At 29.3% G+C, this 123,445-nt stretch overlaps 9 protein-coding genes across 16 annotated transcripts; 6 read left to right on the top strand and 3 right to left on the bottom strand.

Annotated features, from left to right (window-relative positions):
• Positions 1-2,276: 2,276 nt before the first annotated feature.
• AGBE (1,4-alpha-glucan-branching enzyme) lies at positions 2,277-7,344 on the top strand. The gene is made up of 5 exons (XM_065513291.1): positions 2,277-2,503; positions 5,034-5,203; positions 5,276-6,044; positions 6,127-6,298; positions 6,384-7,344. Exons 1-5 carry the CDS (start codon positions 2,412-2,414, stop codon positions 7,248-7,250), a joined length of 2,070 nt encoding a protein of 689 aa, XP_065369363.1. The 5' UTR covers positions 2,277-2,411; the 3' UTR covers positions 7,251-7,344.
• A 52-nt stretch (positions 7,345-7,396) lies between these two features.
• On the bottom strand, positions 7,397-13,442 carry ytr (yantar). 2 transcript variants are annotated; one of them, XM_065513294.1, is made up of 3 exons: positions 13,308-13,442; positions 12,885-13,254; positions 7,397-9,510 (listed from the first exon to the last, which is right to left on the bottom strand). In XM_065513294.1, exons 2-3 carry the CDS (start codon positions 13,127-13,129, stop codon positions 9,219-9,221), a joined length of 537 nt encoding a protein of 178 aa, XP_065369366.1. In that variant the 5' UTR covers positions 13,130-13,254; positions 13,308-13,442; the 3' UTR covers positions 7,397-9,218. The 2 variants fall into 2 exon arrangements, with proteins under 2 accessions (XP_065369366.1, XP_065369367.1); XM_065513295.1 differs by having other exon boundaries at positions 12,885-13,231; positions 13,308-13,426.
• eIF6 (eukaryotic translation initiation factor 6) lies at positions 11,613-12,588 on the bottom strand. The gene has a single exon (XM_065513292.1). It carries the CDS (start codon positions 12,504-12,506, stop codon positions 11,769-11,771), a length of 738 nt encoding a protein of 245 aa, XP_065369364.1. The 5' UTR covers positions 12,507-12,588; the 3' UTR covers positions 11,613-11,768.
• Positions 13,443-18,231: 4,789 nt separating the features above from the next.
• LOC135961765 (protein hu-li tai shao-like) lies at positions 18,232-72,426 on the top strand. Of its 5 annotated transcripts, none has more exons than XM_065513344.1 (12): positions 18,232-18,439; positions 46,809-46,979; positions 47,114-47,594; positions 47,678-48,398; positions 48,465-48,588; positions 50,275-50,385; positions 50,442-50,736; positions 50,813-50,953; positions 51,028-51,099; positions 57,582-57,650; positions 67,309-67,376; positions 69,731-72,426. In XM_065513344.1, exons 2-12 carry the CDS (start codon positions 46,884-46,886, stop codon positions 69,842-69,844), a joined length of 2,292 nt encoding a protein of 763 aa, XP_065369416.1. In that variant the 5' UTR covers positions 18,232-18,439; positions 46,809-46,883; the 3' UTR covers positions 69,845-72,426. The 5 variants fall into 5 exon arrangements, with proteins under 5 accessions (XP_065369416.1, XP_065369420.1, XP_065369419.1 ...); XM_065513347.1 differs by having other exon boundaries at positions 18,233-18,439; positions 69,737-72,426; XM_065513345.1 differs by lacking the exon at positions 18,232-18,439 and adding an exon at positions 19,616-19,855.
• LOC135961764 (uncharacterized) lies at positions 51,337-63,489 on the top strand. Its single transcript, XM_065513343.1, has 2 exons — positions 51,337-53,225; positions 59,716-63,489. Exon 2 carries the CDS (start codon positions 59,730-59,732, stop codon positions 62,745-62,747), a length of 3,018 nt encoding a protein of 1,005 aa, XP_065369415.1. The 5' UTR covers positions 51,337-53,225; positions 59,716-59,729; the 3' UTR covers positions 62,748-63,489.
• Positions 72,427-78,109: 5,683 nt separating the features above from the next.
• cer (crammer) lies at positions 78,110-78,947 on the top strand. Its single transcript, XM_065513148.1, has 2 exons — positions 78,110-78,263; positions 78,610-78,947. The coding sequence occupies exons 1-2, from the start codon at positions 78,225-78,227 to the stop codon at positions 78,820-78,822; spliced, it is 252 nt and encodes an 83-aa protein (XP_065369220.1). The 5' UTR covers positions 78,110-78,224; the 3' UTR covers positions 78,823-78,947.
• Positions 78,948-80,715: 1,768 nt separating this feature from the next.
• Positions 80,716-83,055, bottom strand: LOC135960939 (thioredoxin-related transmembrane protein 1). Its single transcript, XM_065512363.1, has 4 exons — positions 82,774-83,055; positions 82,223-82,384; positions 81,987-82,161; positions 80,716-81,793 (listed from the first exon to the last, which is right to left on the bottom strand). The coding sequence occupies exons 1-4, from the start codon at positions 82,977-82,979 to the stop codon at positions 81,347-81,349; spliced, it is 990 nt and encodes a 329-aa protein (XP_065368435.1). The 5' UTR covers positions 82,980-83,055; the 3' UTR covers positions 80,716-81,346.
• Positions 83,056-84,692: 1,637 nt separating this feature from the next.
• Positions 84,693-96,011, top strand: LOC135959853 (serine/arginine repetitive matrix protein 1). Of its 3 annotated transcripts, XM_065510949.1 has the most exons (7): positions 84,693-84,812; positions 85,829-86,028; positions 86,091-86,836; positions 86,893-86,984; positions 87,047-87,425; positions 94,951-95,361; positions 95,434-96,011. In XM_065510949.1, exons 2-7 carry the CDS (start codon positions 85,938-85,940, stop codon positions 95,569-95,571), a joined length of 1,857 nt encoding a protein of 618 aa, XP_065367021.1. In that variant the 5' UTR covers positions 84,693-84,812; positions 85,829-85,937; the 3' UTR covers positions 95,572-96,011. The 3 variants fall into 3 exon arrangements, with proteins under 3 accessions (XP_065367021.1, XP_065367022.1, XP_065367020.1); XM_065510950.1 differs by lacking the exon at positions 84,693-84,812 and having other exon boundaries at positions 85,751-86,022; XM_065510948.1 differs by lacking the exon at positions 84,693-84,812 and having other exon boundaries at positions 85,751-86,028.
• A 6,628-nt stretch (positions 96,012-102,639) lies between these two features.
• On the top strand, positions 102,640-105,086 carry Ass (argininosuccinate synthase). Its single transcript, XM_065511262.1, has 3 exons — positions 102,640-103,179; positions 103,247-103,729; positions 104,701-105,086. The coding sequence occupies exons 1-3, from the start codon at positions 102,766-102,768 to the stop codon at positions 105,034-105,036; spliced, it is 1,233 nt and encodes a 410-aa protein (XP_065367334.1). The 5' UTR covers positions 102,640-102,765; the 3' UTR covers positions 105,037-105,086.
• Positions 105,087-123,445: the final 18,359 nt, after the last annotated feature.

The following is a 123,445-nucleotide window of genomic DNA, read 5'->3' as shown; positions in this document are numbered from 1 at the left end:
TTTTGATCATCCATACAAATCGACCCAGCCTAATGTATATATATAATATAGTATCATTGATTAAAACTAATTACACTCTGATACAAAATAACACTTTTTGTCAGAACTTGAAAAGCGACCTAATGGGGGTAGTAGGCCTAGGTGAGAACATACTAAAACCGTTTTCAAAGATTTTGAAACACCCTCAAAATTTTGAGTTATTTTTAAAAAACTGGTCCTAGTGCTTTAGTACCTCTAACTCACACTTTCTGAGACCGATTTCAAAATTTTAAACAATGTCACCAAATTTTGTTACGATCTGTCCTTAATTAGTCATAGCTCCCATATAGACCCGCTTCCAAAAATCACTTTAACGTACATAAATCTCTTAAAAAGTTGGTATACACACAAAATTCACCATAAATAACTTTTATATAGAAATAAATCACATGACCTAAGTTTATGGTGATCGGTCCATAATTGGTCATAGCTCCCATATAAGGGCCACTTCCGAAAATCACTTTTAACTTACGTTAAAATAACTCGTACATACATTAGTGAGTAAACAGCTAGACTTTCAAACATTCGAGTCCCCTGCCAGCATTTGGAAGAATTTTTGGGACAAATGTGACTACTGCGTCAAATATAGTACCAAAAAAGTATTTTTTGAAGTTATGTTATAAATAGTGATATTGGTTTTAAAAGTAAAAATATTGATATTTGTCATATACATACAGTGAATGTCACTTAAAATCGTACACCATCGTAGTCAAATTTTATTCATTAGTTTTAGAAAGTTGATGTTTTGGAAATATTTTAAAATGCTATTTTTATATTGTGTGTGCTATTACCTATCAGAAAATTGGGTATAATTTTAATTGCCCTTATCCACAAATAAAATAATTGGGTAAGACTGTCAGTGCCCAGAATATCAACGCTTTATTTAAAATCGTAAAGGCACTAAAAAATAGCAAATGATACCCTACAAAGTATTAGGATTATTTAATATTAACATTTTTTTTAATTTTTAAAGTTTTAATTATAATTTAATATAATTGTACGAATTTAAGTGAAATATGAATTTTGTGATGTTCTTTAATTTTCATCAATATTTTTTTAACGAATTGAGGTTTTGTTAACTTTTTTGTTGAAATACATATTTTTTGTTCCAATTAATGAAATTACTTTTAATTTTTTATATAATCACCTATTATTGCCTGTATAATTTCATAATATTTAAAAAAAAATATGTTGTACGATTTTGAGTGACACTCACTGTACATACATATAACAGATTTATATGTACATATGTATTTGCTCTGAAATCAAAATTTTTTTTATTTATTAGCGAACAAAATTTAATTTAATTTTTTATTTATTAGTGAACAAAATTTGTTTGTGAAAAATATTTTCACGATTTTGACCCATTATAGGTCCGACTTACTTTGGCCTTTTATACACCGTTGCAAAGGTCTTTGAATTATCTATTATTGGATATCCATATTGTATATATGAATGACATAGTACTGCAGATATATATCAAAAATAGGCCTAGGTTGTTGTGGTTTTTTCCTTATATCTCAGACATTGTCTCGATTTGAGATCAGCATACAGATGGAAATATATCGACTCCGCTATCTACAACGATCCAGAATATATATACTTACAAATGGAATGGTGAAGGGTAAAATAATCAGGGGGCAAATTCTCGTAATCGAAATAAATAAAAAATAAAGTAAAAAACTAGGTTTCTATAAATAAAATTTTACGCAATAGTCGAAATCGACTATTTGTTTTGAAAAGGTCGAACAATCGATTACTTTATCCCCAAAAAGTCGATAAAATTAATTTTTAAAAAATGCTTTTTTCATCAATTAGTATGAAACTGTTGAAAACGTTGATAGAACGACTTTTGTGTCAGCTGTGGAACCGTACTGGCAACGCTATATCAATCAATTTGAAACAAAATTAATCAGCTGTTTAGCTTAACACACCAAGGCGAATTTATACAAGGTACTATCAGTTCTACAACAATTACAATGTGAACAAAAACAATAGGCAATTGGTTTTGTTAAATATGTTTTTCGCTGTCAAAATCTGCTATTTTGGTTTGTTGTGTTGTTCTGTGAAACAAACACAAGTGGATTTGACAGTTCAATCGACTTCAACTTGTACAAATTTACTTGTTTTTATACAATTTGTTCATTGTTTTTATAAATGCTGTAGAACTGCTGCCACCTTGTTTAAATTAGCCTTGCGATAAACGAAATAATCAGCTGGTCTAGAGATGTTACATTGCTTGAATGTTGAATGTTCCTTGCTTGCAGTGTTTTATTAATTCGTTTTTCAGTTTTTTGCATGGAAAGTACAAATCAAGTTAAAGATTTTTAAAAGTTAAACTAAAAACGTTCGTATTAACATTCACTGAAGCCATGGATCCAATGAAAGTTGATGTTAAAGAAATTGAAAATATATTGAAATTAGATCCATATTTGAAACCATTTGAACGCGAAATTAGGAGAAGGTTTGTAAACAAGTGAAAATTAAACAGTAAACTGATTGTCCACATTATTATAATTACCAACGTATCCTATGTTTGTATTGTCCGAAATTGTATTAATATATTATCATACATAAAAGCAATTAAATAAGTAATCATGTAAACTAAATTTGATACATTTTTCTTAAAGCATACATATTTTTTTGGACAATGTCAAGTGAAGGTTAAATTAAGTTATTTAAAAAACTTTCGTTACATTCTATATTTATTCATTTGTTATTAATTTATTAAAACCAATTGAAAAAATATGTATGTATGATTATATAGCATATTTCAAACAGAATATACCTACCGTATAAATTTATAGGAATACGAATGTATTAATCTCGGAATTTATAGGTACATATGTATGTACCGGCAAACTATGTGTATGAGTTTGCTTATCAAGGTCATGAACTTCATTAGGTGCATTTTTTCATACACACATATTTCTTCTATACATATAGTCATATAAAATGCAAAATAACATTACAACAAAATAAGCAAAATCTAATGTTTGATTGTTAACGATGAATAACTTAAAATCTTATATATAAAAAGAAGTGTACATTTTGATGTTAGTGGTGACATCAAAATTGCGAAAACGGGTCGACCGATTTCAACCAAACTTTTCAGGATACATTGGGGATGGTCTGTAGATGGTTTATGTGAAGTTTGCACTAAATCGACATAGTGGCTCCGGAGATATGGCTGAACGATTTTAATCATATTTTCAGTGAATCTTCAGATTTTTGATTTTCGGTCTGTGGGCGGAGGGGCGTGGTAAAATCAAATTTTTACACTATACCGCTAATGACACTATACGTAATGATTTCAAGGTCAGTAATTGTGGCCAAACTTTTGCAAATAAAAAAAATCCAAAAAAAAAATTGTAAAAAAATTATTTTTATTTTTTCATTCGGGTGCGATGTCAGGTCGGGGGAGTCCGTGCCTTTTTTTGTCCGACACTGTATATTCAAATCGAGATGCAATATAAAACAGAATTATTGTAAGGGCCAGCAACGCGGACCGGGTTCAGCTAGTTTATAATAAAAAAAGAAAAAAAATAATTCGGAAATGTTTGACATACTGTCTAAAGATGAAATCGGCAAAGTTAAGTTTATAATGCTTTTGGTCCTTCACTTAAAAAATTGTTGAAACGATGTTATTGTACGTTGTTTTACAGTTTAGGTGACGTATGTATGCATTCATCTTACATCTTACCAATTATCTATTTGTATTTTATTAATTGCGATTACTAAATTAATTAAAAGTTCCTTTGCTACGCTTTTACCAAACAAAGTGTAATTTGGGAATTTTTTTTTTAAATTTTTAGCTTTTATTTTGAAACATTTGTACAATATAAACTTATTAAAAGTATGGACCATTGTTAGCTATGACCTTTTCTCATCATTCTGTCAACATACGGATTGTATGCATTGTAATTTTTCTTATCTATATAATAAAAACTGGTTAAGTGGCTTAATCTACTATGAAAAAAGCCAATTAATTAAAATACCCATAATCGACATTTTCGCCAAATATTTATAACAAAGTTTAATAAAATGGTCGATTCATTAAAAAAAAAAACTTAAGGTTGTTTAAGATAATTATGATTCGGCATTGAACAGTGTAAAAACGCTTTTAAATGGCATTCAGTTGTTTGAAATTTATTAAATTACCTTTTTGTTTTCATCATTATTAACAATCATGATAATAATAGCCAAAATTAGTTTCCAAAAGCATTATTTATTTATTTCAAGTAATATAAATAGCGTATAGGCTTTAGTCACCTACATGTTCATTTTGTTCACTGACTGCAACTATTTTTAAGTGCATATTTTCTACATTTTAAGAGCATATCGCAATGGTTCCTCTAAAGAGAGTCAACTCAAAGTGTTAAATACTTGTAAATCAATGTATTTTTAATTCTTGAATTGTTTTTTTTGCCCTCTTCACTTTAAACATTTTTGAAATGATGCTACGTTATACTCCCAAAAAATATATTTTGTTAAGCCCTCAAAATAAAGTTTTAGAAGACGCGAACTAGTACGATTATTGAAATTACAATATTAAATCACATACAAATTAATTGGAAACTAACTTGTTTTTAATAAACTTTGAACATTTTAAAATGGTTTATTTAGTAATTTAGAAATATTTTTTTAAATTCACAAACCAAACTTGAAATTATAATTAAATCCTATTTACATTGGGGATCAATCGCACTTTTTTCACTTTTTTTAAAAAAACAGATTCGAACTCCCCTTCATGTTTACACACATGAAGTTGTGCCTTGCCAATGTAAAAGACCATTAATCACTAACATTACTTTTTTGCATCAACTTGCCTACTAATGAAAATAAATCGCTTTGTTCCACTGCTAGACAGCTTTGAAGGTTTTCAGGATAGAATTTCTGTATAGAAAATGTATATGATTTTCCTGAAAATAAAAACTGCAAATCTGCCTAGTGTAAATATATAAAACAAAATATGTATATATGTATTTTTTTAGGAGTGGAGTTTTACAAGAATGGATTGGAAAAATAGATAAACTAGAAGGTGGAATGGACACATTTTCTCAGGGTTATAAATACTATGGTCTTCATTTTTTACCCGATAACTCTGTTGTCGCCAGGGAATGGGCTCCAGGTGCCAAAGATGTTTATTTAACAGGAGATTTCAGTATGTACCTAAACTGTACAACAAAATGGATGATTTGTGGCAGCTTTAAAATAATAAATTTTATATTTACAGATAATTGGCAGTGGGAAGCTACACCATATAAGAAATTAGATTTTGGTAAATGGGAACTGCATATTCCTGCTAATGCGGACGGAACTGCACCCATTAAACATTTAAGTGAGATTAAAGTAATTATACGCAATCAAGCTGGCCAGCTTTTGGATCGATTATCGCCGTGGGCAAAATACGTGAAGCAACCACCCAAAGAGGCTAATCAGGGTGTTAACTTTAAACAGTATGTTTGGAATCCGCCGGAAAACGAATGCTATAAATTTAAGTATCCAAAAGCTAAAAGACCAAAATCTTTACGTATTTATGAATGTCATGTGGGAATAGCTTCGCAAGAACCCTGCGTTGGTTCGTATGACAACTTTGCAAATAATATTATACCGCGCATTAAAAAGCAGGGATATAATGCCATACAAGTTATGGCTATAATGGAACATGCTTATTATGCTAGTTTTGGTTATCAAGTGACTAGCTTTTTTGCTGCCTCCAGCCGCTGCGGCACCCCAGATCAACTTAAGCGAATGATAGATGTGGCACATGCTAATGGTTTATACGTTTTATTGGATGTTGTTCACTCACACGCCAGTAAAAACGTTCAGGACGGTTTAAATCAATTTGATGGCACTAATAGTTGTTACTTTCATGATGGTAAGCGGGGAGAACATGCGCTATGGGACAGTCGCCTATTCAATTATATGGAATATGAAGTGTTACGATTTCTGTTGTCAAATTTAAGATGGTGGCACGATGAATATAAATTCGATGGATACAGGCATGGATAGTTTATTAACAAAAACGAAAAATTACTTGAAGAATACTTATCTCAAATTTTGTCATTTTCAATTATATTTTAGATTTGATGGCGTCACTTCAATGCTATATCATTCTCGTGGTATTGGTGAGGGCTTCAGCGGTGATTACAATGAATACTTTGGGCTTAATGTAGATACGGACGCTTTGAACTACTTAGCATTAGCTAATCATATGTTACACACCCAAAATCCCGATTGTATAACAATTGCTGAGGTAAGTAACATAGTGTGATATACATACATACATATGTATCTGATGTTTAAATACATTTATTTTATTATTTTTTTATATGTCGCAGGATGTATCCGGTATGCCTACGCTGTGCCGTCCCAATATCGAAGGTGGTATTGGTTTTGATTATCGTTTAGCCATGGCCATTCCAGACAAATGGATTGAACTGCTTAAAGAATGCCCTGATGATCAGTGGAATATTGGCGATATAGTTCACACTCTTACTAATCGTCGATGGAAGGAAAATACAGTAGCTTATGCGGAATCACACGACCAGGCATTGGTTGGTGATAAAACCATAGCATTTTGGCTGATGGACAAAGAAATGTATACCCATATGTCCGTTATTTCTGAACCAAACTTAATTATTGATCGAGGTATCGCTTTACACAAAATGATACGTATGATAACACATGCACTAGGTGGTGAAGCATACCTCAATTTTATGGGAAATGAATTTGGTCATCCAGAATGGCTAGATTTTCCTCGAGCTGGTAATAACGATTCATATCATTATGCACGTAGACAATGGAATTTAGTAGATGATCCTATGTTGAAGTATAAATATTTAAATGAATTTGATCGTGCAATGAATGAATTGGAAGAACGATTTGGCTGGTTACATTCCGATCCAGCTTATGTCAGTTGGAAGCATGAAGGTGATAAATTTATAGTTTTCGAACGCGCTGGTTTAGTGTTTGTTTTCAATTTTCATCCTACTCAAAGTTTTACCGGCTATCGAGTTGGTACCAACTGGGCCGGCACCTATAAAATTGCTTTATCATCTGATGATGAGCAGTTTGGTGGTTTCAATCGCCTCGATAAAAATTGCAAACATATTACAAGAGCAGAAAATTACGCTGGCCGCCAAAACTTTTTTGAGGTGTATGCACCAGCACGCACTGTTGTTGTATATGAACATATTAATGACTAGTAACTTTTCATGTTAATTAATTAAAACAATAATACATATGTAAATTTATCAAATTTAAATTAAATAAATAAACTAAAATGGATATACTTACTCATCATTATTGTATCAATTCATGTACATACATAAATATTGATTGAAAATCAATGTATAATTACCAAAGAAAATCTTTGTATCGTTTATTGATCAGAATAGTAAAAATAAATTATTACATTTTATATAGTTTATAAAAAATAAAAAAATCCTGCAATTTCTTTAAAAAATAAAAGTACAAATATGTTTATTATTAGTGATATACATACATACATTATATACATAAATATTAGACCGTTCCATTAAAATAAACATTTTGGAATCCATTTTTCCAGAAGAAGAATAATGGTTAAATAATTGTTACACGCATTTTTGATTTACATAATTAAATGGATGTCTGGGAAAATGCGTATGACCTGATTAATTTTTATTCGTACTGGTTTTTATGTCTTCAATAAAGACTTCAATAAAATATTTTTTTAAATATTTCCATCCAACGAAGGGCAGAGGTTTATACATACATATGTACAAATGTATGTATGTATATGTTTTATGTAGTAGATTATGAGCCAAATATAAAATTTGTTAATCCTGTTAAGCCAAACTTCAACTATTGTAAAATAATGGCTGATAATAAAAACTGTCTAAAGAAAGAATAAGTAAATAATAAAATTGTTCAGAAAGCAAATATGTATGTATCTTTTTGTTTAACTGATAATAAATTGTATCGGCACTTGTGATTGAATTAAGTGTTAACTGTTTGTTATTTATACAATAAACGATTTGATATCACTTAAAATTATATATTAGTTTTATTGTAGATTATTTCAGTTATTTTTATTTATTTATTTATGTATACATATTTAAATGTATATAAAAAACAAAACAAAAATCTGTTCTATTTAACAATGTGTAAATATAAAAAATCCCTGGCTATTGCATATTTGGTCTATTGTATGGGACTGTGGAGGATGTGTGATTATATGTAGGGTAGGATTTGGGTTTTTAGGGCTGGAGTTATTTGTGTAAATAAGTTTTTTTTTATAGTAATTATTTTATAAAAAAAATCACAATTTAATTAAAATCTAATTAACAAAAAGTTGTACTATTGCAGTGTATGGAGGATTGTGTTGTGTGTATGTATGACGGGGATTTTTAATGGGAAATTTTTTGAAAATTGTATCATGAATTTATAAATACCAGTTAATTCATAACAAGTATTTTTTCATATAATACTTTAATGTAACGTTTCGTTTGTTTGTTTCAATGTCCAATTACAAATTAAATATTATTCAAACGAACGCACAAAAAAAGAATTACGAATATATAAATTTATCATAAAATACTCTGGAAAATTGTATTTACAACATATTAAGTTAATTTAAATTTGGGGCCGAATTACCGCATTCGTGATCGAATGAGCTATCGTATCGATAAATAATTTCTTTATAGATATTATAATAAAAAGTACTAAATTTCTTGTTCGATATCGAATGCCATATATAATCTCAAAAGAAAATTACGATTAATTTTACTCGATACTGAATGCGATTCGGCCCCTGTTGATAATTCCATATAACAGTAAAGTATCAAGAAATAACTTTTCAATCTTAACATTTATAACGTTTTTGTAACACGATGGAAATAATAAAGAAATATGTATGTATAATTAAGTAATGATTTAAAAAGATATAGTCCTATAAATATTACTATTATTTAACAACTAGAGAGAGGTAGGTTTGTATGTGATGGAAATTTTGATTTGATAAAATGTGAAAATTTTGTAAACCGGTCTATTGCATAAAATTGCAGGCTTTTGTTTCGAAAGTGATGATGTTTGTTCATTATCATCACCATCGCTAACAAAAAATAACAATAAAACTAGAAAGCAGCATAGCTTGTAGCATAACATATGTGACTGACATTTATATGACAAAACTATGCTACAAAATCCAAAGGACGGTTGAAGCCACCTTTACGATTCATATATTGACGGTACTTGCGTTTTAGGATTACATGTACTTCTCCGACATCATTGCCCTCAACTTTACGATTTTTTGTTGTGTCGAACGTACAGAAACCCATTGTTTTAAGCATTTCAACTTCTTCAGGCGATTTTCCCTCCAAATCGGCTTCACTAATTTTGGGACGTTCTTCACGTGAACTGGTACCAGCACGGCGGCGTGTAGATGTTGACGCTGAGGTAGAAGCATGACCATGTGAACGAGACCTATTCATTTATATAGCAGATATGTATAATAATAATTAATAATTGTTTTAGAGTTCTATTAAAATTTAAATAAATTTATTGTACACTTGAGTGGTCAAAATCTAAAATGAAAATTTACTTAGAGTTCATCAGTTCCGATGTTCATACCTTCACTGATTATGAGAAACACATCGGTAATTTTATTTTTTTATTTTATTTATTTCAATTAAAGTAATATAACAAGCATTTAAGGCCAATAAACTTTTATTACTCAGTGGCAGAAATAAAATAAATGATATAAAGTTATCAGCTATCATTTAAGTCTTATTGGAAAAATCTTTTATAGGAAAAAATGTTTCGGGAACATAAACTGTATAAGCTAAATTTATGCTAAAACCAACAAAATCTTAAGGCATCTGATGATAGATTGGGCCTGGGAAAACAATGGATTTTCCAGCAATATAACGATCCTAATCATACTGCGCACGTTGTTCGAGACTGGCTTCTTGATTATGCCCCAGACTCAAACCCAATAGTGCACTTATGGGACGTTTTGTAAAAATTTGTGCGATATGAAAATGTGAAATATAAAAAACCGCTCTTATTCGAGCATGGGCCGAAATAACACCTTCTACTACAGAGCATAGATAGGTGTAGTGCATTAATTTTGCAGTTTGCACTAATACTTAGTGATAGTGCAAAATTAGTGCATTTATTTTGTTCATATTTAGTGCTAAGTTGAAAATTAGCAGCCTCACTAAACATTTCTGATAGTGAGTGATAGCTGATTTCAATCAACATTTAGTGCACTACCCCCAACTATGCTACAGAGAAATTGTTGAAATTAATGCACCGTCATCTTCAAGCTGTTATTTATGCCCAAGGTGGACCAATCAAATATTAATGGGTCGATTATGGATGGCAACCGAACTTCAGTTGCGTTGTCAGTTGCCTAAATGGTATTACAGATGGCAGCATCATTTTGTAATAATTTTTGTTTCTTTATCAGCCCAATTATGAATAAAAATTCCGAGGGAGTTTTTTCCCTTTTCTCATTTTTCCTATTCAATTTCAATGAGAAAAAACTCCCGGGGAACAAACTCCCGCGGAATTTTTATTCATAATTGGGCTGTATATGTTTTGTTATTATTTTTATTCAATTTTCTTCACGAACTCCTTACGGAACCCGAATTGCTGATGAATATAATATTATTACGAGTTGAAAATTCTAAAATTCTTTTAACCCCCATTAACACGAAGTTATTGGGGGTAAGAATAATAAAAGTTTTTGGTGAAAAATAGGTCAATAAATCGATGCAGCCTAAGCGGGACTACAGCGTATATATTGATGTAATAATCATGCATGTATATTATTTGGAACCTTTTAAAATTGATTTCAACATACAGACAGGCATGGATAACGATCCGAATATGTACATATACGTTACGAGGTCGCAAATGAAAAATATAGAAAGTACAAACTTATTATGGATTGATTATGGATGGCAACCAAACTTCAGTTGCGTTGGCAGAGGGCTAATTGTGAGTTGATTTTGTGTGACAAGCAAACTCAGTGACGTTGACAGAGTGCAACCACAAATTTATGGTTCCCAATTTGTCAACAGAAAATAGCTGCTAGTTGCCATCTGTAATACCATTTTGGCAAAGGCCAACCACATATATGGATGTGCAAGAAGCTAAAAGGCCTAACTCCACTTTTCAAAACTTTCTCAATTTTGTTATACATGTTTCTAATTAGTTCTGAACTCTTTGAAAATTATTTTGTTCTTCTATTATTTATTAATTATTTAATTTATCATTTTCATAAATTTGGGAAACCAATTTTTCATCAAACATTACTAATTTACTCTAATTTTTATTTTGTTAGGCTTTTTAGCTTCTGACACATCCATACAGAAAGTGTTCATAGCGATTCCAGTTAAGACAAAATGCAAGTTTTAGTCATCAATAGATTCTAGCATGGCTTATAATTAAAATTTGTACAAAACAGCTAATTCTGAAAGAACATTTATTTAATCGCCAACATAGGTTATGGCTCAAACCACTATGTGGAGTATGAAACATTTGTGAACATAAAATCGTTCTAATATTTTTAAAACAAATTTATGTTAAAAAGATAAAATGGTGTTTATTTAATATTATAATAATAATTTCATGACAATAGAAATTTTAAAATTGTTTTATTTTTAAGATAAACTTAATATTATATTCATATAAAATGGTCATCCTTCGACTATCAGCAATTAATTTAGACTCACTTATGACATATCCTCTATGAGGGCAGCACGTAATTTTGTTGTAACTGTTGAAGGCTGAGCTTGATTCAATTTAAACACACTTTCAATAACAGAAATTTCAGTAGCAGTAGTGTTCATTCCAACAAATGAAATCCAGTCATTAACAACCATGCCGGCAGCTAAAACTTCGCTGCCACGATTTACTGTACCAGCTACCAACGGAACTTGTAGCAATGACGACAACTCATCCTGATCTTCTATGGTAGTCTTTGGATGAACCATGCCTCCTTGATTGCTAAGAACTGTATATGAACCAACTAATGTGTTGTCGGCTATAGTCTGACGGAAAACTTCAACATTTAAAACATCTCCTATGATTTCCTCGGTTTCTTTGTCAAGATCTGGATGCACCAGGGCAACATAATCATTGCAGGCAATAACATTACCAAGGGCAGATAACCGTTCTTCAACACGTTGAATTTTAACAGTGTCTGGTAAACTGTTGCGCAAATGCTGTAATTCAACGTCTGTAGTTGAACTCGGAACTAATAAACCATTACGATTTCCAACTGCTAGGCGACCAATTATGCGGCATCCACCAATGCTCGCATGAACAACTGGAATCGTCTCTGCTAATTCTGCTTCATACACACTGTAAAATGCCTCGGACCCCCCAATAGCCACAATGCAGTAGGAATTTGTTAATTTACTGAAGACGCCAATATCGTCATTATTTTCAAATTGAACACGAAGAGCCATTCTTTATTTAACTTTATATGTTGATGGTAATTTAACAATTTTTTTTTTAATTTATATATAAAAATATTTTAATAAAAATATCTTTATTTAACTTCACGTGGTAATGTCAAAAAATGCGGTGATAATTACGAGGGAATAAACGAATGGTGAAATTAATCATATACAATTTCACAAAAGTATGCAAAATACGATATTTATCAACGGTGTTTTACTATTGAAATACAACTCTACCTGCAGAGTTGCACTTAAACGTTGGAATTCGTACGAAAACAAAAATCCTCACTTTAGTCATTGTTATTCTAATATATAATTAAAAATGTATACTTATCATATTCATGGATTCAGTTTTGGTTTCAATACACTACACTTTTTATTCACCTCGACCGTCGTCTGCTATTCCTTTCACTACGTTCTCTTTCCCGACTCCGGCTCCGGCTGCGATCTCTATCACGGTCGTGGCGATGCGGTGACCTGCGCCTTAATGTACGGCCAGTACTGCTTGATGGTACCACCTCCGGGTCGCGGTCCCTTTCACGTTCTCGTGATCGGCGTTCTCTTCTTTTTTTACGTTCGGAACGTTCTTTTTCACGCCTTCTATGCGACGGAGATGGACTGCGACCCATCTTTATTATTCATACACTAATATAGTGAAGTTTTATATTGTAGTTGTAATACCTTAGCGCTGCCGTCGTTAGGTATACGTTTAATGCTTCTTCCTTTTGTTCCTTAGGTTTACGATGCAACAAAACTAGTAATTGGTTGTTAATACCAGTATTTTTACCAATTAAACAATTTACTTACCAAATGTAAATGCTGTGTCTTGCTTAAACTTATATCGACACCGGCATTAGTTCTTACAAATTCATTAACTTAAAAACTAAAAAAAACTAAACCATTCACGCGCGTTTTCCCACAAAACTAAATTAAACAAATTCGTCGCAAAGAAAACATACCAAAACAAAATTTGTCCAGTGTTGTACAAAACAGTATGTTACAAAATTCAGTGTTGCCCAAGGTGCATTTAATAAGGTGCCATCGGCAGCACAGCTGATTATAGAAATAGCACGCATAAATGTCAAACTACATATATAAAAAATATTCGCCCGTACGTCCGTATGCCAAACTCTATATATAAAAAATAAGTGAATTCGCCTGTATTTATATCAATTCGCCACTGCTGTCACCTTGTTAAATACGCCTTGGTGTTGCCGTTACGACTTTTAGAGTGGAATTCCTATAACTATTATTATGACTGACACACTTTTTGGTAGAATAATAATGAGATTTGTATGATTATTTTAAATCTTAAGGTAGGGTGGTCTCAGCATTCCCAAGGCGTATTTAAATTTAAGGCGAATTCATTTATTTTTTATATATGGAGTTTGACATAATGGCGTTCCGGCGAATATTTTTTATATATGCAGTTTGACATTATAGCGTGCTAGTTCTGTAATCAGCTGTTCTCGTGAGGTCACCTTATTAGATTCGCCTTGAGCATTCCTTTGAGTCAGGGTTGTAAACATTCCAAGCAAGGCGTATTTAACAAGGTGACAACAGGCGAATTCACTTATTTTTTATATATAGAGTTTGACATACGGGCGTACGGGCGAATATTTTTTATATATGTAGTTTGACATTTGTGCGTGCTATTTCTATAATCAGCTGTGCTGCCGATGGCACCTTATTAAATGCACCTTGATTCCAAGATTGTCGGTCGCGTAGCGTATAAAGGTAGGATCACACGATTGCCGCAATGCACCAATTATTGGTCTATTTTATACGTCAATCGTGTGATTTCACAACTCATTGGCTCATATGTCAAACCACAACAATATTGTGCTTATTTGGCCCAATCAAATGCAACACTGGTGCGGCAATCATGTGAATGCTTGATAGGCAACATGCACCAATAAAAAAGTTAAAAATACAACAATATTTATTGTGTTCTAGTGCGGCAATCAAAGAAGACAATTAGCGCCAATATTAATTTTTGTAAAAGAAATATTCTTTTTGTGAGCCACTCTTTGACCCACATACATCTTTTAACATTTCTTTATTAATTTTTTATACGATAATTAAGGCCGACGCAATTTTCTTTTTTTTATTTAACAAATAATTTTTTCACAATTAGATTTTTTTACATTTATGTAAACAAAACAAAATTTAACATCTAGACAACAGCTGTTTCTCTGAGTTGCCGCAAACTAGAACAATCGTGTGACTGGAATGCGACAATTATTGCCACTATATCGCTTTGCGCCAATTAACGACAATCAAATTTATATAAAATGAGGCAATCATGTGACTGCAGAGAATTTGATTGGGACAATTTCTTTATTGGGCCCCAATTCAGCACAATAAAAATTGTATTAAATTGGTGCATTGCGGCAATCGTGTGATCCTACCTTAAGATTCTAGGGTCACACATGGCAAATATTTGCTCAAAAAAGCGTAACCACTTTATTTAGCACAAATTAGTTTGACGTGTTTACTCTTACAAGTGTTTTGTAAGATCAAACAGCTTCAAATAACCTTCAAATAATTTCAATTAAATTTGAATACAAAAAATGAGAAAAGGTATTCATAATTGGGCTGAATATATTCACACTTTTGCACTAACACAATCACACATGCAGCCACTTTCTTATATTTGTGGCATTTTGAAGACATCATTCTCCTTCGCTAAGGGCACTGCTCAGCGTTGCCGCTTTGGTCCAATTGGACCAAAATTGGTAGTTTGAAGTTAACAAATTGACTTTTGGTAGTTTGGTTGGTTTGTTCCGATATTTGTCGTATTTTGGTAGGCTACGATATTTCTGAATACATAAGTATTTTTAAGAACAAAATAATTAAAATAATAACGAAAAAACTACTTATGTTAAGCCAAAATAATAAAACTACATATTTGCAAAATATGAAGATAGCATTTTCTTAAATATTTAGTTTAGTCAGGTAAATGTGTATTTATTTAGTAGTGTTAAGTTCAAAAAATGCCAAAGGGCTCTCAAAACTTTTATTTTCTAATAATATGTGTTAAACACTGCTTCAATATTTCTGTTTCATCTGACACTTTAAATGTCCAATTATGGAAATTAGGACACGTAATTTATTTCTATATGAAACTTATTTGTGTTGAATTTTTTCTGGATACCAACACTTTTAGGAGTTTTATGCTCGTTTAAGTAATTTTCGGAAGAGGGCCTTATATGAAAGCTATGATCAATTATGAATATAATTTTTTGGTGTACGGAAGGACATCGTTAAATCGACTCAAAAATAAAATCTCGAAAACTGAACGATTTTAACATATGTATTTATGATTGTAGTGTTATTTACTTTCTTCCTCTGGGTAATTTTATAGCAGCAATAATATAATTATATAGTTAACTATTAATTTTGAAACGAATCCATATAGCATTTCTCAAATATTTTAAATTTGGTAGGTTTTGGTAGGCTTTGGTAGTTTTTAATTAGAAATTTGGTAGGAAAAATATTTTATGAGTGCCAACGCTGGCACTGCTACACGTTCAATTTATATTGACCGCGATATTTATTGAACGTGTAGCATGCAGTATTGATGGATCACGATCCAAATTGCAGAATAACCTAATTTTACGTGATCAAATAAGATGGATTGAACGTGTAGCAGTGCCCTAACATTTACAAAATGAACTTTTAATAGCAATTGTAAACGCTCAAGCAACTTGTAGGGCACTACTACACGTTCAATATATATTGTGATATTTGGATCGCGATCCATTGTAATGGATCTTACTTCTTTTCTTTGCTAAACTTGTAAATTGTATTAATTTTCAACTTTTTAGTTTTGTTTGCATTTGCAAACATATGTTTTAAACGTTTTTTTATGTTGATATTTTTTACTGGACAAAAAATGTCCAGTAAAAAATATCATGTTCTCTATCTACGAACTGTCACTTTTAACACTCTCTTGCTATCTCGTTACAAGTTTTAAAAGTAAACGAACGGAATCCCGTAACATTCAGTGATAATTTGTACAAATTATTACAAATTATCAAGTACGCGAACACAACTATTGTCTAGCATGTATTTTGTTGTTGCAAGATATAGGTTTTTGACAACACACTTAGGTTTTTGACAATTCCGTCTCGTCACTATGTTACCCTATGGATTACAGCTAAACGCGAACACAACTATTATCTATCAAACATTCGATTTTGGCATTTTTGTTGTCACATTTCAGAGACCTGCGCCGACTAATTTTCACGGCGGCGGCGGCTTGTCGGCTATCAGCCGACTAAGGAATAACTACTCAAATTCCAAATAATCCAAAATTTAAAAAGTGAAATTCTCAAAATTTTATGAAATACTAAGGAACTTTGATCAAAAACGGCGGCTTTTTTAAGCCGACTTAAGCCGAAAAAAATTCGGCGTCGGCGGCTTTGAAAATTTATCGGCGGCTCGGCTTAGCCGGCTTACAGCCATACGGTGCAGGTCTCTGCTACAGGGTAACTTGGGGGTTACACGATCAAGTTTTAATACATTCGCACTTTTTTAATAATACACTCAACTCACACTTTTAAAAATTGAAGAATTGATATATTAAATTAATTAATTAAAGTTTTAATCAAAAAACGAGTCTGAAGTATTTGTTTTTCAATATTTATCATATTTAATAAAAAATTTTGTTTTTTAATACATATAAAATAATTCTATGAAATTTTTTCAACAGAACTCATAACTTACCTTTTTAATAATTAAAAGTTTTAGTTTAATTTCAATTTAAACAAAAGAAATATATTTTTAAATTGTTTAACTAGTTTCTATAAACATTAGTATATAAAATGTATTGTTTATAATTGTGTTTTTTTTTTTAAAAAACTATTAAAATGGGCACGAGTCCTTTAACATAGGTGCTTTTACACACAGCAATTTTTCTTGCCGCAAGTCTGAGTGTATAGGAGAGAGAGGAAAGAAGAGAGGTACATACTTGCTTCTACCAGGTATGGATATAGGATAATACCAATAAATATTATAAAATATTAGTTGAAAGGCATTTTTCAATGATATTTATATTCTTTAAATAATTTATTAATTATATAGATATCAACACCAACTAATATTAAAATACAACCTGTTTCAACGATCTAGATTTATACCGAAACTTAAATTCAGACATTACACTATTATTTTCTTATGTCGAACAAATTAAACTTGATATATTCACCCCTATCGGCAATAACATGTGAAATTTTGTTCCCATGAAATATCCATTTCCCTCGAAGGGAAAATTGCTATCGGGAATCATGATGAATCATGATGAACTTTACATTCACAATAGTTGATTTTGTTCGTAACAGCTGTTTATTGTTTACAAAATTCCATCTAAAAATTTCACAACGAGGGGAATTTTTTTCACGTGAACAAAGTTGATGAACGAAAAAAGGAAAAGGGAAAATATTTCATGTGAAATGTTGATTCGCGATAGGGGTGATTGAGACAAATCCAGGCTTTAAAGTCGGAAGAATATAAATTGCACTGGCAACCCATTTATATAACACACCTGTTTCAACATATCATCCCTGTTTTAAAAAAGGTAATTTTTCTCTTTAGACTAATTTGGAGAGAATGCGACAAAGTTTAAAAATGACATCATCATAAACCAATATTTCCAATATGATTTTGTTAACAATATATTCCTCTCTTTCAGTCTTTATAAACAAATAACTAGAGCAATAGGTATTAAAAAGCAACTAAAGCAAAAAAAATTGGGAAATTAGGCTTTGAAAAAACCGAATGATAAGGGGAAATTTTTGTTTTAGTCAACTAGAAATAAAAACAGAAACAAAAGCGAAGTATAAACGAACGAACAATTTATTGCGGGTGAATTAAAAACGTACAAGATCAAGTGAAAAACCAGGATTAAAAAATAAAGGAAGTTATATATTAAAAAAGTAAGCGCTATTAAAAATAATGGAAACACCGGCAAACGCCTACTTTTTTTAATAAAAATCTTGATAATTATTTTATTGGTTTTCTTGTGTGTGTGTATTTTGTAGTTATGACATAATCGGGCGTCGTCGTTTCTCATGTTCCTAATTAAGATACATAATATGTACAATGTGTATAAAATATATTAATAATTTAATAAAAATAAACAAGACAACAAAATTTAAGGATGTGTTTTGAGGAATCACGAATAATTATAGTGTCCGTTAATTACAGTTAGTCATAAAATTACAACAAATTAAAAGAAAAAAATTGGGCGTTGCTGCCGAAAAAAATTAAAAGTTCTCTTTTGTATAAAAACTTGTCGCATTCCTCTAAAATATCTTGTAAATTACAGCCATTGAAATTGTTTAAAACAAATTTACTGAAATATAAAAACAAATATTTAAAGAAATTGTAATTGACATTAAATTATACGAATTTTTATGTTTGCTCTTATTTTTCATCCTCTCTGGGCAATGTTTACAACTTTTTATTTTCCAAATGCACGAATATTTTTATTGAGAAAGCACCCAAATTTTACAAAAATCTACCTACTTTTAAATGTGTGTAAAGAATTTAGCTATTAAAATATTACTTCAAAAGCAACTGCTATGATGAGTACCTATACATATGTATATTTTTCAAGAATTTAATTTTAGACAAAATTACAATTTTAAAATTAAATTATAAAATTTAAGTTATTGAATTAAAATTTAAATTCGGTTTTGTTGTAATTTTTTCATTAATCATAAAGTTTAATATTTGAAGTTATGGTTTATTTTCTGGTCTACTTTCACAACAATATGTTAACAGACATTTTAAAATTAAAAAAATATACATATTAACAAAATAGACATAAATATGTATTAAATAATTTGAGTTGAAAGAAATTTAGAAAAAAAGAAAACAATTCAATTGATTGATTAATGCTAGACGCTAGCTTCGTTTTTCTTTTTTATTAATTGTCAACATTTATTCTCGCACAGGCGCTCTCTGTATTTGCTTCTTCCAATTCATCTAGTTTCTTTTAAAATTATTTTCTTTTCTCAATTGAAATTGAACTGTCTTTGGTAGCACTACGTTGGGGTTATATTTGTGTGTTGGGATATTTGTTGATATAATGAAAAAGGTCTGAAGTGCATTTAATAACCGAATTTTCAAAAATATCCAATAAAAAATTACATGAAAAATAATATACATATAAAAGTTTTTCTGTTGCAGTATTGTAAAACATTCAATACATAAAAAAATAATTAAAATACAAAATTCAAGGATTTTCGCTTAATTTTGTTCTATAATTGCCACAAAATAAAAGATTAAAGCCCTATATAATTGAAAATATACGAGTGTAACAGAGACAGCATTGTTACCATCAAACGGTAAGTAGGCACGCTGTCAAAATATCTTCCTTTATACGCACTTAGTTACAGTTTGTTTAATAGTGGGAAATTTTTAAAGTGCTCGTCACAACTGATGATTATACTTAAAATTGCCAAACATTATTGTGCCTTTAAAAAATACCTATGATATCTTTTTATACATTTATTTTATTTTAATAACAGACTGTTTTATAAAATTAATTAATGCCGTGCAAATGAACCAGTATAAACGATACGTAAAAGTTATGTTTTTGATATAGCCAATTTTCATATAAGTATGTATATATATTCATATATATACATATATGTATATGTATGCACAATGAACATATACCCAACATACCATATAGTAATCGAAACTACAATACAACTTGAGAATAATTATATAAATATTGGGTTTTAAGCTTTTCTTAATTCCATTTATAATAATATTTAGGTATAAAATGTGAATTCACAAGCTGTTTTTAACAATGATTTAGAAACTCTTATTATACACAACTGTTTCTAAAGTATTGAAAAAGGCTTATCTTTTTCAATACATTCTCTAGTCTTGTTGTATAGTTTCATTTTTTTGGAGTAAAATTGTTGAAAGCGTTCTGCATGTAAGCGAGTGGACATGCAAAATAATTGGTAATATAATAAATATATAAATAATAAATAAAACGACAATAAAAATGCCTAATACATATAAAAAAAGTGTTAGAAGACAAAGTAAAGAAGTAATCGAACCGTTTTGATTTGTCTACAATTGTTACGATAGCCTTTTTCAATATAGGTATTCTAAAGTCTTTCTCAAGCTTAAGGCTTGTGTTGGTAAGCTTATTATAATATTTTTCTCAAGTCATTTGGTTAGTTGGCATATCTATGTATATTATGTACATAAATTAATATGTAGTATGTACGTATATAAACTAAATGATATTTCAAGCATATAAAAATCGTTTACAAATATGCTTTTAACCCCAAGGCATATTACATCTTGCTTTTAACTGTTTCATGGATTTTTTGACAACTGTAAACAACTAAAATAATATAATAAAACAAGTTCCATGTTTCACAAAATATTTTGTTTTTAATTTTGTATTAGTTTTAACCATAGAGAAAACACATAGAGCGGAAACTCTCCTGTCAAAGACCTAACTCAGTTGTCAAAAACCTAAGTGATGAGAATGTATTAGTAAAAAAAACTATGTGAAAACAAAAACAACACTCATATGTGTAACTTTTTTGAGTAATTTTTTTTTTTTTAATTTTTTTTCGAGTTTCCGCTCTATGTTCTCTATAGTTTTAACTTCATTGTTTTATTTTGATTTTTAAAAATGTCTGTTTACATTCGAAGATCAAAGTATGTAGTGTAATTTTGACATGCCACATACAGTGTATCACAAAACAATTTTGCTTAGGCATTACAAATATGTATGTATTTTTAAACTGCGCAGAATAAGTACCAAAATATTACCAATAAAAATGTTTTTTTTTTGTTAAATAAATAAAATAAATCAAGAGAAATTAAAAAAAGACAAAAAATAAACTGGGATTTTGAAAATGCAAAATGCTTGTGTGACTTTCACTTTTTGATGTAAAATAAAATGCAACAACAACATACAAAAATTAATAGGTATTTTTAATTTCTTTTTGGGGTTTTACCATTTTAAATAATAAAATTATCAATTGCAAATAAAATATTTTTACAAGCTTCTTATAATTTTATGAACAAATGAAAATCTAATTTCTCTTAAAAATGCGCAGACAAAATAGTTTTGTGATACACTGTACATATGTAGTTTCATTTTTATTTTTTTTTTTATTTATTTTCAACTGCCATAATAATACAGTAGAGGCTATCAAATGTTCCTGTATATTCTAAAACGTCGATTTTTTGAGTTAAACCATGATACAACCATTAGAAGGTAGAATCACTAGGGAGAGAGTTTAAAATGCTATGCCTTGTTACGTCAAATAATAGAAAAACAAAAAAACAGAAATACGAATAATAACAAATGAAAATTGAGAAATATTTTGTTTATATTTGAAATACGAAAAAAAATCACTTACGCCTTTTACTGGCTCAAGAGCAGATGTCGCATTTGGTATTAGACGTGCACGTTTTGTGGCTTGATGCAGTTCAATATAATCGGAGTCATTGAAATGATGCATGCAAATCCGGGAGTGTTTCTTCAGCTCAACACCGCTGGCTGCACTCCATTCTTTAATTTAATTTTCAGGACATTTACACAAAGATTTACACAAACAATGTTTCTTCTTATATTTTTCAATTTATGTACATAGGTATGTAGTTAATTTTTGATTTTTGATGTTTTATTTCAATTGTACTTTTATTTTTTATTTTATATTAGTCTGACAATTCAAGGCATGTATAATTGAGAACATATTTTATAGTGATTCTACCTTTTATTGTTATATTATGAGTTAAACAATTATATGTTTAAGGTCAACACTATTTTAGATATAATAAAATAGGTAAATATTGGCATACATCAAGATCGTCGAAACAGCTTGTATTTTAATAATTTGTTTGGTGTTGATATAGGCTTGCAAGATCGAAATCATCAACAAGCTTGACATTCAGAAGAAAAAGCTTGATTTTTCTTGAAGTTAATGAAAAAAATTGTTAATTAAAATTCCATTAAATTAACAATCGAAAAATTATATAATTTTTTCATTTTGATTTAATTTAAACAAATTTGGTACGTTTTTGTATATTTTACAGTGTTTGAGGATATATAAAGGGTATTTAAAATAAAACAGTTAAAAATACAACTACGTTAATATGTAAACAATTTAATTTTACTAAACTAATATTAACAAAAACTTAAAGAAAAAACAAACATTAAATACAGTCTCTTCATTGCATAACCTTTGGTATTCTCAAGGTACGGTCACACATGGCAAATATTTGACGAAAAATACGTAACAACTAAATAAAATATATTTTAATTTTTTTTATAATATTTTAAAAAAAAAATATTCCATGACAACAGCAGATATTTTTAAAATTCCGATTTGGCTTGACAAATGACATTTTTTCTTGATAAGCTAGGTACTCTGTTCAAAATTTCGTGCGAAATGCTGTCAAACTACATATGAAATATTTGGAATGATATATATGCGAAATACATGAAAAATATGTGAAATACATCTGGCAACCTTATTTTTCCACACGAAATAACATACGCAGCACTTCTTTCGCACGAAATTAAAAGCAACAGCTAGCTGTCAAACAGCATATACAATTTTTCGCATGAAAAAACCATGATTTTTCGCAAATATGAACAGAGTACTAGGCTATACGCATTGAAAAAGCTTGACAATCAAGCCAAATCAAGCCCGTCTGGCAACTCTATGTTGATAGCTCTCATAATTATAAGCACAAAAACTTTAGTTTAGGAGTTACATATTAATTTAATGTAAATATGTATATATATAATAGTAAATATGTCATATATTTAGAAAATGATCTGATCATTTGTGGGTATCATTGAATAGTGCTTCAAAATATGTTTTATATGATATATAATATAAATTATGAAAATACGAACTGTTACTGGGATATTGATTTGTTCCCAATCTTCTAAAAATACCTAGGAAGAAACTTGGGTTTACATTTTGAAAATGTTTTAAAAAACCTCAAAAAATAAAATTCAGTATCTCGCTAACAGTCATCGATAGGGCAAATAAATACAATAGTGGTATAGGTTATTTTTCAAGAGACTTGGGTTTATAAGTTTACATATTATATAAAATCGCCCGAAGAGAAAAAGAATTGCAAATCAACCGCAACAATACTGTATTAACTCAAAATTTTTAAAAATTCACTTTTTGCAAGAAATCAACTAACAACATCAATATCTATCTACTGTAAAAAAAAAATTTCAACGTATTCCGATTACTCTTTCATCTCGAAAACCACATTTGAGACCATTTCGTGATAATTAGTGACTACCTTGTATCAACAAAAAAGTATTATTTTGAGTTAATACAAAAATTTAAATAGAAATACATCGTATATTTTCATAAAAAAAATTTATTATTTTGAATTGAGCCTTTATTCAAGTTAAAAATAATCAAATTGTTTTATTTAAATTTGGTTGTAATTTGAGTTGATACTGTTGTAATAAAAAAATTTTTTGATTGTTTTTTTTTTCTATAATATTGTTGCTTTTTTTAATTTTTACATTATGGTTGTGGAACCGTTATAAATAAGAAAATTCATATTAATAGTTATTTGTGTTATTTATTGTAACACTTTGTTAATTTTTTTCTATGCTTAGGTATTATTGCTAAGTAATATGTAAGTTTGGCCTTGATTTATTACTTGAATAAATAAAATAAATAAATAAAAAAAAAATAATACAAAAAAAATCGAGAAGTTCCAGAAAAATGGTAGTAACTCAAAAAATAGATTTATTTTGCAATAATTGCAAATATTTTAAAGAAAAACAATGTAAATACATTTTCAAATGGAATTTGCTTACTATGATGTATTCGGATTTTCAAATTCTCTTAAAATGTAATCACAAACAGTTTAACACAGTTAATACAGTATTGTTGAACGAGTGCGATATTTTGAGTTAATACAAAAGTTGAAATAGAAATGCATCGTATATTTTCATAAAAAATGTATTATATTGATTTGAGCCTTTATTTATGTTAAAAAAAATAGTCAATGTAGAGTTCTTGGCCTAGTAAAAAAGCAGAAAAGCTATTAATTGAAAAACATTTCAATTTTGTTTTTTGATATTGTGCTCTTTTACTACATTACCAGGCTTTGTATTTTTGTTTGTTTGTATTTTGAGTTGATACTGTTTTGTTGATAAAATTTATTTACTTTATGATTTTAATTCGGAATGTGAATCTTTTAGAAAATAATAGATTTTTTTTTTGGCAATAATTGGAACAATTTAAGAGAAAACCAATGTAGATATATTTTCAAATGGAATTTGCTTAAAAATGAAACCACAAACACTCAAAATAAAAAGGACTTAAACATTTTAAAAAGTTTCGAAAATATATGAAAGTATGCTGAATATGTTTAAGTCTATAAAATAAAACATATAAAATCAGTTTTGGGTTCGTGTGGCTTATCGAGTTACTGCAACAACCCCTACAATTATATGTTGTTGCCAGTAGATTTCGATCATTTGATGATTTACAATTTTACAGATACTTCTGATCAATACGTTCATATATTTTGCAAGGGAACTGACGCTGTCATTTATTGAAAAATTCAGAACGTCTACACATGAAATAATAAGAAATTTGCAAAATAACCACTGAAATTCTTTAGTATTTAAAGAGTGTTAATTAGTGGCTGTTTTTAAATTTTCTTATAACATTTATTTTTTACAAGGTTTTTTAGTAGTTAGATATTAGTAGTTTTTATGTTCAATTATTTAGTTGTTATTTGTTGTAATCAGAGTACGGAAATAAACAAATTGAAACGTTTGCTTTCGTTTTGTTTTGTTCTTTTCAGTGAGTAAAACAAAAACCAAACACATACAATGAGAATTATTGTCCCATTATGTTTTGTATTGTTTATCAGCGTTGCCACTCATAAAATATTTTTCCTACCAAATTTCAGATTAAAAACTACCAAAACATACCAAAACCTACCAAATTTTAAATATTTGTGAAATGCTATTTGGATTCCTTTCAAAATTAATAGTTAAATTAAAATTATATTATTGCTGCTATAGCGTTACCCTGAGGATGAATATTATTTAATTACACTACAATCATAATTATGTCACATCTAAAAATTTTGTGTGAATGTATATAAGGCCCATTTCTAAAACTTATTTTAAGGAGCATAAAACTCCTAAAAGTGTTGGTATGCCCACAAAATTCAATACAAATAAGTTTAATGGCGATCGGTACATAATTGGTAATAGCTGCCCACTTCTGAAAATCACTCAAGAAAATAAATTATTGAAATTTTAAAAGAAAAATGTTTTTGCTCACTACTTATTACTTCTTTTAACATGACTACACACAATTTAAATATGTGTTATAATTTTGAAATATTTAAAATGTATAAATTAAATGTATAATACGTTAAAAGTTTTAGTATTGCAAAGCCTTTGGCATTTTTTGAACTGAACACTACTAAATACGTACACATTTACTTGAGTAAACTAAAAATTAAAGATAATTCTGTCTTCATATTTTATAAATAATTTTATTATTTTGGATTAACATAGTTTTTTTTGTTAATTTGTTCTTAAATATACATATTCAAAAAACCTACCAAAATGCGACAAAAATCGGAACAAACCAACCAAACTACCAAAAGTCAATTTGTTAACTTAAAACTACCAATTTTGGTCCAACTGGACCAAAGCGGCAACGCTGTTGTTTATGCTCATGAGCGCAAACTGTACATTAATATAAACGTACGCAGCTAGAAAAGAAAAGAGTAAGAACAATATTGAAACATTATGATAAAAAAACGTTTAACAAACTTTTGGTAATTGATTTACTCATTATAATAGAGAACACAGTACAAAAATAAAACAAAACGAATAAATAATACGTTTCTCTATATGTTTTGTACTCAAATGTACGATTGTAACGGTAAATTAAATAATGCAGATGAGTGAAAAGCTAATCGTTTCGTTTTCTCTCCTTGTCACTTGAAAAGTTTTTGTTTTGTTTTTGCTCATGTACAATACAATATAAAAATTTTGATTTGTTTTGTACATTTTGCAAACGTTTGCAATGTTTTGTTTGTTTTCATACTCTGGTTGTAATACTTTTAAGTAAATTCTCAAAACATTGTAACTAATTATTTTAAAAAGGTTTCAATAAAGATATACATATGTAGGTATATATTATTATTATTATTATTTTTATTATTATTATTATTATTATTATTATTATTATTAAAAAAGCGTCTTTAGTATGATTTTTCAATAAAATATAAAACATTTAATTAAGCTTACATAAGAAGTGTTTTATAAGTTTTATTAACTCTATGGGAGAAAACCAAATACAACACTTAAAAAGAACAGTTAAGAAAACTAGAATAGGACGGGATATGTTCCCAACGTCGAATATTGTATAAAAAAAAACAACATTTGATTAAAAATATTAAAACAATAATAAAATTAATTTAAATATTCAAAGTCATTTTACTTGAAATGTCATTTTTTTCATGCGGTATATAGAATACATATATGGGTGTTTGGTGTAAAGCGTTTTTTATTGTTGTGGAAATTGTAAATTTATCCCCGAGTCAGTGGTTTATAAATTTCGTTTACTTTAAATTGGAATTATTTAAACGACATCGCCGACATCAATATTTTGTGGTTTGTTTTTCTTTAATTACTTTTCAGTTTTGTCCCTATTGCTGTTGCACGCTATATAAAGACAAGTATACTTATCAGTACCTCGTAAAAATAAATACATATGTAGGTACATAAATATAACAAGTGAAAATACAATAACATTCACATAAACAAACTCACAAGTATAAAATTCATCTTCCGGTTTTTCTAAACTATGAATATTTAATGTAAAAATCCGCAGAAAATATAACGGAAATTCATATATGTATGTAATTATGTATTTGACAGTAACCTACACTCTCCTACCTAGCTCGTTAGTTGTTTTTAATTTTGTTTATATTGTAGTAAAATATTTTTCTAGACACAAGTTTAATAGAATACTGACTGTTATATGGTGACACATAAAATTAAACAAATTCTATAAATACATTTTTCTGTTTAAATCAATTTATTTATATATACATACATATAGAAAGTGAATTTATTGACATACATACTATATTTATTTGTACACAAAGCATACATAATTCCTCAATTAAAAATCATATCACATGCAGCCGGTTCGTTTGTCTACTAGTATTGTTCGACCAACTAATAATATATATATATTTTTGTATTTTGAATATTTACTTATTTGTAATTATTACCAAAATATAAAATTTACTATATTATTGATTTTAGTTATAAAGTATTTTATTTTGTTAAAATGTTATCCAAGTCAAGAATTATTGAGTTTTGCACACACAGTGTCAGTGGAAATATATAAACATGATATTTACATATAAATATATGTATACATATATTCTAATATATAAAAATCTCGTGTCACAATGTTAGTGTTTGAACTCCTCCGAAACGGCTCAACCGATTTTTATGAAATTTTGTATGTATGTTTGGTAGGTATGAGAATAGATCGTAAAGAATATTTCATACCGCTAGGTCATTAGGGTGACCCTATCCCATTTTTTTTTTACCATTTTTAGGCCAAAATCTTTTTTTTTCGCATTTTATTTATTTGGCATTAAAAAATACCTATAACCCCAAATTTTCATCAACCGACCCTCACACACCCATTTTTTAGCCGAGATTTTAGTATTTTGTATGAGCAATATCCACTATTTTTATAGGACATTAGGATGTCCCTATCCACCCATTTTTATACCCTTCACCACCATAGTGGGGAAAATATTAGTCTAACACCCACCTTAAAGTATACCGATCGACTTAGAATCACTTTCTGAGTCGATTAAACGATGTAAGTCCGTCCGTCTGGTCGGCTGGCTGGCTGGCTGTCCATGTAAACCTTGTGCGCAGAGTACAGGTCGCAATTTTGAAGATATTTCGCTCAAATTTGGTACATATTATTTTTTCGGCCCAAGGGCCAAGCCTATTGAAACTGGCTGAAATCGGTCCATTATTTCACCTAGCCCCCATACAAATGTCCTTCCGAAATTGGACTTTATCGGTCATAAAAGTTTACTTTATAAATCTCCACAAATTGCGCTCCAAATATGTTTTATATATACACAATTCATGTCACCAAATTTTGTTACGATCGGTCCATAATTAGTCATAGCCCCCATATAAGGCCCACTTCCGAAAATCACTCAAAAATACAAATTATTGAAATTTTAAAAGAAAAATGTTTTTACTCTTCTACTTAGTGTAGGGTATTATATGGTCGGTCTTGACCGACCATACTTTCTTACTTTTTTTTATATTATTTTTAACCAAAAAATTTTGTTTGTATTTCTCTTCATTTGGCATCAAAAATACCTATAATTCCAACTGCACTTAGAATACATTCGCTATTTTTTATTTAACAACTAAAATATTCACTAGAAATAATTTGTATGGCAGAACAACGTTTGCCGGATCAGCTATTAATATTATAATATATAATGCGTTTGTGCTGATGTTTGTTTAACACCCATCATAAAGTATACCGATCGAATCACTTTCTGCGAAAAGATTTCCTTTCGAATCGAATTAGGGATTGGTCGCAATTTTGAAGGTATATTTCTAGCAAATTTGGTACATACGTACATTCAGCCCAATGACGAAACTTATTGAAATTGGCTGAAATCGGTCCATTATTTAACCTAGCCCCCATACAAATATCCTACCGAAATTGGACTCCAACGGTCATAACAGTTTAATTTACAAATGTAAATTTATGATGATCGGTACATAAATAGTCACAGCTCCCATATAAGGCCCGCTTCCGAAAATCACTTTACCGAGCATTAATCTATTAAAAATGTTGGAATCCACATAAAATTTAAATGAAATGAGTCCATAATTAGTCATAGCTCCCATATAAGACTAAAAATCATTCACGAAAATAAATTATTGAAATTAAAAAAAATATATGTTTTTGTTCATTTACTAGGGTATTCATTCGACTAATGATTGTTCGATTAATCGAATAATTTCTTACGAATAATTACTCGAACAATTTAAAAATGGCCATTTTCGAATAACGAATAATTCGAACAATTCTATGTAGAATAATCAATAAAACGAATAAATGTTCATATCATAATATTAATATATAATTAAATTTATTAAATTGCTTAACATTTTTCATAATTTCAAATTTAAATAACTCACAAAAATTGTATTGTTTCTGAAATTCGACTAATAACTAAAAACAAAGGGACTTTCGATCACTGTAGCTGAGTGTTCCGATAGCTCCTTCTATAAATATATAAATATTTCTGCAAGAAGTTACAATTCAAAAAACAAATCTTTTACAATTTTTAACTTAGGACTTGATCCAATGAAAATAAAATGTACGGAATAAAATATTTGTTATTTAGCTGCCGAAGTATTAGAAGATTTGCAATTAATAATCAAAATATTAACTTAGATTAAAGTGGAGTTGAATGTGATGGAGATTGTGATTTTGAAACGGTCGTCGAAAGTGATGATATTTATAATGATTACATTGAAATAAATGAAGGCCATGATCTTAAAATATATACGTAAGTATTGCAAAATATTTAATAAATCGAATGATATACACAAATATTGCAAACTAATGTTTTGTTGCAAGAAAAGCATGGAGTTCGTCTTATACATGACTTTGAACATCGTTGAACATCTTTGTCTAACATGGTAATAAACTTTTTGCGTATTTGTAAATGCGTCAATCATTCACTGCCTGACTTCAAATTAGCCACGTTCACTGACAATGAACGTGGACAGATTCCCTTTATTGTGTAATTCCCCAAGACCACTTTATTAAGCAAAGATTCGGCAACGTTGATAGAGCTTGATGTATAATACAATTTGTTGTAAATAATTTAGAAATAGTGAATAATTAATTTACTAAATGAACTACATAAAAAAGTTCTTAATACGTTTATATTGTATTTGAATTCAGGATCATGACCAACTAGCTCAAATTTTTTAAAGCATATCTCCAAAACGGAAACTAATGGTTTTGCTACTCAATTGTATTGTAGATTGTTCGGGAGTTATTCTGATCGGAATATTATTGTTGAAAATTTAATAATGGACTTCGTTTTCGAATGTTTTTTAACATTATCAATACTTGATTTATTAACTTTAACGTTATTTTTTGTTTTTCTTTAACAATAAAATATTAAAAAACCGAATTCATTCTTTACTTTTTAAAAAAAATTTAAATTATTCGAATAATTCGATTAATTTTTTATTTTTTTTTATTTATTTATTATTTTTTCAACAACCTAACTTATTGGCCATAATCGGTTATAAATTTCTACTTAATAAAATTTTTTTTTTCAAAAAATTTAATTAACAAAAATATAAATTATAAATATAAATAATGCTTAACACAAATTGTACGAATTAAAAAACTCCACTCAACTCCAAACAATAATCAACTATTTAAAACGTGTGATCGAATTATTCGAACAAGTTAAAATCTCTTATTCGAATTATTCGTTTTATTCGAACAAGAGAAAAATCGAATAATTCGAATAACCTATCATTTACTCATATGGTCGGGCTGACTGACCATACTTTCTTACTAGTTTTTAAAATATGTTTCAGCTAATTTTTAACGCACAACCTTCACATGGCGAACTTTTGTTTTATTCCAACATGAACAGAAGATTGTTTTTTGTAGGAATAATATTTCTGGGTGTTTTTATTAATATAATAATATTTTTAATTAGGTGTCCAGCAGTACTACATTTACAATGTGAATTCGTTCAAATTGTAACTTCTCTATATCTATTTTAAAAGAGTTATTTCTCTAATAAAATTTAGCAAACTAAATTTTTTCTTTATAAACGTTTCATTATTGTTCATAATACTGAAATTGGGCGATAACTAGACGCAACCCCGCAACCCCATATTAGAACGAAATCTGAAACTCTATTATTAATTTAAAGTGGTAGGAATTGGGACTATTATTTTTGGACGTTTCAAACCACAGCACACAATCTACCCACCTATGGTGGTATAGGATATAAACATACAAATGTATCATTCTCGTATGTACACGATTTATTTTAGTGTGCACTTTTTATTTATTTATTATAGTATGAACATATGTATGAATAAAGAAACACATTTCCACTTTTATTCGGCCTGTAGGTAATAGTGGTGTTACAGATTCAACTGTACATTTAATGTTGTTTTACTTGATTTACTTGTTTTTCTTTTTATCTTTCTTATTTTTCTCTTTCCTAAAGTATACTCACACTATTATATTATTAGTAATGCAACTTCAACGTTAATATACACATGTATAGGTATTTAAGAAAATCCTCTAAATGTGCCAGTGATTATGAAAGTGTTCTAAGTCTAGAAATCGATGAAACTGAGTACTGCACATCTATGGCTTTGTTGCTATTATTTAATTTGTACACCCAATATTTATTTTCGATAAAAAATATATATGTTTCGACATATAAATTTTTTAATAAAAAAAAATAATATTTTATAAATTAAGAATTGTACACGAAAGTTTAAAAATACTTTAATCTTAAAATCAGATTTAAAAGTACATACTTATGATATGAGCTTTGAAGTTGTAACTATAAGAATACAGAAAAACACTATACATATGTATTACTGAACTCTATGGACTCTAATAAAACAGAATTGCTGTATATTTTTGGTGTAGCATAGTGTAATTATACCCTACACTACCATAGTGGGGAGGGTATATTGGGCTAATGCTAATGTTTGTAACGTGCAAAAATATTGTCCTTACACCCACCTTAAAGTATACTAATCTGCTGAGGATTACATTCTGAGTCGATTAAGCGATGTCCGTCCGTCCATGTAACCCTTGTAATCAATCAAACTACAGGTCGCAATTTTAAAGAAAATTCGACAAAATTTGGACTAAGCCTATTAAATTTGGTTAGAATCGTTCAATTATTTCTCCTAGCCCCATACAATTGCCCTATCTGAAAATCGTTATACTCTCACAAATATCTTAATTCTAAACATATCCAAACCAAATTCAGCAGAAATAAGTTTTATATAAGTTGAACTCGTACTACCAAATTTAGTACCGATCGGTCCACAATGTTCCATAGCTTCCATATAAGCACCATTCTCGAAAATTCCATTAATGTGTATAAATCTCTGAATTATGTTAGTATCCAAATAAAATTCAACACAAATATGTTTCATATTGTGTTGTCTATAACTTGTCGTAACTCCCTTATAAGGCCCACTTCCGAAAATCACTTTATGGAAAATAAATAACTTAAAAATTTTGGTATACAAATAATTTTCATATCAAAATAAAACTGTTTATAATTATATTATTATTATTATTACATGGTGGGGATTGCCCGACTATACCTTTTTACTTGTTTTAAATTATGAAAATAATCATTTTCTTGTTTTCAATTATTAAGTCTGGGAAAAGATTTGTAACTTGGATTTTTTTCAAATAAATTTAATCAAACGTTTGTCGTTTCGTCCTATAAAATGTTGACCTTAAATTTGCTATAATTATGAACTATTTTTGCCAAGTCTTTTTGAAAATATTTGTAAATTTATTACCTTACGAAATAAAATTTCGGCCTAATCCGAAACAAACTAAAACATTTCATGTGTACGTACTATTAATTTCCAAAAAAGCAGTAATTTTAATATCAGCTCATTTAAAGGTGTCCGTCCTAAAGCACCCACTTCACATTGTGTACTCCATTAATCTTGTTTTTCATTTTGAACTGAATAGTTTTTTTGGGGAACAGTATTTACAAGATGCTTAGACATTTTACAATAAAAAATACGTTCTTCTTAATATTCAAAACATGTTTCTACTTTGGTCTAATCCGAAAACGAATATTCGGTCGTACTCTAAAAAATACCATTACCGCTAAAATATCGTTATCGAAATAACTTAAATTATTCAAATTGTTTAAATTACCTATGTTCTGCAATCATTTTTCAGTTTTATACCTATTTCACGAAACAAAATATATTTGCGAATAAAATTTTTATTTTAAATCTTTAAATATGGGCAAGTCCCAGAAACAGTCTACCAACAAAAAAATTTTTAAATGAATCAAACTTGGAATTCTCAATTGTAATATTAGACTTGATATGTATATTATATTTTATATATAAACAAAATGTATTTTGATGGTCATTCATACAAAAGAGATTATCAAATCTAAAACTAGGTCAGATATCTTAATTTTGAATAATATTGAATTTTTTAATGTGTTTTTATAATTACTGAAATGTTAACAAGATGGTTCGATTGGCAGCTATATTTTTGACCATTCAATTTAAATACAAATTAATTTTGAGTAATTTCACTTTGAATGGAATTTTTCGCAACTTCTCTCGGAAAAGGAGATAATTTTCTAGCATCTGGATAATTTGTAACGAGCGTAACAAAATGTTATCGGCTTTTTATGAAAACGGCAAATGATTGTTCATGCAAATAAGTTATATTAGAATTCTCTTTCATTCATCTTTCTTTAAGGAATAATATTTTGTGTGCTTTATTATGCCAAATTCGCTAAAATTACGAATAAACACTTCAACTTTTAAAGATACTTCCACTTTTTGTAACGTGCGTCACAAAATTTTGCGATCAATTATTGCGCAAGAAATGGCAATTAAAAAGAAATGTCTTATGGAATTGCATTTAAATCTCACTATAGCGTATAGTATACGTTGGAGGTATCTTATTTGAAAAACCAAAAAGTTTTCATATTTAAATATGAAAACGTGTACGAATGAAACGTTTGTCACGCAGGAATAGCCCATAGCCCATATAAATTAGCAAATCATTAAAAATATTGTTTATTTGTATAATATAATTTTTATGTAGAAATTTATAATCGGTTATGGCCAATAGGCTAGGTTGTTGAAAATAAATAAATAGAAAAAAGTTAAAAAGGGTACTCATTTTAACGCTTAAGTTTACCATTTGTGCAAATGTGCAAATTTGCGCGACGTGTTTCATGAACCCACCTTTTTCAATTTTGTCCAAGTTTATACAGAAAATTTACATTTGATAAAAATGTCAAATAAAAATAAATTCAACAAAAAAAACATTTTTCAAATTGTATAAATTTTAATTTTAAAAATGTTGAATGAAAGTTAAATTTTTGGTACAAACGGTGGTATACATAGTTTGGAAGATTTTGTTCTAGATGTTGGTTAATGTTTTTAATCCTATCATTCTGTTCAAAAGTTATACAATTTTCACATGAACAACATTTTTATATTTTATTGATTTTTATTTTTTATAAATAAAAGTAAGCAAAAGCAGCTGATTCATGAAATGCACAATAAATTCAAGTTTGCGAGTCTAAATTGTCGCGAAAACTTATCGGAGTAGTGCAAACGAATTTCCATACATTTTTTGACAGTTCATTTGCGAGAGTGTAAAAATGCACAAATTGCACAGTTTGCGAGACATTTAAACGTTTACATGAGGACCCTTAATATCTCGCAAATTAAACAGTTTTTGTTTGTGTTAGGCTCTCTCTACTCAATGGTACAATATAATTGTTTCTTTTTGATAAATAATAATTTCAATTCAAAATAAATTCTGCACTTGCTTTTTTCAAAATAAATAAATACGTACTATGTACAGTGCCGAACTTAAGTACTGGCACAGGATGCTCATTGTACTTTAAGGTCTATTTAAAGGCCGTATTGTAGAGATTTTTAATAAAAAAATATATTTACCAGATATACTGACGAATTTCCTACAAAATATAACCAATTTAATACCAAACAACATAAAAAATACTTCATTTCAATGAACGAAATTATTGGCACACTTCATTAAAAGCTAAAAAACATTTGATTTAGGAAGCAATATTGCAAAATTTAATATATAGTTGCAATTGATTTTGTCTATATAACTGCCTCGATTAGCTTATAGGGTTTTTACACTAGCGCACATCTAACATCTACCATTCATTTTGCAATGATGTTAACATCTTCCCATAAGAATTGCACAGCGCTGAGTGCCAACATCTTTCTACATCTTTAAAAAAGTGTGAACAAATCTTTCAAGTTTTCAACATCTTCCATACGTTTCGTCAAAATGTACGTAAGTGTAAAAACCCTATTAGGCATGAATCCACCAACTTGTTTGTGATATCTGACCCAATACTTTGCCATTCTTCAACTAATGCCTTTTTCACTCGCTTATCTAGCTCTTCCCACAGATGCTCTATTGGGTTGAGATCCGGAGATTGTGGAGGGTGTGGTAGGACATGCGAAATATTTTATGAAAACTACATACGTCCAGTATAGGCCGCATGTTTGGGGTCATTCATTGTCATGTTGAAAAGTGAATGAAAATGGTAAAAAGTGAAAGAAAATAAAAAAATATTAAATTTGTTTTCATCAGAGAATAACACTTGATGCTAAAAATCATGTGGCTTGCGTAAATTACTAAACGGCATATTCTAAACGCTTCTTTTGGTTTACAGATGAAATAAATGGTTTACGTCTAGCAATACGGCAACTATAGTTTGTCTTTTGGAGCAATCTTCTGACTATTGCTGCGTGAAGTTCTTTCCCAAACTCTTCTTTAATCTCTTGCAGCAACCTGTGTTGAAGATATTTTTGGACATAACTTGCCCTTTTTGATTATAAGGAGTGAGATCGAAAAATTCTTAACACACGTTTTTCATTACATTTTTTAACCCAAGTATTATTTGAATTTTTTTTTGATCAAGTTACCTTTGAAAAACATGTCAGTTATTATGTGTAATGTCAATTATATTAATTTTTTTGTTAATCTGATTAAAATGAGTGACCAGAAAAAAGTGCGTACTGAAATTATTAAATATTTTCAACAAAACCCAACTTGGTCTTACAAAAAGTTGGCCAAGCATACAAAGGTCTGCCGTCAAACTGTTTCCAATGTTATTAAACAGTACCGGGAGAACTTGTCAGTTGATAGAAAACCTGGTTCAGGTAGAAGGAATGGTCCACATGATGTTTCTAAAGCCAAAAAAATAGAACGCATTTTCAAAAGAGCTCCCAACACATCCGGTAGGAAAGCAGCCCGGTTAGCTCAGTGCTCGGACTATTTGGTACGAAAAGTTAAAGCTAATGCAGGTTTAAAAACATACAAGGCTCAAAAAGTTCCTGACAGGAACGCTACTAAAAATTTAGAGGCCAAAAACAGAGCACGGAAATTGAAGTCAAGTTTTATAAAAAAATATTCTTGCTGCATAATGGATGACGAAACGTATGTTCTGGCAGATTTTTCGCAACTTCCAGGTCAAAAATTTTATGTTGCTGATGCTCGAGGGAATGTTGAAGAAAAGTTTAGGACCCAAAAGCAGACAAAATTTCCCAGAAAGTTCTTGGTATGGCAAGCAATATGCAGTTGCGGCAAAAGAAGCCACTCATTTGTTACAACGGGCTCTATAAATACCGAAATTTACATCAAGGAATGTTTACAAAAAAGGCTGCTTCCATTCATAAGACTTCATAATGTGTCCACTTATTTTTGGCCTGACTTGGCATCCTGTCACTATGGCAAACAAGCCCTTGAGTGGTACAAGAACAATAATGTGGTATTTGTACCAAGAGAGGCAAATCCTCCAAACTGCCCGGAGCTAAGGCCAGTGGAGAGATATTGGGCTCTTGTTAAAAGAGAATTGAAGAGTACAAAAAAGGTGTCCAAAAGTGTGGTAGATTTTAAACGGAGATGGACTACATGTTCGAGCAAAGTGACAGAAAGCACTATAAAAACGTTAATGGAAGGGTTTCCGAAAAAGGTTCAAAATTTCATCACTAGTGATTAAAACTATAAAAATAATTTTTTTTGTAAATTGTAATAATAATTTCAATCAAATAAAAAAAAAATTAAAGCTGTAAGTTTAGTGGTTTCTTTTTTATAAACATATATGTATGTTAAGAATTTTTCGATCTCACTCCTTATGGCTGCATTTACGCTCACTTCAGGATCTAGGACGACCTGTATGTTTAGCACTTTCAATTGTTAATGCTCCTTTAAAACGTTGCACGATACTCCGTATTGTAAAACGGCTCCTTTCCATAATCTCTACAATCTCAGCATATGATTTTCCTTGATTGTGTAAGTGAAGTATGTGTAAGTGAAGTAAGCTCATATTCTGTTTTGTTACCCATTTTCAGCAAAATTGATAATTATTGTGAAAATTTTTTACAAATTGACATTAACAGGTTTAGAAACGAAAACTGTTAAATAAAAGAAGATAAAATGGCATTGTCTAAGAAAAAAAAGTGGATAGATCGATAAAATTTTAAGAATCTGGTTAAGTGTTCCAATAGTTTTGTTCGATTATATAAATAGATGTTTACAACATAGCTTAATAAGTCGATCGTATGTATACTTTTGTAACGGTGTGTATATTAAAGCATCAGAAGATAGCACACGAAATGCTATGAAATTATTTTTATTTCTTACAAAAATTAAAATCAATTTTTTGTTTCAATGATGTCATACATTTTTATACAAACATTTGTAAATATGTATCTACTACATGCTTATTAGTGGGATAACTTTTGAAATTTGTTTGCAAATTTTGCATTTGTAGTACGATTACCCAGCAAAAAAATGAAATAGTTAAAAATGAATATTTTTTTTCACGACATCTTTCTAAATTACAATTCATTCTTAATGTCATTCACAATTCATGAATAAATGATCTGTTAATTCAAATACAAAATTCGCTTTTTTTTATAAATTATTTGAAATTAAAGCCGGTTAACTTATTAAATGTTAAACATAGTTTAGGCGTAATCATTGATAAAATGTATTTAATTTGTATGAAAAAAATTTTTAAAATGTTGATAAGTTATCCGGCCTAAGTGTTTGTTTTAAGATTTAATATAGAAGTAAATATAATATAAAATATAAATAATTCTACTTATAAAATTGTGAATTAGGTGCATGAGAAAGTTGCTTGAAATTCAAAGTAAATCTATCTTCTATATATATAAAATACAAAAAATGTTTCTATCTATGTCCGTTATAGACTCTGAGACCATCCAACCGATTAGCTTCAAACTGGTATAATTTTAAAGGAAATTTTCTGAATATGGTTTTAGACACCTAAAATACAATATTAGGTCCATTCGGTGCTTTCGTAAAGAAGATTTTCGAATTTTCTCATACAAACATTTTTCATCTATATATATAAAAAGGATGTATGTTCCGAATAAACTCAAAAACGGCTGGACCGATTTTAATGAAATTTTCAGGGAATCCTCAGAATAGATTTTTGATCTTCTGTCTGTGGGCGGAGGGTCGTTTAAAAATCCAATTTTTACATTACACCGCTAATGCCCTATCTATATATATATAAAATACAAAACATGTTTCTACCTATGCCCGTTATATACTCTGAGACCATCCAACCGATTAGCTTCAAACTGGTATAATTTTAAAGGAAATTTTCTGAATATGGTTTTAGACACCTAAAATATTATATTAGGACCATTCGGTTCTTTCGTAAAGAAGATTTTCGAATTTTCACATACAAACATTTTTCATCTATATATATAAAAAATGGATGTATGTTCCGATTTTAATGAAATTTTCAGGGACTCCTCAGAGTAGCCCAGCGGGTAACAATGTATAGTCAGATTTTTGATATTCTGTTTGTGGGCGGAGGGTAGTTTAATAATCCAATTTTTACATTACATCGCTAATGCCCTATATTTCATAAAAATGGATGTGTGTATGTATGTTCCGCATGGACTCAAAAATGGCTGGACCGATTTTGATGAAATTTTCACGGAATCTTCAGAAAAGCCTTTTGGGTAACAGTGCAAAGTCGGATTTTCGGTCTGTGATAAACAATTTTGTTTACTCTTGCATATTAGGTGCATGAATAAGAAATTTCCGTATGAAAGCTCGATGACCAAATACAATTGAAAGTGCCTGGCGAAACAATAATATACAAATCAATTGACACAGTAATGAACGAAGAACAAGTCGTAAATTTTCCTACTGGATTTTTGAATTCATTGGAACCAGCCGAAATGCCACCACATGTATTAACATTGAATGTTGGATTACCGACTTTTCCCGACACTGTATATTAAAATCGAGATCGAGATGCAATATAAAACATATGTTTTCTAAAGGCCAGCAACGCGGACCGGGTTCAGCTAGTCTACAATAAATATGCAACACCGGAAAAACAATTTGTTCTCGCATGCTATACTATATTAATAATTTGGTTATACCTCTAATATACTATACAGATGATTTTATTTTGCGCATGTCTGTCATTCTGTAGTCAAAATTAACTGGTTTTATATTTTCTTCCATCAACATGTACTAAGTTTTTAAAGGGTAACTGCTTACAAAACTGATTTGTCTTTAGCGAAATATTTAAGGGCTACATATTATTTTATTTATTAGTTAATAAAATGTTAAAAGATTATTACTTATGTCATTTTGATAACTAAGAAAAAGTAATCGTATGTACTATGTATTCGATGTATGTAACACTTTCTTTAAAATAATGGAGGCGTGGTTAAGTGGCATTTTAACGAATATTATTGTGTTTATATGTACTTAGTTATCGTGTATGTTGTCTCAAGTACATTTTAATTTAAATGTTCTGTATATATGTATGTATATCTATCTCATCGTAGAAAAAATGTGCCACTTTCAAGCATTAAATTATTTTAATTAATACCTACTAGTTTTGTTTTCTTTTTTTATTTAATTCAATTAAATTTCCCGGTCTCTCTTCAAGTGCTGCTTACGCGTTCTTTGATCTTCAACCTTAAAAAACATTTTAGTGTCTAGGATGACAACTGTTGTATGTATGTAAATATGTAATTTCAAATACATTTGCAAATACAATTATGTCAGATTAAAAAGTTCAATAATTGTCATATCAATAAACTGTTTTAACAAATTTGGTCAATGCTTTATAATAAATGAAGTAAGCTTAGTCCAAACTGTTATCAATGTTCTGGCCAAAGGTTTACATATTAAAGCATACAAATACTATACCAGTATATTCGTTCTATATATTATTATAGAGAAACTATACATAGAGCGGAAACTAGATAAAAAAATTCAAACAACAAAATTACTCATTAAAGTTACAGATACGAGTGTTGTTTTTGTTTTCACATAGTTGTTTTGTTGGATTTGTTTAGTTTTACCACAAAACGGCAGAGAGATTACCAATCGAGTATAACTTCGAGTAAATACGTTTCGATAACGACTGCCGTGATCCACGTTTACTACATTTTGATGACAAAGTACTCGATTTCGAATGCTGTGATTTGGGAAATTGATACAGCGATGTCCGTCAGTATACTTATTGAAATGAAAAATATAATTGACAAAATTATTTGGCACATCGAATGCTAAGTTGTAGAGCCCGACCAAATAATCGGTTTCTAAATATACCCGAAACAAGTTTTGAATACACGCAGAGAAAAAACATGGTTGTGGTAACCATAAACTAAGAGCAACATATTATGATCAGATTTTTGATTGTAGTCCAAAACATATTATGATCATTATTAGTATCATAAAATATCATAATATGGTCTGAAATAATCAAATTATGATAAAAATCAATCGTAATATGTTTTGAAATAATCATATTATGATATAAATCAATCATAATATGACCCAAAGTCATTATATTTATGACCCAATTAAATCATATTATGATACAATTAAATCATATTATGATCCAAAATAATCATATTATTATTAAAATTTATTTTTGGAAATACAAAATTTTAATAGGTTTTAGTTTTAAAGTACTAAATTCACAATTAAAATATTATTGATTAAATCAAATTTATTGTTATTCGCTCTAGGAAAGTTAAAGATAATATACAAATAAAACTATAGAGCGAATGGGAATTACAGACACTCAAAATTTACTTGTAAAAATAACATAGCTTAGACAAACACCAACACTCACAAATGGTGGGAAAACAGACAATTAAAAGTAAACATATTTTGTTTGCATGTTAAACATATTATGACTACATTTATTATTGTAGTCATAATATGTTAACATCTTAAACATATTATGACTACGCGTATATAAACTTAACATTTAATGGTTGTACATAAAAATAATATGTTTACCTAATTATCATTATTTAGTTGTTCGAAAACCATATTCATATTTATAATTGCGATGAAAATATAAACATTTACAGTAACTATAATATTGTTGAAATTAAATTAAAACAATAATTATATGTTTACGACAACAATATATTGTTACAGAGAACATAGTATAGTTGTCGTAACCATGTCCAACCATGTTTTTTCTCTGCGTGTATATTAAATAAAATCTAAGGAAGTTAGGTTTGATTTCTGTTGGACTCTACTAAATTGTCAGGCTAGAAGTGCTACTTACTACATTTGCAAACTACAACTAGCAAATAGTAGTAAAATGTTAAAAGATCAATATAAGGAGAAAATGTTATGGGTCGTTAATATTCTAGGTTTTTTTTTTTAATTTTCATTGAAGAAAAGCTATAAGGGGGTGTTTTTGTCATGACATCATACTATTTTTTGTGAATGTATTGTTTACTTTTGAAAGCGTATAATAGTGTATGTTATGCAAAATATTGTGTTGGTTGAAGGGTGTGTGCAAGAACTGAAAATAAAAAAAATGTCGCCTAACTCCAATTAAATCTAAAAAATCGAACTTTTGTGCACCACATTTAGATTGACCAAAAAACCGGCAAATTCAAATAACCGGTTTCCGGTTTAACTGAAAAAGTGTGTTTTTGAAATAAACCGCCGGTTACAGGTCTATATTAAATCTATTTTAATAGACATTTTTGTTAAAGAAAAGGCATGTTTCATAAGAAAGTAAATTTAACATACATTTTACATTTTTTAAATAATTTTTTCAGATCAATGACTCGTTGGCTTTAATTCCATGTGTTTACATTTACCAAATAAAAATACTAATATCAAAATTTAATCCTTATTCTATTTTGTGGAAATATGTTAAGAATTGTGTACTAAATCCTCGAAAAATTTTACATTTTTGAATTCTTAAGGCTTTATCTTTATGCAATTATTTATATTTAATATCTTTTAAGAAATAAAAATTTTTGAAAATGGTTTTGAAGTTTTTCAAAAATATGTTTAAATTAGCTTTAGAAAGTAAATTTCATTAAAATCGGTTAACAGTTTTACAAAAATGGTTTGTAAAAATATCGAAAAGTTAAAGAAAACCGAAACCGGTCCAGTTTACAAAGATGGAAAAACCGGTTGGCCGCTTTTCGGTTTCGGTGTTAGATACACTAACCATAGTTCATTGACATTTGCGTTATCAATATTTTACTACTGAATACGAATATACTCGTGTGCAGCACGCCAAAAAATAACTTTTAGTAAAACCAATTACCACATCTGTATGTACTTTAGAGTGGCCCTTAAGTTTGACTTTCTATTTTTGATGCTCCCAAGGTCTATTCTCTGGATAACGTTTTGTGGTTGCACATATAATTTGTAGTTCTGCAATAAATTATACAAATTTACCGGACCAGGTTTCATAAAATCTCTGATATCAATTTTTTTTTGGTGGTGGTGGCATTATATTACATTTTAATTTTTGAAGATTTCAATAAATTCAATTATTGAAAAATAATTTTATTTTCATTATGTTAAATTATCCAGTAAAATTTCAACTTTTGAAATGACACAGCAAAACGACCAGTACCTAGTTTATGAGTATCGGTGTTTTGCTGTGTCAATTTTACATGCTGTGTCAAATTTACATACTTTGATGCGCATCTGTGATTAGTTTGCGATGCTGATGCGCAGACAATGCATCAGCCATTTTGGTGATGCTTGTTTGATGGGTTTTTGCGCATCATCTGTTTCACTGTTGCTTTTTAGAACTCAAGACATTTGCAGTGTTGGCAACTTTTGCATTTTAGAACGTACTGCGCATCAGATGCAGCGCAGTGATGCATTTCCGAAAAGGCCTGTAACGATATTTTAGATTTAACGGCAGTCGAGCGTATTATAGGGTATCGGTAGTCAATCTTGCAAAATATATGAATGTATAAAATTTATTACTCCGTATGGATTTTTTTGTGAAAATAAGAGTTTATTAAACTACTAAGAACTGGTTTCTGGGATAAAGATAATCTACATTCTTCGTTTAAACCTAGATTAGACTAAAAATTGTGTTTCTCACTTATTGTTTATTTACTATATAATCTAGGTTTAACTGAGCATCATTGGTGGGTTAATCTAGTACGAAACAGTAGTAGGCGTAAGACGTTTACGGCAACCACGATAAGGGTGAATATAAACTAAATCTATAAATTGTTTACACTTTGTTAATTTAATAAGGACCCACAAGTATGGATTTTTAATACAAATTGAGCGCAAATTAATACAGCACAAATTTATTAGGGTTATAATAGTAACTACGTACACAAATTTTATACTAGTATGTATTGAAAACTAAATATGTGTGTTTGTGTACTGTTTCAAAGAAAAATTTGAGAGGCCATTCTATTTTTAATTGGATATTTTTATCAGTTGTTGTAATTATTATCTAACAATCAACCAATGTACGTATGTACTTACGTAAGTATATGCCAGGGTGATCTATTTTTAGACTTTTATCAAAAATCGGAAAATCTTCACTTAAAGCTAGATTTAATGCTAAAGAAGTACGTTAATGGAATTAAGAAATGCAAATCTTCGCTTCCCGGGATCTCTCATATATTTTAAAATTAGGTTGTAATGAACTACATATTTAAATAATTTTTCCGTTTTTACATAGACATAGTTTATTATGATATTGGGGAACTAATTTTCATTCGATGAAATTCTAATTTTCATTCGATGAAATTTTAGCAATTAATCACAGGAAACGCGAATGTAGCCATACTCTCGTTATTACGATTTTTGTAATTTTTAATACGAGTGCGTACTAATATTTAAGAGTATGATATAATATCATGTTGCAAATAAAGAATAAGTGTTTTAAAATTACAAGTACTTTAAAAATTTTAAACACAATCAACCGCATACAGTTTTTTCAAACTGACTACCTTATCATGATATCGATATTTTTCTTTTCAAGGGTAGCATTGAAACTATTATTAAGTAAACGATAGAAACGCTGTTTTATTAAATTGTATTTTAAGGTATTTAAATCGATATGGAGAATGTAATTTATCCACATTCTTAAGAATCATTTATAATATTTTTGATCACGAAAACGTTCTATCGAAACAAGCATTTTGAAATTTTCCCGGCTCAATTTCTAGTATAAGTTTTATTGATAATGCTCTATTTGGAATTTAATTTCCTTACAGACTATGAAAAAAAACTTATGCGTTTACAAAAAATATTAAATACTACCAACAAAAAAATAATTAAATATTTTAGGCCGTATTCATAAACATTTTAAAATCAAATTTTTTATGGAAATTTTGCTTTAAAACGTTGTTTAAATTTAACATTTTTTTATGAATATCGGGGTTTATGTACTATTATAATTTCTTATATTATACAAAAGAAAACATTTAAAATTCTCTTTTGAAGAATTAAATTCCACTAATAAATTAGAAGGTAAATTATTAAAATACGTTAAAGGCCGAATAAACGGGCTATTTAAAATAAATTCCGAACGATGCAGTCTTATATAGAATATACTGTGATGGAGAAGATTTCTAGACGGCACATTAAGATCAATTTTGCCTAGAAGACCCTGATCTTCTTCGACAAAATTGATCTTAATCAATATTGTTGTTAATTAAATCAAAAATAAATAACATGGAATGAATTTTATGTACTTCATATGATGGCAAAGGCAAAGTAAATTTAAGATGTTTTCAAGCTAAATTTAAAAAATTTCTCTGAACTTTTTCAATACGATCTATGTGAGTTTTACATAAGGACTCGAAGCAATTGCACCATATCCGATTTTGATCTGACGAAAGATGTGTATGCAATTTTCATTGTATACGGATTATAAAAATCTAAGCTGCTACTTTGGTGAAAGCCAGTGTGGAGTATGCTTTGGGAATTATTGATTCCAAATGCGGAATAAAACTCAACTTTGAGTCAAATATTATAACTAAATCATTAACTTCATGAACAGAAGTTAGAGAATAAGAGCAAATTTTGAATGATACTTGAAGATGATTTCTAGAATGTGAAAATGACATATGAACACATTTGTTTAAATTGAATTTTAAATTATTATCCAAGCTCCATGAAGACAATCGATTTAAAGCAGATTGTAAATTTAATATAATAATCTTCAAATCGTCGGCATATAGGTAGTAAATATATTGAGTGAATGAAAAATGGTCACTAGGACACTACCTGACTCATATCCTTCAATATTTACAATACGAATTCTATTCCGAATATTTGAATGAATACCAATTCTAGAAAATTTAGTTTCGTAAATCAATGGTTAGTCTCGAGAAGACCAATGTTTTGCTCTAAGGGCCATTGACATCAAGCATCCCGTTCTAGTTTTATCAAAACAATAAATTATAATGACAAAAATGAATCGCAATAATACTTTAAATTTCAATTAATTGTTTGGTCTTCCTGTAAAATTATTAAAATATTAGTTAGGACCATTCGCGTTTTAGGTGTCGATATGTAAATATTTCGTTTGACCCTAATTTTTGTCCGTAAATGCATTAACACATACACATAAGTACATATACATGTATATTATATGAGTATAACAAATATACCCCTATTTATTTTACAAATTCAAAACTTCCTCTGTTTATTATGAATCCGTATCTCTCCCTCTGCTCTCTGCTCACTTCACAGTATTTTTAATTTTCATGCTAGTGATTCTCTTTTATATTCGCGTTTCATTATTATTATTATTATTTTTCTTGTTGTTTTTGAATGTTGAGGTCATACTTTTCGTTATTTCTACAGTAAAAACATAAATTCCACCCTGTAACCCCTAATACAATTGTTGTTGTGTTTTTATTAGTTCTCTCTTTCTCTTGTGATACACTCTCTTCAAGTGAGCTTGTTCTATACATTTTCGTGTTGTAGTCCGTTTCGATGACGACACTTTTCATATAGACGCCAACGAAGTTGGAAATAGGGTGTGCGTTTGTTTGTAAATTATAATAAATAAATATTTGTAAATTTTGAAAACATTAACATTATTAAAATTATATTATTGTTTTTACAGGATAAATTTGTTGTTGCCGTGTCGGTCTATAAAGAAAAGTAATTTATATAAAATATTCTGTTTCATCGAATAAATATGACTGAAGTAGAGCAACCACCACAGAATGGCATTGATTTGTCAGCGGCCGAAGAAGATGACAATAGCAAAGCCCGACCAGCCGATATAGAACAGGTATTTTTAATTTGAGATCAAAATTAGCAATACATATGTATTTAGTTTTTGTGGTTGAGAAAAACAAAATAAGTCTTTTCTAAATATCTGTTTAATTTGTTAATATTACTGAATGAAATGTTTATATTCTTCAGGATATGCGTGAAATGGAACGTCGTAAGCGCGTTGAAGCTATAATGGGTTCAAAACTCTTCCGTGAAGAATTAGAACGTATTGTTGACTGTGCTCGTGATAGTGGAAATGCAGCTGGAATACTACAACAACTGTCTGATATAGTTGGAGTACCATCATCTCGTGTTGGAAACGTTTTTAAGAGTTCTTCCTGCATGTTGCCCATTAATGACATACGTGGTGTAGAGTCAATGGGCTATGCAAAAGGTGAAAAAATTTTGCGTTGCAAGTTGGCTGCAACATTTCGTTTGTTAGATTTATATGGATGGACACAAGGTTTGGGTGCTCAGATAACGGCACGTCTTAAAGTTGATCAAGAATATTTTTTGGTTAATCCCTTTGGCTTGCTATATCATGAGATCACTGCTTCGTCACTCAACAAAGTTGATATGCAAGGAAATATTGTTGAACAGGGCACAACAAATTTTGGTGTCAATAAGAGTCGTAAGTTATTAAACATATATACTTATGTATATATAGATTGATATTGTTGAGGTGTATTAACATTATTTGATATTTCCTTTAAGATTTTGTACTGCATTCTGTTGTACACGCTGCACGACCAGATATTCGATGCGCTATCTATATTGGTTGCAGCCCAGTGGTAGCTATTTCGTCTTTAAAAACCGGTTTACTGCCTTTGACTAAGGATGCATGTGTTTTGGGCGAATTGACTTCTTATTCATACACTGGTTACCTTCATGACGAGGAAGAACGAATTAAATTGGTCCGAAATTTGGGTCCCAACTCTAAGGTAATCCTTTTAAACAATCATGGCGCCTTATGTTGTGGTGAAACTATTGAAGAAGCATTTTTTGCTGCGTGCCACATTGTTCAGGCTTGTGAGACTCAGCTGAAATTACTGCCAGTTGGTTTGGACAACTTGGTTTTGATTCCTGAGGAATCTCGTAAAATCATTTACGATCAATCACGACGTCCCCCAGAGGACTTAGAAAAGAAATTTGCAGCTGCCACAATAACGGATTCAAACAAGTCCGAAGAAGAGAAAAAGGAAGTAGTTGAAACTACAACAAAAGTAATAGGACAAGCACCTAAATGGCGTGTCGGCGGCGCTGAATTCGAGGCATTAATGCGCATGCTTGATAATGCAGGCTATCGTACAGGTTACATATATCGTCATCCTTTGATAAAATCCGATCCACCAAAGCCCAAAAATGATGTTGAATTGCCACCAGCGGTATCATCATTAGGTTATTTATTAGAAGAAGAAGAACTTTTCCGCCAAGGGTAGGTTATTAACAAAACACATGAAAAATATTCTACTTAATTTCTTTGTATTTTCTATTGTTTTAGCATCTGGAAGAAGGGCGAGTTCCGCAAAGGTGGAGATCGTAGCCGTTGGCTAAATTCACCAAATGTATATCAAAAAGTGGAAGTTTTAGAAACTGGTACTCCAGATCCCAAAAAGATAACCAAGGTAGAAATTATAACATTTGAAGATAATCCACAAACAGAAAATCAAAATTAAGATTAAATATTGAATCAAACCCAACAACATATTTGGTGGTTAATAATAACTTATTAAAACCATTTATATCTACATATATTTAAACATCACCATTAAACATTCCTTATAAAGCACAAACATTTAGTTAAATTTCTTTATTTTAATAAAATTCAGCGTTCGTTAGTCGAAAGTAATGTTATTTTTGGCTTGTAATTTAATTCGTTTAAGTTAAGAAACAACTGCATTTTACTAACTGCCAGTTCAATTATCTTGAAAGAAAACCGAGTTGAAAAAAATCGTATGGAAATCTTGTATGTAAATACATTCCAATCTTCTAACTCACCATTATTTCAACATATTGGAACAGAAACAGTATTTGAATACAGAACATGATATAAAATAAAAGCGAAAGTTGTTTCCAATTCGTATATACATTAAATAGTATATCATTCCAATTAATACATTTTTATATAAGTAATCACTTTAATAATATACATAAATATGTAATATTAATGCTTTGTATGTCTCGTTTACCATAAAATATTAATAATAGTAATATTCCTTGATATTCAATAAAGTATCGAAATTACTTTGCTAATTAAATAGTGAAGAATCAAACATAACTATTTTAATTTTAAATAATTTTGTGCCTAAAATATAGATACATACGGTAGGTTTACAAACGTACGTTTCATTTTATTTCTGGTTTATTAAAAAAAAAAAATGGGAAAGAGAAAGAAAATTGTTTCGAAAGCAAAGGAAATAAAATAAAATCAACAAATTATATCCGAACATTTTCACAATTTTGCATTAACTGAAGAATAATATGCATCATCCTAAAACCGAATTATTTGACTGAGGCGACAATTTTTAATTATTAGTGTAAATGTATTATTAGTATAAAAATTGTATGTTCCTTATTGGCATTTAACGCTACAACAATAATATGATTGAATGTTCTTCGTTCCTTTCCTCATAACTTAAAAAAATCCCAATACATGGGTTGTTTCTGTATTGACGTTTTCAAATGAAATTGAAAATACTGAAACAAACTTATTTATTTTATTATTGAATGAAGATCTGCCCTACTCATGTGTGATTTGTTGCATTATTTTCATTGGCATGACAAATTTTATTTCTCGATCTTAATAATTTTTTACAATTACAAAATTCATTATTTTAGGCACAAAATTATACATTTTTTGTTTGTTTGTTTGATTTTAATTCACTAGATTTAAAGTATATACTAACGTCGCTAATTTTATTATTATTAATGTCTGTATGATATTACTATTCCGAAATGTAATGTTGCAAATGTTCAATTTTAAATCGATAATTTTGTCAATAATTATCAATTATCAATGAATATTATTTGTTGCTATAATTAAATCTGAACTATTCCATAAATAATCAAAAATGATTCAATATATATATATATATATATTAAGAAAAATTGCCTTTTCGGCATTTTCTCTTAATTTGTTAACAAATTTTTATATGAAACCGAATCCTTAGGTGTAATAAAACTAAGCAAAACATTTCTTTCTCTTTCCATTTTAATTTTTCACATGCAACGTTGTTGATTCTTATAAATTTATGAATGGGTTGTTGTTCATTGATAAAATTTAAACGGAAAATTGAAATGTAAAAAAATAGTGGGTTGCTGAAGGCTCGCCGACTCACTCAACAGCTGTGCGCATTGACGATCCATTACAATTTGTGCCAGTCAATACAAATCCCAAGGAATTCAAAAGAGTTCAACAGCAGGTATATTCCGTAACCTTTTTCTCTGTGCATTTTAAAAATTTGTTGTTCTATTTAAGATTAAGGATAATCGTCGTGCCGATAAAATATCAGCTGGTCCGCAGTCACATATTTTAGAAGGCGTTACGTGGGATGAGGCAAATCGTATTAAAGATGCTACGGTAAGTTCAGCTGGTGATCATGTTGTTTTAATGGGCGCTGCCTCTAAAGGAATCATACAACGTGGCTTTCAACATAATGCAACAGTGTATAAAGCTCCATATGCTAAAAATCCGTTTGATAATGTAACTGATGACGAATTAAATGAATACAAACGTACAGTGGAACGTAAAAAGAAAAGTATTCATGGTGAATGTAAGTTATTTTTTGTTATTCTTGTACCGTTAAATGTATCTAGTATGTGTATTTATTCCAATATCTATTTCTTCAGACACTGATACCGATTTCTCTGAATCAGAAGCATTAAGTTCATTACAAACATCAGGCGCACAACAACAAACTAAACAAACTACTACTACTACAACCACTACAACTGCCGCCGTTAGTCAATCAGAACCAGAAGATATTTCAGGTAGGAACAGTTGTTCTATGAATAATAATGGTAGTGTCTAACAATTATGAATTTATGTTGTAACCATTTTGTAGAACATCAAGTTATGAGAATACAAACCGAACAGGCCCCTGTTCCCAGTCAACCTGAAGTAGTTTTAAGCGATGGTAAGTTTACCTTTTCAATATTACTTAAACAAAAATCAAAATTTGTTGCACTTGTTTTGTTTAATTTGAATTTAATTAAAAAAGTGTCTTGTCTCAAAATATTATTTGTTTTTAAAATTTTAATAATTGGCGAATTAAATTAATTTAAAGTTTTTATCTCAATATATATATATGTATTTATTTTTTATTTTTCTATATCCTTTTTATTTTTTATCCAAAAAATTTACACTAGTTGATAATAGCAATGTAAAATCTGATAATTTCTTAATAGTAGTTTTTAGAAATGAGCATTTTTTATGCGTCTTTGATATGCTTTCTATAATATTTTTATAGAGTTTAAGGTGTTTTTAAGAAAGCTAAAAAACTTTACAACGCTATTTTTTCACAGAACCAATTTGTTGTACTGCGTGTATTAAAAGATAGTCCACACTACAACTAGTCTTCAATTAAATCTACTCTTCAGACTTCAAAAATTTTACTATTTATGACCTAACTTTATATATATGAATATTGTAGACAAAAGCACTTATTTGTTTCTTAATTTTCATAAACAGCTGCAGTTTTTATTTAATTTTGCTTTTTACAAGAAATAATTTATTATTTTAATCCAATGACCAATTGTTATCTTCCTACTTATTTCCTATATCATTTAAAATTCAAAATGGTAAGCATTTATAGCCACATTCATAACGAAAAAGAATATACTAAACAAAGTTCTATAATACTGAATCAACAATATTATTATGATAAAAATTCTAAAATTGGCGACTGAACGTTGATTTATTATGGAAATTTACTATCCACATTATTAGGTTTTTCTTTAGTTCGAATGATCAGAATTTTTAATTTGTACAAAAACAAATCATGTCAGTGTATATAAAAATTATGATAAACTTCAGAAAAGAGTTTACCATTTCCAACCAATTTTAGCCAAATATGACAAGTTTTATTCAAAATAAAATAATATTTAAATTGCGTTAAATATATCCAAAGCAACTTAAGATAAACAATTCAATACAAATTTATTTGGAGCAGAAAGAATATAAGACCGAGTACTGATTATACTCTATATTTCGTTTTAAATGCTGAAGGTATTCGCGTCACCATTTTTTGACCCAACCATACGTATCAGGTTGTAGGTTGTTGTTGTGATTGTCAGAAAGTTCGCATTTTCCCAACATTAAATCAATTGAATTAATGTTTATGATGATTCATTCAATTACAAAAATATTTAATTTATAAAAAGGCCTTTTAATTTTTAAATTGTTCGAACCGTACGATACGCTTAATCGAACGATTATTAAATCAGATGCATACCCCTAGACTAAAGTTAGCTGTTTGTTAGTAAGCATTTATTATTTCGTTATGAATACAGGCATAATATTACAAAATCTATCATAATAAATCCCTTTAATACACTATTTGTAAAAAAATACATATGCATTAAAAAATTTGCTTTATTGCTTTGTTTATTTAAAAAAATTATTCCAAATTTAAAAATATAAAATCATTTTGTGTACCTCCCTTTTTATTTCCAAAACACATTTTAGCCCGCTCAAAAAAGAAAAAGTAAATTGGTAAAATAGTTTTAGATTTTTATTTTTATAATTAAAATTCATGAAATGCTCATTAAAAAGGAATAAGTTTATTTTCCTTGCAAAAGATTTGACCGAAAAACAGTCTAAGGAATTTTTAGGCTTAGGAAAGAAAGTAAACCAATCAAACTATCAAATCAACTATTACATTTCTTCTGCAATTCAAACATATTGAAATTGTTATTAAAAATACAAATTTAAAAGTGAGGTGAGTTAATATTTCATATTTGATCTTTAAAATATCATGTAGATCAAACGAAAATATGTACACTCTTTTACATTTCTTAGTTCTCATTTTTATTTATGATCGACAAATCATTTAGTTTACTGTAATATTTATTTTCTAATTTAAAATTGCCTCACTTGTTATTCATGAAACATTTATTTGTAAGATAATTTTAAAAGTCATCGTTTTAAAAGTCTTATAATTTTAATAAGAGTCCGACCGAAGAATATGTATTCGGCCGAAACGAAACAACCAATACGTTGTTAAATTGTAAATCATTTGGGATCATATATACGATTTAACAGGTATGTCGTTATAAAAATAGATAACCAGTTATTGAGAAAATGGAGCTTATAAAACCCACAGAATGAATGATTTTTATTTAAAACTATTTTTTTAGATAAACTTGTTAAGCTACGTTTCTGCATACACCGTAATCGGCACCGAAAACGAAATTCCATACAATTGCACCGAAAAAAGTTCGTTTCAGAAATCGGCAACGAAAATTGGGAACGAAACGGCACCGATCAGTAACGAAAAACCAGTCATTTGGGTCAGGAACGAAAACAACCATATTTTAATTATTTGTTTTTATTTCAAATTTAAAGAAAATCAAAATGAATAAAAAAATTAATTTTCTTTATTGGAAGAGGAAAAGATAATAGATTTTGTCAAAAATAATTAAATTCTATTTAATGTGCGACATCCAAAATTAAAAAATAATTTCGTTTCTGTTTTATGCCGCAACGCACCCAACTGACACGACAACAATTCAGAAACGAGACAGTGACGAACACCAACGTTTTTCAGTTTCAGTTTTCGTTATTGGCGCCGATAACGGTGTATACGGAAACCCAGCTTTAGCAAGAAAAATAGCTTGTTAGTTAAACCTGGTTTAACATGCAGTTGAATAAGCCAATTTTCATTAAAATTTACAAAATTCGGCCAAACCCAATGTTGATTAATCTCATAAAAACAATAATAACAATTATTGTCGCTGGCTGCGACGATCCTTCCTTAAGGGTCGAATTTAACAACACAAACAATTTTAAATAATTTGCAGTAGTGTGCGACACGGTGTGTGTTTATTTCTATCAACAAATATTAAAGTTAATAAACACTAAAATCTTTTTAGTTTAAGATACACTTTTAAGTATGTTATTGTCCACCAATATTGATGAAACATATATGGTTTAAAAGGTTATTTTCTCTAAATATGCACAATATAAATAACTGTTTAAAAATTCTTTGTATAAATAAATAAAAAGCGTTTTAAAAGTGGTCGAATTTCGGCCACCGGACGATCCTAGTATAAATAATTAGATGTACTCACCACAGTGCTTTTCTCTTATGAACTGAATTTACTTTAAAAAATATTTCGTTTGGAACACTAGTTAATGTGTATAACACATTTAAAATATCGGTACCAACTTAATGGAACAAAAGCACTGCAGTGAGATCAAATAGGTAAATAAGACAAATAAACAAAACATTAAGGCGGCCCAACGAACGCCATATAAATTCAAATAAATATTTAAAATGAACAAATACAAAATTATACAATGACAAATAATAAAATAAAATATCCCAGCAGTTAAGCAAGTAGTCAATGTATCCCTTAAACACAGTAATTGCCACAAATGTCTTATCACTTCGCTGACTCCAATTTATATATTTTGGTCATTTGACACGTATGTGCTCTTTGTAGTGCAGAGAGAAGACAATTGCCACTTTAGTGTCTCTAAGTTATCTGGAGTGTAGTCACTTTAAACATTTTGTGAGTAATTCGTACAAATTGTGTTGATATAATTCTCATTCAGTTTATTTTTATTTTTGCTTAAGTATTCAGATATTCCATGTAACATAGCATGAAGTCATTAGAAACTTTAGTGTCTACCAGTAACCTATGGTGAAGTCACTTCAAACTTTTTATTTGTACTGTACTTTATTTTACCCACCAGAAGAGAGTTGGCGGAGGAAGGTTTGTTTACAAGCAATCGTTTATTGGACTGTCTATGGTACGTCTTTTGAGCTTACTATTTGGGGTCAATTAGCTACCGTACATGTTGAAATAACTGGTTAGGTAGCTAGTAAGGTAACTGAAGATATGTAACCAGTATGTGAATCAAATGCGTTGACTACTTTGGATCAGCTATAAGACAGTCTCAATGTAATCAAAAAGAGGCAATTGACTCCCTGCTTAGGACATGCCCGTGTTAAAATGAATAGTCACGAGGCTATTGAAGTAACTAGCTCCCACCCTAAATGATGGGTAAAATCACTAGTTCGGGACTATCTCCTAGAACTGCAGGGATATGTTTTTTTTTATATGTGTGTATTAGTTTACAAGCAAAAAATTTAATACAAATCATTTCTGAAAATCAACTTTTGTGCCTTTGAACATAAAATGTGACAAATTGTTTTCGATGCAAATTGAAAAATTATCGAAAGCCAGTGTCAAAATTGTTGTTGTAATTTTGTTCCGCATATGTAGACTATTTAGAGAAATTACCTTCCATCTCGATTGAGTAATACGTATTCATATTTTTTTTTATACAATATTGGTACCAATAATAATATACCGTTAAAAATATTTTTTAAAATAACGAAGCCGAATTTTCGGTCGTACTCTAATAATTTTGTACGAACTATTCAATACTTATTTTTTCTAAATTCATTGTTACTGATTGTGTGTTTTTTAATATACATATAGTAAATATTTTTATTTATTTTGATTGCTTATTGTTTCTCTTGAGATAACAGATTATACTTATCAAATTTACTACACAAAAAGAAATGATCAAAATTCATTTAAATTCATCTCGACCATCAAATGGCATGATCGAAGGTTATTTGCACTCTTATAAATTGCTCCTCTCATGACAGAATTTTATTACATACGACGAAATGCATGCGCTTGCTTTTGTAAATTTTGTCAGTAATAATGTTGTTCAGCAACAAAAAACTATTACGAATTATTGAACATTTTACAAAATTTCATTGAAAAAGTGTTCATGTACTTTAAAAACTTGATATGTTACATGTGCAGTAAATAACTATAAGAACTTTAGTAAAACAAATTAAAAATTAAATATAGTTATAATAAGAAATAACTAGATTTACTTCCTTTTTTTGTAATTTAACAGTGATTGCATTTTCCGGGAAAAACTAACTTTTGGCAATAACTTGGTCAGTATGTTGTCTATAATTATTTATCGATGCTCAGTTTTAATAAATCCATTTCTTAATATGACAATTCACGTCATAATTTTTTACCCTTATATGTTAACGGTGTAAAAATAAAATTTATATTGTACGACCATCCAATATATTAAGTTGATCCAAGCCTATGCACTTATTAAACAACTCCAGATACCGTGGTACCTTGTCGTCATATAGAATTTGTCGTCACTTTATATAAATCCTTTAAAAAATTGTACATTGTATTAAAAGTACTTATGTTGGTTTAAAATATCAATGTTCGGAATTTTTAGAGCTTTTATTTGAGTTTGATGGCCTTGTTCTTTTCGGTGTTAAAAAAAACAGCAACATTGTCTGGGCGTGAAAGTTGAATATTCGAAGTGTTAGAATACACTATATTTGTTAAAAAATAATTGTTGATGTTTCTTTTCATGAAATTATCCAGTTTGTGTACACACATTTCTGAATATATTAATTATAATTGACGGTCAGTCAAATCAAATTCCAAATTTGCAATTTACATCAGATTGATTGAGTGAGGTAAAATGTAACAAATTGTTTCCGATGCAAATACAAAAGTATTATGACATAACGTAAATTGAAAATGAGTCCAGAAAAATCTTATCTGAAGCTTTTTTCTTTAGCCAGTGTCAAAATGTTTTTAGATTGTATTATTTTATTACATGAATTTCAATTTAGATAAAAAATTGGTATCCCATTTATTTATCATGAACCTGTCAAGCCATCCTAGTAAGACATGCATTTCTTGTCGTTAATAATAAATGGTATATATATATATATATATCAATGGTACCGAAGATGCGTTAAATCATTGTTTTTTAGTTACATATGTATTTCTGAAGTTACCTTTAGACTATTAGAGTTTATCAACTAAAGGTGGGCATATGGCAAATATTTGACGAAAAAGACGTAACCACTAAATAAAATATATTTGAATGCTTTTATTTATTTCAAAAAGTCCTTTTACTTACGACTATTCAAAACAAAATATTTAGTTTTATTTTATTTGATGCTGTTTGATCTTACAAAATACTTGTAAGAGTAAACACGTCAAACTAATTTTTGCTAATAAAAGTAGTTCGCTTGTTTGAGTAAATATTTGCCATGTGTGACCCTACCTTAAGACGTGTTAAGGCAGAGTGTTTGTCCAGATGGGTTCAAGTTGATGGAGTGAGTTAACATTCAACTCAAATGAAAACTTTGATAGTTTAAAGGAATTTTTATGTTCTTACAAAAAAACATTTTTTTTGCTGCAGCTGCTACATTAGATCAAAGCTCTTAGAATTCCGTTTAACACATTAACATAATTATAATAGTTAAATGTAGTATGTTCTAACATTAATATTAACTATGTATATATATTCTTTTAAAAGTCAATATATGTTTAATTTTTATTAATTTGTTTTATCTTTACCCTCGACGAATCGTATATATTATAGCATCTCTAGGTTTTATAAATGGTGAACGATCCCATACTGCTACAAATCGTAAGCCACCAACAGGTCGAGGTAACGAATTTATGGTTTACTACAACGAATGATAATACTTAAATAAAAATAACATTTGCTCTCCCCTCTAACGTTGTATACATACATAAATTCATACATAAATTACTTTCATACCATTCTGTAAATAATCATTTTTATTATGAGTCTTTTTTTTTGTTCAAATCTTTGACGAGATATACATATATAAACACAAAAATATCAATATTTATCAAACAAATATTTAATTAGTGATGGAATGAGCGAAAAATACACTAAATATATTTCGAAAAATATTTATGAAAAATTTTAGTCGATCACGAAAGCGATAATTCATTCGGCCTCTGCTTTAATTTAGATCAGTGATGTTCATGCCATACAACAATTGTTCAAAAAATTTACACACATTTGTTATGCTCTTTTAAAGAGAATAACAAATGTCTCATTTTTTTAGAAATTCATTAAGCATTGTTGTTGGTTGTTTTTTGGACGAAGCATAGCAAACACACGCGTTTCAATTACAATTGAACACAAAACAACAAAGTCAAAAATAAATAAAAAATTTGAGAGAATTTCGGCCGTATAATGTGTATTCTTTCATTTCCTTAAAATTTAAATTACATTCATTTAATAAATTGGTTATATCTGGCAAAAATTCTAACTCTAAACATTCTTTATTTTGTTCTTATTTTAAGTGTTTGACATTATGTTTGCTGGGTAGCTCTCTCACCAATACATCTTCATTTTTATTTTTGAACATCACTGATTTAGATCAGCGAAATGCAAACTCACACCACTACAGTTTTTAGATATTGTAGTTGTATGAGTTGAGAATTATTCTCTGGCAAAAACAAAAACAAATAGCTGAAATAATGAAATAAACAAGCATAAAAGCGTAACACAACCTGCTTCTATCAATGCTCATGCGAGACTGACTGTTTTTATACAATGTGTGTGCTTGCGTACATGTGAAAATAAAAATAAGAGAGCTCATTTGAGAGCTCATTGCATTTCGCTGATTTAGATGGTCATTATTCAATTCAATCTCTTTTAAAGACATGTTATTATCATGTACATTTTTCGATAACAACAATATACAATACATATTACTTATTTCGTCAAATATTTGAACATGAATGTGAACATATCTTTAGATTTATTAACGGTATTTTAATCATTTTATTCAATACCATACGTATCTAATCATGTTACATACTAAATATTCACAATCGAAATATTTTTAAATAGAAATAAGCATCCATACAGATTGGCAAATAATGTGCATCTGCTCATATTTAGACAAGTCGATCCATATTATGTACGAAGTATCATATGGTTCCAAACCAAAGCGTAATTAAAGTAGTCCAGTATCCACGCTCTCTGAAACAAGTATGAAAAACAATTCAAAATTCTGTACTCATTTAGTTTTTAACAAAATTATTGAAATAATATTCAGATTACACATTTAAGCTGAATTCATTTTTTGTTCGGAACAATTTTTTTTATATGTAGTTTGAAGTCTCTCTCAAAAATAGAATGTCAAACTACATATAAAAAAAAATTGTTCCGAACAAAAAATGTTTCTGAAACTCATAGGTGAATTCAGCTTTAGAGTAAACAAAAAATCGAAGTGAGTAATATTATAAATCACTGTGTAATATTTAAATATACATACATAATTACAGTTGACAAATTGGCTTTTCAAATTTGGTTCTCAACAGTGGAATATATTATTATAACTATTATTGTCGTTGTCGTTTTTATTTTGGTATAATGTAAACTTTTCAGCAACATTATGAAATATGTACATGGAAATTTTGTTGTATTCGATTATAAATTGGATCGAATAGGATAAATACACGCAATTTCAATTGTTTAAGGTATTCATATTCTGAAGTAAGAGTTAGAAAAGTCTAAAAATATTTTGTAGTGAAACGCCCTAATGCTCATATACAATGTATTATAAAATTACTTATAAGAACATAGTAGATATTAGATGAATTTTAAAGCTCTGGCATCATTATTATAAACATAATTCAGTTAATTTAAATTTATAAAATTTTTACTTCAATTTGTATGCTTTTCGTAGATATTGAATTTTTAATGAAAACCTTTCAAACGCCACAAGACCCTAACATCCATGAATCATTAGATTTAACGTGTCATTCATCATTCATAAATCAATATCAATCAGCTGTAGAAGATGGGGATGCTGGTAAAGAGGAAGAAGAAAAATCATACTTCATTAAATGTCAAGAAAATAATTTAAAATTGCAAAATAATCAAAATCTAAAACTTAAAAATAAATTGAAAAATGATTTAGTTTTTCAAGCCAAAAAAGAAATTATTCGCACATATACACCCACTTACACTAATTTACACTCTTATAAAAAGCAAGGTAATGGTAATTTATCAAATTTGTCTATATATGACTCACCTTATCAATATCTATCAAGAGCCGCTGATAAATTTGATGACACATCGCATTATACTTCTTGTTGTACTGACAATGGAATTAGTTCGCGTAAATCGAATATAGAATATAGTTATGGTAAATATTTGGAACTTATTGAACATAATTTTGAAATATGTTGTACTCCAGAAATATGTGATAATATATTTGAATCTGTGCTTAAGTCGAAAATCAAATTAGGAAATCAATTTGTGGTAAAAAGCGAGCAAAACTTAACATCCGAAATATTAATGCATCCGCATATATCTGACAATAATTGTGATAATTCATGTAAAGAAAGAACTGCAAACATTTCGCATGCTAAATTTAATTTTCCATATCGCACAGTCTCTCATTTTGGATTTAATTCACCAATGCGAGAGCCTCAACCGGACCATAAACATGTGGCAGTTAATTCCGAAAATGAACATAAATACGTAGCTGTAAGAAGATCTGTATCGTATGAAGAGATATTTTCTTCCCCGCGTTATCTTAATCTTTGTGAATATTGTTTTGAACGCGTTGTTCGATTAAAGCCAGAATTAATGAAGTATAAAATAAAATTGCATAATTTGACAGAACAAAGCAACTCTGAAGAAAATGACGTTACTGTTGATACTGTTAGTTCCATTAATTATAATCAGTATTCGCCTGGAAATGACCCTAATGAATCCTTTTCCATATTTTCTTTTCAAATGGATCCTGTTGTAGAAGTTGAAGAAAAAAGAAGTTCAAACGATAACTTTCTTGCCTCAGATAAAACAAATTCTACATTCAATGAAAAAATAACACGTATGAACTACTCAGGATTAAATTCAAATTCTGATTACATTAATACTCCCCACACAGTTAGTTCTGAATATAGTATACCAGAATTAGAAGATGTCGGCTTCAAATCATCTACTGACTTGAAAAAAATTACTTCTACTGATAAGGTTGCAGATTATGCTAATAATAATTATAATAACAGTAATTCGCATCATTCTTTAACTGAAATTTATGATTGCAATAATTATATTGGTGCCGGTACTGCAACGAACAAATTGTTTATAACTACAGAACTAAACAGTGAATCTTTCGAAAATACTGTGAAAATTCAAAATTTTAAAGAAAACTCACATAAATTGATGAATCGGGAGGACCGTTCGCGTCGTAAATTGGAATTTCAAGAATTATGGGAAGATCATGTAAACTTTGCCGAAAACCGTGAAAATGTTGAAGACTTATCTCTATATAGTGATACTAAATCAGTAGTAAATAAATCCCCAAACAATGTATCGAAAATGAAACCAGCAAGACACTTGTTTAATTTACATCAACAAGGATATAACGAAGTCGTTGAAGAATACAAATCAACTTTATCACGCCTAAAATTTAATTCAACTGAAAGAAGAAAAACTGAAAATATTTTATCTTTTCCTACGAAGGGTTCTATGAATATTCGCAACAATGGTGTTGTAGCTCGCAAAACCAATAAACCAGAATGTTACCAAAAGTCGGAAAATGATTACAAATTAGACGATTTAAACAAAGTATCACAAGTTTCTAAATTAAATAAAAGTTCAGATACAGCCTTAGCAGATTCTAAAAGTGCTGTTGCTTTTACCTATAATATATGCAGTGAAAATACAGACAAGTTTTCTCCATTGGAACGTAGAATTTTAGAAAAAATTCATGTCAATGAATTAAGCAAAAGTGAAGAAATTTTTGGAAAGATAGAAAACACGATTCGCAATAAAATAACACCATCAATGCTTGAACTGATAATTAAAGAACAATCTTTACCTTTGCTACATAAAAATAAAGACAATGGAAATAAAGTTATATTGATGAAACCAAAAAGTGACAAATCATGTTTATTAACTCCACTCAGGTTTAATACATCGACACCAAAGTATAAACTAAACAAAACATTATCATTCCCAAAAGATTTCCACAAAAACACGATAGAAGATCCTAGAGTTAACAAAAAATCAGCAACTGAAAGTCATTATGTTAGAAAATCAAATATAAATAAGAATACGAAGTGTCGCAACTTTATTTTGGAAAATATTCGCAATGTATCTATTCCACGACAAAAGCCACAGATCAAACGCTTACAAAGCAATATCGATCCTAAAAATGGAAAATTCTACTCTTTTACATGTGAAAAAAACTTGGTATGCAGTCCTAAAAGACGACAACAATTAATTTCCTCCCGCAATAGTGGATCATCTGCAGTATATTCATTTCAGTCAAAATTAGTAAAAGGCTCTCCAAGATTCTGGATAAGCATGTCGCAAATATCGACAAACAAATCGCAATTACATTCATCACCAAGTACTAAAACGGCCCCTACCCCGACTAAGAAACACTCAAAATCAATAAACAGCACATTATCATTGGCCGCAATAGACAATGAAGTTGTGAATAATGTCGATGCTGAAATCAATGCTTTGGGAGACGAAATACAACAAATACAGCCCCGTTTAGAAAACTATAAACGCAAATTAGATGATTTTGGCAATCGCGTTACCGAATGTGTCAATAACATTAACGAGTGTGTAACCACACAAGAGGACATTACCAGTGTACAACAAAAACTGAAAGATTGCATAGAGTTGCATCAATATACCGAGGAAATTATGTGTCGTGTGGAAACATTCTCCTTGTCTGAAACAGAAGATTAAGCATTTAAACTGATTTCACTTTTCTCTTCCTCATTTACTTCTTACGACACCATTTGGAACCTATACAAATTTTAATTACTGCCCTACATGATTTTAGTTTTATTCAGTAAAATATTTGTTAACAAACTCAACAATGCGTATTGAAAATTTTAAAGTTATCAGAGGTTTATACTCTGATTTATTAAATTTTTTACATACATACCAATTGGTCACATATTGATAGCTCATAACTAACAATTAAACTTCAAGTTGGTGTAGTTGTATTTAAGTCGTATGAAATGAGATGTGTCAACGTATGATCGTGTTGTTTTTTACAAAGTGTATATTATACATGTTAATTAAAAATTAATTTGCAATGGATGGGTCTAATAACATTTCTTCAAACGTATGAAAATTATTATTTAAATATAGTTTGTTTATACGATGCCTCGATCCTTAGATACTAGGGATCCATCCATCCACGACAAATTTATGTTTAAGGTCATGTCTAATGTACACACATTCTTAAATGTGGACATACAATAACATATATTTTACCATTACCTTACACAAACATCTACACTAAACACATGTATTTTAAATGTTGAAATGTTAAATCCCAACTAAGTTGATAATTCACATGCGTATGTGAGTAAAAAACATTTAATATGTATCCTTAAATCAAAATCTTGTTTATTATTATTATAAATTCGTTTGGATTTTCTATTATTTATGTAAATTTGTATAACATATTTAACTCTTTGCCAATAATTAGTATTCACTTTAATATTTCTATGATTTTTTTATTATATTATTATTTGTTTTATTATAAATTGAATAAATGTTGAGTTTATATTCTTTATGTGTTTGTTATTAATTGAATAAAAGGTACTAAATTGTTTTAAATAAATTTGTGAGGCGATCATTAGAATTTTGTATTTTTAAATTCCCTCGTGTGTGTTTGTGTGTGTCTTATTGTTGTTATTTAGCTGTAGTAAAGTGTTACGTCCCCTTCATGTTTTGATTTTATTTATATCACAAATTCATAAACGTTTCATTTAAAAAACACACACACACAAACAATTATTTTTAATTTTATTTTTTACATTAGATTCCATCCAAAGTTACAAAACCTTCATTCCATCACAGTCACACAGTAATTTAATATATTTACAAAAGTACTTTACAACTTGTGAGCGTTTCGATGAGTTGGAGGAGAAGAATTTATCAAAAAAATATGCATTTTTATATACACAGCCATGGTGGCATTCTCTTGCATTTAAAACAACACCAATATTATTGTATATGATTCATAAAATTGAAATTTATCCTCATTACACTTACCCAATAATTTCCCATAGTGGTGGTGGTGTTGTTGATGAAACAAGTGGTGGAAATGACCAACAACATGTTATAAATGATTTAAATATGATAATGTTGCGAGATGATCATATGACTGAAAATAAATCACGACTAGATTTAGCAAATTCATCAAGTTTAATACCACCTTATCGGACAGTATCACATTATGGTTTTAATTATCCTTCTACTTATATGCCAAATATCTCCTTGCACCCGGTCTGTTCTGTAACTCCGGTAAATTTGCAAAGGCAAAAAGTAATTGCATTCATAAAGCGCTTAAATTTAGAAGCTCAAACTAATGAGCAACACTTAAGCTATTCCAACAGGTCAAGGTCCATAAATATTGAAAATGATCTGAAAACGGGAAAAGAAGCGAATATTTACGAAAATACCAAAAATTGTTTAGGTAATACTGATGTAGCATTAAACACAGCTGGATCGTTTATTTCTGTTGCAGAAATACAATTGAATGCAGGAAAGGAAAAATGTCATACGAAGTTAACTGAAAATCAGCCAAATACTCATCCAGATCTTAATAGTCATTCAAATCAAAATAACAATCAGGGCGATTTGCAATCCAACCATTTTTCGTCGTTACTTTCTATTAGTGGCACTTATCCAGCTGCAACACATTCACATGTTGGCGATGCTGAAAATGATCACTTTACAACCGATTCTGGAGATAATTCATCAAATTTTGAATTGCAATCGTCCCGTAAAGGGACTCACGATAATTTATATCGCTCATATTTGCAAAGAAACTTTATACCACAGATAATTGATTCGCACCACTCGATCATGGACTTCCATATAGCAGATGATGAACACGATCCGCATAAGCCTGAGAGTGAACAGCTAACGCAAAGTAATATCAAGCATTCATCGAAATACATTGGAAATGATGAAAATAAACATGTTACCCTGACTTTGAATTCCCTAAAACGACGAGCTTCATCTTTTTGTGATAAAAAAGAAAAATCAAAGTCCAATGATAAATCACTTTCAGCTCGAACTTCTTTCAAAACTCAATTCTCTGATGCAAATTCATCATGTGATTCGTCTACAGCCTCAACAGCCATTGAGATTCACATCAATGTCAACATACGAAACAGCGAATGTGTTAAAAATTTACAGAATCATGAGCAGGAATTTAAATCTAAACTGGAAAAGGTCATTGATGACGAAATAAATTTAATTACACAAGAACTCGCCGCCACAACGTCACAATGTGAAAAAGAATTGAAAAATACTACTTCATTTCATTTAAATCCATCACACAGATGCTTATCAGCTCCAGAGTCCGTGTTCTTCTGTGGGCGAGACCCATCTTGCACCGAAGCTGACCGTCATTCACTATTTAAATTGAATGAGTCAGTAGCCACAAACCCATTGCGTCCTTCATCGGCCATGCCATCTAATCTTTATAACTTGCGATATCGGCAAACACTAGCAATGCTCGAACATGAATTGGAAATGTTGCTAAATAGCATCATACGAAATATGTGTGATTGCAAAACAAAAATAACTCAAATATCGGAAGAAATACGTACAGCTACTTTACATGTAGGTTCATTAAATCCTACAACCTCTAATAAGGGACGAGCGAGAAATTAATTTCAAAAATGGATGCACAAAATTTATTTTTTTCTATACTACATTATACATGAGAATATATTTTTGTTGTTTTTTTTTTTTTGAGAATGTTATTTTTTTCTTTTCACTAAATAAATTTAAAAAATATTTGTTTGGTAATAAATTCATTTTCTGAAACCAACACTCTGATGCACATAATTTTAGGTAAAGTTCGGATATATGTGTAACTGTAATCACAAAATGGGAGATTGGGAACAGGACTGATATTTACGATATTTTAGTATACTAGTAGTTTAAATGTTTAAAAAATTTTGTTCTTGGCAAACAGGATTTAATGATAATCAACGCTAGCAACATTGCAACTAATATGAAACCATCGAATTTGTTGATCACCTGTGTGTATTAATAACAAAAAAATTTAATCACATGTTTGCAATTTTTAGTTGCAATTTCAAACAACCCAAATATATATTTCGATTTGAGTAGTAGGAATATTAATTAAACGCTTATGGGAAATATGTACATAGTAAAGATTTTACGTTATGATAAACGTGTTATTTCAAGAAAAAATCATAAAAAATTGTCATCATTGTAAGTAATAAATTCTTATAAATATAATAAATATGTATGTATGTATATTAGGCCGAGTCGATTTGTATGGAGGATCAAAAAGTAAAAAATCGTATAGCAGAAACGCAATCTACGGAAAATTCTAAGAAAGTTTCCTCAAGAAACCATAGGAGTAAAATCAAATCCTATCTTGCGCATTTCGTATTTTATCCAAGAAAAAACTATTGTATAAAAAAAATTGTATTGAAATATAATTGGATAAGAGACGAAATGCGCAAGATAGGATTTGATTTTAGACCTATGGTTCCTTGGGGAAAATTTCTTAAAATTTTCCGTAGAATGCGTTTCTGCTACACGATTGTTCATGAAAAAAAATCGACCCACCCTAATATACATACCCATATTATCTTATATTAGATATGTATATTAAAAAAATAGTATTATCTTTGAAACTGTGTTATATTTTATGTACAATTAAGAAAGTTTTTAAAATATAGAATCTAACACGGTTAATATCAAAGTATGCAATGATTTCGGACCTTTTGTTGGTAATCACATTTAAACACTTTGGTCCCGTATAGTTAGTCATAACCGTGTTCGACTATAATACCTTAAAATTGTGTATTAATTACCGTAATTTATAAATAGAATTCTGTATGTTCAATTTAGATTTGTACTTTCGTAACCTGATTATTTTGTTAAACAAATAAAATATAATAGTTTTCTAAAATAATTATCACGAATATTTTTGAAAACAGCATAGATTTTTTTTTCGTAGATGCTCTTAACGTAGTCTTAAATATTATAAGTGGAAGGTTGTTTCATACTGTTGCAATACCTACATACATACATAAATATTTTTTGTACATTACACATATTATTAATTGCATGTTTTAAATTTATCTTTAATTTTTCACGTGGAATGCATGGTTCATTTATTATTTTCATACTTTTCATTTGACATACGTATAATTTGAAATTAACACACTTATATTGATTAGATATTTTATGCAAATTGAAAACATTAATGATTTTTGTAAATTTATTGTTTTTGTAGGAGAAAACGTACAAAATGGAGATCACTCGGAAGCCCATTTGAGCACTTTTTCACATAGCAGTAAAGAGGTAAGAAACAAATATAAATATTTTCAATAATTTTTTGTTTTTAAGATTTTATTTCCATACTAATCAAACGAAATATCAAAATCAAAAACATACACTATAGTTTAAATGCAAATAACTCATAAAAGTAGCAATATGCATTTAAATACGAAATTTGGAAGAATACATGGAAATAACTACAAATTCTTGAAATGTCTAAAAATTTTTTTAAATACTTCCAATTTTTTCACTCTCCTGAAAGTCCACACACAAAAAGTAAACAAATTATGTATAGAAAATAAATCGAGAGCCTATGTTCAAAAACTAGAGTTTACAAAAGAACAAAACACTGTTTAATACTTGAAATATAAAAATAAAAACGTACTTTTATGCTTTCAGATTTGTATGTAATGAGATGTATTTGTTATCAATAACTCAATTTGACTCAAATTCGAGTTGGCATGTTTTGGATTAAAGTGTCTTTCATAAGTTTTTGAATTTAGTTTAGAAAATCTAAAGTAAATTTAAAAATATTAGTGGGATTCAAACGGTCTGCTATTAGGTCGTATTGTCATAATGTCGTAAAATATTTTTTTAGTTTAAACAAATTCTTGTTGTGCTGCAAACAAAAAAAGTGTTATTTTATGACAAACCAATAAACATAGTTCTCAAAGTCGTATTAGTTTATAACTTTTTTGTTTCAAAAACCCAACAAAAATTTATTTAAACTAAAAAATATTTAATGACATTATGACAATACGGCCTAATAGGAGACCGTTTGAATCCCCCAATTGTTTTTTAAATGTGCTATAACTTATCGCAGGAATGTTATATTTTGGAAATCATTTTTGAGACTTATTCGTAATAAATCATTATTAAATTTATCAATCATACCCTCCACCACCATAAGTGGTGAATGAGGGTATATATAAGTTTGTCATTCCGTGTGTAACATTGAGAAATATTCATCTGCGACCCAACAAAGTATATATATTATTGATCCATATGAAATTCTAAGTCGATTGAGCCATGTCCGTCTGTCTGTCCGTCTGTGTAAAACACGCTCACGTCCAAAATACGCAAACAAACTTAGTAGAGTTGCAAGAAAAATTGTTTTATTGTCCTAAGCAGTTTGGTATTGAAAATCAGCGAAATCGGTACAGTGGAACCAAAGTTATGAATTAAAATGTGGGACAACCTCAAAAAAAATTGATAATTTTCACATATTTTTGGACATTTTATGTAAATATATTGCAGCTAATATCATAAAATTTTGCACTCGTTACTTTTATGATAAAAGGAGTAACTCTGGTGAAAATTATAATAATCGGTCCAAGATTTCTCCTAGCCAACATACAAATTTCTTCCCGAAATATGGTTCTATGGTATATAAATGCCTACAGAATAGGAATATCCATATAAAATTCAGCAAAAATAAGTTTCGTGGTAAAAAAAATTATATTACAAAATTGTTCGTGGATCGGCCCATATTTGACCATAGCCCCCATATAAAGTACACTTCCGAAAATCTCTTAAATAAGCATAATTCTCTTAATAATGTCGCTATCAAGTTCAAATTCGACATAAATAATCCCCATATATACCAAAATCGCTGTACCTAATTCTATGAAGAATCGTACTACAGGATTTTTTAAATATTGGTCCACTCTTGTTAATATCGTTGTTTATATGAAATTCTACAAAAATAGCCCTTAAATACTTCGGACCATAATAGGTCATAGCATCCATATATTAAACCAAAATAGTACACAGATCAGTAATTTGTATTCAAAAATCATAATACTGAATTTTGTGAATATTGGTCCATAATTGGCCACAGCTCTCATATAAATACATAAAAATCACGTAAAAATATTTTATGACAATCGAATCATAATAGGTCATAGCTCCCACATAAGTCCCACAACCAAATATTTTGAAATTTGTCTAAATATATTTGTATACCCTTTTTTATACTCTGTTTCTTCACTTGAGGTTAAAAGGGAAAAATGTTGATCCAAACGTATTAACTAATTATTAAGTATATAAATTGTTAAATTTCATACGTTCTAATAGGAATTTCAGTTATAAATTGCTGAATTAGATACAATTTTTTGTACATTTGAAATAAAATATCTTCTGCGTAAACTATTATTTCTAACAATTGTTATATTATTTCAGTTGTTATACCATCATATTTTGGTGGAGGGTATTTAAGATTCGGCACGGCCGAATATAGTACTCTTACTTGTTTTTGTAATTGTTTTATTTTTTTTTGTAAAATATAGCATATACTAATCTAATCATTTCATGTTATCGTTGTTGTGTATTACTAACAAAACCACAAACGATATTCTCATTGCAAATTTCTATTACGGTTTCAGGATATTTCTACAGACGGTTCACCCAAGAAAGACAAAAAGAAGAAGAAGGGCCTTAGAACTCCATCATTTTTAAAGAAGAAGAAGGAGAAAAAGAAGGTCGAAGCCTAAATTTTCTTTGATCTTGAGAAGCACGATATTTTTAAGTGAAAGATAAAACTGATCATTAATATGAACTAATGGAAAAAAATATTAGAAGAAAATGGAGTTGAAAATATCAAGAGAGAAATATAAAAATAATTATCCATCGAGATAAGTTATCTTTTTAAGGTCATAAATGTGCAAATTAATTTTGTTATTTTTATTTACAAACAACCAAGTGCAAGCTAAATATTGAAAAAATAAGAGGCATTTTAAAAACAAAAATATTAAGGAAGAAAAACTGCAGTTCGAATTGTTATTATGAATTACTTCTTTTATCTTAATGACGAATGGTATAAAAAACCTTAATACATCTAATATAATATTTTTTTATAAATAAATTTGAAAACTAGGACTACAAAGTAAAAATCATTAAAATATAAAATAAAAAATACAAGTATGTATAGAAAATAAATTTATATTTATACCTTAAATTTTACAGAAAATATTTATGTATTTAATTAAAATAAAAATTTATATAAAATTATGTAAAACGCAAACGAAGGAAAAGTGAAAAATTTAAAAAAATAACATTTTATACATATGAACGTACATACATTTGGATATACATACATACATATGTACGCATTCATGTATATTTGGTAAATTTTAAGCAGGTTGCATATTGTTGTATGATGTATAGTGAATGTGGAATTATTAAATTCCATGTCTACAAAGGTTGTTTTCTAAAACACTTTAAAAAAAAATTATTTGTCATATTTTTTCCATTTATAGTTCATAAGCATTTAAAATATTTCCTAATCTTACAAACACATATAATAATTTGTTTTTATGTTGCATTTCTCGCAAAGTCAGCATAAAAAGTGTGAATTCATTCAATCACGCAAATTTGAATTAATTCTTCAGCTATTAGTTTTAAATATAACCATAAATTAAAATTGTTTCAATGGTTTTCACTGATATGCAACCTGTTTTAATTTGCTAACTAGTTTTTTCAAATATACATTAAATAAAATATAACACCGATCGAAATTTTAAGCTTTTAAAAATGACAAATACTTGACACAACTTTTCCTTTTTTTTTTAAGTAAAATTTATTAAATTCATAATGATTCGATGTATGAACATTTCAAATGTATAGTGTTTATGAAGTAAGTTTATAGAAACTTTGATATACACACATAAATATTTCTATTAATCACATGTTTACATACATATTTATATACATACATATGTTATTAATATATTAATTTAGAGAACATTGCTATAAAAGTATATACGAATCCGTGTTCGAAATGAAATGTGCACGACACCCACTGTGTACAGTTGAAGAAAAATCGGGCAAATCAACTGATCGATATTATTATGTGTAAAGCAACGGTTACGTGAAATATTTTTGATATAATTGTTATAACTACTTTATATGTAACAATTGGCTTGTTCGCAAATGCATCACTGCGCTGCATCTGATGCACAGTGCGTTCTAAAATGCAAAACACTACAAATGACTTGAGTTCTAAAAAGCAACAGTGAAACAGATGATGCGCAAAAACCATGAAACAAGCATCACCAAAATGGCTGATGCATTGTCTGTGCATCAGCATCGCAAACTAATTACAGATGCGCATCAAATGCAGCGCAGTGATGCATTTCCGAAAAGGCCCAATATCGATCAGGTGATTTGTTAGGGTGCAATACGGTAGTGCTAAACCGGGCTGATATTTTATAAATCGCTAAGGTACCGTACCGTCGTACATAATGATTTTCTTTAAATGTTTGCTTGCGAACGTGAAAACAAATGCGAAGCCTAAAGTGAATTCTTTATTTACTACAATTGTTTTTTTTTTTTTTGTAATTATACGTTTTATAAAAGCAGCATTTCACTTATTTCATTTTCTTTTAATGATAAAAAAATAGTGGCGAATTCAATATTTTAAATTATATTTATTATTACAATTTTTATTTATAATATCTATAATTTTAATCATTTGTTTTTGATTTTAGTTTAAAAATACTCTTGGCAACTCATACACATAATTATGCATATATATTTTTGTTTTATTAATATATTTAGACCATACACTAATATATATTTTTATTAAGGCTTTTAATTGTATTTCAACAAAAAAACAAATAAAAAATGTGTATGTACATGTATGTAAGAAATCTAACATTATACTACTGTATTAAAATTTACAACAAAATATACACTTACAAAATTCACTAAACACAATTTATAAAATATTAATTTTTTTAAGAAATTGTAATTTGTTTATTTTTCTTTATTCGCCTTAGATAAAACTCATCATCATTATGCAAAGGTAAAAAATAATATTTAAAAACATATATACTGCCATAGCATGTAAAAGTAAAAACATATAAAAAAATACATACTAGTAAATACTTACTTACATACATACATATACAAAATGGAAAATAGCCATTCATTACTATTTTTTCTATTCAAATAAATGAATGTGAAAATAGCACCTAAACCCGAAAAAATAAGAATTCACATTAAATAATTTGAATTATAAAAACATTTCTAAATAACTGCTTTTTATTATTAATAAAAACAAAAATGCAAAATATATGTGTTAAAACAATGACATTTTTATTCATATAAATAATCACCCATATCGTGGTTGGCGTAAACGTCATACGCCTACGACAGTTTCGTACTAGATTAAAGATAAAATGCAAACTTGTTCTTTAATCTAGTACGAAACTGTCGTAGGCGTAAGACGTTTACGCCAACCACGATAAGGGTGAATATGTACTAGTTTTACTAATATCAGTGCACCGAGACCATGTGATCATTGGACACTAACAGGACCGTTTCATACTAGATCAGCGAAGCGCGTTCATATTGTTGAGAATACGAACATTTTCGTAAATTTTACATGTACACAACCGGAATGTAAACAATAGAGAGTAATATAGAGTAAAAATACAAATATTTCAATCAGTTGCTTGATGTTGTTGCGGATATTTTATTTTTTACCCATATACATACATACACACAAACTACAATTTCACTTATTGCGCTTCGCTGTACAGTCGCAAAGTGGGTCTGGGTTGATTAACAACTCGCGCGTCATTGTAATTTTTTTTTAAGTACAATCAGGCCCGTTTTCGTTTTTTTGCCTTCGACAATTTTGGGTCTCACTCTGGCACGTGTGATGTAAGGCTTCGTATAACGGTTCCTGTTATACGTCGTTTGCACCAACCGCGTGTCCTTTAATTTTACAACAAGGTTTAAGCGTTCCAGCTTCCTATATGAAGATATAGGTCGACTAGGGACCAACTTAAATCGACATGGGACAACCTGGCAATTTAAGAATCTTGTGGATCCGCCATTACAATTTAAATTCCAAAAAAAAAAACGTCTACTCCAACCGCGACAATGGTGAATACCAAGTAAAAACGACTACGACATTGGCACTCGTAATAAGGTTTAATATTTACGAACGTTCGTACAATTTTTACGAATTCGGTAATTTTCGGAATCGAAATACAGAATAACCGCCTGTATACATTTTGACAAATATCTTTTTAAATAAAATTTTATTTGAAAAATCTCTACTAAATTTAATTACTGTAATTTTTTAAGACATCACTGTTACTATCATAGTATGAAATATAGTAAAGGTAAACGTTTTATAGGGTATCGATTTCAAGCATTCCACTAACGCACAGCATAGACTATAAATTACACTAGTTTACAAGGTTTTTGCTCATGAATTGAAACATATGGGGATGTATGTATTTAGGTCTTCCAACTTCGGAAAAAATATTTTAAAAAATCCTGGACGTCAAACTTTTGAGATATTTCTTAAAAACGAAACATATAAAAATGTACATTAAATTAGGACAAAAAAATTAAAAGTGAAGTGTTTTAGTCTTTTGTTTATAATTATTTTCATTTGTCTCCCTCACGAGACTCCAACAGTAGTCTCCTAGCATATTCTGATTCCAAAAACCTTGATAATTAACATCGAAAAACTTCAAATCTTGATGGGAATGCTCTCCATGTTCGTCACTCATGTGTCCGAGGTTTTCCGGGATAAAATCCACATGAGAATGTAAATAGTAAATTTTGAGGGACATATTTACGCCCATCAGTTCAAAATTATGTAATAAATTCGCAACAATATCTCTGTAATTTTGACTTTTATTATTCCCCAAATATTCTTAAACAACAGGTTTAAAAGAATTCCATGCTGCTTTTTCAACATCGGTTAATAGACACTCAAATTTGGTATCACCCAAAATTTTTCTTATTTGAGGACCCACAAATATCCCTTCTTTTAATTTAGCCAAAGAAAGACTCGGGAACACACTGCATAAATATTGAAATGCTGGTTTTGTCTTATCTAAAGCTTTTACGAAATTTTTTAAAGTAAATAAGCATTTTGCAGTGTTTGTGTTATAGGAAAACCTCGATTTGACTGAATAATTTTTCCGAAAATAAAACAAAAATGGTCTTTTACATTTTACATTTTCTATAAGATATTTTAAAATAGTTTTTACTTTAGAGTTTTGTACTTAATAGCGATTTATTAACGTTTATCTACAGGAAAGATGTCCTTTTAAACAGTATTTATTTTTTTCTCGTTAATTTTTGTTGGAATTTGTCAAAATAATACAACTCTGAAAGTATCTGGTAGCTTCTCCAGAGTGTTGAGTACCCAAAAACGATGTAAATACTTAAATACCACAATTAGGTACACTACAGTATGCATTAGTAGTACTCAGGGCAGGTGAAAAATAAAAACCCATATATCTCAAAATTTTGACGTATAGGTGGGAAACAAAAAATGTTCAATTAACTAGCGTCCGTAGCTCTTCTCAAAAATATAAGTTTCATTCCATGAGCAAACAAAAATGTTTGATTTGTAAACTAGTGTTATTAATTAAAAAAATATTGCGGAATTTTTTATTCACAATTGGGCTGTATGTATTTCTGATTTTATTAAAACAAAAGTAAAGTTTTTGGTACAGAAATTGATTAAAATTTGTATAAATACAAAGAAATGTCAATTCTACTTTGAAAACTGAAAGTGGTTTCATTCCGAAAGAAAATTTCGTTTTACTTTGTCTGAAGATGCAAAATGCAGAATTCCACTTTCGATCGGAATGGAATTGTGTGACAGGCACATCCAAATGACTGTAGAATAGGCGAGTTATTGCCTGAATTGTTTTTTATTTATCAACTAGTATTGGCAAGAGGGGAAACGGTATCTTGGAATGAATTTAAGAATATGTATAAGCTCTGTATGCTATTTTATATTATTGTCTATCGAGGTAATCCTATTTCTTGCTTATATTTCAGCCATTTGTGGTCCGATTTAAAATAGCAATCGATATATTTAAACATACAGACGACTTATCTTAAATCGTTAATAACTTTGTAAATACATACTAGATTTTTATTAAATGTTTAATAACATTAAACAAAAATTGTGCGAATCGAATTAAACATAACTCCACTCAACTTAAATAATAATTGTCTATTGATAGTGATTTCATAAATGATATTAGTACATGCAACATGATCAAAAAATAAAATCTTCCACCAGTGTTACAAAAACAATGTTCAAACAATTAACCAAGACGAGGAAATCGATCGATGGCTTAATATAGAAAGGTCCTATCACGTTTTTTTTACAAAATCGGGTTTTTTACATATTCTGGTAGACAAAACTCAAATAGACCTCCCTTAAAAAATTCAGTTTCCTACGTTGACGAATAACAGATTTACAGTAATTATAAAAAAAGCCCTAACTCATTTAAAAAATCGTTTAAAAGAAAAACCCCTAACTCATTTAAAGTTGAATGCATATTTTTTGGTTTATATTAAAACAAACTACTTTTCTAAAAATATTATTGAGTTTTTTCCTTCTGTAAAGTAACTAAAAGTTGAGATACAACCTTTCTATATTAAGCCATCGATATGAGGAGCCGCAGAACAATAGGTACTTTTTTGCTCATTTAAAATTTTTGGGAAATTAAGTTTTATTTATTTCGCCCCTTAATTGCAATAACGACAACATGTTGAGAATAAAGAAAAAACAAAAAATAATAAGTGAAATATGTAATAAAAAAAATTATTCTCTTCATTCGACACTAGCCAAAACCGAAAACCGGTCAACCGGTTTTTTCATCTTTGTAAACTCCATCGGTTTCGGTTTTTTGACAAACCGGTTTTTATAACACGGTTAACCGGTTTTAATGAAATATATTTTCTAAAGCTCAATCAAACAAATTCATAAAAACTTTGATACAATTTTTAAAAATATTGATTTATTTTATAGAAATTATAGCATTTGACAATATTTCGTAAAAGATATAAAATAATTGCATAAAGATAGAGCTTTAAAAATTCTAAATAAAAATTTAATATAAACCGGAAACCGGTTTTTCATATTTGCCGGTTTTTTGGACACTATTCGACACACTCATCAACCTCACCCTGGAAACATTTTTGTAAATCACTTCGTGATTGATGAGAAAACACCATTCACTATCAAAAAGTGACATCAAGCATGCTAAAAATCAAAATGTTGATTTTTCATCAAGCGCGTTGTCGGTGTCACACATACAAACACATTTTCACTAATTCACGAACTAGTGATTTTACCCATCATTTAGGGTGGGAGCTAGTTACTTCAATAGCGACGTGACTAGTCATTTTAACACGGGCATGTCCTAGGCAGGGGGTCAATTGTCTCTTTTTGATTACAATGGGACTGTAATAGCTGGTCCAAAGTAGACAACGCATTGGATTCACATACTGGTTACATAGCGTCAGTTACCATACTAGCTTTGTAACTGGTTACTTGATCAGCTACTTGACTAGTTATTTTAACATGTGCATGTTCTAAGCAGGGGGTTATTGACCCTTTTGATTACAATGTGACTATCTGATAGCTGATTGAAAGTAGTCAACGCAGTACACCATTAGTTTACTAAGAGATCAACACAATTTGTATAAAGCCAGTTTGTACGAATTACTCACAAAACGTTTAAAGTGACTACACTCCAGATTACTTAGAGACAATTAAGTGTCAATTGTCTTCACGCTAGATTACTTGGGATGTATAAAGTAACCAATTGTCTTCTCTCTGCACTACAAAGTGCACACACGTGTCAAATGACCAAAATATATAAATTGGAGTCAGCCAAGTGATAAGACATTTGTGACATTTACTGTCTTTAAGGGATACATTGACTACTTGCTTAACTGCTGGGTATTGAAATATAAAAGCTTTGACAGACGATAGAACCCAAGGTGTATTTAACAAGGTGACAGCAGTGGCGAATTGAAATAAATACAGGCGAATTCACTTATTTTTTATATATAGAGTTGGACGTACGGGCGAATATTTTTTATATATGTAGTTTGACATTTGTGCGTGCTATTTCTATAATCAGCTGTCACAAAGTATACAGAGGCGACACGACAAAAAAAATATATTTGTCTCTTTCGCTCGAAACAATTTCAACTGGTTTGGTTTTGTGCTTATTTATATAGTTGTTTGTTTTAACGCACTCTCTGTATTAAACCGCAAATTTGTTTTCTCTTTCTATCGAAACAATTTCAAAAAAAGCTGATTTTAGTGTTTTTGAACTGTCAAATTTGACGCCTCTGTATACTTTGTGCAGCTGTGCTGCCGATGGCACCTTATTAAATGCACCTTGATAGAACCAAACAAACGAAAAAAAGTATTCAGCTGTTTGACTGACTACATCAAGGTGCATTTAATAAGGTGCCATCGACAGCACAGCTGATTATAGAATTAGCACGCAAAAATGTCAAACTACATATATAAAAAATATCCGCTAGTACGCCCGTATGTCAAACTCTATATATAAAAAATAAATGAATTCGCCTGTATTTATTTCAATTCGCCACTGCTGTCACCTTGTTAAATACGCCTTGGAATTCGGCTTGGACACCAACAAGGCGAATTTATACAAGGTGGAGTCAGTCAAACAGCTGATAACTTTTTTTTCGCTTATTGGTTCTAACAATTATCAAAGCTTGTTTTCATATTTAAATATTTATTTTTTACATAAATAAGTAAAGCCATCAATATTCAATTATCTACACTATATTAAGTTTTAATACTTATTTGTTTAATTTTTCGTTTTTGTTTTTTGACATTTGTTAAGACCAATTGTTGTTTTTGTAGAACTGCCACCACCTTGTATGAATTCGGCATGGACACCACCTTTTAGGTAATGCGCCTTGAACAAAATAAATTGGAAAATAATCAGCTGTGTGAATGACATCACTTTGTAAATCCGCCTTGCAACATAATTCAATTTAATATTTCGGATTGCATTTATTATATGTTAATAAAAAATATAAATAATTTAAAAAATGGCTGCCGTAACAGATCAAGAATGGTCGGAATATAAAGTAAGTCATTAAATTATACAAACATATTTATGATTAAACTATAGTCAATTGTTGTTTTAAATGATTTTTATTTACATACATACATATGTATGTATATTTGTATAAACTCAGGATTTTTATTTCTAACTCCCAGTAACACGAAGTCTGGTTATGTGTTAACTAATAGTTATACTGACAGTTTTCATACAAAAATAATATTAAACGACAATATAATTATTAGTTAGCACCTAACCAGACTTCGTGTTAAATGGTAAGTAATACGTTTATATTTAGGCTTAATGGCTTTGTATTCTATACTGAATAAAAGTAAAGCAAATAAAATATAGTTGTTTTTACATCGTTTTAGGATAAATTTAACAAAAACTACGCTGATGAAGAAGATAAAATGCGTCGTGATATATTTGTAAAAACCAAGTCAAGAATAGAAGAACATAACAGAAAATATGAAAAAGGTGAAGTTACTTATAGTATGGCTATTAACCATTTAGCTGATTGTACTTCCGACGAGATGTCAAGGCGCTGCGGTAAACGAGTTGCTCCACCCCCTCCACAATCATAAATGTCGTCTTTTTTGTTTTAATTATTTTCTGTATAAATAGATTTCCTGATTTTTGTTTTTTAATGATTGTATGGAATTATTGTTTTATAAACCTTTGATAAAATAAAAAATTGATTATGAATAAACGGGTAGTGTATATTACAACTCTTCAATTATTGTGAATTATGATCCAATGTGTAACGATTCCTAATGGTTATGATAGATTGGAAACGGGACTACCTTTAAATTCGGCAGTGCTCATCGTATGGGTAGGTATGTTGGGTGAATTCCAATTCCAATCTTTATCAAGACAAAGCATGCAAACGCGTAGTTAAAATTTAAAAATACTTTTTCATACATTTTGTAATATGAAACATCAAAGTTTACACGGTTGCGTTAAGAATCGCTCGACTACATTTTGGAATTCACTCGTTTTGTTCAAAAAAAAAATCCAAACACAAATGTTGTCGATAAAACTCGATTCTTCATCTTCTATTAACAGAATTTATCAACGTCTTATCTCGGGCAGTCCTTCAATGAAAATTTGACTCGCGCAGAACCCTTAAATTGGGGTTTTCTTTAACTTTACGAACAATCCATATCTTATCTGCAGCTGTGAGTCACTGTACATACAAAACATGAAATTAAAATCGGAAAAACTGAATTATTAAAATATTTGGAAATTAACAAAATTAATGGAATCTGAAGAATCTAAAACAAAATCGATCGAAATTGAAACCATTCCGAACGAAATTTGTGACAGTCCTGTATATTCGCGAAGACAAATTTTTTAATTCGCGTAAATGTATATTTTTTTTTTTATTTTATGTATTTTTTTCAATAACCTTTTAAAAAATATTTAAATTAATTTATAAAAAAGTAAATGTAATTTAAAAAAAGAAAAAAATATTTAATTAAAAATATAACTCCACTTAACTCCATGTAATAATCGAATATTGGTAATGATTTTACAAATGACATCAGTACATTTAACATGATAAAAAAAATTAAAACACAGGTGGAAGTGTTACAAATAGTATATAACAAGAAACAATAAACCAATACGCAAATACAGAAGTATAACATTATGTACATATGAGAATATCAAGATAGTATACATCATGATTTTAATGGTACATTCGTATTTATCCTTGTAATACAGCAAAAAACATTTACTATTCTGCAGGTTCAAAATCAGCTTTACGAAATAAATTGAATCTATAGTTTATTCAATAGCAAATTTAATTGTTATTGTATTGTTAGATGGAGAAAGTAGAATATGTACATATTTATATATAAATAGGGGAGTGAAAGTGTCCATTCTAGTATCAACTTTTTGCATTCACCCTTATTCTATATTATGTTATCGATTTCGGAGAAACACATACCATTTTTTGACTCAATATTGACGACGATGTCGACGACGCCAATAGAATAAGGGTGCTTAATTTAATCATAGGCAATCAGCTCGAAATTGTTGATAAGATCGTTTATGTACTCGAAAAATTTTATATTCAAATGCATTACGGATGGCAACCGAACTTCAGTTACGTTGCCAGAGGGCAACCACAAATTTCTAGTTGCCATTTGCCAACAGAAAATGATGCTGCCAGTTGCCATCTGTAATACCTTTTAGGCAACTGAAAACGCAACTGAAGTTCGGTTGCCATCTATAATCGGCTGTGTCAGCCCAATTATGAATAAAAAATTCCGCGGGAGATTGTTCCCCGGGAGTTTTTTCCCATTGAATTTGTATAGGAAAAATGAGAAAAGAGGAAAAACTCCTGGGGAATTTTTATTCATAATTGGGCTAACAATAAATGGCATTTTAATGGCTTTTAATTAATTCAAACACTCCTCGAACCTTCATAATCACTATTACCGGCCTAATTTTAAATCATTAAAAATTTACACTTGTTCTACATTTTAGATTTATTTCATATGTTTATTTCGTTTAATAAATTATTGAATGATAGTTTAGTTAAGAGTTTTACTTGTCGTTTTTGTTACATTTTTAATGAGTTAAATTATAAAAGTTTTTAATTCTTAAGTGCAGAGAAAGATCACCAGTATTACAAAATATTAAAAAGTTTTAAAACGAAATATACGAGAAATTGTTATGTATTTATATTTCTAATCATGATACAACAATATTATTGTATCATGTTTCTAATAAAATTTTAACATGTTTAATAAAAAATTAATTTTAAAACTAATATTAAATTTTATTAATTTAAAAACTAGTAGTACTTTATAATGTGATTATTAATGGATTTTCCATTTTTTATATAAGTAAGGCGAAACAATTGTCTTTATTTAGTTTTTTTCTTATATATTTTTAAATAGCAAAGTATAAATAATTAAAAACATTTGCGTTTTTTCATATACATATATGAAAATATCATAAATTTGTTGTGTAATCCAAAAGTTTGATCAATTTTGTGCGTAGTTAAGAGATTTTATTTTTTTATGAGCTTTACACAAAAAATTTTTGTTTTTTTTTTTTACAAAAATTGCATATTAAAATCACGAGAAGTCAATAGGCTTAATCAGCTTTACGTGGTTTGCGCTTGCGTACTTCACTGGGACTAGGTTTATCACCAGTTTGTTTTTTCTCGGATTTACTTTCACTTTCTGGTTCTTCAGACTCGCTATGTGTTTGTTTTTCATCTTCTGTTGAAGCATTTTCATTATCATCGTCCTCTTCATCAATTGCTTCTTCATCATCATCATCTTCGTCATCTTCATCGTCATTTTGAGGTCTGTCATCTTCAATTTCGTCATTAGCAATGTCCTCAATGTCATTTCGTGAGTTTTCCTTTGATTCTGAAAAACTCTGACGCTGCAGTTTTTTGGGAGGATACAAAAAGTCAACTACACAAACTAACATAAGACCCAATGCTGCTCCCACAAATATTGTTCCAATGGTAAAGAGTGCATATGAACCCCAAGTTGGTAGACCATACTCTTCTTGAAGACGACCATTGAAATCCTTAAATGAATGATGAATATGCTAAAGATTAGTGCCAAGGAATTAATTTTATATTGGTTTTTTTTTAAATTATAACAAATGTCATCAATCAAGACAAGTTTAGATGTTCAATGAGATTATGCATTTTGTATAAGAAATCTTAAAGACCAAAGTTAAATTCATAATAGTTTATACAATATGATTAAAATCGTACCTTTAGGGTATGAGACAATTTAAAAAAGTATGACAAGACAGACATATGTATGGTATCAGGTTTTTTCCATGATGAAATTGGTTCCAACTTAGTCCATTGCTTTTGTCTAACAAAAAACATTAAGGCATCTCCATCGCGGGATCCTCGGTATTGTCGAAATTCACCATCTTTAACACTAATCGAAAAAATATAGGTATATATTAACAGAAATTTATAGATTTCAAAACACCACTTACTGATAAATAGTTGGCAAAGCAGTTACATAAAATCGACCACTAAGTGATGGCGAAGTTGTAACATCAATTTTAGCAACATTTACATTTATTTCTGAAGCTGATGCTGCAAAACGTTCCCATACTGGTGCTAAATTCTTGCAGGCAGGGCACCAAGGTGCGAAGCTGTTAAAGTAAAATGAAATTTTATAAAAATACATACACACATATGTACATACAAAGCTAATCTGGCAACTCGAAGTGATTTTATATCAGAGGTTCGCAAAAATAAATCCTCTCACCAATACACTTACTCTCACCAACACATTCAATTCTTTATTTTATACAGTGCACCTACAAACACACAAATACAAAAACTGAAAAAATAAAGAAAAAGTCATACACCAGTGCTCATGCGTATTCCTAGTTGTCTCGTTGAGTGGACAACGACTACTAAAATGTAAGAGCATAAGAATACGTGTGATTTGATTCTGCACAATTGTGCTATGGGCTGCGCATTACTGTTTTATATTTAATCACATGCCTTAATGTTTAATTTGTGTTTTTTTACTCACAACTCAACCATCCATTCTCCTTTGAACATTTGACGCCAATTGTCTTCATTTAATTCAATTAATGATTGTTGCTTTTGAACAGGTTCTATTTGCAATGATGCCTGCACTTTAGTGACAACAACAAAACAGCTTACAAGAAAAATTGCCAATAACGCCCAAGAGCGTTGCTGCATTTTATTGCTACCTCCGGTTCCCAACTTTTGCATTTTTATTTTTTTTATTAATAAGCTTTATTTTAACACTAATTTCTTGCACAACTTTTGTGAAAAATTTAGTTAACCGGCTTTATATTTTTCAGGTTTATTCTTTTCTTTATATTCAAGAAAACTATGACGAATATAATATGGTTACTGTTTTTTACGGAGCGTAATCGAATGAAATTTCAATAGAGGTGATAGAAATGCATTACAGCGTCAAACAACTATTGAACGGCGTTAAAACGGATTGTAAAATATAATTACCCGACGACGTCTACACAAGAGTAAGTAACACGCATGTTAGTTAGCGTTTACACATGCAAGTAACAGTTGCAAAAACTCAACACATTCATACTTTTGCACTAACACAATCACTATGCATGTGTAAATTTACACATGCATAGTGATTGTGCAAACGTATAAATGTGTTCAGTTACTAGCACTGTTACTTGCATGTGTAAAGGCCAGGTTAACAAAACAATCCGAAGAAATATAAAGAAACTCATAAAAAAATATTTTCATAACTTAATAATACTACGTCATGACAAGCTATATATTTGTTCACTCAGTGTACAATTTTAATTTGTCTCAATGTTATGCTCTTATCCACACGAAACAATATCAAGTCCTATAACTCCTGATCTAAAAGAGGGCAATGTGTTTATGCTTATAATTAAGATATCTATCAACACAAATAAATATTAAAATATAATCTTTATTTATGCCTCATTGGGGACACCATTATCGAAGTTAATATTAACTTTTATAATTTGACATGTTAACTCCTAACGTTTATAAAAAAGCGTTTTCCATGCATTTTTATTAGTTAAAAACTGTTGAAAATTAATGATTTTGTGTCATCCTGTTGTTTCAAAATAAATGTTTCCGCACATAAACCTTTTCATTGGTTTTGAGTAAAACGATTTATTTATTGCGAACGCCATAAAGTATTTTTGTATTACTAAGAAAAAGCTAAAAGCAACATACGAACATATACATTATTTTTATTATTTAATTGTTTTAGTGGTTAACATCTATATCAAGGTGCATTTAATAAGGTGCCATCGGCAGCACAGCTGATTATAGAAATAGCACGCACAAATGTCAAACTACATATATAAAAAATATTCGCCCGTACGTCAAACTCTATATATAAAAAATAAGTGAATTCGCCTGTATTTATTTCAATTCGCCACTGCTGTCACCTTGTTAAATACGCCTTGGTTTATATTTATTTCTGAATACTAGTTTAAAACTTTAAACTAATATTTCATTAAAAATAACAAAAAATATTTAAAATTTTTATTTTTCGAATTTGGATTCAACAATTTCATGACTACTCATTTTTGAAAATTTAGTGATAGTATGTTTAATGCAGCCTTTTTTGATTGCAGGTTAAAAAATTATCACTATTTTTTTTAGTGCTAGTTAAGAATTATGCATTATCACTAAAGCTGATAAAAAATAGTGCAAACTAAAGTTTTTGCAATTTTAGTGAGTGATAGTGCAATGCTGATTTCAATCAACATTTAGTGCACTACCCCCAACTATGATATTCTCTATGATATTTGCGTTTGGTTTATTACTGTTCCCACTATTTACACTGTGATGTGATTGTTTTTGTTTGACTCAATAACGATAACAAAAAATGTGTTATCGGAAATACAACTCTGTTATAAAATACAACCGTGTAAATTTTTTTCTCCTTTTTATACATTTGGAAAATGGCCGCCGTCGAATAGAGAAAAAATTTTCCTTGTTAACAAAATCATTTAACAAATTTATAAAAATCAAATTCAATCTTAAAATAACACATTAAACGAGTTGCTAATGTTTTAAAACGTAAGATATGTGAGAAATTCTTAATAATTCGTTGGTAGCAATAACAAAATATAAAAATAATTAAATTTGACAATGTAATACAAAAATCTGAAAATTCGGGTATACAAATTAAATCGCTATTGTTAAATTAATTTGATACAACGCATGCAGCCGGTTTTGTCAAAGACATTCTTGACGTACGTATTTAGAAACAAAGTATAACGTTGGAGACCTCATAGTATTGATCGATTACTCGGATATATGTATGTAGACTGAGATGGATTCCTTACCATTGTGCAAAAGTGATATAAGAGGAATTACACAAAAAACAAGATTTAATTCCGAAAGATTTCTACGGTACGGATTCGGTTAAATTAAAAAAAGGCATTATAGAGAGCATATATAAGTTAAAGGGAACAAATCAAAATCCCAGTAACAGTTTATATTTTCATATTTTTTTTCTATTAATATTCATATTTTCTGAATGGGCGGAATTCGGAAAGTCCTGTAACTGCTAAACTAGGAGTGAGCAGGCAAAATTTTGTACGTTTTTATGATTATAATTAGTAGAGCTATCAAATCCAAAAAATATTAAAATACAAGCTGTTGCCATGATCTTGATTTATGCCATTTAAAGTATAATGGAAAAAAGAGTAATTATTTTCAAGGACTAATTATTTTTACTATTTTTTTCCTTGAAATGTTATATATTATTTATTTTCTTTATATTGCCAATTTTTTTTCGGTAATGACAATCGCATTCGGTAACTCTTTTATCTAAATTGATGACAAGTGGTTGAATTCTAATTTAGATATTCTCGTTTTACTGCTTGTTACAAATCATTTTCGGTAAAATTACAAAAAAAGATAATTAATTGGAACGATATGCGTGTTCGAATAATCGGTTTACAATTTAATAATACTTATTAAAAAATAATGAATATTAATAGTATGTGCTAAAGTGTTTTAATAAAATTTACTTAGTTTTATTTAATTTAACCAAAATAAAAATCTAATTTGCAATCTGTGTTTTACAGCTTTTAATACTCGTAAAAAGTTTATTTCTAATATAAATATAAAAGTATATAAATTCGGAAATATTCTGGTATAAAATCGTAAAAATCGTTCGAAAAAAAAGTTCGAAATATGTCTTCGTCGCGTCGTCGTGGCGGTATGGATATGAATCCAAAGTTACATATGGACCGCCAACCAACAGTTACCCGTATAACAGGTAAATGTATGGAAACGTGTGGCATTTGATCCGCTTATAAATAAAACTATGTTTTAATATTACTTTAGATCCATCGTTACCAGCAGGTAAACGTCGTGAAATTGATAATGTCATGAAGAAAGCAAGAGCTAACACTAACGATTATTGGGATAAGAAACTTTTGGAAGTCGAGGAAAAGGATCCCAATCGTTGGCGTCATACCGGTTATAAGAAAATGTATATACAAGGTGAAAGTAGTTCCGGTGAAAGTGATCGCGAAGCAGATGTCGCAGGTGTGGGTAGTGTCGTTGGTGGAAGTAGCGGTAGCGGGTATCGTTATAATTCCACTGGTGGCCCACCATTAACTGGTGGACGCTATGGACGTTCGCGATCTCCGCGTTCTCGAAGTCACTCACGTGTGCGTAAAACACCACCACTGTCACCTCCTGCACGCCGTCGTTCGCCGCCGCCACCGTCGTCGCGTGACATGATAAATCGTATTAGTCGTGCCCGCAACTCGCCGCCGTCGTCTATAGAAGGTCAAACTCGCGGAGTTCGCCCTCGTTCGCCTCCGGTGCGTGGAGGACCACAGCGTTCACCCTCGGATATGGGTAATCGTAGGGCAGGGGGTGGTGGTAGACCTCGGTCACCACCTGAACCGCCCATGCGCCGTAAACCGTCGCGTTCGCCAATTGAAAGAAGACGTGGTTCGCCTTCAAGTATAAGTATGGGTCGTCGTCGCACACCACCTCCATCGAATGTTAGTGGAATGCCTTCGAAACAAAGAGGACTAATATTGCCACGTTCAAAGAGGCCACCTTCACCTCCACCAAGGGTAAGTAACTTCAAATTTTATTTCGATTATCATTAGTTAGTGTTTATTTATTTCAGAGTTCGTGTCGTTCGCGTACAAATAGTTCGGTTAGTAGTTGTTCTGACGATTCATGTTCGGTTTGTTCACCTAGTCATCGTCATAGATCTCGGTAAGTCTTACAAAATACATAGTAGTATTCGATCTGAAATACTGATTTGTTTTAACTTATAGTTCTCTTTCCTTGCCTCGCGTGCGGGGAGGTCCTCGGTCTCCGCCTCCAAAATCGTCATCATCGCGTTCTTTGCAATATCAACGTGGGGCTGTTGCAGCCTCTACGTCATCAGCATCATCCACTGCCCGAATATCGGGGCGTCCCATGTCACCTCCGCGTGGGTCTGCAATTGAGAAGTATCATCGCAATGATATTGTTCGTCACATAAGCCGACAACGCAGTATAGATAATCATTCATCTGATGGCCAAGTTAAAGTTACACGATCCAGTCGTCACTCCCCTCCAGAGGATCCGCGATTGAAAAATAGACCTCCAGAGCCACCAGAGCCTACTTCATCTACTGTAGTACCTCCTAAAAAAAAGAAAAAGGAGAAAGAGGTATTTTTAACTTATATATTATTCAAATATTCGATTTTTTGGATCCTCAATATATTTTATAATAATTACTAATGAATTTTTTTAAAAATAATACGTTTGACTTATTAGCTTTTAATATTTATAATATATCTAAAGTTTACAGTCAACATTTCGCACTGGTTCCTCTAAAGTGAGCCAACTCAAAAATTTTGAATTTTCACTTTTTGCAAGAAATCGACGTACACAGTTGTCATATCTACCCACTGTAATAATCTTACATCATTTTCTGTACTCTTTCGCCAAAAAATACAGTTGTATCCATCTTCAACTTTAATTGTTATGTACATATTAAAAAAAAACAGTTTTTTGCCTCTACTGAAAATTTTTAAATTTTTAGTTGACTCTTTAGACGAACCTGTGCGATTTTTGCACTGAAAAAATCCGTGGAAAAATAATGTTACTCAGTTTTTGGATACAATTTGATAATTTTGCGAAATCGACGAATTATGTCGTTAGGAATAAAATACTTTTGTTAAATACTAAAACTATTTCAACTTTTAGAAGGTTTTTTCATCAGTTATTAAAATGTTAAAATTCCAACTATTTCACATGCTGCTTGACTTTTTCAGAACATATTCTCTCCTCTGGGGCTATTTATCGTGGTAGTGGAATTACTGATGTATTTTTCACCATATATTTAACATTAAAATCGGACCAACAAATTTGTAACACAAGACATAAAATGTTTGACTTTTTAGCAAAATCTAAAACTTTTTTTTTTCAAAATGGACCCTATTTTTATTTTGCCCAAATAAAGCTTAGGTAACTTATTAGTTTTATGGCAGTGAATTCAACAAATAGATATCTACGGTGTAATTACCTAGCAGATAAATTTACCTAAAAGGTAACTTGACATCAATGGCCCATAATCATAGTCAAAAATAAAGTACATTTTAAGAGAATTAAACTCGACTTTACTTAAGAGTGGACTTTAGGTCTATCATAGACAAGTTAAAGTATACTTCTGACGCTGAAGTCGACTCTAAATATAAAACTAGCTGAAGTTGTTTTTAACTCTAACAACAGCATCATCTGTACTTCGCCGAGTAAAAAAGTTCGTCACAAAGTAAAATATGTTTAAGTTACAAGATATTGGTAGAGATTTTGCAATTATTGAACAGTTGTCAATAAAATTAGTACCAAAATATCGTAATTATTATTAATTAATCTTATCTTTTCCATTTTTCCACAACAAACCACTTTCTTTCTTTAGATGTCCTCCCGGTTAGTTTTATTGTTTACGTTTTTTTGTTTTTTTTTTAATTTTGTATGTCAGCAATGCTGAACTTGTCTGTTTTTTGTTGTATATTGTATGAAAACATTTTCTACATTTGCGGTGGCACCCAGTTAAAGTCGGTTCAATTTAAAACATACTTTAATTTTGACTATGGTTTCAAATTAATAAAAAGCAAGTTTTTATTTTAAAGTTGATTTTAAAAAGAACCGACTTTAGTGTTTGACTATGATTATGGGCCAATATCTACAGGTAAAAATTACCAAATATTTTTACTCCATAAGTAACTAAGCAATGATAAATATCTATTTATTGAAATTACGGGCTTTAAGTTAATAAGTTACATGGAATTGTGTCTGAATTACTATACAATAGCCTTGGTGTAAATTTTATCCCGATAAAAAATAATTTTTTTTAAAGTAGCTCAAAACCAAAATCGTACACTAGGAAATTTTGTAAATATCTCTTAATTTCAGCTTACTTCTTAAAGGTAGATAAAAAGTGTATTTGGGAGGGTTGTAGCTTATGAAATTCTTTATTCAATTCATATGTAAAATAAAAGTAAAACCATTTAAATAACACTGTATAAGAATTAACAAAAAAATCCGCTAAAAACCAAACTCGTACGTTTAACATGGTATGCTAAAAATGGTATATATTTGTATGGTATTCTTTTGCTTGAATAAGAATTTATGGTCTCTTAGGCATACTTTCCACTAGTTTGCTTCAAACGGTGGGATCAATATTCTCCCATTCCTCAGTAAGAACTCTTCTCAACTTCTATTTTTTTATTTTTTTATTATTTTTTTATTTTATTTATTATTTTTTTTCAACAACCTAGCTTATTGGCCATAATCGGTTATAAATTTCTACTTAATAAAAAAATTTTTTTACAAAAAATTTTTTTACAAAAAATTTAATTAACAAAAATATAAATTATAAATATAAATAATGCTTAACACAAATTGTACGAATTAAAAAAACTCCACTCAACTCCAAAAAATAATCAACTATTTATAGTGTTTTGATAGATGACATCATATGATAAAAATAAAAAAAATCTTCCACCAGTGTTACAAAAACAATAATCCAGATAAGCATATAATAGATACAATCACCCAAGGTGCATAAACAGCTGTGCAGCCATATGTATGTATGAGAATAACAAGAACAAGATAGTATACATAGGTGTTAATGAAAGGGTCAAAAAGTGTACATTAGTCAATGTCATTCACCGAGATGCGAAAAAAATAGATAGAACAGTCCTGCAAGGGAAATTCAAGTCATCAAGGTAGTAAATATCCAAACAACTAGCCAATACTCAAACACTAACATTAGAAGCAAGCTTAACAATAACTATGTCAAGTACAACAAGTCTCAAAGAAAAAAAAAAACATTTACAAAGAAGCAACCTCCTATTCCAAATCAATGCCCACACACTGTCCGCAAATTCTCTTCCACGCGAATATATAAAATGGTGCATCCACCAGATGTCTTTATACAATACGACACTCCATCAGCTCCAAGTCTCCTAAAATGTCACAACAACTCACTGCACAACCATACAAATATATACGATCATAATATTGCCAATATAGTATCTTAAAATCTATAGAATTAGAACAGAAATTAATTGGCACGAAAAACTAACAGTGCAGAAAAACATTAAGTTTCCAAAAAGCTATCAGAAATATTTACATTAAAAAGCCCACAAAAAAAAAACAAACAACCCAAATGTTAGAGAATCAATGATCTTTAATCAAATATCAAAACCAATCAGATATCTTAACTACAGTAATAATAACTACAAGAATAATAAGACTGAAATTACTGAAGGCTATCCTATCAGATAAGCATATATGTTAGACAAGATCAGAAGCAAAGAACAAGTGCAATATTAAGATCTGTATGTTAAAAATAACCTTGGGATAGAAAAAAATAATGACAATATCAACAATACTAGTTCTAATGACTAAGCAATTACCTCCCAATATTCATCCTGAGGTATAATAAAGCATTAAAGAAATTAACATATAACAAACAATGAAACCTCCCTTAGCACAATACATACAATATAAATGTTCAATGCCTTCATAAAAACAAAGTAAAAGCTTGTTGCATTAACAGCTCCACTAACAACCCAATTACAGATTCAATGCCAATAACGTGCAATTAACATTACATCCAATTAAAACAAATCCAACTGCTACCACTATTACATTACAATGGAACTTGTTACAGAATCATTCCAGTGAGAAAGAATACTGTTAAAACAGTATCGACGATATTAAACCCACATCATATGCCCTTACCAAAACTATTAAACATCTTAGAAAATTCGAACGGCAAAACAACCATGACAATGATACCCAAAGAATGTCATTCAACAATCTGATGAAATCAGACTACCATCTCAAAAGCAACTTAATCGACAGATACAAAAACGAGATAAAATTTCCAACAAAAGACAATATGCTAAATTACCACAGACTTTGAGAAAGTCATCAATAAAGCATAATCACATAATTTAGTAATAAAACTACATATAACAATTTGTCTTGTCAAATCAGCGCACAAATTAACATATACCAGTAGAACACAGGGTACATTAGCAGAATGGCCCCCAGTCACTCCATGTTTAAAAATATAGTCAACAGGAAACCACACAAAGATTCTAATCTTTACATATAAACAAACGAACATTCAAAAGGTATTCAAGCAATATGCAATCACCAATCATTTAAAAATGATGAAAAGTTATCATTAAGAATTGAAGCAAAAATTCCTAACGTTATGCAACATATAATTTCAATAACTGCTAGTTAAATTCAAAATGAAGCCATCAAATAATATTCTATCCAACAATACAAACAAGAAAAAGGCAATCACTTTTAGTAATACTCAGTTATAATAACCTTTAATTTCTATCTGGTTGTAAACAAAAAAGTTTTATGGCCATAAATAATTGTCATGGTGGCAATCAGTGATATCAAGTTGAAATAAAAACGTCATGATGTCACTAAAGATCTATGTTAATGTACTACAACAAACTATAAATTATAACCCACAATTAGGGTTTTTATCCCGGGAATTCCCGGGACAAATTTCCCGGGAATTTTGCCAATTTTTCAATACCCGATTCCCGGGATTTTTAGTCGGGATTCCCGGGTATTAAAAACTGACGAAACTACAAAGAAAACATGTTAGAACTCTATTTTTTTTTTTTTTTAAAAGTGAAAAGTTTATTTTTTACAATTTTTCGTTTATATCTCGGCAACAATAGACCACTTATTATTATTATTTATTTGGGGTTTTTCGAATGAACATTTAAAAAAGCATATGGAAAGCTGCACGATCTAGAAATAAAGGTGAATAATCTTCAATGTCAAGATGGACCAATGTGAATTATACCACAAACCTCTAGTAGAACAAAGTCCCCTACTTTTGATGGCGGCACACCATTTGGTAATTTGAAGTATAGAATTGATTTTGGCCTTGAAAGGAAACACAGCAATAGTCATTGGTAACAATGTCAGCTTTATAATGAGTGTGTTTTGCAGATCCCAGCAAAAAACTTTACTTACTTAGTAAGCCAGCAAGTAACATTGGAGCCAAGGCATAACTACTTATTATTTGACTGAAACACTACTTATCTTTGTTCGAGATTTTTAAAAAATTCATGGGTCAAGCTTACAAATGTACTTACAATCAGTTAAGAAATAAGTAGTAAATTCACAACAAGAATATGTAGCTAAAAAAAAACACAAAAAATATTGCCTTGTGTGGGAATCGAACAGTCACATTATTTGCTTGTGTTTGATAGTCAAGCTGCTAACTCAATGCTCCATGTACGAGTTATTTTATTGTAAGTTAACAATAGTTTTAACATCAACATATAAATGAATATGATATGAACAAACAAATTAATGGCTTTGACAGGTGGCAAACCACTAACCTCCCGTTTTCCAGTCAAACACACTAGATAGCTGTGCTAAATGCAAAAGTTCATTACCAGCCTGTATAAAAATAAGTACTTGTTCTATTAAATAAAATAATGTGTTGGGTAACCATCACTCCTTACAAAAGAATGCATGAAATAACTAGTTGTCATTACAAAAATTCTCAAAATTTTTGCTGGGATGTTGTATTATAAAAATTCACCTTTGAATCCAATAATTTGAAAATTTTCGATATCAACATAAATTTTATCTCTTAACTATTCAGTTAAATGTATTGAATTCATTCCTTTTACTAAAAGGATTATGAAATTTTTTTTTAATTCATTTTGAAAATGATTAAAAGTTAAATAAAACTGAATGAAGAAAAAACATTTTAACTCAATTTAAATTTAATCATTCAAAGTTTGAATAAATTCTGTTATTAATTAACTTAATTAATTCAATTTGAAGGAAGCTAAATAATTAGATATTGGGAATGGATTTATGAAATGAAAGGCTGACATTTTTTAATTATAGATTAAGATTTTAGACTGAATTAAGCTCAAATTGAATTAATTACTACGAAGTTCTATATATAATAGTTTAATTTGTATATGAAATTTTGCTATAATATCCATAGTTTACAGTATAATTATATATTTCTGGAATAGCCGGGTACCCGGGAATGTAGAGAAAAATTTAACCGATTCCCGGGAATCAAAAAAGGTCGGGAAATTAAAAACCCTACCCACAATGTCAAGAAACAAATCACACAGGTACTAACAACACCAGAACTTTGAAATTGCCTATCTACAAAGTGTTGTCTCACTTTATTATCGAGGTAGCTCCAAAGATTCTCGATGGGGTTGATGTCAGGGATCTGGGCAGGTGTCTACATTACATGAGGACAATTGTACAATAACCACGAACTGACATTGTAAGCTATATTCTGAGGGTCGTTATCCTGGTAGAAATAGTAAGTGTTTGATAAAGTCAGTTTTGAAGAGAAAGACCCTTAAACCATCACCGATCCACCACCATGCTTTACAGTAGATTTAACATGTTTTGGTAAGAGCTCCTCATTAGCCTTTCGCCATAAATATGGTTTTCCATTATAGCCAAATATGTTAAATTTTCTCTCGTTGTGAACAACACATCTAAGCAAAGGCATTTTCTAGCCATTCTACCATTCAAATTCGCTTTATGGAGTATATTCCGGATGGTTTGGACGTAAGCTTTCTTTCCCGCAATGGACGTAAGTTTGGAAGAGCATGCAAAGAGATCCATTTTACACGCTCAGACTATATTTCGCTCTTCAGCTTTACTGAATATTTTATTGTGTGCATTTTTGGTTTTATTTTTTATTTGTTTTGAAGTCCTGTATCGTTTTAGAATGTATTGGATAGTAGAATCACTCCTTCCCAGAATTTTGGGAATTTCAAGAAGAGATTTTCCATCCCCCGGAAGCTTTACAACAAGCTTTCGGGTTTCTTCGGTTGTTTGTCCGTTATGTCTTCAATTTGGATATTTTTTGGATAAAACTTTATAATATAATGAAAATATTTGATGGTTTTTAATTTTGGCTCATTTTACATCCAAAGGCACAAATCAAAGATGTTATTTTCTTAAATAAGGTTCGCTGTACGAGTTTGGCTTTTATGTTTTTTAAAATAATATTTAATTAAACCGCCCATAATATCTTACCTTCTAACATAATTCCTTTGTTTAAATACCCATCCGATAGAGGACAATTTACCCAATAAACCAATTTTTAAATAAGCTGCGTTTCAATATAAAAAAATGAAAAGTTTGGATTTGAACCACTGTATATGTTTCATGAAATGCACAAAAAAATATTTTCTTGTAAACTTCCCAATAACCATTTTTACAGGAATTCAAGTTGAATGCAAGTGTAATTTAAGCTTTGAATTATAGTCAATCTATTGAATTACAGTTGTATTACACTTTATTTCAATAGCATTCTCCAGTAAAAAGAAAACATTAATTCAAGCCATATGTTTTTTGTTTGAAAAATATTAAATTTTTCAAATATTTTTCAAGTTTAAAACATAATTACATTTGAAATCAAGTCAAATTCCAACAAAAGGTTCAAGTGCTTGAATTTTTGGGGCTTTGGTGCTTATTGGGCTTGAGTAATTACAGCTTATGGCGTATTTAATTTATAATAATAATGAAAGAAAATTAGCTTTGCATTTTTTGAAGTGAAACATAATTGGAACTTAATAATTGATTTAATTAAACTTATCTCTTAATTTGTTCTTTTATTGGTTAATATTTATCTTGATTTTTTCAGCTTCGCACGCGTATAAAAATTGAAGGTGAAAAACGTAAAAAGCACTCGTCCTCGGATTCGGACGATTCGGGTGCATCAGACAGTGATGAAACTCCGTTGCCCACATTTACCGCTACCACGCGTCTAACATTGTCGGAACGTTTCGGTAAAATGGCACAATGGTCTATTGACCGCAGCAATATGGAAAATATGCGTATTACAAAAGATTCCGCTGGAGGAGCTCTGAAAGTGATGATAGAAGAAGGCTTGGAATCTCCGCCGCGTCGCTATTCGTATTCGCCAGCACCGGTTGGCCACTTCCCTGAGGAATTAGCAACAACAGCACCGTCGGGCATGTTGTCTTGGGATGACGTACGCGTTCGTTACGAATATTATAAATCTCGTGGATACCTAAGAGACTTAGATTTAAAGGTGCGTAATTTGTTCAACATCGTCTTCACAATGTCCAATTGTCTAATGTTCCTAAATTTAACTTTCTTATAGGACTATATCAAATGGGAGGAATGGTGGTATAAATACCAAGAATGGCTAAAACATGAACGCTATTATGAGTATTGGGAACGCCAACAATTAGCTAGACGTAGACGTAAAAAATTGCCCATAACTCAAAGACTTAATTAAATAATTTAAACTAAAGTATTCTTCATCTTTTTCAATTATATAATTTTTCTAATATTAGTAATTTATAATTCTCGCTTTTTGTGGAATTTGTTTTTTTTTTTTTATTTTTTTTTTTTTGTAAAACCATGTTGGTACTTTATCGAAAATTTTTTTCTTTTATTTTTACATTTTGAATGTATGAAATGTAAATAGTTAAGATTTTTTTTCTATTCAAATTTAACAATTTATAAAATCATTTTGTTTTTTATTTTTTCTTTTTTTGATTGAAAAGGTGTAGTAGCTCTATGTATTTTTTTCTATTTTACAAAATATTGTAATTTTTAGAAAAAGAGAAATTACTTAAAAATAAGGTAAAGTAAAAAAAACACTGCTGTTTTTTAAGATAAAATTATTGTAACTATAATAATATATAATATAAAGAAAAATGAAAACAATTAAAATATTCGTTTACTTATTAAAAAGGGCGACAAAAATTAGTTAGTGGATTTCTAAACCTATTAATTACAAAGAAGAAGAATACACGAATTATATTCTCTGGAGAAAGATTTTAATTCGAGCGAATTAAATTTTTCATATTGAAACGATTTTTTTTTATTGCGAATTTTTTAAAACAAAATTTAAAGAATAAAATTTAAAATTTAAAGAATACAAATAAAAACAAGAAAAATCCGTTTGCAAATTATATTAAAACGAATACGTCGCAAATTTATTAGTTTCCAATTATATTGCAGAAATTTTTAGCTACATTTAAGAACTATAGAGATAACACTAAAATATTACTATGTGTAAGTATTTAGAGCTTATTACAACATTTTATTGGCATAATAATAGTTTAAACTGACTATAGGTATTTAATTTTTTAATTTATTTGGCATGTTTTAGGCTAAAATTGCTGTTAAAACCAAGTTCCGAATTAGAAATGAATTTGACTCTGATTGTTTATTTGCTATTATAAAATTGTTTATTGAAACCGAATTATATATACATATATTTTCCATTAATTTTTTTAGTTTTTGTATACATACATATATTTACAGAATATATGTATGTATATTGTTTTATTATAAGAGAAAAATGTGTCACCTACGGTCATCCAAAGATTGTTTTTATTTAAATATAACGGATTGCAAAGGAAAAATATTTTGTTTAGTGTAAGAAATTAAAAGAAAACATAACGCCTCTCACGATTCGAAAATTTTCGCATATTTCTACATGTACTTCAAAATGACTTCCATTTTATGTCACGTACGATATACACTTATTTCGCTAGATATTTTGGACAACAATGTTTCGAAAGAACTTTTTATTATTTTCAAATATAGTACCCTCTGAATGGAACATAAAGACCAAATTATTTTTCAGATACTCTTATTTCTGCAAAATCAATTTCACTCTATAAGCGTACAAATGTTACGTCAATGATATGGAATTGCCCATATGTAATATATTTTGATAAATATTTAAATTTAAATAAACGCTTATTTTGACTTTAAATCAATGGCGCCCAAGATCAGGACAAGAAAATTCTGCTGACGTTACTTTGATACACATACACTATAAGCTTACTTGTGTCACAAGAGTTGACACAATTGTTTGATGCTTTGTTTTCATCTCAGAAAACAAAATCAAATTATTTATATGTTGAGTTGATGTTTATTCTCCGCTGTTTTACCAACACAACCAAAAATTTGATGGTATGCGTTTGGGCACCACTGCTTTAAATACATCAGTATTTACTTGCATATGAGTTTTTCCCTGACAAATTTCAATCACAAATTGGTTTTTTTTAATTTATTTTTTTTTTCAACAACCTAGCCTATTGGCCATAACCGGTTATAAATTTCTACTTAAAAAAATAGTAAAAATTTAAGTATAAAATAAATTAAATAATTATGATATAAATTAAATAATTATTGTAAATAAAATTGAACAAAGTCAAAACTTAAACTCCAACATATTATTATTAAGAAATAAATTCGAAAAATATAAACATTAGGTCTGTTCATTTACTTTCCCAGTAACGAGAGAATAAAATCAAAATTTACAAAATTACTCTCTTAAATTCTCAAAAATAGTAAAATGAACGCTTTTCCGGTAACAATTGTTTTATACACACAATTTTCTTATTTTATTCTTGTCAAATTGTATAAATACTCACATTTTCTTAAAATTTATTGAAAATTCTTTCTTTTTTTTTACATTTTTTCACCACAAAAATAAAATTGTAAATAAATAAACAATAACACAAAACATATGAAATATAAACTGCTAACTATTACGAGCAACGATGTTAACTTTTTAATTTCGATTACCGTACAGCCCTAAAAAAATTATAGTTTTTTAGGTAAAATTACCGTATACAAAGTTTTGTACAAAAATAATATTTTATTATTGAAACTGGTTTATATTTATAATTCAATATATCGAGGGCCTATATTCAAAACTCTCTATCTTAAGAAACACAACTTTTCAGGGAAGCCAAAAAACTGTTTTTTTCGTGAATTACTTGAGTTGTTAAAATTCGGTATGCTACAATTATTATTTTAAAGCCACTACTGAATCTCACATATAATTGGTTTTTAAAATTTTGCATTATTGGGGACTTTATGATAGATAGAGGGTTTTTCTTAACAAAATATTCAATGTGTATGTATACAAATGATAAGATAGAAGATTTGGCATTTTAATAGAATTAAATTATTTTGATTTCATTTATGCCATCTGTCAGTTTTTAACGTGATTTATTTAAGATAACGGCTAATAATACAACATAAGATAGAAAATACTTTAAAACTAGACACTTTTTTAAGCAAACTCCAACTTTAACCATTTATTTAAATTATATTTTCCAAAAACAAAAAAGTAAAATATTTTCATGGTAATTACTCCAAAAAAATATTTGAAAATTAATTATTTGAAAAGATAGAGGCATAGAGAATTATACATAGAGACGAGACACTCTGATTTGTCAAACAAAAATACAACAAATAATATTTCTGATACAACAACAAAATACATTGACTAGCATGTATTTTGTTGTTGCAAGAGATAGGTTTTTGACAACAGACTTAGGTTTTTGTCTCGTCTCTATGTTACCCTATAGATAGAGTCTTTTGCATTAGGAAAAAAATAATTGTAAAACATAGAGAAATAACAAAAATGCAAATAAAACAGCAAGAAACAATTGGTCAATTCACAAGGTCTCTTATCATGTCATATTGTCCTAATATTTCACAATGGTTTTTATTGCTTTAAAGCAAAAAATGTCCTAAAATAATACTACTCCGTATGCTATGTTTATTGTGTTATCGTAACCAACCAGCAGAGACCTGCGCCGAATGCCTAAGAGTAGGTTAGGTAGGTTAGGTTATATTAGGACATTATCAAAATATGACTGATAAGAGACCTTGTGAATTGACTAAATATGTTTGTAAGAAATTCACACCACAGATGAGGGCTGTTTTACTGAACATTTTTTTTTTATTTTTTTTATTAATTCTTCATTTACATAACCGAGCCCTTAAGGGCCTTATATGGTTAATAAGAGCTACTAGCTATGTATAAAAACTACAATTAACAAAAATTTATATATTTAAATCTAAAGTATAGTACATAGTAAATAAAGTACAAAATAAGTAATCATTAAGATTTGAGATCAATAAATAGTAAAAAGCCATAATGAATGCTGGATAAGGTTATATATGTTATAAGGTTATAAGGTTATATATGTTACACATTAACCTTCGCTTTACCAAAGGTTTTTTATGTACATGGTTTACCAATACCCACCCGGGTGACACTACACTTTTATAAATATATGCGACGAACGAAATTTTAAAAAATTGAAAAAATCTTATAAAAAGTTTAAAATGGTTCTATTAAATTCTATAGAACTCTAGAATTTGTTCAGTGAGTACAAATTTCATTTAAATCGAAACAAAATTAAAAAAAATATTAAACCAATAAAATCGATGTGGTCACCCGGGTGGGTATTGGTAAAGCGAAGGTTAAGATAAGCATGCGATTCTGCAAGTTCTAATAATTTTAATTTAAATTGAGGAAGTGTATAAAAAATTGTTCTCAATTCTCTCGGTAAGGCATTCCAAATTTTAGATAAACGAATTTGAAACGATTTCTGAAAGCAGTTAAAGTGTCTAATGGGAAAAATTATCTGAGTGTTTCTAGTCGAGCGAGAAAAATTAAACATGTCAACAATATACCTAGGGTAACCTTTAACAATTGTTTTATAAAACAAGTAAGAGTGCTATATTCGGCTGTGCCGAATCTTATATACCTTTATACCCTTCACCAAATTATACTTCAAAATTTTAAATATTTTTAGGTAAACAAAATTTTTAATTTTTTGGAAAAAAAATTTTTCGATTGTTATTTTAAATTTAAATTTTTTTTTTTTTAAATTTAAATTTTTTTTTTTTAAATTTAAAAATTTTTTTTTTTGGTTTTTTAAATTTTTTTTTTTGAAAAAAAAAAAAAATTCGGGTTAAAATTTTTTTCCCGATTTTGACCCATTGTAGGTCCAACTTACTATGGTCTTATATACGTCGTTGCAAATGTCTTTGAAATATCTATCATAGATATCCATATTGTCTATATTAATGTCTTAGTAATCCAGATATAGGTCAAAAATCGAGGTTGTCTTGGTTTTTTCCTCATATCTCAGCCATTTGTGGATCGATTTTGCTGATTTTAAATAGCAAAATTCTCGAAATCATGTCTGACAGAATTATTGAAGATTTGGATCCCGAAGATATCTGGGGTCTTCAGAAAACTGATTTCAACAGACAGACAGACAGACGGACATGGCTTAATCGACTCCGCTATCTATAAGGATCCAGAATATATATACTTTATAGGGTCGGAAATGAAAAATGTAGAAATTACAAACGGAATGACAAACTTTGATGGGACACTCTAATCAACATACAGTGGCGGCCAAAAAAATCGCCACTACTCAGTAAATCGATGTTCTGCAAATCGAAGAACAAGGGGGAACTGAACCTTTAATAACATGTGACATGTTTTTATTTCTATTTGTCAGGAAACAAAAGCCTGCGAACCGGTATGAAGTGTTTTTTAATATGAAGTTTTGACAACCTAAAACGTAGATGGAATCCGAAGAAGATTCTCACTGCAGTCATATTTTTTCGTGTTATTATTTTATGACATACGACTTTATGACTACCGTGTAAATACCCCAAATATGAAAAGAGAAAGTTGTTTATATATTTGGCTGTTTTTTTTTTTTTTTTGAATTTGAATATGAAAGTATTTGTGCTATTATTTTGAGCGCAACGGTACATTCATATGAATCTCTGTATGTGTTCTGGCTCCGCTTAGGTGTTGGCGTAGTTTAAATTTTGGTAAATTTCCGCAGCTTTTTTTGACATGCTGTAAAAATAAATGAAATGCTGATAATAGGAATATAATCACATTTCACTTTTTTCGTTTTATTCGTCAATATTAGAGTATGTTAACGTTACATTTACTAAAGATGTTTGTGCTCTTTCAGTAAGAAAAAATTCAATTTATATGCATAAACAGTCAGTTTGCATTTTAACAGCTTTTTTTTGTGTTTAGGATTAATTTTAAGAAGTAGATACATACGTACCTATTTATTTGCTTATATACATATCGTCGCCTAAACTGCAAAGCAATGTATCATCCATCAACAAATTCTAAATTGATTTTTCTTATTGATTAAGATTTACTACATCATATTACATAATATGTGTACAAATATTCTATAAAAAAACCAAGTTATAACTAAATTTCAAAACGTATTATTATGAAAATTTAATGAAGTATGTACATTAGGGATATAACTATTGACATTTTTTTACAAATATGCAAATTGGCATAGCATAGTCGAATAGAGCATTAAAAAATATGAAAAACCATGTTATTATTTTTTCGCGGTTGTGAAAAAAGTTCACGCACCAAACGCAATAAAGTTTTCATTAAATATTTTAAATTTTTTAAAATACAACACATTTTATTCCTTCGTTAAGTTATTTTTATAATTAATAATAACTGCGGACATATGTAGTTCTAAAGATAATTTTAGTAACCCTCACACTTGCAACAAAAAAAGAAATTATTAATATAATTTTCCAGAGAAAAAAAATTGGTTTATTTTAGAAATTGGTGTTGGTGCGTGATGTTTTTGATTCCAAATGACCTAAAAAAATGATTTTCATTACATATATAAATAACATTGGCCATCACGTGGTGGTATGCCAAAAATTTCGCCAAAATTAGTTATATACCTAATGTACATATTTTAGTTTAAATATGTAAGTAGTTATTAGTAATTTAAATAAAAAACTGATTTTTTTTTTAAATAAAAAAAATATTTTTATTTACTCATATGTACCAATTTATATTGATGATACGTTATTTTGGTTTCAGAAAACAAGTGTTACGTTATTTTGCATTTTAGGTTACGATAACGTATGTATACATACTTAATATGTGTAAAAAGGCATGGGATTAGCTTTTTTACACATATTAAGGAATCCAATTCCAATTTACATTCATACATACAAACATATACAGATCTGTAAATAATATACTAAATATGTATATTTTACACCAGATCAGCAGTAAATCAATCTCGGTTTTTAAATCTACATATGTATATATGAATGTACACAAAATAAATATGTACATACATACATACATACTCGTATCTATGTACATACATATGTATATAATTTTTATGGAACCAGTAAAGTGGTTTTGATGTTTCTAGTTGTTGCCATTAAATGTTACTGAGGTGGACAAAATGTTTTTTGCCTCAATATTTGTTTCTAATGTATTAATGGATTTTTTATAATTATCTGAATGATGTACACATAACATGAGACTATTCTGAATTAAATTGTAAAACAATTGAAACACTAACATGTCATTTCACAATATAACACATGTGTGTATATTAAGGCCTTTAAATGAAATTTTATTATCTGCTTATCAGTGGAAATGTTTAGAAGATGTCTGAGAATAAGCTCTCTAATGGTCTATCTATCTATCTATTGCATTATCTTTGGAATACATGAACTTGAATAGTTTTAGTGTGTTGATTATCTTTGAGTATGATGTTGAATACTTATTAAAAATTGTTCATAGTGAAATCAGTTTCAGTTGGGAATTGTTCCGGTTCACATTAGCGCAATGCCTGAGAAAGTTATTTTAGCATATTCCGGTGGTTTAGATACATCTTGTATTCTAAAATGGTTGTTGGAAAAAGGTTATGAAGTCATTTGTTTGATGGCCGATGTTGGGCAGGAGGAAGATTTTGAGGCGGCTAAACAGAAAGCCCTAAGAATCGGAGCTACGGATGTAATCGTTAAGGATGTGAAGGAATCCTTTGTTAAAAACTACATATGGCCAGCCGTACAAATGGGTTTGATATATGAGGAACGTTATTTATTGGGAACATCCTTGGCAAGGCCATGCATAGCGGTGGCTTTAATCGAAGCAGCTAAGCAATACAATGCCAAATACTTGTCACACGGTGCCACAGGAAAGGGCAATGACCAAGTAAGATTTGAGTTGTGTGCTTTTGCTCTAATGCCAGAGATTAAGGTATGTAGATTGAAATACTTGTGTTTAAAAATAAAATCACCCGATTATTTAATAAAATTTGCCATAGATCATAGCACCCTGGAGAGATGATGAATTCTGTAAACGTTTCCAAGGTCGTTTGGATTTAATTGAATACGCTAAATTACACAACATACCGGTAACGGCTAAACCATCTACACCTTGGAGTACTGACGCCAACGTTCTACATATAAGTTACGAATCGGGAGTTCTAGAAGATCCCAATCATATTGCTCCTGGTTCACTCTACGAAATGACTAAAGACCCTTTAACTCAGGCACCCAAGACACCAGTAAGAGTAAAAATAACTTTTGAAAAGGGATTGCCGGTGAAATTGAACGACAAGGAACAAGCGCCGTTAGAAATGCTTAAGTATTTGAATAATATAGCCGGATCTTATGGCATCGGTCGTATTGATATTGTCGAGAATCGCTATGTGGGCCTAAAATCCCGAGGCGTTTACGAAACTCCCGGCGGAACTGTACTCTTTCAAGCTCATCAAGACTTGGAAGTATTTTGTTTAGATAAAGAGGTTCGTATAAAGTAACAATTACTACATAATCGTACATGCACATGTACTAGGCTCTTCAATCGATTAACCATTTTTATTTTTTTTTTTTTGCAATTTTTGCAATTATAGCAAAATAAATCTATTTTTTGAGTTAATAGCATTTTTCTGAAACTTCTCGATATTTTTTTGTATTATTTTATCAACAAAACAGTATCAACTCAAAATACAACCAAATTTAAATAAAACAATTTGATTAATTTATATAATACATTTTTTAATGAAAATATACGATGTATTTCTATTTAAATTTTTGTATTAACTCAAAATAATACCTTTTTGTTGATACAAGGTAGTCACTAATTATCACGAAAATGGTCTCAAATGTGGTTTTCGAGCTGAAAACTGAGATATTGGATATTCCTTATCATGCTTTTGATTTCTCAAACATCTACGAGAGAGCTTTTACCAAGTCAAGTTTTATTAAATCTAAAGAGAATGAATCGTTTAAAAGAAAAAAATTAAATTATTTTCTTTTTTTAAAAGATTATTATTTCAGAAGATCTCACTAAAATCCTAAAAAAAAACTCAAATGTGTATAAAAAAGTAATTTGTTATTTTTTGATTGAATTGTTATGTTTTGAATAATTTTAAATTAAACGATTATTAACCGAATAATGCCCGTAATTTCAACAAATAGATATCTATCAGTGCTTAGTTACTTATGGAGTAAAAATATTTGGTAATTTTTACCCGTAGATATTGATTTGAAGTTAATGTCAAGTTACATATTAGGTAAATTTACCTGCTGGTTATTTTACACAGTGGATATCTATTTGTTGAAGTTACGGGCATAAATCTAAACCCCGATTAATTATTTGCTCGGTTAACCGATTAAACCAGAACCCCGATTAATTGAATACCCTAACATGTACATAAATAGTAGTAGTATTATTAATTGTATAAATATTTTCATACTTGTAATGCTTTTATAGGTTTTGCGCTGCAAACAATATCTGAGAGACCGCATGACCGATTACGTTTATAATGGATTTTGGTTTAGCCCTGAGGCAAATTATGTTCGTCAGTGCATAGAATTGTCACAGGCCAACGTTTCCGGCCATGTAACTATTGAGTTGAGGCCTGGCTATTGTCAAGCCATATCTAGGGAATCTTTATGTTTGGAAAAATCACTGTATAATCAAGAATTGGTCTCTATGGATGTTCATGGCGATTATGTGCCACGAGATGCAACTGGTTTTATAGCTATAAATGCAGTACGTCTACGCGAACATGTTAGAGCTTTTGGACCTTATGAAATCAAAAAATAAATGAATGATGTGTAAAAATTACTTTAATAAAACAAATCATTTAATTATAATTACGTTTCTTTATATTCTTGTTCTTGAGTCCATATTATCAGAACATTTTCGAATTGATCTTTTCATGTTTCAGATAACAACGGACAAGTAATTTTTTTTTGGAATTTAACCGATCAACGTAACATGTTAAACCAGAAAAAGAAATGGGCTTTGGTAGTAAAATATGTTAAAGTTATGAAAAAAATAAATTACTCATATAATTTATTCAAGAATTTAAAATCTTAGCAGAATGACGCTTTTAATATTAATCTTACAACATTTTTACATATAAAATATAGTTGATTTTGTGTGTAAGATTACTAGATCTTTAAATATATATGAGGTTTTCTTCAATTTCTAAAAAAATTTAAGGACTTTGGCCACATTTTAAAATATATTTTTTATTAGCCTGTTAACAAATAAAACCTGGTGCTTCATGTCATTACGTACTTTTAGGTCACGTTGTGTTTATAATAATACGTTTTAAATAAAATCATAGATTTGATTGCCAATTATTTCTTTATTTTTACGAAATTTATGTTCATTAGGGTAGTAAACAAATATCGCCTCATCATCATGTGTTAGATACCAGTGTTACTGATAATAAAAATATTTAAATTATTTGAACAATTTAAAAAAATGTTCTGAAATAGTCATTATTAATTAAATAAATTAAATTATAAAGGGTATGTAAATTAGGGTGGTTTTTAGTGAAAGGGCAACATTCTTTTTCTTAAAATGTTTAAGTGATCATCTAGAATTGTCCCTTTTAGTGTAAAAATACGATTGTAAAAGTTTTAGCTCAATCGGACTTTGCCTTCCCTGAGTCCTGAAGTTTTCAAAAAAGCTATCGCTAACAGCTTCTGCCTGACTGAGATTCTCTAAAGCGGAGATTCCCAGTAGTTGTTCATCATCTTCTTTGCTTACCAATATTGCAACAACAAACTTTAAATTAACTAATATTTCTCTGTGAGTACCTTTACAAGCGACAAGGAATTGGGATTCCCAGATTTTTACTTTCTGCCGTAATACATGATTAGTAATAAAAAATTAACTAGTAGATGCCAGATGTTGCAAAATGGCGTAAAGTTCAAGAGATTCCAAAATAGTTGAGAAAATAAGTGAGTTCGAAATGAGAAAAAGTAGTAGTCATTTTAAAACTTCAAGGAACTTTCGGCACGGGAAGGCAAAGTCTGATTGAGCTAAAACTTTAACAATCGTATTTTTACACTAAATGGCACAATTCTAGACGTGAACATCTATAAAAATCGGAAATCGATTTTATAAAACCACCCTAATGTATATATTTATATATATATAGTATATAGTCGGAATGTGAACGATTATACTTTCATACTTGATATCTCTAAATATTTGCGAGATCTGGTTTCATATTTCCTAACAAAACTAGATTTTTTATATAAAAACTCAAAATATCTAAATTCGCTAATAACTGGGCCAATAAGCGTATAATCAAGAAAAGGAGCTCGATCTGTGATCACTCATATTTCCTAACAAAAATCGATTTTATATATAAAAACTCAAAACATCAAAATTCGCTAATAACTCGGCCAATAAGCGCTTAATCAAGAAAAAGAGCTTGATCTGTGATAACTCATATTTCTGACCAAAATTCGATTACTTATATAAAACACAAAATATGTACACTGATTTACATGTATTCTGTTGAAATAATTGTATATTTTATCATTTCCAGTCGGATCTTAAAGTATGATATATCGATGTCTCGAGAAGTCCAATGTTTTGCTCTAATGGCCATTGTTTTCAAGTATCCCGTTCTAGTATTTTAGAAATTTGGGTGGAAGAAATCTGCTGGATAATACTAGAACGGGATAATTTAAGTCAATGTCCCTTGAGAAACACATTGGTCTTGTCGAGACAAAAACAATGATATATCATACCTTAAGATGCCAAAGATATAACGAAAGATTTAAAAAAGGCGACACCTTGTAGAATTACTTTATAAGCTATTTGGATCAAAGTTATTAAATGAATAATAAAATTACATGAAATACTCAAAGTCATTTTTCCCGAAACAATGTTTTATGTGTTATTACGACGTTGTCGAAAATGAGCCATGTTTAGTACAATATTGTCAAGAGTCATGCCAGCAAACGCACTGCAAATTTCTTCAAATCATTAAAGAAGCACGTTGTAACATAAAAACAATAGAAAATATTTCAAAGAAAGTCGAGGCGAAACATGTTTTGAAATGTCAACCCTTGAGTCCTTGTTAACACTTCGTATGAGTATGAGCAAATCCACACATCCATGGTATCATAATAATCATACAAAGTTAACGATGAGGAGAAAGACAGCGACGACAATTGTTGGTCGATTCAGCATTAACGGTTAATAGGATCATCGCTATTTGGCTGTTATTTTGGTAACCGAACAACATTTTACCCGCCATTATGTTGCCAACTATACTATGTCAGTTACATCACGAAAACCTACACATCCATATGGTTACCATTAATTACCAAAATTATTCCAACATACTGTCCATTAGGATGGCTTCAAAAAATATCGGAAACATGTAAAAACAACAATAATACCCTTAGTGTAGTGAGAAAAAATAATTTTCTTTTATAATTGCAGTAATTTATTTTCGCCAATGATTTTCGGAAGGGGTCTTATATGGGAGCAATGACTAATTATGGACCGATCGCCATGAAATTAGTTAAAGTGATTTATACAACAACATTTTTAAGAGATTAATGCTCGTTAAAGTGATTTTCGGAAGTGGCCTTATATAGGAGCTATGACTAATTATGGTCCGATCATAATAAAATTAGTTGAAATTAATTTTAAATTTGTGTATATACCTATATTTATCACCGATAAAGTCCAATTTCGGGAGGACATTTGTATGGGGGCTAGGTAAAATTATGGTTGTATACGCCAAATTTTATCGAAATATCATCAAAATTGCGACCTGTACTTTGCGCACAAGGTTTACATGGACAGCCAGCCAGATGGACGGACAGACGATCGACTCAGAAAGTGATTCTGAGTCGATCGGTATACTTTAAAGTGGATGTTAGACAAATATGTCTGAACGTTACAAACATCTGCACTAACCCAATATACCCTCCCCACTATGGTGGTGTAGGGTATAAAAAACACCATTATGTCCTGTGATCCCAATTAAAATATCTTTAGTTAAAAATAACAACTAAATTTTAGGTTTCATACAAACGGGTCAATCCTACTATACATTCAGCCTGTATCTTAATTATTGATATGTAGAATGCTTTTTTTTTAATTTGACTTTGTTCTCCTTTTACTATGCGTTCGTTCGTTCGTTCGTTTGCTGCTGTTGTAGACTTAGGGTTGCCGTTGAAATAAATTATTTAATAAAGATTTAATTCGAAAGCATATGGAAAGTTTTGTACAGCATACAACTTTTGAAAATAAATTCAAATACATATAAAAAAGATACACTTTTGTCTACCATGAACAGTAGATAGTGTTCCATAGGCCAACAATTTGCATGAATTCTTATTCTATTTTTTTTTTCATTATTCAGCATATTTTATGTACAGTGATGTTATTATACATAGTAAATTGAGTGTAAAATGAATATTTTTACTTACAACTTGAAACAACCTGAAATAAATTGACAATGGCAGCCCAGTGTAGAGGTCTTGTTAAGTTTTACATTCGTTGTTAACTTTTTTTAACCAACAGTATTATGTTGTTGGTAACGTTACTGTTTAAGTTTAATGTTTACTTAAATTACGCACACAATTAAGGATTAAATGTAACAATACACGACATTTGCAAGCAATGTTCGAAATTCGAAAAAAATGGTTTTATCTTTCACTAGACGGTAGAGAGTTGATTACACTTTCTGATGTTTTGTTTAGGAAAACCTATACGATTGTAATAGATTTTGACAACATTTAGCTTAAATCAATGGCATTAATTCCAATTCGACAAAAAACAACATAAATAATAATAAGATTCGACAGCACTTCGCATATGTTTAAATAAATATGGAAATGATAACTAAATACAACAAATGTGGAGGATTTACTTTTGTAAAGTCTTTTAGACAAATTATTAAAATCATTTTTGGTATTCATTTAAAAAAAAAATATGATTTATTTGTGTCAGGTATGATGTAAAAAGGACATGCTTAAATTCTGCTCTCACACATTCATATATTTGCACAAATTCTATATTCTATTCATGCCAGCACATTGTACATCCATATTAATTCTGGTGGGTAAAATAACTACTTTCTAAACACTCTAGTTTATTTAGAGACACTAAAATGACAATTGACTTTACGCAAGTTTTCATGGGAATAAACTGTATGAGAATTATATCAATAAAATAAAAGTTTGTATAAAACCAGTTTGTAGGAATTACTCACAAAAAAGAGCAGTAATACAAAATAAACGTTTACTTATTTATACCTTATAGTGTAGTCATTATAAAACTAATTCGTACAAGCTAGTTTTATATAAATTGTGTCGATATAAGTCTCATACAGTTTCTTTTCTTTTTGTCTAAGTATCAATCAATTTTCACTTTAGGGTCTGTATGTAAAGTTTAGTGCAGTCTGTTTAAACATTTGTTGTATACTGCACTTTAGGAAGTAGTTATTTTACCCACCAAAGTATTCTGTTGGAGAGCTGTCGGAGGATGGTTTGTTTACAAGCAATCGGTTATTGGACTGTCTATGGGCAATGCTACACGTTCAATATATGTATATTGACCGCGATCCAGTATCGCGATATTTATTGAACGTGTCCAAATCGCAGAATAACCTAATCTTGCGGGATCCATTACAATGGATCGCGATCCAAATATCACAATATATATTGAACGTGTAGCAGTGCCCTATGAGATGTCTTTTTAACTGACTATTTGAGGTCAATTAGCGCCTGGAAAAAATACGATTATTTACCAAATTTTACAACTTTCAGTTGATTTTCGGCACGGGTTCTAGTTATCCGATTGCACTTAAATTTTGCAGTATGTAATTGGTTTTAGCTACCAATTACCAAACTAATTCCCATCCAAAGCAAATCTATATTTTGAGGCAATGTCTACTGTACATATATTGTTATCGTATGTATGTATGTGTATGTGTGTATGTATTTTTATGTTTGCAAAGAAGATATCTTATTGTTCTACAAACAAAACATGAACATGTTTATGACTGTCAGGATACAGTCAATGATGAACAACAACAATTTATGAAAATGACACTGCACTGTAAGAATTCAACTTACGAACATGACAAAACAGCAGAAAAGGTGGTGGAAATAATGAAGACTTTATGAAGAAAGACATCATGTAACAAAACAACATTTCATACGTATTTTTCTTTGTATGAACTCAACAACATCAACAATGTTTATACATAAATATAGCTGTATATAGCTGTACGTATTATGTACATTAGGGTGGCCCTGATATTAGACCTTTTCCATTTTCGGACAATTTCAAATCGGTCTCAAGATAGCGTGATCTCATAATAGGTGCAACCGTTATAATTGGCATTTTTAATCCTCATTTAGCATTTACTATAATCGAAAAGAACTTATTGAAATTTCGTTTAGAAAATGTAAATCTTGGGATTTGAGATATATTTATTATTTATCTAGATATACATATGTATGTAGTAACTTGGAACAAACTAAACTTTCATTCTTAGTTTTGAATCCTTAAAAATGGTGCCATCCTTATGATAATATATGACGCATAATATGCACATTTTAGAGTGTCCCTGTGCACAACATAACTGCTGGTAGGGAAATGAGAACTTGATACAAACAATTTTTTCTAGTGTTTAACTCATCAATACCTTTCGTTTGTGTGGTATTCCTAAAACAGCTCTGCAAAAATCCGTTCATTGGGACACTCTATCTACAGACTATGGTGACAATCCGACGAAGTAAGTTAATATGCCCGCGAGTTATCATTGTTGTGGATGCAAATTGTTTTTGTTATTCTTGTAGGTATGAATACAGACAGAAATTTTGTTGCATGTATTTAAATTATTGTTGTGTTATTCTTCTTATGGATAAGTGTCTGTTGAAGGCATCCTTATAAATAGGAGTACAGCAAGATTTTAAAAATAAGATTATACCAAGAAAGAACTGATTGTGTTCGTAAAAATATCAACTTCAATATTTGTACATACATTAAAGCTTACTTACTTACTTACTTCTGTACATATGTATGCATGTATGTACATTGTACATACATAGATATGTATGTATATTAGACATGTCCTTAAAAAATAGATTTGAAAAAAACGTATTTAAATAGGGACATTTTTTAAGATATAGGAAAAAGTACCATTATTTACCCAATTTTACAACTTTCAATCGATTTCCGGCACGTGTTCTAGTTATCCGATTGCACTTAAATTTTGCAGTAGTTAGTTTTAGCTGCTAATGAACAAAATAAGACCCATCCAAAGCAAATCAATTTTTTAAGGGCATGTCTAATGTACATATGTATGTATGTACTACATAGATATTTAATTCACATGTTCGCGACATGTCATCATGTTTATGTGTGTATAATTTGTTTTGTTTTTATGAAATTAGCGCATTTTATGCCTCAAGATACGAATGTTTTTCTTTATACAAGTGAATATCTCTCTTATAAGTACATATGTACTTAAGGCATTTACATTAAGCCGGCACTTCGTTGAATAGGTAGTTTTCAAATAACCGATTATTTTAAATAGATGCGTTAAATTTTTTGTTTTTCAGTATTCCGATATATTTTCAACATACATACGGGATGCGAGTGGGATATATAGCAAAATAAATGTTTTGTAACTCAAAAAATACAATTTTTGATTTTTTTCCTTTAAGAGCTTTTTAATCTCTTAGTGGGATGGGAGAAAAAGTTCGATTTTGCCAAAAAATCAAAAATTGTATATCTTGAGTTACAAAACATTTATTTTGCTATATATCCCACTCGCATCCCACTAAGCAACCAAATAGGTCTTAAAGGAATAGACCGAAGCTTTCTTTTGAGCAAAAAAAAAAAATATTTAAAAAAGGGCCCATTTTAAAACAAAAGTTAGATTTTGCAAAAAAAAGTCAAAAAGTGCATATTTTGAGTTACAAAACATTTATTTTGATAGATATTCCACTCGCATCCCACTAAGCGATTAAATAGGTCTTCAAGGAAAATATCTGAGCTACTGTTCAGCCAAAAAAAAAAAAAATTAAAAAGAGGGCACATTTCGAAAAAAAAGTCAACAAAGTTTTTGATTTTGCAAAAAAAGTCAAAAATTGCATGTTTTGAGTTACAAAACATTTTTTTGATAGATATCGAACTCGCATCCCACTAAGCGACCAAATAGGTCCTCAAGGAAAATATCTAAGCTTTATTTTAAGAAAAAAAGGGCCCATTTTGAAAAAAGTTTTTGATTTCGGAAAAAAAATATTAAACATTTTTTATTTTTTTTTAAATATTTTTTTTTTTCGAAAGACTGAAGAAATAATAAAATCACATGTTTGGCCAAAATGTCAAATTTTGACCCCCTCTAACTCCGAGAGTTCTTGACCGATCTTGTGGAAAAATTGTGTCTGAATTACTATCCAATAGGTCTAACCTTGGTGCCAAATTCATCCCGATCGGAAGACATCGATTTAAAAAGTTGGTTCACTTGACGTGAAATCCCTTTCTTTTAAATTTTCCAGAATTTTATTTTTTGTGAGTATTTTTGGAAGTGGGCTTTATAAGAGATCTATGATCAATTATGTACCGATCGTCATTAAATTAGGCGTGTGATTAATTTCTAGGTGAAACTTCTTTCTGTTAAATTGATGTGCCAAAGGCTTGATTTTTATCAACAAATTTGTAAAAAGAAAAAAATGGAAGGGCAGGTCTAATATATATACATACATATGTGTGTTATTATACCTATTTAGAAGTTGGAAGTACCCAGGTAGGTATTTTCAAATAAATATATATATATACGAGGGTTAACCAAGATTATATGTAGCATGTTTGCAGAATAAAAATCTTGTACAAGATCTATGTAATTTAAAAAAGGTTTGCAGTAGTCATTAACAGAGATAGAAAATAACTCGTCCATATACCAAAATACCCAAATTGTGATTTATATTTCTGTGTGATAAAAATAAATCACTGAAAATAACAGTTATAAAATGATTTTTATTTCAATGGTTTGGTATGACATTTATTCGTTTTTATTGTTTTTTAATGGTTTTGATATGAGATAAATAATTCATTTGTTCTTGTTCTTAATAACTGTTACTTTCTCTTTTATTTACATACAATAACATATTGTTGGTAATTTTTAAAAAAATTATGGAAATAATATGATAAGTATGAAGTAATGAAGTCTGAGTAACAGAAATGAAAATATTTTTTTAAATTGTTATTAATCTTTTGATAAATTTTATATATTTAAGCGTTGATTTGCATAAAATCCATTTTTGCGATTTACTTTTCATGTCACAAGCTGACCTTTACGAAAAAAATTAATTATAAATCACTCATTCAGGTTATTTGTGTTTGTTTCTTTTCTGTTTCTCTCAACGCCAAACCTAAATTGTTCTCGAATAAATCACTCTCTCAGTGATATATCACAAAAAATTATTTTTAAATGGCTGCGAATGAGAATTTACCATTGAAATGAAAGTGAACCCGTTATTTTCGGTCTCTGGTTATTACAAAGAATTTCGGTACAGCACTCGTATACAAGAACGAGTACTTGTGCACATAAAATATTGAGACAGTCGGAGTGACATTGTTATGATGACAATTATGCTGATAACTTTTGTTATATTGTACATACATACACGTATTATTGTCGAATTGATATGACTACATTTAATTATATTTTTGTATTTGTGTGTGAATTTATGTATTTACTTCTTTATTATGTTAATTTTACAACTAAATACATAAATATATACATACATATGTATATATGTATGTTTAATGTAATTAAAATTCTTATCGTCATTATAATATTGTAATGATGGCAATGAAAAGGTTTTCAAAATAATTTTTATCAATATTTATAAAATTTTATTAGCTCATCTCAGTGATATTTAATAGCATTTTCACTCTACTTTTAGTAGCATATTTGAAGACGAATAATAGAAAAATATACATATAAAACATAACATATGCTAAACAAATATGGCCTTATAAACAAAAACTATTATTTGCTGATTTAAAAACGTCTGTTAATTAGAGAACTGATGTGTTACTTAACATTTCATTTTATACACTGCGTGTGAGAGACACTCATATACATATTTACACACAATTACTAAATTATACGTACCATCGACTTTTTGGGCCTTTTTTTAAAAATCTATATATTTAAAAATACAAGGCCTGACTCATTCATTCACTCATGACTCACTCATGATGAGTCAGTGAATGAAGGAATGGGTCAGGCCTTGTATTTTTGATTATATAGATTTTTTAAAAAAGGCCCAAAAAGCCGATCTTATGTATAATTTAGTAACTGTGTGTATGTACATAGCTATGTATTAACATTATGTTAAAACTTATGAACGACATACTATAATAGATTGTTGAAATATGTGAAAGAAGAACATTAAAATTACCTGTTACTTTCACTAGTATTTAATAGTATATTATTAAAAATATATGAAAAAACATCCTAAATTTACTTCTTAAGCTTAGTATTATACCAGAAGACTTTTTGGAATTCCTATGCTGATTTAAAAAAACTCTATTTTTTCCCTGCACCATAAAATAAAGTTCCTTATGAACCTTATAATATCGTGGTTGAGACTTTATTTTTCATTATTATTGATGTATTCGACGTCTAAATAAGCACAATAATCGTTTTAAATACAGGAAGTTTATTTTTTCTTTGAACTAACATAATGTACATAAGTTTTGAAAAACATCTTGATGGAAGCATAATCTCCATTTAATATATAAGTTTTAAATAATTTCATATCACTACATCCGAACTTATGTTGTGTTATAATCAAATATTTATAAGCGGTTGAGGTAAGTATTAGCCTCCAATAGTTAAAATGCTATTATGTAAGTAGTGAAGTGCCAGAATTTAGCATTTTAACTCATTACTTGGCAATGAATGATTTTGATGGGTATGTTATTATATCAAACATTTTCAATAGTCGTTACACAAAAACATGTTTCCTTGTTAATAAATAGATTCATTTTCAAAAATCCCAACAAAACGACATAAAATAAAAAATCTGTCCCAACACTGATCTATGGTAAAACTATGCGACGTAATTGCAAGTTACAAGTTTTTTTTGACAATATTATGGTCACTTTAATTATTTATGTGATTGCGGTAAACAATATATGATTGCTACAATAAGTATGTGTTTGTGACAATCATTATTATGATGAATGATTTACCATATTATGTTGTTCTCGGCTTATGGATATCATAATCTAAGAACAACATATTATTATATAATGATTCATCATGAACATGATAATCATAACCATATCTTTATTGCAATTATCACTTGAATCTTTACTGTACCATATTATGGTTACCACAATCTTATAAATAATTACTGTGACTCTAATATTGTTAAAGAACTTGTAAAAGTGTTGAGATGGTTACAGTAAACAATTTTTTTTCTATGGGTGTAGTGCCTATGGAGCATCATTTTGTGAACACACGCACAGCTTGTATATAAACATATTTATCCTCCATCCTTTATGTACATATATTAATTGATAACTACAAATTTGTTCAATATATAACCATTTCATAAGTGTTTTTCCTACATTGATGAATCTATCTAATGGGCACGCTAATGCGAATACTTTTCATAATTGATCAATAATATATGTATATTACTCATACGCAGACATGGCAAATGCAAAAATACAAATATTTTGAAAACAAAAACAAATAAAAAAGCGATTTGTACTACTGGACTTAATTGTATTCGCATTATATTAAACATTTGGTTTGATTTAAAATCTAAAATGCTGACATATAAAGCCAACTATTTCGATTAAAATTTTCAAGCTTATAATGATTCTTTATCAAAAATCAGTCTGTTCCAACATTTGATTCATTCAATATCTACTGATGATATTCCAAACGTTAAATTTAATTTTATATACCTACATAAATATAAGTTATTATCTTCTTTCCATAAGTATTACTTGATTAGTGTGTTTTGTTCTTTAAATTTTATTTCATTGATCATTTCTGAATTTAATATTTATGTTTATTAAATACTACTAAAAACGACAAATTCTGAAGCTATATATGAGTACTTTTTTGGATATTTTATGTTTTCTACATTTCAAAACTTTTAAAATACATTTCGCACTTGATTATAAAGAGCGTATTAACTCAAAATTTTTAAATTTTCAGTAGAGGTTAAAAATAGTTTGTGGTTACATTTTAAGAGAATTTGAAAATCCGAATACACCATAGTAAGCCAATTCCATTTGAATATATACATATTTACGTTGTTTTTCTTTAAAATTTGATTATTTTTAACTTGAATAAAGGCTCAAATCAAAATATTACCATTTTTGTATTAACTCAAAATAATACCTTTTTGTTGATATGAAAGTAGTCACTACATTATCACGAAAATGGTCTCAAACAAAGTATAACAAGTAGTCCAACTCTTTGACAGTAGTACCTAACTATAAGCATGTATTGGTGAAAAAGTACCTAACTCTATACATGTGTTAGTAACAAAATTACACATGTGGTGGTAACTTTAAAATTTTCTCCTGGCAACAGAGTTCTATAAAAATGTTTTAAATTTTAATTTATATGAATTTTCAATACCAAAAATTGGAACTCTGTTCTATAATTTAATTTCTACAATAACAAAAAATTACATGTCAGAAATTCCAAAAATATTTTTTCTTGATTTTTGCAAAATAGAAACGTTTTAACAATGAAAGTGTGCAAAAAGTGTTTTAAAAAAATAAATAATAATATGTGTTAGTGTAATAATGTGTAAAAAACGTTATTTTTATCAAAATTTAAAAGTTAAAATTTCAAGACATTTCATTGGTTAACATTTCTCTGAACTCACACGGTACCCGTATATGTGAGAGAGTAATTTTAAAAAATTGAGAGTCGGACTACTTGGTATACTTTGGTCTCAAATATGGTTTTCGAGATGAAAGATATAGATATGTATATATTGATGATGTTGTTAGTTGATTTCTTGCAAAAAGTGTATTTAAAAAAATTTTGAGTTAATACCCTCTTGTTGATCAAGTGCGATTTGTAATTTGAAACCGATTATGTCCAAGAGAATCTTGATAAATAAAAAAAATAGTAATATTATATTTTCACAAATATTCAATATTTTTTGTCGTAAAAACCAATAAATAAAAAGAAAAAAATATCTACATGCATACAACAAAATCTACATTGATGATCGCCGTCGTCAATGTTTACCAGCACTTCATTCCTTTAAGAATTCAACCTTTTTAGAATTAATTCATTACAAAATACAAATTAGCTTTAAAAATGTATTGAATGATTCAAGTTTTCTTCAATTCAAATCTATTACAAAAAGTCTTTAAATTTTTTTCAATTCATTTGTTGATGATTAAACCCAAAAACAAAAATAATACTGAATGAAGAAAAAATAGTCTAGTTCAATGTGTATTGGATTTGAATTAACAAAACTTTAAATGAATTCTGCTATGAATTAATTCCATTGTGAAATATTTCAACGATGAATGAATTGAATAAAAGCCTTTGAATGAAGCTAAAGAATAACATAGATGTTGGGAATGGATTTACTGAATTAAGATTTCAATGAATTAAGCTCAAATTGAATTAATTAATTAATTTGAAGCTCTGATATTTTTAACCCTCCGTTAGTCGCAATCATTTTCAATCGAGACTAGTCGTAATGTATCAAATTGATATCAATAAAAAAATACGGGTTTTGAAATAATCTCTTCACTTTTTATTTCGAAAACATAAAAATAATATTAAATGCAATGTATTTAAAAGAGTAATACAAAAAAATATTATTTAATCAAAAAATATAAATATATGTTTAAAAAAATTTACAATAAAAAAATGTTTGCCTGTAGCAACCAGATCAGTTGAATCAGCGAATAACGGAGGGTTAAAGACTGGCAGTTAATTTAGAAAACATTTATGTGAATATTGTCTGCTAGTTTATATCTCACATCTGTGTGTAGGTTTGTATGTATTTCTCAATACATTAAGACATTGTGTTGTTCTTTTTTATTTAATGCATTTCACAAAAGTTTTTAAGTCAATGCCAATTTCTAATAATCTTTAGTAAAATATTATGACTTTCAATATTTTCTGTTCTATTTTTTTTGTCGTTTTTATAACCAAGCCAATAACAATCAGTTAAATATAAGAAAAGAAATAAAAATTATATAAAATAAAATAATAAAACAAACACACCATCTCCCATCTCCCATCCTCCACCTCCCCCAACCCCAACTCCTTCTATCTGTACGTAGTATGTATCAGTCTTCTGTATTTAAATTGGTTTAGTTATGACTTAAGATTTGTTTTTGTTATTTGTCCAAATGAAAGTGTACGTTCGGATACTCCGTTCGTAATGACTTCACAAAAGGAACATGCGGCACACAGAGTCATTTATATTCCAGGAAACAGTTGAGAGTGAGACTGAGTCTATTATCCTTTTTACTCGTTTGGAATTTTTTATTCAAATTGGTACATTGGTTATTCTGCTTTTTTTTCTGTTTTCAACATAACTTTTATTTTTTTATGTTTGTTTGCGTTTTTTTTTAGCTAAAACGTATAAAAAGAAAGAAAAAATTATAATACCAAGAAAAATTACCAAACACGGTTTTTCCATTATGAAAATGAATGTGTATGAATGTGTACGTACGCAAATGCTTTAGGAAATAAAATCAGAAAAAATGACCAAAGTACTCATTTGTATACATAAGTACGAGAAACAGTATCGAAATTTAGCGAGAAAAGCCAAAAAAATGGGAGGTAATATGCATATTTTTATACCCTTCACTATAAGTGGCAAGGGTATACATTGAATTTTAATGTTTAGAAGGGGTAACAAAACTTTGGTTGCCACAACCGAAATTCGTCTTTGTCAACTGACTTTCAGTTTATAGAACCGAAAAATTTGATGTGTTCAATCGAATCATTCCATTGGTAATTAATTCGGTTGCTACTACGCGCAGAGAAAAAATATAGTTGTACATGTTTCCAATAACAATTCACACACATATTGTGTTGTTCTCGGATTTGTTTATCACACTCTGAGAACAACATATTATGAAACAATATATACATATACATATTTACTATAATTATATATGTATGTATATGATTGCTACAAACATGCGAATGGTAACTTAAACATTTTATGGTTACCGGAATCATATATAAAATTACAGTTACCATAATATTGTTAAAAATTATTATTTTTTTCTGGGTGTACGAATCTGTTTTCTCAGTGTATATACAAGTTTGTCATTCCGTTTGTTATTTCTACATTTTCCATTTGATAAATAACTTTCATACATGATTAATACAACGATATATCCGCTATATTCCAACTTAGGTTGCTGTTTAAAATCGGCTGAGATATTTTTTTTACCTAAAAGTTAAAACCTTGTGTAATGAATGATTGTATTGCAGTTTTGTAATTTTTTGTATTGAAGAACGAATAAAAACGCTAAATTGTCAAACAGTTCGAGTATTAGTATCATTATTATATAAGAATAAAAACAAAACTTTAGCAGCCTTTTGGCGAACGTACCAATGAATGTATGCATGCATGTAGTTGAGTTAGAAAAATGTTGTTGCCTTTGTTCCAATTTATACATGCATACATACATACATATGTATGTATGTATGTATAACTTTTAAAGAATTCAATCAGAATATATTTGAATACATTTATTGTCATTATTTCCATCAACTCGCCGGGATGAAGAAAGAAGGCCATTACTAAAAATACAAACGAATGTATGTTCATTCATGCATGTATTTAGTAACTAGTTACTTATGTAGGGAAAAGAGTTTTGATCTAAATTCGTATACATCAACCGAGTAGCTCAATATCAGAGTCGATGTCTGCTTGTGATTTCATCTTTTGTGATAAGAAATGTTTTTATTTTTTATTATTATTAATTTATCTTACTTTCTTCGTCCTTGTCTTCTCGTTCTTCGTCCTGCCTTCGTTTTTATAAACTGTAAGTAAGTAATGTCAGCTATGTTAGTTGACAACTTGTCTTAACAGTCTTACAAATACTGACTGACTGAGTGGTTTGTTTTGTTTTATTTTATTTTGTTCATGTTGTTGTTGTTGCTGTTGTAATTTGTCTCCCTTGTGGTATGAATTCCAGTCAAGTTACGAATATATGACAGTTTTGTGACTAAGACTTTTGAAATCGCGTGCCAAACGGAACCAAAACATACAAACTCGACATCATCTACAGCAGTAAACCCCAATCCACTGACTGTGGATTGGAGGAACAGTGTGTTTTGGTTGTCTTTTTGTATGGAATTTGTAATCAGTGTCGTTATGATAATTGAAATATTTCTATTCTAATATATGTATTTCCTTTCTCTGATTCCCTAATAAGCTTTAGTTTGGCTGAATGTTTTGTTTTGCATTGGTGTGAGACAATGGTTATTTTCCACTAAATAAAGTTGTCTTATGGACGGATATTATGCAAAAAGCTATTGTGGTCAAGTAACTGAGATTAGTAAGATTTTTATATGACTGAACATAACGCTGGTTAAGCACTTAATAATCAATGTGTATTTCTAATGAGTCCTAGATATCTTGTACATTTGTGCGTAGTAATACCATTCATTACATTTTCTAAATACATATGTAAGTATGTAAAGTTATTTGTAGATGTGTCTGTCTGTCTGTCTGCCTGTTTTTTTGTTTTTTGTTGTTGTTTATGTACAATTTATCTAAATTATAATTAAAATTTATCTAAATTAATTCATTTGCTAGAGTCATATAGTATTTATACGAATCGTTGCTATAAACTAGTAGGTATTAATGAATATCAGCTAAGAAATGAAACAAATAATGTTAGTCTATGTCTAAAACGTAGAGCCAACAATATTAATCGCAATCGTAAACATTTCCTCCATCTTTTAAAATTAATGTATGCGCGATTTAATCCAAAAACATTAGAACATACTTTAATGTAAAATAATAACAAAAAAAAAAAAAAAGAGAACAATAAAACCACAGAGGAATAGTTACATATAAAACATATACATACTTTAGCAAGCAGTTCTTTTATTCTTAAAATAATATTGAAGTATGATATAGAAGGTCGAATAATTTAATTTAATGCGAGCTGTCTGGACATAACTATTCCCATTTGATTCTATTTATAGTTGTCTTCCTCGGTGATGGAATATGTTAAAAATCATGTCGCAAACTCAGTGTGGTTGAAGTGCATTTTTATGCTCGCTGCTGAATATTAAAAAATACTTGAAATTCTGGAAGTAGTTGCTTATAAGGCCACATTAGTTAGTTGTTACAACACTCATGGTGAAGAGTGTCAAGGGTATATATAAGTTTGTCATGCCGCTGTCCGTCTGTATGTAGGAATCAGCTTTCCGAATCCACATATTCAAATATTTTTCTTCTAGTGTCGAATCTTAAAGTATCTATAAGATACGGTACAGCCAAATATAGCGGTACTACTTTATTTTTATTCAATTTATTAATTTGTTCGGTTTTTAGCCATTTTCAATGCCCAATCTAGCAATTTTATGCGCTGCAGAGTTGGCAATCTTGATGCGATTTCATGTACACATATATGAATGTATGTATGTATGTAAGTACGAGTTCATTCATATTATTTGTCATTCTGTACGTTAGTTCCCAATAAAATATGAAAAATGATAGTAATATTGATGGCTGATGATGTATGTAAGTATGTATGTTAATTAGACTGCCCCATAAAAAATAAATTTTGAATTTTAAATTATTCATTTTGTTCAAATATATGTTCAGCAAAAAATTGGGATATTGGATATCGTTCACCCATGCAGCTTTGGCCCGTTCTTGGTCAAGAGAACTAACTAAAATTTATTAACGTTTTTGATTTAGTTATCACAGAATCGTTCGAATTAGTGTACTAACCATGTTGTAGTTTTAGTCATACGTAGGGAGATAAAATTATATGTATGAATGGATTTTTTTAACCACACAATTTCAGATCAGTCTAATGTTTATGAGCAGTGTTGCCAGTTTAGCCTTTTTATTTACTCTTTAGCCTCGAAATTTTGGTTTTAGCTTTGTGGCTTTTTTGAAATTAAAAAAGGCTAAAACCCAAATTTTGAACTTAAAAGTAAATAAATAAAAAGGCTAAATTTATATTTGTGAGCCATTTTTATTTTAATTCATTAGTGTTTTTCATTTAGCTTTTCAACATACTCAAGAATTGTGCAGTATTAAAAGAACAAATAACAATTGCTAATAACAAGTGCTTCAAAATGAAATAGAGTATTTTATATCTGAAAACTAAAATTTCTAGCAAATTCTCTTTCAAGACAAAAATTGTTATTACACAGTATATTCATCGTTATGTAATGGACAAGAGTCCCACAAACTCTTGAAGGCTTGTGATACTCGATGGCTATAAATAGTCATCTTTTTTTGAAATCAGTATTGCACAAAGTACAAAAAGTAAATGATTCATTTGTATGAAATTCAGCGGATCCAACAAAGCGGTTTTTTGATTTAAAATTTCTTCTACATAGTTTGTGTTTGTTTGTTTGTTTGACAATGCATGAATTTGATCCAATTGAAAATGATACTCTTCGCAAAATCGATTTTTTATCCGTTGAGAATACACTTATCATATTAAAACCAAAAAATATGTTATGTCATATTGATAGTGAAAAATTAAACTGCTAATGAAATTACGAAGATTAATACTCAGAGGCAGAATATTTTAAACTACAAATGGACAAATATAGAACAAACAATATGCATTTTCTGACATGGTTAATCTAGTACATATTTAACTTTTTAGTACTTCCTTTAAGTAATGCAGATGAATTTTATGAACATATTTTCTAATTTTCTATTTAAAAATAAATATAAACCTAAATTCTTAATTTATAATACTTTAGCTTTTTTTAAAGCGGTTTAGCTTTTTCTGGCCATTTTTTTTCAAGTCAATATAGCTTCTTTTTTTGCCAGCTCCTGGCAACACTGTTTATGAGAATAAAAATAATAAAAAAATATATACGACTTTTTTTGAATTATGACGTTGTTGCAGCAAATGAGTGATATAAATACTAAATGAATTGAAAGTTTATATGACACCATCATAATTTTAGCTGCAATGCTGGCAAATGAAT

Source organism: Calliphora vicina, chromosome 5, assembly GCF_958450345.1.
Source record: "Calliphora vicina chromosome 5, idCalVici1.1, whole genome shotgun sequence".
NCBI lineage: Eukaryota > Metazoa > Arthropoda > Insecta > Diptera > Calliphoridae > Calliphora > Calliphora vicina.
This window is presented reverse-complemented; position numbering and strand designations above follow the sequence as displayed.

Coding starts and splice junctions, on each gene's coding strand:
- cer (XM_065513148.1), top strand. CDS start 78,225: ATGGCTGCCGTAACAGATCAAGAATGGTCGGAATATAAA. Junction 78,264..78,609: donor AAGAATGGTCGGAATATAAA/GTAAGTCATTAA, acceptor ACATCGTTTTAG/GATAAATTTAACAAAAACTA.
- LOC135960939 (XM_065512363.1), bottom strand. CDS start 82,979: ATGCAAAAGTTGGGAACCGGAGGTAGCAATAAAATGCAGCAACGCTCT. Junction 82,385..82,773: donor GGAGAATGGATGGTTGAGTT/GTGAGTAAAAAA, acceptor TTACTTTAACAG/CTTCGCACCTTGGTGCCCTG. Junction 81,794..81,986: donor AATTGTCTCATACCCTAAAG/GTACGATTTTAA, acceptor CATTCATTTAAG/GATTTCAATGGTCGTCTTCA.
- Ass (XM_065511262.1), top strand. CDS start 102,766: ATGCCTGAGAAAGTTATTTTAGCATATTCCGGTGGTTTAGATACATCT. Junction 103,180..103,246: donor CTCTAATGCCAGAGATTAAG/GTATGTAGATTG, acceptor AATTTGCCATAG/ATCATAGCACCCTGGAGAGA. Junction 103,730..104,700: donor TATTTTGTTTAGATAAAGAG/GTTCGTATAAAG, acceptor ATGCTTTTATAG/GTTTTGCGCTGCAAACAATA.
- AGBE (XM_065513291.1), top strand. CDS start 2,412: ATGGATCCAATGAAAGTTGATGTTAAAGAAATTGAAAATATATTGAAA. Junction 5,204..5,275: donor TTATTTAACAGGAGATTTCA/GTATGTACCTAA, acceptor TTATATTTACAG/ATAATTGGCAGTGGGAAGCT. Junction 6,045..6,126: donor TATAAATTCGATGGATACAG/GCATGGATAGTT, acceptor ATTATATTTTAG/ATTTGATGGCGTCACTTCAA.
- eIF6 (XM_065513292.1), bottom strand. CDS start 12,506: ATGGCTCTTCGTGTTCAATTTGAAAATAATGACGATATTGGCGTCTTC.
- LOC135959853 (XM_065510949.1), top strand. CDS start 85,938: ATGTCTTCGTCGCGTCGTCGTGGCGGTATGGATATGAATCCAAAGTTA. Junction 86,985..87,046: donor AGTCATCGTCATAGATCTCG/GTAAGTCTTACA, acceptor TTTAACTTATAG/TTCTCTTTCCTTGCCTCGCG. Junction 87,426..94,950: donor AAAAGAAAAAGGAGAAAGAG/GTATTTTTAACT, acceptor TGATTTTTTCAG/CTTCGCACGCGTATAAAAAT.
- LOC135961765 (XM_065513344.1), top strand. CDS start 46,884: ATGACTGAAGTAGAGCAACCACCACAGAATGGCATTGATTTGTCAGCG. Junction 46,980..47,113: donor GACCAGCCGATATAGAACAG/GTATTTTTAATT, acceptor TATATTCTTCAG/GATATGCGTGAAATGGAACG. Junction 51,100..57,581: donor TGAAGTAGTTTTAAGCGATG/GTAAGTTTACCT, acceptor TATATATTATAG/CATCTCTAGGTTTTATAAAT.
- LOC135961764 (XM_065513343.1), top strand. CDS start 59,730: ATGAAAACCTTTCAAACGCCACAAGACCCTAACATCCATGAATCATTA.
- ytr (XM_065513294.1), bottom strand. CDS start 13,129: ATGGGTCGCAGTCCATCTCCGTCGCATAGAAGGCGTGAAAAAGAACGT. Junction 9,511..12,884: donor AATAGCAGACGACGGTCGAG/GTGAATAAAAAG, acceptor ATAAATGAATAG/GTCTCGTTCACATGGTCATG.